The 144,179-nt window shown below is 44.0% G+C and overlaps 1 protein-coding gene across 4 annotated transcripts; it reads right to left on the bottom strand.

Moving 5' to 3' along the window:
- Nucleotides 1–39,296: 39,296 nt before the first annotated feature.
- Nucleotides 39,297–137,957, bottom strand: pcdh7b (protocadherin 7b). Of its 4 annotated transcripts, none has more exons than XM_029526381.1 (4): nt 137,341–137,957; nt 133,685–137,065; nt 89,609–89,828; nt 39,297–40,289 (listed from the first exon to the last, which is right to left on the bottom strand). In XM_029526381.1, exons 2-4 carry the CDS (start codon nt 136,757–136,759, stop codon nt 39,823–39,825), a joined length of 3,762 nt encoding a protein of 1,253 aa, XP_029382241.1. In that variant the 5' UTR covers nt 136,760–137,065; nt 137,341–137,957; the 3' UTR covers nt 39,297–39,822. The 4 variants fall into 4 exon arrangements, with proteins under 4 accessions (XP_029382241.1, XP_029382242.1, XP_029382243.1 ...); XM_029526382.1 differs by having other exon boundaries at nt 89,633–89,828; XM_029526383.1 differs by lacking the exon at nt 89,609–89,828 and adding an exon at nt 41,568–41,586.
- Between the last annotated feature and the right edge of the window lie 6,222 nt (nt 137,958–144,179).

The raw sequence follows: 144,179 nt of genomic DNA, 5'->3' as shown, positions 1-144,179 counted from the left end.
GTGAGATTGGATTTTGGTTTATTATTGTTGTTTTGCAAAAGAAAAGAAAAGGGCAGGGCGGTGTCGCTCTGTGCCTGAATGCAGGCAGAGCTTCAGGTGCAGTGTTTTTGCAAGGGGGAAAAAGGAAACGGGTTCTTGCCTAACACTGTATCCTGTGGGATTCCAAGAATAATTTGCGATTCCTGCCCTTTGCTTGCCTGATGCTCAAGTCCAGAACGAAAGCAATCTAATCCTAGAGCCTATTTTGCAGGGAGGGGGGGACCTCGGTGCAGTCACGCTACCTTATTGTTCTCCGGGGACAGAAATATGCAAGTGGTGGCTGTTGGCATATCAAGTCACAGCACTCCAACACATTGTGACTGGCCTTGCTAAAACAAAGAGCCAACACGGGAAATAATCGGCGATCCCGTCCACCAACTGAATGATATCATGCCAATAAGAGTCCAGGTCGATGTCAAGCATGTGTTGAACTATTACATACCTGCATACATTTCAAAATGTCTTTTTTGAGGGCTTCGCAGACCTTAATTCCGTCATGTCAACTTCAATACGCTGACTCTTCTGTGAAACTTGCTGTTTTCATTTGTAGGAAAAAAAATGGCCTGTTTTTTATTTATTTTTATTTTTTTTATCCTGAATAGCAATTTTTTTTCATGATTATTTAATAACTAACATTTCTGCCCATCTCCACAGTGCATCTTTCTCTCTCAATCACTTTTTAAATCAATCTCCCCATTATGCCTTGTGTCTGTTTCTCCCTCCACACTGGGTCCCTGACTTCCCCTGTTTCCTCTTGTCCCCCTCTCTCTGGAGAAGCCCTTGGCTTGAAGCACTCTTGAGAAAATGAAGGGGGCAAATATACATGTGTGATGCTCAGAACTGGATAATGGTGCACTTGTTCAATGTAATTGGCCTGGAAAAGCACTGTAATTTGTGACTGGAGAACCCTGACTTGACTTGAGAAAAATGTAAATGTGCAGCAGAGGAGCCCCTTGGTTACTCAGTCCTCACAAAGAGAATACTTAAAGTTCATTAGTGTTTAATTTGCATATTCGCCCTTATAAAGGAAGTTAATCCCAAATGAAATAGCATGTTTTTATAATGAAAATGGTCTTATTCCATATTTCCCCCCTATTGCCCCATCTGAAATGTTTGTGACTGATCATGGCAAAAATTTTCTTTAACCTTCTGTTTTATGTCATGGTAATATGATTTAATCTAACATATAATATATCATTAATACGAATAGGCTTACTTGGCGATATATCGTTCAATATATCTTTTTTGTTTGTTGTACTTTCTACCTTTTTGCACAGCTATCAAACAATGCAAGATAACTATTTGAGGAGAGCAGATTTAGTTCTTGGCAATAATGCTTGAGAAAAAAAGGAAAAAACCCTGCTAAATAGAGTGAGCAAAAGGAGCACGTCTCTGAGGAGAAACGCTGAACAAAAAAGGCTAATTTGCCTGATGATGATGACCATCAACTTGCTAGATTAGGCCTTCAAGGGAATAGGCAGAAAAGCTTTTGACAAAAGGGTTAGGCATAATGGAAAAAAAAAAACAATGAAAAGAAAGGTTATGTATTATAACCTTAGTTCTGAAAACACAGGCAAAGACCCAAACAGTGTGTGTGCACTTAAATTAGCACGTCCAGGCGAGCGAATCAAACACAGATCCTTCTACTTCTATATGTACTGGCTTTATCAATAACTTGCAAAACGTGAGCGACTATTTGCGTATACATTTCTTCATAAATGGCACATTTGTCATAACCCGACAAGTTTTGTTTGTTTGGGTGTTTTTTTGGGTGTTTGCAAATTAAAAGCACGCAGTGTCAAAACCACATTTAAACATGGACTGGTAAACCTGTTTCCTTTGCTCATGGTCCCAAACATAGCTCTGCACACATCAATGTCTGCCGTTCTACTTCCACATCTTTCTTTTTCTCTTTTTTCTTTTCTTCTTTTTATCTACGAGATGTTAATGGAACATTTTTCCTCCATTAATTTTGGATTGTAAATATCTGAAGCTGCATGGTCGATGGATAGAAGCTCTGAGTCATCTTAAAGTTGCAGTTAGACCCAAATCTTAGCTGTATTTACAGTTTTTTTTTTGTTTTTTTGTTTTTTTTTTAAACAAGTAACTATTTGAAAGGAATGGTACAACCACAAACTTCAAACAATAATCTTAATCAGAAAGCCGCTTTGTAACTCCAGGGACAGCACTGCCTGCTCACAGTTTTTCTTTCTTGATTTAGGGCCAGTGTGAGGTTGGTGTGTTTGACTTGGCAGTTCTGGCCGTCTCCCAAAACATCTCTTTGGGCTGGTCAGCCGTGGATTCCTGGATGTTACCCACACTGCAGGAGGAAGTGATGTGATAGCGGAGGAAAAGGGGTTGAGAGAGCTGAAAACAAAGCCATCAATGTGATTGGTTGTCTGGACCGAGGCCAAAACGAGGACAGAAGGAGAGAAGGGAGGGGGGAGAGGGAGAGAGGGAGGGGGAGGTTGTCTTCAGGCCTTTTAAGTGCCCTCTGGAGGGGTCAAAAGGATGCCAAGTCTGTAGGGCGTCTCGGTACTGGCTCTCGGCATGTGTGTGAGTATCCTTCTGTATACCTGTCTGTGCTCATCTGTCCATTTATCCTGTGTTCATACTGCTGCTGCATGTGTGTCTGGAGGAGGCCGTAATTGCCCCCAAGGGGTATGAATTCACATATCCCTCTGTATGTCAGCTGAGGAATGTGTACATGGACAGCACTTGTGTGTGTGTGTGTGCGTGTGGGAGGTCTTTGCGTACCATTCAATCTCCACCGGTGTGAGCAGTGATCTCTGCAAAGAGAGATCATTTGGATAACACTTTGTTTGTTGGAGATTCAATTATGTCATTTGGACTATAACAAGTGCCATTATTAGTCTCACACTCCACTTTACTTAGTGTCCTTTTGGCCAAATGGATTTGGAGAGCGCTGGACTACCTGTCAGTAGATGGCCCTTGGTGCCCTTTTTTTTTTTTTTTTTTTTTTTTTTTTTTTTTTTTAGTTGATCTAGAAAATGGAACAGCATGTGAGGACCTGCTCAAATGTTGTGATTTGATATCTAAAAGACAACCAATACGCATGGAAAGGGGATGGACGCATAGCTCCAATTTCACTTCAATCTCACTTCAATCACCAAACAAAAACACAATGAAAGCCATCCATTTTGTTTTCATTGGGGACACTGTTCATTATGCACTTTAGGTTTAAGATAAGGCAGATTGACCTCCCCGGAGGACTTTTTTATTATTATTATTAGTAAAACTCAAATTTAATTGTTCAATTCAGTGTCAAGAGATGCTAAGCAAGCTTCACCTTATAGCACGCATTCTCACACCGAGATCACATTTCGTCTAATGGAATTATCTCTGTGGAAGATTCACTGAGTTGGAACTAAATGCCACGTACATTGAGTTCATATCCAACAATGGTAGTGTTTCAATATATTTTTGATATAGCTATGCTTTCCCCTGAGAAGTAAAACCACATTTTGTTTAATTTGTTTTAATCATGCATGGAAAATAGATGAATGATAACCATAAATAGCCTCTGCAAGAAAATGAAAAATACCCTGGTTTTAGCAGCTCCTGAGGAGATTTAAGTAATACAAGGTCATCTGTGTCTGACAGCAAGAAGTGAGCTCAGTATTCAGGGTTTTGAGGCTAAGTTAAGTCTATTACACGGAGACTAAGGACTCTATCTTTTCCTCTTTGCACCTGGGACAAAGCACAACGCTAATTTTAAGCCTGACGCCGTTGTCATTTTCCAGTCCAGCGCCCACATGGCGCTCATCTGTGGACTGATGGGAATGTTGCTCTTATAATGAGCCGTGGTCAGGTGCATTGTCGGCGTATTGTTATCTTCAGACAGCGGACGGCAATTGTGCTACAAATCAACAAAAAAAAAAAAAAAAGGCATGGTATTTAACAGTTTAAATCAAGGGCACGCAGGAGAGGAACGTGGTTACATAGGAGGGCCCATAGAACGCATATACGCACAGGCAGAATGTATTTCCCATTCATCACCGAGACTGCATTTGTCCCACCATAGTTTCATAATGAAGCAAAAATGAATTTACAACATAAAAGACGTCTAAGGTTGTGATTTGTGCCATTACTTCTTGGCAGGGCTGAGCACAGTGCATTGATTTGCTCGGCCCTTTCTCGCCCCTCTGTGCGTGCGGAACCACTGCTCAGTCACAAAAAAGTGACTGACAAAAAGTTTCACGTCAGTCATTTTTACCATCACGGTTTTGCGTGTTCGTTCTTCTCCGTCATCTAAACCAAAGTAGTGGCCATATCAAACTGTCTAATCTGTTATTAACACCAATTTTAATGTAGTTGTTGCCGGCACTACTAGTCTGCAATCTTCAGCAAGACAAGATTTTTGGAATGATTAAATTAGCATAAATCATGTAGCATGTGTATTGCCAAATCACTGGGTCAACTTTTGGTCAAAAACATTTTAATTTAACTCTACAAGGTAAATCAAAAGACAATTCCATTCATTAATGCATTTATTCATTCAAGGTCATAAAAATGCTCCATAAAAACTAAGTTTAACAAAAGTTCCAAAAGTAATTAACTCAAAAAGATAATAGTTGAAAGGACTACCACACACATACATACATATGTATCTGCAGTGTCTTTCTTTATCACAACTTTGCATTAGGTAGCTTCCTAACATCATGACTTGGCTCTGACATTTCCTGTCATAAGGTTTGTCACCTTAACCCCCATCACGCTCCTGCTCCTGTCTGATGCCGTGCCAAACAAAAGTTGCCATTCGTGGCCAAATTGGGTTTGTCCTCTCACTATGCATGACCTTTCTGCCATTTTCACCTTCTCCCCAAATTTCTGTTCTCTCCTCTTCATTCTGAGTCTCTACTTTCTAGTTTGTATTCCCACATTAATCAAGATTTCCTTTCCTGGCTGTTTTCTCAGCTTTTTAAAGACTAAATTTCCCCGCATCCGAGACACTCCTAGGATAATGCGATTGACCATGGTGAATATTTGAAACACTGCTATGGCTGATGAAGTCAATGCAATCCATTCTACTCTAATCAGAATTCATTACATTACATTAGACAGAGGCACCGTTCAGCCATCCATTTGTCATTTTCTGAGAAATGGCTACAATAGACAAAAAAAAAAGAGGAAAAATCAGTATTCACACCAAATTAGTTTAGCTGCAGTGAATAACGGCTTTTTCCACAGAGTATTGTAATGAAGAAATGGTTATGAGGCGGCAGTGATTTAGAAGTGTGTTTCGAAAAGGAAGATTGGAAGCAGAGGAAGGAGCGAAGAGACAAAAGGAACTAATATACATTTGTGCGCACAGAAACAAGTGAAACAGATGTGGGCTGCTACGCGTGGTCCCCAACTGTTCATAATGAAGGGCATCCACCGTTCTGTTACTGTCCCACTGTCAACACAATCCTTTCGCGCTGGGTCTTCTCTCTCTCGTGCCGCCCCTTCTATCTGTCCCTCTTTTCCAAATTTCTTATTCAATCCTCTGCGAAGGAGGACTGAGCATGTGGAGAAGAGAGAGGAATAGAGATTTATTTTTTTTTTTTTAAATAAAAAATGTATTGAGGGAGCGGCAAAGGGAGCAGATCTGCAGGACAGCTTGGAGATCAGCATGCGGCCGTGCTTGTCACTTCTCCCTCCACCCGTCTAGTCTACTAAGCGTACAAGCGGGCTTGCAGTACCTGAGCATCTGCGGAGCTCCACCGGGTGGGTGGTGGTGGTGGTGGGGAGGGGGGTTGCACTGCAGGCCTCAGCACCTCTTTAGCAGCCAGGCAATCTGCTCCGTGAGGCCCAGCCTGCCTGTTGGACTGTGGAGGACACACACACACAATACGTCCACCCACCCGCTGAGGGACACGGTCAGAGCTGAGGCAAGATGGTAGATGAGACACAACAAACACATGCACACATGGAGCCCATACTCCCTGATATACTTATACACCAGTGAGTCGCCACCAGGGGTCGGCTACTCGTGCCAACAGGGTTATTTCAGCAGTTGCCAGGGAGAATGTGGAAAAAAAATGTGATGCAAAAACAGAAAATATCACATAAAAATGTCCACATATGTATACATTTTTCTTTTTTGCACGTGGACAATAAACATCCGGTCTGATGCTAATCTGTACACAAAGATTTGTCAGTGTTGCACAGAACACAACATGAGACACTTGTAGCACATTTTGGCAAAGAGACTGTTTCAGAGTCAGTCGGAACTTTTCAAAATCCTTAACTAAAAGCATTGAATAGACAGTTTAAATAGCAATCGAAATGGCTTGTAACATCAGAATATAAAAGGCAAAACTAAGAGACTGACTGCTTAGGAGGCTTTTTACCTTTTTAAGGATAGCAAAAAATAATTGACAGTTGAATTTGACTGCCAGAAGTTAAAAATTAAGCAGATTTAAAACTGATAGCTAAAAATGACAAATTAAATGTAACCTTACAATAAACACTTCAGATTTGGCTACGCTAATGGATGAAAGGTTTGATCATGATGAAGGTTAAAACTAAATAAGCACTGGACAATCTGTTAAAGGGAATAAATGAACAGATTAAACAGATGGCAATAAATATAATAGATCATTGGCTAAAATGTCATCTATCCTAAAAGAAACCTTTCAATTCAAGTTAAACTTGATGATGAATAGTCGATGAATTGGTTCTAAGCACACGTTTCCATAAATAAATATTTTGTCTATTAGCTATTTAGCGCTGGACTAACAAGGATGTTTGCATAAGCTCTTTAGATGATAGCAATTTGTATCCCAGAGACTCAAAAGCAAAAAAAAGTGCCCCGAAATGTGTAGCTAACTAGCAGTTGACATCCTTATATCCCTTGAGGTCACTTCTTCCCGCGCCTCCAGACTGCATTCTCCACATAGGCACGAGCCCCCCGTCCTCCACCCCCACCCACTTCCCATCCCTCAGTGGAAGCGCTCGGGGCGTCTGGAGTAAGGAGCGAACAGCTGTTTGAATTAAATCTGCAAGAGTGAGTCTAGCCGAGGCCAGGTTTATTGGAGCGATGTCGACTGTCAGATTGATGGAAGACAAGGCGGAGATGGCTCGCCTTGTTACAGTCAAAGCCAAACTGGATTCACTCCCTTTAAGCTGCCATAAATTTTGTCTATTTGACGGGGAGATTAGTTGTAATTCTGTGGACATAAGTGCGGCGTGAGCTTGAAAGTGACATGGCAGAAAGCATGAACATCGTGACACTGTAGACTTCTACTGTAGTTATTTGGCTTACTTGAACTCACGGGGTGGTTTATTTATTCGTTTTAAGTAAAATTTATATTTGAAAGTGCTAACTGATTATGGAAAAAAATCCCCAGATGTTTCTTTCCAGAGGATTTTCTTGTAGAAGTTTAATTACTTCAGGTGAATTGCATCTAACTGACAAATATCCTGTTCGTGAATCAATGTGAAAACATAAACTAAAACACAAAAAGGACCTTTGCTCAGTCAGCCTTGGAAAGGTTCAAGTCAAAGAACCGTGTTATTTTTGTTTAAACACAGTCAGCCTGATGAATATGGAGACATTTCGATCAAAAGTTGACGCCTTTTTATTTCACCTTCGAGGACAAAAAATATGATGACGTGAGACATTTCCATCGCACATTTCGATGCTGTTGATGATGAGATGATCTGTCGAGATTAATAGGAGGCCGCACACTGGAGCATACTGTATAGCTTCCGCTGCAACTGTGTGGTAGCATCTGCTCTGTGTGTGTGTGTGTGTGTACACCGATCGTATCTCACCAATTCTTTTCAAAGTGACTCTGACAGTTTGGATAACAGAGCTAACACTACTTCCTCACTGCCCACACACATAAAGACACACACAGTCACATTTGCCTTCAGATGCCGGGGTTCCTCCAACGCCAAGTGTTAGGGGCCAGCTTATAATTAACTTGCCTGCCAAGTGGTATAATATATCATCAAGGGCTTGACATTGGCCTAGAGGAAGTTCAGGGGAAAAAAAAAAAGCCACCGCTATTGTTCACCACCTTATAAGGTCATAGCAGTGGCATGGTAAATTATAGTTATTTCTATCACTGACACCACAAATGTGGTCAGATGTCAACTCTTGATTCTCGTATGGAAGTTTCTTGGGCTGAAGAAGGAAGCAACCAGGGCCTGTTTACTAAGCAGTTGGCTACAGCACAGCGTTTGTGTGTGTGTGTGTGTGTGTGTGTGTGTGTGTGTCACAGCAAGGAAAAAAAAATTAAAAAATACCGTTCGGTTATGATTTTCTCCAGAGAAAGACATATGCAGTGATAAGGGAAGAAGCAGCAAGAAGCACTAGTGACTTTCACGGCAAATGATGGCAATTAATGCTGTTGTTTATCAGCTCGAGGCAGGTTTTTCTTCTTCTTCGATTAACTCAGTGTGAGCACACTCGTGGTCTGATGAGGGCCTTATCCATCGAAGTGGACACACTTACAAATGCACTGCAGTGGGTCTGACTCTGACTATCCATCCTTGGAGGGTATGGTACACTCAGAAGCATCCTTAGCTTTGACATCTGGGGCGACAATTTCTTTGTACCTCACCTGCCATGATGCAAATGCAACATTACTTTGTAATATGTTTTTTTTTGTTTTAGTTTTTATGGGAGCATGCATTCATTCTAAAAGTCATATTCCCAGCCACTTTCTTAAAATTTGGATATGGAAGGCAATGTTGTCGGGACGCTATATTACTGTCCCTATGGCAAATCTAACATTGTTACAGTTGAATTATCACTGCAGCAAGTCTCTTCAATTAATTTACACAACTAATAAAACTAGTGAGGGTGATATAAAGACATATATATGGTTTATAATCATATTATATTGTAAAAGCTGTTATTTTCTGTATTAGTGCTCTAATGGACAAAATAAATGCAATATTAAAGCAAATAAAGAAATGTGTTGCATCTTTCAACAAAAGCTCATTCTGCATTTACTATCTTTGACTTTATGCCTAATATATGTCTGGTTTTAGCTTTACTTGTTTTTAATTTCAATTCATACTGTTTAAACCATCATCATTATTACTACTATTATTGCTGTTATCATTAAATGACTTTAAGCCGTCCCCGTGTTGTGCTCCTCATTGCCGATTCACTGCCTATACTTTACCACGGAGGATTTATAGGCTCAGATGGCTTTTATTCCAGCGAAGTAAAAGATAATAAGTAATATTTGTGTGATTGGCACATTGTTGATGGATTATACGGGACCTCATTTTGACACCAGGTGTGTCATTTCCTCATAAACTTGAGGCTCGGTGTTGCGACAAACGACAATAAATTTTAGAGGCACTAAGCTGTGTAAAGTTGGTCAGAAGGAGGCTGCAGTTGTCTTTGCTGCCTTCCTTCTGTCTCTCTCTTCAGTCTTTTGGATGGTATAATAGGGCTGAGGTGATTGATTGATTCCCAGGGACAGATGGCACGTACCCAAGATGGGCATTTGTGCCTCTATCCAATAACATTGTGAGTTTTCTTTCCCTATTGCATTCTATAAAATATTTGGAGCATCTTTCATATTTGAGTGCCTATTAAATCCAAAGCTATTCTATTTTAGTAGAGAAAAATAATGTCAAATATGATTGCGTGTGTGCGTGCGTGTGCATTTTTGGCTGTGTGCATGCATGCACAACAGCCCTTTCTAACCAGGTGGTACCTGTATTCCATCTGGAGTCCTTAACTCTTTCTAATCTTGGAAATTAGGACATTAGGGGTAATAGCAATCTAAATTACATTCATCTAATATTACCTTTGCCAGTCACAACCACACACTGCGGATTAGACAAATAATTTCAGTCGCAGTAGCTATTTAAGTTGAATGTCACCTCAGCAGGTGTCACTCCCATAAAGTCTAGGAGTAATTGAAATGGTATATTATCTCCAGTAGGCGTACGGCCCCACTGTGCCTATATGCACTTAGAAAAACACACCGCTCCGTGATGGATCACTATTTTACGCTCAAGACATACTTAAGTTGTGATGATCTTTAAATGGTTCAGAAGTAGACTCTTAGCCAAGTGGAACAAAATGAGCCGAGTGAGTACAGCAGACTTCTAACTTTGCTCCCTCTACATTAGGGCCGTGCACACACAATTTCCTCACCTCTGTTGCTGTTCTGTCCTCTTCCAGCTCCCACCAACCCTCCCTTTGCGTTACTTGGCTTGAGCATTACAATAAACTAATTCCTGCCTGTTTTTCGCACAGACTGTGAATAATGGGAATGACAAAGAGGGTCGCTCAGCAGCAGTAGTTGTACAGGCTCTAAGCACTGTTTTGTTGGGCTTGACTAGGTTTTGTAATTATGTTTTCCCCGTAGCCTCCCCCTGACCATGTATACCCCAAAACTGCAGAATTCAAATTACTGAAGTATAAAATGCATTCCACTTTGCAATATAATCATAAACTAAGTCTCTGTAAATGCTAGGAGACTTTGTTTCATTCCATGCATAGACCATTGAAGTAAGTGAAAATGGGTCATATTTATTTAACCATTGTGACTACAATGATTGTGTTGCACCACAAAGCCTTTTCAACTTGAATGTGAGGGCCAGATGATGTCGCGTGAAAGAAATTAGCAAAAGACAATCATGCTGCAAATGCACTTTTGTCAAACACGCAGTGTTCGTTTCCAGACACGGTCTAATTCTCATCTTTGACTTCAAGCGTATTACTTCCTCTTAGATATAAATTCTCGCATTGCCAACTACATAGGCTTTCCCTTTCAAGATGTTGAAAGTGGAGACACTGCGAGGCTTAGAAGTGTCTGGACTAGCTCTTTAACATCTTCTCTCGAATTGGCATTTGTGTTTGGCATGGTGGTGTAACTACCATTATTGGTTATTTCAAATGCTGGTATCTTCACAACAGCAATACGGGGGGGGGGGGGGGGGTGACACTAAATCCTGATAAAAGTTATCTCACACGCCCTAATTACCTCGGCTGTAATGAGTTACAATCAACTGATCTTGCCGACGATCTCCCAGTTGCATCCTGGAGCCCGTCTGGTTCAGGGGATGGATGGTGGGGGAGTGGGCGGGGAGGGGGGTGCTGTTCCTTAATGAAACCCAGCATGGATTCCCCCAAAAAGCAGAACACAGTGATTAGAAGCTTACACAAACACAGAAAAGGCTGCAAACAGTGATTAGTATGTAATTGGAATCGTAAGATCGGTGCAGGAAGGGGTTAATTAAGGGCAGAACAAGCAAAGAGGGCCACGTTGCGGTCTTGAAAATGCAATATTTCGTTTGTTATGAGTACTGGTTTTTGTTTTTGGAGACTGCACTTTGAAATTGACTGAGGCAAACAAATGGAATTACTCGCTCTTTCCTGTAGCTCGTCCCAAGAGGTGGCAATGGACCGTTTGCGGCCTGCTTTCCCGCTCGCCTGAATATCAATAGAGAAGAAGAAAAGGCGGTGAAAAAGAATAGCCTTGAACAAATAGTGCCATTCTGACATTGTCTGAAAGGCTCCTTCCCTGTGTTCTTCAGCCAAGGCCATTCTACGGTCAAGATACTCTCTCTGCATGTGGTCAATTAGGTTTGGTCACTGCTGACAGGGTCAACGCTGGGTTTCTCGACCTCAACCCCCCTCCCTCTCTGCAGCTCTATTGGCTGCCCTGCTTTATCCCTTCTGTCTATCACACAGGAAGGCAGAGTCGACTAGCCCCCCCCTCTCTGGGGGGCCTTCTAATGATGACAGGGGCTTCCTCAGGGCTCATTAAGAATATCATCTGGAGGAGAATCCCTTAAAAGCACATAAAAGACAAAGTGTGGATGTACAAGCGGCTCAAGCATGTTCTCAGTGGGGATTGTGGGCCAATTTACGGAGTGCGAAGTAGAGCAGCTCGAGCATGGGGCCCCGGACCCGGTCAACAGAGAATTGTTTTGAGAGGAGTTTCTAGATCCACCGATATAAGCACAAAATGGTGATGTTTCATGCAAATTTAACACTTGAATGAAGTGGCGGAGAGTCGTGACTTTGGCGGTCCTGTCAGCTGTAACAAGACGGTCGGCCCCCCAGCACGGCCGCTAGCTTCCTCTCACTCCCCCTCTCCTTCTGCTCTTGTCGGCTGAGAGTCAAAGTTCTCCCTTAATCAGCACAATGCTCTTGGTGGCAGGTGTTAGGGAGCGTTTCTTTTTTTTTGTGTGTGTGTGGTGTTGTTGTTGTTGGTGGCGTTTTTAATCTTCTTTTCCTTCCTCTTCTTTTTTCTTCTGGCTTCTTGATCACCCCTCGGGGAGCTCGCCGGCCTACGATGCTGGGCACACAGCGGGAGGTGTCATCGGGAGGAGAGCCACCCACGGCGGCAACAGAATCAGGCAAATTGCTCTCTCCGCAGCAAGAGGGAAAGGTCAGGGCCACGGGATTAATCCAAGCTGCGAGTCATTGCACTGAGTTACAGTAGGAAGTTAGAGAGATGGCAGAGCCGTACCAACGGTGGTTTGCATAAATATGACTGAGCGATGTCGGTGTGACTCCAAACTAATGTGAGAAGGGCCTTTGATCGGGACATCTCCCAGTCTCTTTTAGACCGATCAAACATGAAGCTATTTCTAGTCCTGCAACTGATCTTACCTTGGTGTGTGTTTCTTTTGTTTAATTTACCTTCACTGATATTAATGGGATGCACAAAGTAGCATAAATACCACAACTCAAGGCCAGTCTCAAGGCAACTACAAATTTTGCACCTCGCTGATGAGCAGTTGATTTTTAAATAAAGGTATAATGGGAGTTCTCTGGATTTGCTAATTAACCTACTGTATATTAGGACACATAAAAAAAACCCTCTTGATATGAAATTCTAAATTGAGCGCTCACCGCTTGAGCCATTATCGTTTCACATCTTCACCAAGCTGCTGGAGAGTTTCCTGTTTCCCATTTCAACCAATGTTTTTTTTAAATCGCATCGCAATGCCAAAATCTTTTTATTTCCCAGCACCTTGCACTCCTTTGAAGTTGTCATTTACTTTGTGCACCTCTAAACTTCGCTTCACATCCTGCCCAAACCCCAGATTTAGAGGCGCGCCGCTAATTGGGCCGTCGGCTTCATGCATATTGTATGCAGAAGAAGAAAAGCTTTAAGTCTGTTTTCACCTGAGTAATTTCTCTAATGACTATTTCCATAAATTAAAGCTGGGAAATTGCATCACTCAAGTGATTTTAATTTGTCCAACATAAACTTAACTTTAAAGAGTTACTTTTCTCCGAGCCTGACCACAAGTTATGGCCAGCTGCCAATGGTGATGCCAATAAGGGAAGCTGCTGTGACAGATACTCTCAGTCAGGTTAATGTGTCCCAACACTGCAGTGGTTATTTTTTACGCTAAGTTCAAGTTAATACAAACCCCCCGTGGAAAGAGCTTTGATTTGTCACACACGGACTAGCAGTCTGTTGGTCTCAAACTAATGGGATATTACATTTTTGGAGCCAGACTCCCAAAAGTAAGGACCACAATCTTAAATTTACTTTTGCACCAGTGTTCAGCAGTCACACAGGGAGATTTTTTTTTTTTTTTAAACTGACATGGGAGATTGATATTCGTGTTGGTGTCCCCCTAGACTGCATGGCAGCTCTGTGCTACGCAAAACTGGCTCAGCTGCTCATTTGCCACCCTGGACGGGAAGCAGAGTCGCAGGCAAAATGGCTCAATTTTTGCCTTTGTGGGGGTTTCGGTCAGTGACCTAAACTGTAAGCGGCAGAATGGTGCTGTCTCTGGGATTTTGTGACATGGTGCAGAAGACACATTCGCAGTGCAGCAGTTCTGCTTACCAGGTAAATTGTTGAACTTTTAATAGCAGTTCGGAGAGAGATAGAGAGAGAGAAGCTGATCTGGTGAGCTGCTCAACGATGCACACTCCCTTTCCTGCAGCTTCTACTGGAGAAGTCTCTGTCACATCCAACTATCAAAGTGTATGTGTCAGCAGTCTCTGCTTGTCGTGAGGGCTTTGGGGAGAGATTGGTTTCGAACATCCTCTCCTGAAATATTTCCAAGAAGGCATGAGGCAGAAATGTGTGGTGATGCGCTCCTCTGCTCCTCAGCAGGGAACACCCCCCCTCTGCCTCTGATTCTGTCCAAGGCCATTCAGGCCCAATGGGCAGATCTTCCTCAGGTTGGTGTCAATTAAAGCAAAACTGCTTGCTTGTTTTAATTGACGTCAACCTGAGCACACTGGGTGTGTGCGCCTTTGGTCCACTTGTGCTGCATGTTCATCAGAAAGGGATGCCACGCTCGTAACAAAAACCTTTATTCCTGACAACATTTCAGCCTGAGGCGCTCAATCCTCATCCCAGCGGGGGAGACGGGTAGAAGATTCATCATTTCTTCTGTGTGTTGACAGAGGTTGACATGTTAGTGTGAAACTCACAGCCACATTGTATACCATGGATTGATGTCTGTTATATTGAGAAGGGTAACCCCTCCCCCACACACACACACACACACACACACACACCACTCCTGTGTGATGACAGTTCGATGTGTTGGCAGGGGAGGAGCCCTGTCGTTGCTGCTCACAGAAGCAAGTACAGGATGTTTAAAGTATGATAGAGATTTGTGTGTGAGGGCATCTCGATGAAAGCCCTGTTCATTCAACAGGGTCTCCTCTACAGAAGAGGGTGCGATGTGTTGGCTCTTTCAGAAAACAGTTGTGTGTTTCTTGACTCTTTGGGTTCATGGTTAATTAGAGAACCTCGAATACACACACCTCTTGGCAAATTGATTATTTTGATATTATACTGTATACTTGATACAATCATATTATAATATAATATTATAGATCTTCGGAGGTTGTCCTGAGAGTTCTTGCCCCGACACTGCCACCATGGGAATCATGGGGTCACATGGGTCAGGGTGAGAATGGGGGTCAAACTGCATGGGAAGGGATGCCCTTTCCTTCCTTTCCAAAACTGGGGAGGAAGGAAAGCGCATCAAAGCTAATACAAAGATATTTAGTGAGGACGTGAATAACTGGACCAAAAATTGGCTATTTGATAACACAAATTTGAAAAATGTTACACCAATAAAAAAATCTAAACACTGCTGTCAGTAGCAGTACAACTATTACGACAGATTAAAAATTGAGATGCGCACATATGACAGGCAGATAGAAAGAGAAAGACTTTCTTTTGGTCTGAGGCCGTGGGCAGTTTAGCAACAACGCCAAAAATAGCAATATTTGTTGAGATTATTGCTGATAGTCGATGACTGAACCACTTAATAAATATCAAAAACATGAAAGCACATGACAGGGGAAACCCCGTGCTCTCCGCTCGCTTTTCTCTTATCTCTTTCCTCGAAGCTGATACGAGGCCTCAGAGATATATTTGAGTAGATTTAAAGAAAATGTGGGTCGTGTATCACTGGCCAAAAAGAAATCTGGAGCTCCGTCTTGGGTCTCCGTCTCTCTGCCCTCGCTCTTTCCCCTCATCTGCTCTCTCTTTCTAATTAGCTTCTACAGCAAGTGCAGACTGGACAGGGGCCTATAATGGAGCCAGATGTTCGAGGAGATTTCACCCCGCAGGGGAATGTTTTGTTTACTACAAGATGAAAACAACTCTCTTGCCCTGGCTTTCCTTTTGGGGTTGTTTATGTGCAGAGCTGCATTTCCTTCCTGCTCTGGTTGAGTTTTTCAATGCCAAAACACATTTCAAATACACATTTTTGTTTTGTATATCACTAGCATGTTATTTGCTTCCTTGAAATATCCACCTGACTGAGGTGCTTTTTTTTTTTCCTTTGTTCCCCCCGTATTCTTTTAGATAAATAACCGTGCATAAACCAGACTACCATAATCCGTAGTGGTTGCATCAGCAGAAAAATCTGCCCTTCTCTGTTTTCACCTCATCCAACATAGTGCAGCAACCATTATCCAGCTTAACACTTATCACCACAAAATTGACATACAACCCATTTCTGGGATGATTAATTTAGCTTTGGTGTGGCCTGCCGGAGGATCAGTCATAATCAACAGAGGGAGAGAGCGCCCAGGTCTATACATCACCTGCTGGAGAAAAAAAAACAAATGGAGCCACTTGGAATCAACTCCATCTGCATCTCACACTGACTCTTGGAGCAGGATTAGGGGGGGCCAGGTCGATGAGTTCGATGCCGAGTGTCAGTGGCGGGTATGTGATTGGACAGTAATACCCACACAGCCGTCAGCAACTTGAGATTCACAGAGGTTGTAATTGGGTAGTGCTCAAGACTCGAACGACTGATAAGGTTGATTAGTCTGTCAGCGATGGTGGGCAGTGGAGGGCGCCGCATGAATTGGGCAGAGATGAGTTGAACTCAGCAAGGGGTTTCAAAATTGATCAGATCATTACAATGACACACTATCAGCGTTTGGACTGTGAATGTTTTTTTTGCAGAGTAGTTGGGCTGAATGAAGTAAGTCAAGCAAGGACGGGAAGGTAATCAAATAACATTTATCACGAAGAAGGGGTCGGTGAAAGACTTTTTTTTTTTTTTTTTTTTTCCCTCTCCACACAGAAACAGGTTGGCGAGCTTTCATCAAATGGTTTTTAAATCACAACCCTAATGAGAGAAGCCAGGCATGCAGGTCTAGCCGGTGCCTTGAGATGTCAGTGAGGCACATCTGTCCTTAAACTTTCCCCGGTACATATCGCATGTTTTGCTTTTTGTCAATTCTCAGCCCACCTCATTCTAGTCTCAGAGCGACGAGAGAGAGAGAGAGAGAGAAAAAGCACAATCACATTAGCATGAAGTCAAATCTGCCTTTTGTGAAATGCCAATCCAATTAGCTCATTCTCGTTTAGCTCCCCTCTTCCTCAATGGAGGCGTTTGCATCTTTTACAAGGATGATGTGCAGTGAAAGGCACATTTAGTAAACAGCGCGGCCCTCGGGCTTTCCTCTGGGACTGTTCGAGCTAGGTGGCTAATGAAACGAGTCCGTTTAAAAAAAAAAAAAAAAAACAAAAAACAGCAAGGAGCCACAGGAAGACCATGTGGAACAGTAGCAGACAGTGGCGTACCTGGTGGTCCCCTGGGAGGGAGAACTGAAGGGATGATCCTTGTCAGCGGGGAGAGGCAGCGCTTCAGAGACCAGACAGCATTGATTGTTGATAATTACCCTCATGATTGGTACTGAACAGTACGATTCCTGACTGAACAATATTAACAGGAATAAAAAAAAAAAAAACTAACAAAACAAACGGAAACTACATTTTAAACTGAGGGTTTGTTTAAAAAAAAAGTTTAGTGCATGTGGCTTTTTTTTTTTTTTTTAAATCGCGCATTGTCACCCGTGATCCAAAAGGTCAGCCGTTCAATTACTGATTACATCATAGAGGGCTTAAGAAATCTGACGCTTTTGGGCTCAAGCTCCAAATACACAGATCAACCTGGTGGAAAACTCCATCTAGTAATAAATGGGGACACTTCAAAGGTGAGCTAAAATCACTTTTACCTCCTTGTGATGAGAAAATGGACTTTCATTTACAAACATCATATACCGATTGATCAAGTCTTCTGATCGATGGGAGCATGGGGCTTGTGATGTTTAAAAATCAAACACACTTTTGATGGAACAAAAGTGTTTGTGGTTTGTTGCACAATTGCTGCCTAATGAGAAGCTTTACCGTGTCAAACTAAAAGCTCGTGGTCATTCATGTTGAACTCTGAGGGCTTTTTTTTATTTTTATTTTTTTTTTTAACCATCAAGTTTCTGGAGTATATATGGCTGGGAGGAAACCCAGCAGACCTCAAATTATCCTCCTCCTTTTCCAGGGTCTTTTCATCATTTCAGCTCTCTTGCACACCATTCCTTTACTCTTGGACATTTCACCCACAGTTATATCTGTTCTCGCTCGCACATTATTTTCTTGCTTTCTTCTTCTTCTCCTCGCTCCGGTCCCTGCTTCTGCCAATTTCATGCCAGGCCAGTCCTTGGAGAATCACCAAGGGCATTGGAAACAATCAGACGGCTCTTCCCTCGCCCAAAAAACAGACCTGAGTTCTCCATAATTAACCATTTACTTTTTTTCTTCTGTCGCAATTAAAAAAACGAGCTAGATACAAATTATTTTTAGACATGGCACTCGTTTCCTATTTCGCATTTCACAGTTCAAGATTATTTATATAAACACGGCACTGTGCGTGTGTGCATTCTGTGGCCCGGGGCTATTTTCCACATGGGCAACCGTGAAGTCATATTGACACTAAACATATGGTCGGCCCTGTTTTGAGATACACTTGCAGACTCCCAACGTTTCACTTGTCTTAATGAATAATACCATGGTGGATTCAGGCGTCTGGAATCAGTGGGATTTTTCAGCAGCACCAACAATGCTTTCATGCATGAATTAACGCTCTGCATTTCCATCTTTACATGGTGCTGGGGAACACAACGGTTTGTAATTTCATTTGCAATATTATGGGGGAGGGCCCTAAAAAAAAAGAGACCCATCCCGCTTGTAATAAGTGGCTCATTTTATGTTGATTTCCATTCCAGTTCAGCTGAGCACATCCCAGCACAGTAAAAAAAGATTGAAGCATTTGAGAGAAATCAATGATATTTTATGGTACTAAACCGCCAATCCTTAGTGATATATCCCTTTGTTATTGAAATGCATCACTTTCAGAGAACCCTGGCTTTGTATCAAGACTGGAGCTATTCATGTGTGCACTAAACGGAAGAAAGCTAATACTAAGTGACAGGATAGGAAATGGAAATAATGAGATCTCTTAAATATAGTTTGGAAGACAAACTGTCCACTCCTGCTCAGATAAAAGCAGATATTCCTGTCCTCGGGCCTAATTTCAGTGACCTCTGAGTAGCACAGATATCTAAAAAGGATAAAGGCTTGCTGGCCTTCCGGCCCATGTCCATGAAGTTTGTCGTATTAAGGGCCAGAATGACTTAGTAACCTTCATCTCAAGTTGAGGCTTTGACAAACGCCAAAGAGAAACGTTCACTGAAAAGATGAGATGAGTTCACAGTCTATTGTTCTTTAATGAGGGATCATCTGACTGAGCAGAAAAACAAGCCTAATGGTGGTCGGTCAGAAGCGCCTGTTGCTTTGGAAGCAGCACCCAGCTGCCCCTCCCACTCCTGACCCCTCTCCTTTTAACTTCCCCAAACCACCAATGCAACATTAAATTTCTTTTTCCCTCAAGTGCAGCAGGCGGCCATAAGAAACATTTTTTATATGATTGTAGATGTTGTCTGAGCTGGTTCCCTTAAAAGCCATAGAACCACTGCAATATTTGAATGTTTTACCAGGATGAAGTTCATCTGGTTTACCATTTTAGTTCAGCCAATTGTCTTAATTTTAAGGTGGGGGTGTGCTAATTAGAGTTAGGTGACATGTTTCTGAAAAATCATAGTCTTTGGCTTTTAAATTACAACTCCCTGTGTGTGCATAATGACTGATATGAAGAAAATATTAGGGAATCATCACGATTTTCAGGAGTCCACGTCTGAGTACCAGAAATATTTAAATGAACTTTTACAAGTGGCAGAAGATGACTTTATTTCTACCACACACCGCATGGGAATTGCAGGAGATTTATTTAAAAGCCTAAAATTTTAATTGCATGGTGGCACATTGGGGTTAGGGAGATCACCCTCTGGGCACCATGAATGTGAATAAAATGTCATGGAAGTTGGTGAAACAACTTTTTTGTGTTGCTTAGCGGCGCCACCTATTCGAGGGTACCTGCTACAGGGTGGTCGTACTAAATAATTTACAGCCACCTTTTGCTTCCATGTTTAAAACATCTGCCCTTCTTAATGACTTTGTGTTTAATGACTCTTCCCAAAGTTTCTCGGAGCCAGCCCAGCCAATGAAATTTGATGATGTCAGTGGATTGTATTTTCCCTGATCTTGACAACTCATAACTCCGAAACCTTATTAAGGTTGATTAGCGGTTTGTTGAGCTCGTGCTTTTGTGTGCATTCCTGTCACACATAAATCTTGACAAATGGCCTCTTGGCTCACCGCAATATGCATGATGTAGTGCAAATACACAAGTTTTCGCAGCTCTGTGGTCAGAGAGCCCACTGTGTGTCTGACTTTGGTAAACCCAGATGATGACTGACTTAAAATGGTAGAAAAGTGAGGGCACAAGCCAATGAAAAAGGAAAGGGTGCTGTTGAAATGGCTCATTAGCTATTAAAAGCAAGCTAAGTGACATTGCCAGCAGCAGCCGTCTGGCAAAATCTGCACATACTCACATGCACCAATCTGCCACTATAATTGCAGAATCCATTTCCACAGCTAAACAATTGGTTATAAATACCTCACTGTGCCCACTCCCAGAGCACCGTAAGAGCAAACAGTGCAAAAGTCAAGGCATGCAGCTGACATTTCAGTTGAATTTCCTACCCCACAACTGGGGTTTCCAATGGGGAAATTTGTTTTCCAGTCAGGCTTCAAAATTAGTTTCACTAGACCAAAGGAATACAACACCGTATGTAAATCAACATAGTTGATCGCATAAAATAACGCATCTTTTGATGTCATAAGATATCTGTTTGACTTTGGAGTCGTCATCAAAATGCAGAAGTCATCAGCTTTAGCTTTGTCCTCTATAAGTCAACAACCCAGAGACTTTAGAATGGCACCGGCCTTGCTCACCATATGCTTCTCAAAAGTTTTCCAAGCAGTCGTCGCGAGCTTGATAAGTTCCCTGCCAAACGCAACTCCATCTCAAAATCAACTTCTGCTAATTAAGAAAAGGACTACGGAGCCGGTACAGTAACGTTACGAAGGACAAGGGGCAAACATAAAGGTGCAGGTTAAGTGACAGGCCAGATGGCCTGAGTTTCGAACCAAAGTCACTTTACCTGGCTGCACTCGTTTCAACTTCCTCTGCTTCCACTGTACTGCAGTCGCTGCATAGGCAAATACACCAGATGATGATAATAGTCCACTGTTAAAGCATTAGTGTCAGATTTGTTTGGATGAAAAAAGACATTGTTGGACCTGGAAATAATCCATTCTTAATGCTAAAGCCAGATTTTCCGTGTCAGTGTCTTTATCAGGGTCAGATCATTTTCAGCGGTGGAAGAGAGATTGTTAACTTCAGTAAAAGTCGCAGCACAGCAATGCGACATCACTCTGATACAACTGAAAGCCCTTCATTTTTAATTCAACACAAATACAATGAACAAAATATACTTAAAAGTATCAAAGTAGAAGTAGCAGACCTGCAGAAATATAATCCTCCTGTGGCTGATGGCTTTTTATATGTGATATTCTTTGCCAGTGCTTACATCATTCTTACTACTATGTATTTGGAAGTTTTGGAGGTAGGCAGGTAGTTTAAAGTTCTCATCTTTATTTTTTTTTTTTTTTTGTGAAATGAATATTTTTTTCTTTTCAGGCTTTAAACTGTTATATAAGTGATAAGTGAGACCTTTAAAGAAACTGCAAGGGGAAATCTTTCTTTGGCCAATAAGTCACCAGAAACTGAATTGCACTTCAACAAAGGGCTCCAACTACTCACTGCTACCTTGACCTAAATCTAGCCTTAAAAATACAATAATTTGGTATAGATACATGAATTGGAGTTGGTTTTACAGTACAGGCCAAAAGTTCTGACGCATCTTCTCATTCAAATGAAGAGGAAAGTGTGTCCAAACTTTGGCCTGTACTGTATTTCCCCCTGCACTGCTTTGAAATTGAAAGTCCTTTTCATATTACAAATTAATGAACAATAAATTATTATTGTGGTGACAACACTATAAATGAATGTTTGCCAATTTTACAAGATTCTAAGCTATTTTCCGGCTTGTCTGTTCAATTCGCTAACATTTATTTAATTTTTCCAAATTTTAAAACCAGACATTAAGTTAATAACTGAAGCACTAACCTCCTGCAGCTTTAGCCAGCAGTGAAGCCACTGATTATGAATCATGATTGCTTCCAGCATCACTGTCCTGTCTTCTAGGAATATTTCTGCGCCGATTTATTCGAGTTGTGTCCCCTCTTTGTGTGTGCTTTGATGAATTACCAGAATTAAACTGAAGTTTCTGTAACCATCACGTTTTCCCTCTGACTGTTCATACACCCATAAGCGACAGCGCAGATGAGGACAGTCTGGAAAAGGTGCACAAATCCCCATCATCATGTTGGCAAGGTGCCTAAGACGCTGTAAATGGGAGGGCAGTCCCTTTAAAGCGAACGGTCACGGCAAAACCTCACTGTGCATATCGGCGCTGAACACTCTCGCCATTTCGAACAAGCTGAGTGCGTTTTATTGGCAAAGTTTGTTTTAAAGATGCAATCACCCCCCCCCCCCCCCCACACACACACACACATCGTGTTTCTGTACACTGCAATCTCTGCCAGGTTAGAGTGATGCATTCAACTAATTTACACACACACATAAACACTCTCATGCATATAGGCTACAGCACAGTTGGATATTGATGACAGTGCAATACCAATTGGTGTAATTAATGCCCAGGTTATATTGGAAGGACATGGACAGCGATGTGGGCCATTTATCACCGGTGAGCTCTCTTACTCTCGCCCCATTGAGCCATTGGAGTAAGTTGGCTGAGCAGAATTTTAATTGCAGGCTCAACCCGAAACCCCAAGTCGTGCTCCCCCTCAAACCAGGGCTGAAGACGGGTGGGGTGGAGGGGCTCCTTTCAGTTGTCATCTCTTCTGCACAGTGTGCAACCGGGGATAGGCGGGGAAATATGTGTGTGACAGTGAGAAAAGCACACATGTGCACACATAAGTGGATAAGTGCTGCTGGATAAGTGAGTGTGAGACCAAGGGGGTGATGGGGGGGTGGTTTGTGGTCCATCAAACGCATACAAACACAGCAGGGCTAAGAGCAGAGTAAACATATCTTAGACCGCAAACCGACTGAAGAGAATTGACCACTGCCGAGCACCAAAATCAACATTTTCACTTCTCTTACAATAGATTGTAGATATTATGTAAAGACATGGAAATGCAGAGAAGATCAAAACTGAACTGGCAAGAAAAAAAAGGGAAAGGAATAAAAGGGATATTTCGCCGAAATGGGAAATCGACAGGAAGCTTACGGTTTGTATTTACCCCGACTGGTGCAGATGTCAGAGTCATTTTGTACAAGATGTGCTATTTTAAACGTGTTTCAGCAGCAGAGATCCACACTGCTTTAAATGTACAGGATCGGTTGCCAACATCACCTTGGCTGTTTCTCACAACATTTTGGAAGAATTCCCAGGGGGTTTTCTGTTAGCACACTTTTTTTTTTTTGCTTCTCTTTTCTTCTTTTTTTTTTTTTTTGGGTGGGGGTGGAGTTAAAGGTGGGGGCCACGAGGATTGTCGGAGGATTGCCTAATTGAAAACATAAATGTCAGAGAGGAAGTGAGGCACTGGACGGTAGCATGGTGGAGGAGCAGACACCCTGGGAATACCAACGAGTGCTCATTATCATCACTGTGTTTCAATGTGTTGGGCCAAGGCGAAGGGGGGAAGAGGGCCTGCAGGGAGACGGATGGAAGGTGAGGAAGCGTGTAGAAAGGAGAGAGTTAATACACAGGAGGGGGGGGGGGTGAATGATGGGAATGAAAATATTGTAAATCTAGAGAGGCAGCATCTGGGAAATGGCACAAAGCAATCGGCGGTTGACAGGTGGGCGCTAAGGGACATGTAGAGACACATATTTGCACAAAATGGTTGCGGTGTGATTCCAGAAAGTCCTCCCACTGTCCATTAATGTGTGCAGTCAAAATGCATTTCAAGCCAGAAAGACAAACAGAGCACACTCATGCACTTCTCAACACTCCCCTCTTCATTGTTTTCACTCGCCATCACATCTTGCCGTGTCGTTTTATCATTAGTCCTTACCTCTAGTGACAAACTGTCAGCCCAGCAGGCGCTGAGTGAAAAATGCAAATATTTCAACTGCACTCCATTATGAGATTCACTGCACAAACTGCCCCCCCAACCCCCCCACCCACCCGCAAACCACTTGTGTCAATACACAGTAAGGGAGAGATATAAGATAATATGATAGACTGCTGACCTTTCAGCGTGATCAGAGGTGTCAATGGAATGACAAATAATCAGTTAAATCAGTCCAGGTTGCTGACGGCGAGCAATACAGAAAGGCCCAGACTTTCCGCCCTCGCCTCAGTCAGGTCTCAAGTAAGAACTTCCAACAGTCCAAAAAGAAAGAATGCAAGAAGGAATATTTTCACCTCAGAAAAACCAGGAGACATTTTGTCACAAATAAAAAAGGGAAATATATTTTTATTGTTTGTCATTACCAGGACGTCATTCCACTCAAAAATTATGCCAAGTTGTCCCATTTCACTTTTATTCCTGCCACATTGGCAAAGAGTCGGGGGTCAGTAGATGTGTTATGTTCATCCATCCCATTCTGGTCAACATTAAAGAAATCCAAACATGTTGACTACAAGGTTGTCAGTAGCTGAATATTCGAAGGAGCGAGAGCGTGGAAACTGACACCTGAGACGAGCCTAACAAAAGAAACTGTGTGGTTCGAGGGGGGGATTCAGCAATGGAGGGAGAGAGAGACGGCGGGGTTGACTGAGCTCAAGTGCCCTCTGGATAGATTAGCCAGGTGCACCCGGTTGTACTAATGCCAACTCCGCCTACCTGCACCTGAAAGAGAACAAAGTAAGCGATGAGACCAGAGCAAGACAATCCGGGAGTCAGAGGGGCCGTCACACTCATTCACGTCTTGAGGGAACTTCTTCAGATTTGGCACAAAAACACAATTAGAACTCAAGGATGCAGCTGATTAGATTTGGACAGCCCGAGGTCAAGGTTACAGTGACCTCGCCAGGTCTTCACATTTGGCATAAATGACTGCACCCTCTTAAATGTGAAATCGCGAGGATCTTGAGCTTCGGCACAAACACTAGCTTTTTGAACTTGGTGGTGGCCCCGCCACTGTGGCCATGGTCTACAAATTCAGGCAAAATTCATCAAAAATGTCAAACTTGATTGAGCTTGAATGCTTACATTTTAATTTAACTGCTTAAATTTCAAAGTGACATAATAATACACTTCTGGCAATCAACTCAGGAGGGGGACCATATTATTTCCAGCTTGTCTGGTGGGAAATAATAGCAGTAATTCTAGTTCAGGATAAATTCAACCTGGTTTAGTTCATTTTCAAGTTCATTTCCTGCCCATAATAATAAAAGCACTGCTGAGAGTTATTTCCTCCAACTAGCACAAAAACACACATTGTTTACATGAGATTGTTATGAAATATGAATGTTGTAAGCATCTACAACAGCATGTGCAAGCTGTTCTTATGTCCTAATGGCCGATATAGCAGCACTCTGTGTCGCTCATCTAAATGCTTCCCTGCATACAACCTGAGTGACGGCGTGTGAAAGAGGAATCAAAGTTCTGCCTCTCCTCCACCACAGCAGATGGGTAGAGGAGACGTCTGCAGCTTGTGTGCTGTGTGTACAATACATCTCTAACCCCCCCCCAACCACCCCATCTTTTCCCCTTGTGTCTGTCCTCTCAACCCTGCGGCTAAACACGCTCCATTGTATCCCTCATGTTGACTCACAAGAAAAACTGTCACTAGTGCTCCAGTCCTGTGCCATCATCTGGCTCCTCAGAGGGGAGAGGAGTGCCGGCTCAATGTGCAACTGTGCGTACGCCTGCATGGTGTTTGCATGTGTGTTTGTGGGTGGGCGACCCCCACCTTCCTTCCCCTGTCTCTGCTGCACTGATTGGCATGGCAGCAGTGAGAGCAGAGACAGATCTCATGTGCCTGCTTAGAGGCATCGCGCTGGCTATCGCTTGCACGGAAGTAATGCTGCCGCGGTCAGTGAGTAAACTTAATAAATGCCACAGATGCTGAGGGACTGCCGCTTTTATGCAAAAGCCTGATGAGCCAGAAGGTCACAAGTTGTTGTTGCTGCGATCTCAGTTTGAAGGGAGGAAGGTAGAAATGTGCCCACAGTGGATTCTCACCTGAATCAGCAGGTTTTCTCGGCCCTCACGGGTCTTCAATCTCAGTTTCAGCTGATTTGTTTTGGCTCCCTCTCGCTGCCTTTGTCGTATTGTTTTTAACTGTAGCAAACAGATGCGGTAAGCAGTTACCTGGTTATCACAGTGGAGCTTTTACCCGATGTTTCCCTCTGGTGCCCAAAGGGTAAATGCAAGACCTAAGATTGCATAACTGCGGCTGAGAGCATCAAACGAAACCATTATACAGCAATTTTTTTATTTATTTATTTTTTTGCAAGGTGTGGTGGCTGAGTGGTTTGGGTATGGCTGCCGCTTGGGCCCAAATGCTCCGAGCAGACAAGCTTCCCGGCTGTGTGTCATTCTCCTTCCCTCTGTCCCAAACAAGACACCGTGGAGACAATAAATTAAACATACTGATGAAAGTTTTTCGCTGATAACTACGTTCTCTCGTTGCCGACATACATTATGCTCACAATTGTCTTTTTGGGCCCAAATGTTGCAGTGCATTCAATAATAAAAAAACAAACTTGGCTTTAAACCTTCAGAAGTCCCGCTGCAACTATCACTGTTCTGTTTGGTGGTTGGGTGAAAGCAACACACTGCTGCCTTTAGGAAACACCATATGCACTTATATTGCATGATAATGTGGCAGTCACAGTTCACATAAAAGGAGGAGCCTGGTGATACTTTTTTTTTTTTTTTAGCGCTGCAAAAAATCAACACATGAATGAAATATTTTCCTCAGCTATTTCCTGTGCTAACAATCATTTTTTAGTCAATCCAGTCTCCCTCACCCCACGCTTCCTCCGAGTCATTTAGAAAGCTCTATAAGACACTTGTTATTCATTCAAGAAAAGTGTCGCTCAGATATGTATTTTTTTCTTTCAGCGCTGACAAGCTTCAAATTCAGTCGGCACAACGCGCTCACTGAAACACAAACAGTCTCTTACTCCTGGAAATCATGCAGCAGAGGAGGTTAAAGGTCTTGCTCAAGGGCACTCTGGCAGCTGTCTTCACCGTCAGTGCGAGTTCCCCTTGCTTTATGAAGAGGCATGCGAAACGGATGATTAAACCTGACGGCGTAAATCCTGCAGATTCCAGCGGCGACACAGGTGGTTTCATCCCACATTCTATCATACATGCCCCGACGGCAGAAGGGTGGAAACGTTAAATTTAAAAACAAGAAGGAAAAAAAATGAAAAACGAAATGGGAGAGCTGAAGTGTGCCGAGCAGAAGCGTGTGATTAATAAAGAGGGTGGGAGCGCGGCTGCTGACATTCGGGTGACACTGTGCACATAAACATCTGTTTTGTTTTGTCAAGACAGTGCTGCTCTCTGGGGTTCCTGCTGCTTAGCATCATCAAATCCAGGCAGGATTGTGTGTGTTTGTATATATGTTACATTATCTTGTATGCATCTTGTGGGCACCTGTGCTTATGTGCAATGGGCTAATTAACTGTAGTCCCTGAACAACACACACTCACATAGACACATAGGCGTATTTCCACCTTGAGGGCTGAAAGCAGCCAGCAGAGGTTTTGGTGAAGGGTCCAGACACATTGCCTCTTGTGGGGCAAGCACTGGGCCCCCCCCGTCTCTTCCTTGTTCTCTCTGTCTCACTGGGTGCAGTGAAAGGAAGAGAGGGAGAGGTAGGAAGTAAATAAGGTGAGAGAGCGAGAGGGGAAGGGAAAAGGAAGGATGCACAGTCAGATCTGATGGGAATAAGACGCTTTTTGTTTGCAGTCAGACTTCCCGCAGCCCCGCCGTGAATGAGAACACAACTATCCTGCCATAGGAGTGAGTTTGAGTTCACTCAAGGAAAATTAGCATGTACAGTGACAGTTTTCAAAAAAGCACGGAAGTCCTGTAACCCCAATGCATCAATCAAGGATAACCAGCCGAACCGTGATTGCCACATGCTAACATTCTTTGATGTAACGCATGCAAATACCGATATGCCTTTCTTCTCGCGCCGCAGCTTCTAACCTAAATACTTCAACAAACAAGCCACCCTTTTCATAAACCCATCATCGTTATGCAAATGACCAAATGAAACATGCACACGTACATGCTTGACTGATTTTATTTTTTTCTTCCCCTCCCCAAGTTTGCAATGTCTTGCCATAATCAGATATGTGGGATAATTATGCAAACCCATGCATGCAAAATGTGCATACAAGGAAAACTAGCTACCATAAAACATCAAAGACAAAATGCCGTCCTTGTCAGAGTAGCGCATGCATAACTAGATATTTTATATACATCACATAAGTATTTTGTTTGCTGGCAACTATATAGCTGAGATGCTCGGAGCAAAATAAGCTGCAAGCAAGAGGCCACTCTCCCCAGAGAATAGGCCGACAGATCTCAGCTTCTTCTTCCGACCCTCATCTGACGAATTATATTAGCCTGCAAGGATAGCTAAATCCATTGATCTCGACAGAGGCTGGAATTAGCGAATTAATTATCACAGGGGAGGGGCTGGATGAGCAGATGACAGAAAGCTTGGCGTGAACCTTGTTTAAAAAAAAAAAAAAAACTAAACAAACAAACAAACAAGCCAAAAGTCCCATCATGATGTTGCTCCAGTGCATGCAGAGACTTCAGGTTGCGCCTTGGCTCCCTGTACCTTATGTAAATACGCCTCATAATGAATTAATCATGAGCAAGTGTCTTGGGCAGTGTTACTTTGGTATGTAAATAAGATATGTAAATAGTTGGCAGCATGTTGGACCAGCGGTTAGTTTAAGAGATCAGTGAGGGATCAATAGTTGAATGGTTTGGAGTGAATGAATTTGTTTATGCATGTACACATGTTCATGTCAAATAATATGCGTGTTGGCATGAATATAGAGGGGAAATAAGCAAGACAGCATCGCTGATGGGAAAGCACACATTAAGTGACACTTTGACCAAAAATTTGTTATTAAGATTGTGCACATTATCAATTAATCAAATAACTTGTACTTCTTATGTTCCTTTTTTGTTGTGCAAAGTTGTTTAGTTGGCCTTTCGGCCCCAACGCCACGTAGCCAAACTAGATTGATTTTATTGACATCTTGCTGTCTGTAGAAGTGGAGGAGGATTCGTGTCTTGACGTGCAGGGTTGGGGTTTCATCCACGCTACGACACATGCAGCGCGGCCGTATTACATTCAGCCCCAGAGGAGGGTGATGTCACCTATTTAAACAGTGACCGCAAGACTTTAAACAGGAGCACAAGAGTGATGCTACAGCTTGCAGTGATGATGAAGTAAATCCATCAAAAAATCCTCGTCGACGCTGAACAAGGTGAACTTTGTCCTCCAGATCTGACGATACTGGCGTGACATTGGATACACCCACTCCAAGGCTTTAATAAAGATAAATGTAAAATGGAACAATCGCTCGGGGGAACTCAGCTGTAATATCACCATGCCTTTAGATGACATGACAGCAGAGAGGCGTATAGTTGGCCCGTGTTCGGTCAACGGTCGGCTATGGCCCGTGTTAATACCTTCCAGGGCAACAAACTTGTATATGTTACCGAAAGACATCCCAATGTGTGACACCCAGCTAACTCGTGATTAAAAATGCCACATACTGCATGGCGTTCTTTATACTTCTCATTTTCACAATCCGTGCTCCTCTGTGATTTCCTTTGGTCTAACAGTAATGAGGAGTGCAGCAGAGTGGCAGCGGTAGTCGGGCGCGGTGGGATGGAAATGGCTCTGTGTCTATCAAAGTGTCAAAATGGAATATAGCTGTGCTCTCGCTCTTGGCCTGAAGCCACAGGGGTGAGTCAGGGATTCGACACACACACAAACACCTAACTGTAAGGTCAATACAACTGCTGTTGAGTCACACACCCCACCACAGCAACACCAGCAGAAGAAAAAGGCAACTTGAAGGAGTTAATTCTGGAGGAGAACAAATTAATCTGCGTGTGTGTGTTCTGGTCCTCACACACAGTTTCTCTGCACATTATACATTTATCCACATGGGAAATAATGAGATCACTGAGATCATTCTCTTAGCAAAGGGAGGAAAAAAAAAAGATATTGCATTTTCAAGGCTGGTGCCCTTTGCATGTTAACAGCATGAGGCGAAGTGCAAAACCAACTCTCCCTCCATGCACACTTCCTCTCTGGCTTTCTTTTTCTTTTCTCATCTCTCCTGCTCTCCGTCTCTCTAGCTTCGCATTATGCAAAAATTTGGAGCGCGTGCATCACATTTGCGAGACCCCCACCGATATAGAGCATGGCCAATGGAAGGAAACGGAGGGCAAAATAACAGAGTGAAAGAAGGAAGAAAGGGAGAGAGGGACCAGATGTGAGTATCATCTCACCAGCCTGGCAGCGGGGTCAGCGTTCAGTCATGTCGTCTGGGGCACTTGCATCACTGTCAGACTTCAGGCCAGGCTAAATGTGGTCGGATTCGGCCGCGGCCCTGCATTTCCCGCCAAGCAACAGGAGCTGCTCTATGCCGTTGTGAGTGTGTGAATCCGAAAACATAAAAGACTTCCGCCAAAGCGTAAGCAGCGAAAACATCCGCTCCCAGACTGGCTTTGCACGATATCAAGACATGACTCATGTGTCGATGTGATCCTTCTCATGATGGCTGGATTTCTATGCAGCAGCCTTTCTCCTGAAACAGCGGGCATCATTAGTTGTTAGTTGATGCTGCAGATCAAGACAAAAACCACCAAAATTATCCGTCATATTTGCGGATATACATCTATTGCCTTTTACAACACTGAGTTACTCATCGTTTCCATCTGAATATTAGGATGTAATCCAACATTAATTCGCAGACTTATTATTTGTGCTGTTATGCACTCCAGCTCAGTAATGAATTAAAAACTTAAAAACTGCTTTTGGGCCAATTCTCATTTTGAAACAGAGCTGACTTGGACTCATGTATGAGCTTGGTATGTCCTCTAGTAGATTTATAACTGTGATGATGGTCTACATCTAAAGTCGAGTTAGATGTTATGAGGTCTAATACGACTAGTAGTATTGAATATCTGATATAGCAAATATTATATATTGACTTAGTAAACAACTTGTAAACAGTTTCAATCAAAAGTGAACATATTAGAATCAGAAAATCACTCACAGGTTCAGCTCACAATTCACACGTGGAACAAAGCAAGCATCAGGTTGAACATAAACAGGTACCCATTGAAATTTTATCACTATAACTATGTGCTGGGAAAAGTCAAGGAATAATAATAATAAACACGGATGTTAATGGGGGGTTTACAAATATGTCTTAAAATTATATTTGCGGATCTGGCCGACGGTCAGACACCGCAGAGACCCTTAAAATCTGTCATTTAATGTGTTGAAAATAATTCTGTGGAGCAACCAAACTTAAATTGTATTTGCACACATAAGGGGTGAAGAAAAAAACAAAAGGGAAAGTTTGTTGCTATCAGTCTGTTCAGGCCTCACCCCTCAGATGCTATCCTTGAATTGGGAAAAAAAATAAAAATAAAATAAGTGAAGAGTTTTTCAGAGCAACCAGCAGCCTGAAAAGAGTTTTGTCACTTACCTCCTTCAATTGAATTGAATTTTTGTCCCCTATTTTTGTATACTTGGCAGTCATCTGGAGTATATTTCTGAGTTATTATTATTTTTTTTTTTTTATTAATTTTCAGTTTAAGGCTTGTCAATGTATAATGTTGTGCAATATTTCAAAAGTGCAGCGTGTTTGTGTGTGTGTGAGGTTTTGCGTCTCTGAGTGTCAGGGTTTAGACTTGGGAACTTTTCAAATGAGGCCTTCTCTTTTCTCTGAAGTAAGCTAATTCTTAAGGAGTTTCTCAGCCGTAAGTAAATGCATTTGGACAGCGTCAAGGGATTGCTGGGTGTGGGACAGTCAATCAAGGAGTCACCTTTTTCTCAATCCCTTTCCCCCCCCAACATTCAACCGCCATCTATTTGTCATTTCTCTGCCTCCTCCAGCTCTGTCTCCTCTTTTCTTCTCACCCACACACTTTCTCTTATGTAAGTAGTTCTCATTAATCACCGCCTGGCTCCAGCTACTAAGACTTGTATGGATTTTTGTCAAATTGCTTCTGCCACATAAATCTTGCACATATAAATTTGTGTGCATTCAACTCACAACTGATGTGTGATTAATGGGTGTGAGTACATTTGCCCGTTCCACTGCAGTTTTTCTTTTCTTTTTTTTTTTTTTTGGGGGGGGGGGGGCGGGGTTGTGTCACAGAAAGTAATATTCACCTCACACCTCGTCTTCAGGTTGGAGATCACGTGAGTTGCACAGTATTGGCCGCGGGTCATGGTTGGAAATCTATCATGTGACAGGGAGGGTCACGGCGAGACTTGTGGGTAATAACAAGTGACCTGTACACACTGAAAAGATATCACTCATGACTCCTTTCTGCCAGTCCAGTTGCTGCCCTTCTCTGTGTCCTCGTTTGCAGGTGAAAACGGTTCGTCTTGTGCAATACTGGAGGGATGGGGAAAAAAAAAACAATGCGTGATGGGGGGTTTAAAAGAGATATTTGCTCATGGCGCAATTCTACAGTGCATTTATGCTGCATGCGAGCCTCCCGTGGCTCATATATTGAAAAAAAATTGTATTAGCATAGTTTAAATGAGCTAAAACAATAAAAAAAAACAAAAAAAGAAGCACAATTTATTAAAGATTACAAGGATGCATAGCAACTGCGACAAATTCATTCATATGAATGGACTGCTATCAGGAAACATTGACTTCAGCAGTGTAAATGTGATCACGGGCTGAGACGGCGACTGCACTCTCAATGCGTTTGTCCATCTCAGCTTTGAGAGCAATAAAATTAACTGTAATGACATCATACTCAGAGAAGGGTGTGATCAACCCGGCGAAGTATAGACGCTGATGGAATTTATGTGAACGCAATTAAATCAAAGTTATTGCTGGAGCTTCCTTATGAACTTGTTTATTCGTTCCATCCACAACACATAAAAAAAAAAAAAAAGTTAGCCCTCAATCCCTCAGCACATTCGTAAAATAAATATGAAGGAGAAATCAATTTAACTGAGCCCTAACTGCTATTCCTCAGACACCTTTTCCTGCGGTTGCGCTAGAAAAACAAAATTTAAAGACAATGAAAAAGTCCTAAACTGTGGATATCAAATAGCTTCCTTTGAGGTTTATGGTCGAATTCCCTTTGCTGATGCGATTTTGAGCAGTTATTTCACACCACTGAGCATAACTGGGAATGGAATTTATATAAAAACGGTATATTTCATGTTTGATATTGGAGAAGTGATCAATGATTTCATTAATTAGCTTTACATATTTGAACTTTAGGAACAATGCATTTGATTTTTCTCCCCCTCTCTCTCTCTCTCCCTCCCTCTAGTGCACTAAAGCTGCACCCCCCTTATCCTGCCGTACCTGTGGTTTTATCTATTGCACGTTCATCTCTCGCACTATCTTCCCTTATAGGCTGGTTGAACATGACACCACTGCAAGGTGGACCTTCATGTGACTGCCTGATTGTTATCAAAGCTTCACCTGCATCTCTGTTTGGGCTCCCGTTCTGGGTGGGGGGTCGGCACATTTCCTGACCTTTGAGCCTGTTTGTAACACTGCGTGGAGATCAATGCCATCATGGCAGGGTAGCATTAGGTATGATTGCTGCTCACGGCTGCCAGAGGTTATTTGCTGTTGCTGTTATTGGGGGGGGGGGGGAAGTAGCAGGTGTTTGTGAGCCTCTTGATGCTAAATATGAACATTTGCATGAAAAATATGATATGTACCGTCTAAGAATTCATAATTCATGCGGAACTGTAATTTCGCCTGTTGCTGATAACTTCTGCAGTCCACTGGTATCAAAGTAGCTCGTAAATTTGCAAAACTTATTTTTGGTATTCAAAGTATTCAGTCACTGTTTTATTCATAAAAAGAAAAAAAATCCTCAAAATAATTCATTGGTATGCATTGCCTAAACATTAATTACATTCAAATTCATTCTAATTTGTCTTAATTTCCCCCTCTCTCAACAGAAAAATTAATACTACCCGCTGATTATTCCATGCCAGGCAATTTCAAAATGCTTCAGAGAGGACAAGAAAATGAATGAGACCATTTGCATATCAACATGATTCAAACCTAGTATTTCTTAGAAGTGGCATCTTTTGAAGACAAACATGCAGGGAGCATTGGGAGGGTGGGGTGGGTACTTAATTGTCTTACTTTTGAATTTCCAATTGAAATTGTACACAAACAAAACTTCCCTGCCTTGTGGAAAAACAATATTTCTAGTTTATAATTTTGGGGAAGAATGTGACACTACTGGAATATGATCTTCTTTCTGTACTGAAAAGCTTTACTTGATATTTTATGATCCTATTGTCACTGAAAGCTCAGCTAATTAATGTTTTATTTGAATTTTCAATGCTGTATTGAGCATTTAAAATTTCTTTCTGTTGCATGCACCCCCCCCCCCCCCCCCCCCCACACACACACACACAAAATATTCCTATGATAGTGCAGACGAAAGTTTCTGCAAATTATTGAACTCTGGAGATGTAATTTGTAGTTTTCTATGAAGTCGCCATTAGCGGTTTGAGGTTGTAGGAGAGGCTGGGAAGCGCTGTTAATCAGAGCACAGGGAATTGAGTAGAATGGATCTCTAATCACCGATACTATAATCGCCTCATACATCAAACCAGACATAGAGCCGAGATGAGATACGTACTCAAACACGTGAATATATGCACACATGTGTATACATGTGTACAAATACATGCGGAGCTGGTGTGGTCATTAGAAAAGGGCAGATGTTACTTTCTGAATGAGAAGTTGTTGCACCACATCAATGCCATTTACTGGCTCGACGTAATAAATGATGTAACAGTATCGTGTCCCTCACTCTTTTTTATGTTCTTTGAACCACCGGAAAGCTTTATCCTCTCCTGAAACACTTTTGATAATGTGTAATCCATGATTTTGGCCAGAATTGATGGACCAAATTCTGCTCTGTAGGGCTGTTTGTTGTTAAGAAATGCAACACCAGTCTAGCTTGTCCAACAAAAAAAAAAAACAGAAGGGGAACTTGAAATGTGTGGAAACCAAAACAGTACTAAAACCTCAGCTTTAAAAAGAAAAACACTCACAGATGAACGTCCTTTCACCTAGTGTGCTGACTTCATATTACATTTTTCATTCATCATCATCATTGCATTGTCTGGATAAAACCACACGCTGCTATAAATTGGCTGTAATATAATAATATTAATATAATTTTATATTTACCAGTATTAAATATATACCCCATTTTAGATTACAATTACCACTTATTCAATATCAGAATTCAGGAGGACGAGTGTAAATTACAGTGACTCTAAAACAACAACCAATTTCAGTTGTTGTACATTACTGTTTATTAGCACACTTAATATCAATAATGTTAATAAAGGCATTATTCTCTGGCGTTGTTATTCATATGACAAAACATACATATACAAAACCTAATCAATCAAACTTCAAGGAAGAGATTTGTTTTAACATGTTATATTTTAATTTCTGCAGAGACAAAAATGACAAGCAATTTATTTACACAAACCTGTACAAAAGCAAATTAAATTATGTAAAATATCTCATAAATAGAAGTGGACTTGCGTTCAATACACTTTGCCATGTTCAGCTAAGCTGCGTGCATAGTGACTCATATTAAACGATGATAAATTTGTTCCTCAATTTCTATATCAACATCCAAGTCGCAGGACAAATAGTAATGGTTAATATTACAAATCTCAATACACACTGTGAATGCTATATGAATAGAGGTGAGCACAGACTGATCACACACCTCGGGCAGCAACAAGATACAGACATTTGGATGGCAGGTGTTTTTGTGTTTCATGTTCTGTCAAATGTTGAGAGAAAAGGAAAAAAAAAAAGAAAAGAAATGACAACATAATACCATCTGCAGTCATCCACAGTTCTGTCGCATTTATCTCAGTGAATATCAGAGCAAAATAAAACAACAAACCCCCCCCCCCCAAAAAAAAAGTCTATCAGTGCTCAGATATGAAATAGTGTGCATTGTGTTTGGTGTAAGTGGAAATACATGGCATATTTTCTTTCACCGGCTCCCTTTGTCTGAGGTTTACGCTACAGGGTCGTTGTACTCGCTTCAACTGATCTCAAAAAATTCAAAGCATCAGCTCGCAGAATCATATCAAACATTGTACCCCACTTATTTGTAGGCCAGAGTTTCATCATCCACTGATATGCATACACTGTTAAAAAAAAAAATTAATAAAATAAATGCATGTGTGAGTGTTGTCGTGTTGCTTGGCACATCCTGAGGTGTGTGTTCTGTCAGCAACCCTCCCTTGCAGCTTTTTTTCTCCCCCACCCCTCACTTCCACTCTTCCTCGTAAACCGTCACATTAGCATTTTTATCTCTAGGCTCCCTCAACTCTGAGCAGTTTTTCTTCCCCTACATTTTCCCTCCTCTCTTTCTTTCTACACTTCGATATTCAGTACTAGAGCTTGTTTTCATGCACAAAGAAGGTTACTTGACCTCCGATGTCATAAATGTACATGAATGGAACACGACAAAAAAATTCCATTATATCATTATTATTACTACCGACAAGCAACTTTTGAATGTACCTGTACTCATCTGAGAATGCACTATGCCCGGAATGGATATTTCAACAAGTTATTTGAACCCAGCGAACAACAGCCACGTTGATTATTAGACCTATAGGCTCACTGACATTTGACTGGTCGTCCTCCGAGAAGCTTTTGACATCATGGGATTTCATCTAAGATACGCAAATGTATTTCAGTCCATTCTTAAATGCCACCCCATCTACTTCTGTCAGCATGTCATTGTATATGAACCATTCCAAACCAACATTAAATCATACCAATTGGTATAAAAAGGCACAATTGCATATTTGCATTCACTCTAGTGTTTTTTTTTTTTATATCTTTTTTTTTTTTTTTTTTGGCTTTTTTTTTAGTTTTTTTTTTTTTTTCTTCTTTTTTCAGAAGCACTCTAAATATACAAAGTGGCACCAGATAAAGAAAGAAATGTAAAACACGGAGTACATTGTCATGATCATTTCCACGGTTCCGACTGTTATTGTGTAACAAATCAATACATGGCATTGAAAAAGAAAAAAATAAAAGCGCAGAATGTGGAGAAAAAATTTCATGGTATAAAGTCGAAGCAAATTAAACGAGAGATTCGAGTTTGTGTGGTGATATGAAGGACTGATGAAATCAAGCACATATGAGAAAAATGGTATGTAGAGTCTTAACTGATGTACTAAGTTGGCTAATACATGGCTAATGTTTCTTTAGGTAAAACGAAAGCAAGCAACGAGGTGGATTTCCATGTTTACAGGGATAAACGTTTGTTTTGTTTTGTTTTTTTTTGTACATTTTGTTTTACAATTTTTTTTTCTTCTTCCTTCTCAATAAGTGAAGTAAGTTCTCATTAAACGTGCAGTAAAAAGTAAATATTTATGTATACAGTTGATAAGTATAGGAGCACTTTCTTTCGAACAACGAGTAGTACTTACAGACTATAGATTGCCGGATCACTGAAAAAGCTGCTCCGGTGAAACCAAAGGGGTTTTGCTAACATACAAAAAGTTTCCATTGCATCTGATATTCTTTTGCTTTATTACAGTCATGAGAGTTTACGCCTCAGTAGCTGCGAAACAGAAAGAGGAAAGAAAAAAAAAAAAAAAACAAATCACTGTAGACAAGGAGGCACAACATCTCAATATAGTTATGTATGTGTGTAAGTTGTCATTAAGATCCAGCTCTGAGGATGGAACGGGTGTTAAGTTCAGACATCACATTCTTATAGTTCAAGCTCAATCCTTCATTAAAAGAAAAAAAAATCTTTTTGTGTAATGTTTATTTAAAGCAAAGTTCACCCAGAAAGCTATTTTTATGTGTAAATGGGAGAATGCTTCATCCTGCCTGCAAAAGTTTGGTTTCATTTTGACACCAGTTGCTTGTTTTTTTTTCCCTCAGCCTGTAATTCCAGAAAATAATGAAAAAATTACAAAAACAAACAAAAAAAAATCGTCCTGGTATCTGCCCGTTCCAACGTTGCTTTTTGATTGTTCTCCATTGAGCTGATTCTTACATTCGTGCTCAAAGATGCCGTCACTGTTATACTATGGAAAAGCAACATCAACTAGTGCTAAAAGGACTCTAGGCCAGCTGTGTTTGTGTGTGTGTGTGTGTGTGTGTGTGTGGGTTAATGTCGCTTTGAGGGCTTCAGAAGAAGTGAAAAAGAAGTTGATGCTGGTTGGTCACATGTACATTATGATATTTATTGCTCAGTCTATCACACAAAAAAAAGGAATTACAGTAAAAAGCTGTCCTTGCAGCTGTTTTAGGACCAGCTCGGCCATGTTTACACCCTCCTAAGCCTATTATTGGTGTACATCTACAGTATACACTAAATATGGCCTACACACATACTATATACTGCATATCGGGCCAATACACACATACAACTTGGATTGCACCTCAGTCATTTCCATCTTGGAATGCCATACACTGTGCTTACCCAAGATTTTCAGTCAATACAGTAGTGCCACTGGCCTTAAATTAATCAGCATTTGTGTGTGTTTGTGTGTTTAAGGACAGAACGGGCTAAGTATCGATAGAAACAGTAGCATCCCACCGAAGTGGTCCAAAATACACACAACCAATGTACTAACACATGCGTCCCCAGCCATTGCGGTGATGGCTCTAAGATGTTGTGTCTCTTAATTAAAGAGGGTTTTGGTCTCAATGTCGCCAATCAAAGACAAAGAACAAGAGACTGAGGGAAGGTAGCGAGACAAAAAAGGGGAAATGAGAGCGGTTCACATTGTCGCCATGGTCCAATGTTTATGTACAATGAGTGACTTTTCACCTGTGAAGGGCGTACACACCGTTAAGTTAGAATCTGTCATGTGTTCATCATTGTGTACCAGTTGGATGTAGTCCAAACCATTTGTTGCAGCAAATTTCACTGGCTCCCGTTTCCGTCCATTTCAAGAGGGGACTCCAGTAAATGTTGTTGTTTTCTGGGCTAAGTGTTTAAAGCTTAGTCTTTTTTCGTCCTTTAGGAATTGAGTGTGGTCAAGTTTTGCCCTGCTGTCGAGCAACTTCTATCAGAAAGAGTCAAGATGGCAGAGCCTGTGGACAGCCCAGCGCGATCGAGATCATTATGCTCAGTATATTGTTGCAGCCACAGAAAGTCACATCCAGGGTGTGTTGTTCCCCTGGTCTAAAATAAAAAAAAAAAAAAAAAAAAAACAGACACGCTTCAGTCAAAATAGTCCTCACGTACAGATTTGTTTCTAGAAAAAACATAAACAGAAAAAAAAGAAATGGTCTCTTTTTATATATTGTCATCTTCAGGGAATGGGGGCCTTCATCGGGGGGGGTAAGGGGGTAATGCATGCATGCACTGTATATGTAAAATGAGCTGATTATTGTACAGATTGACTGTCAGGCAGCAGATTGTGTCCCAAGAGCCCGACTTGCCAGTAGAGCGGCCTCATCTCAAGTCCATTCAGTGCCCACAACAGTTCTTCCTCCTCCTCCTTTCTGCCAGGTCATTGCCAGAATTAGCACTTTTTAAAAAATTGAGTCACATTTTCTCTATCCACTTGGATTCTTCATTAACTAGCTGTTGTGAAAGTCTTTGGAGAAAGTTTTAGTCCTGCCTTGCACGGAGCAAGGGTGGCTAAAAGCTTCTGAAGCTGTAACGGTGGTGCGTAAGCAGCTATTCTTATTGTTATGTTTTTAATATCGTATGTTGTGGCACAGCAGGTGTATCTAAGCCTCCCAGCTCACAGGTAGACCTCCCGTCGCGTCAGGGTGCCACAGGATGTGGGCTTGTACTCCCCAGTAGGTGCCAGAGGGATCTCCTCGGTGGGGTGGCCCAACGCCTCCTCCCCGCCTCCCGGCGAGCCATAGGAAGGTGAGCCGAAGGCCTCATAGGAGGAGGAGGAGGAGGCCATTTTCTTGTTGAGCAGGTTGCGATTGCGGTCGCCCATCATGTGAGCGGCGGTGGGGTCTCCATTGGCCATGGCGGCCATGGCGAGGGTCTCTTGGCTGCCAGACTGCTCGGTGCTGCTGCTGCCGCTGCCGCTCATGAAAGTGGAAAGCTTTGGTTGTTGGGGGTTGGTGGTGGACTTGGATGGACGTCGCTCGGGCGACGTGCGCACAGGCATCCAGCAGGAGTCCGAGTGGCCGTACTCATCGCATTCCCGAGTGCACTTGCCAGTCATGGCTACGTCAGGCAAGGGCCGGGAGTCTGAAGGAAGTGGGAAAAGAGAAAAACAAAAGTCAGTGATACTGCTTCTGTCACAAAAATGGGATATTTAATGATAAACTAACATTTTGGACTGAATTCCTAGCTCTAAGTGTTTGGTGTGGCATGTGTTACATTACGGCTATCATGAATTCTTTCATTAGATGCGTGAATCTGTATTTTCTCCCTAATGAGTTCATCACCGCATCTGAATGTTAATGGAGAAGGTAAAAAAAAAGCAAAAGGAAAACAATAAATACTGGTCACAATGGTTACCAGGCACCTATTGTCATAGCTAATGTGGGAATCAGAATTTTATCACCAGCGAGTAGTTGACTAAGCTCGGGACGGATAAAATTTGTTTTCATGCAGAAACCCATACCACATGACAGCAACGGTAACAGAAAACAACGTTGAAAAGAAGAGTCCACTGGCTACGGCAACAGCCTCCAAACTCAAAAGACAGTGGCGTGAATCAGAGTTCAAATAATGTCATGCTTCAAAAAACGTGTTTGTGCCTGGGGGGGGGCTGCAGCAATGGAGAAAGGGACGAGATCAGTCTCTGATCTAAAAACAAATTTAAGTTGCAAAGTTAAGCTCTTTTGTGTGCATCTTTGATGTGTGGGGGGTATGTTTGTGAGATGGCAGCACCAACAACAGCCTATTTTCTTATCTGGTGATTGACAGACGGCAATCACGTTCTAATCTAAGTAGCTTAATAGCTTTGCGTGGCTCTAGCGCCCTGATATCCTCTTAAATCCACTAATAGGGGTCTTAACCAATTACCTCGCTGGGCGCTGGCCTTAGATTAACTTTGTCTGCTGTTTTATGGTGGAAAGCAAATTATCTGCTTATGATGCTACACCAGGACAACAGGTTTGACAGTTACCCCACTGCCAGTGACTAATGTTGGACAATATGTGCGATATGTGAAGGGAGTTATCCCAAATACAGCGAAACCAAAGCTGAGGAATTGGCTCAAAAACTGTGAAAAAGGGGAAAGAAAAAAATAAATAAATAAGAGGAGTCTCCTCCACAGCCTTGACCAAATGCGTGGACGTTACAAAGTGCCAGAGTTAATAAGAGTGCTGGTGTTATAAATATGCTATGTTAGATTCATGGCCCAATGTGAAAGTATGGAAAACCAAAATCAAGCAGAAGCGAGGGTGAGTGCAAACCAAGCCAAGCATGCCTTTGCCCATAGTAAAAAAAAAACAAAAAAAAACACCCACCCCCCAACAAAAAAAAAAAAAAAAAACAAGAGTTGGGACCATGGCTTACTTTTAATGCTCTTTTTCTCCTGTAAAAGAAAAAAATAGAACAGAAATCACTCTTTATATTTTTGCACTTATGCAATAAAATGTCTGTATAGAAATACTGAAACTGTATGACACCTTGAGCAGCAGGCTGTAACTAAAGGTCACGTTGACAACAGCACCAAAAAAAGTGTTTTATGCAGAGCAGACATATGACGGAGGAGACAATGCAGCTGAGAGAAGGACAGCAAAGACGGGGAGGAAAACGAAATGAAAGTCCTCCTGATTTCTGTTTTTAATCAGCAAGTGAATCACTCGTTTCACTACGAATTGCCTTTGAGCAAAACATTCGATATTACTTCAAGAGTGCCATTCCTCTGCTCCTACATCTTATTTCTGCTAAATACCTTGTGGGATCCATTTTTGTGTCACAAATTACCTTTGTAAAGCATCAACTAATGATTGCCACTCAATGTATGGCCAATGCCTCGGGGAGCAGCTGCCACTCGATTGAAAAATCAAATAACTTTGTCATTTGTGAGCCCAAACGACTGAATGGTCCTGTTTGATGAATTGTAAATAGCTAAATAAATGAAGGGGGGCAGGGCAAGAAAATAAAATAGAATATAGAGATGGAATGGCTTTCACAAACAGTTAGCATGCCAACTGAGATGTGATGGAGTTACTGGTGGATCATGGGCACGGATAGAGAAGAAAACACTCTGTCCCCCTTTCACCTCCTTTGCCTCTTCGCAAACACAGACGTCAAAGAGACAATGCCGGGATATCAGGTACTGATTGCCGTGCTCATTTACACGAAGGATTTAGCCATCGGGATCCACAATCCACAGCAGCTCCTTTTTTTTTTCCTCTCCTCTCCCTAGAGGCCCTTTATGTCCCTTGGTCATGAATGCTTATCCAATTGCCCCTGCCTCAACCCACCCTCCCCCATTACTACTGCCCGGTCACATTCACACAAACTGGTAAAAAAAAGAGAAAGAAATGTTAAAAATCAGCAGGAATCCCCTGACGGAGGGGGGGGATTGGAGGGGCAACCTACCCCTTAGCATCAGATCTCCATTGCCCTGCACGGCAAGGTGCTGAGGTAGTTAGCCGATGCCCTGTGTGTGCTGGAAGGAGGCTGATTATTTCCATGCCATGGTTCACTGACTCTGCAGGCTTGCTCGAAATGAAGATGTTTCCCTCTGAGCTAATAAATTGGGTTGCAAAACCAAAGCAGGAAAAAAACCTAGTTTTTTTTCCCCTCTCTATTCCTCTTTTCAATAGTGTCACCTCCCCTTGTGGTTGGGCCATCAATATGAGTACTTTAAAACCACTTACACCCATCTGTTCATGCTTGAGCCTGGACTAGTATTTTAACCTACCAGCTCGGGAGTAGCTGTGGTTGATGCAAAATTAATTACACTGTCCACTTAACATCGACATTAGTTTAGTACCTAATAAACATTCCTTGGTTTTGATTCAAATTTGACTTCTTTTAAATCTTAGAAGTTGAGACGTAGCTGAGGTCAGACAGTTTAGGATTGCAATGGACAGGACACGCTATGATGCATGCATAGGCCCTTTTTAACTTAAAGTACCAGTTCAGAAATCTGGACAGAGAAAATATCTTCAAGCCCTCTGAGCACGAGCGAGTGCAGCAGTGGGCTTTTGTTGCGTCTCCACAAACACCCCGCGAGGCCCTAGCTATCATCCGTAACGCAACACAATACAAGTGGGTCACCCTGCTGTGTTAAAAAGCCTCCCTGGAACACTGAGAGCCTGCCGAAGATGCCTCTCCACCCCAGGTTGCGCCCCCGCCCCCGCAACATGGGAGGTGTGCTCTGGCTCTTCGTTATTTGTGGCTCCGGAGCCAGGAAAGGGTGAGTGCCACGGGTACTTGCCCCAGCTATCTCTGTTGCTGAGGGGGCTTTCAGCCGAGTCAGGATAGTCTGCTCATAATAGCCATTAGTCCTGTTTTACATTTTTTCCAAAGAGGCTTCCAGAAGAGGAGCGGCAGAGGATGGGGCAGGGGGTTGGTTGCGGGTGGATCAGAAAGTGATTGGCAGATAACTAAGAGGGGCAGAACTGAAGAGCGGCAGCTTTTACCAAGATCTGGACAGAAAGTGTTGCTACTGATGCTACTGTTGCAACTGCTCCTGCGGTGATTACCCACACAGATGCCTCCAGTGCAGCAGTACTCCCAGTTATTTGTGCATTTTGCTGACTTGAAGGAGACAGTGTAGCGAGGGCTTTCTTGATTTGTGCAAGAAAGCAGGCCCGAAAGTGGGACAGTGGTTGCACTACTTGAGCTGTGGCTTTTCTTAGCTGGCTTTAGTCAGTCACCCTATCAGCTGACTAGCTTACACTGTGTGATATTTCAAAGAACCATTGCTGCCAGTGTACAGTAGAAATTCGATGCGGTGTCCTTAGCCCTCACTAAGAAGTTGTAGCGGATGGGGAGAAAATTAAAAAGGAGGGCTAGGCCGTTATATGCATGCTAATGCCTGCTGTGGGGGCTTTTCTGAGCAATTACAGTTCAGAATGTTTGTTTGTGTCATTGTGCTGCAACCGGCATTTTCACTGTAGCATGTCAGACAATGCACTTGCCAGTCCGCATTCGTCTACGTCGCCATCTTTTCCACTTTCGAGCTATCTCGAGCTTTCTCTCTGTATTTTTTCGTGAATAGCTGCTGCACAGGCTGAGGCGTCGTGACCTTTGGCCCTCTCTTTTGTGGTGCACAGATTCAATGCAACGACTGAGGCAGTAGGAAGAAGGTGTGGAGGGAGTGGAAAAGAGAGTTGGGTCGAAAAAAAAGGAGGAAACAAAACAGAGGTGAAGGCCTTGCATGGATTTATTGTGCATGTGTGTTGACATTGTCTTTGACAGACGTTGCAGCTGGCTGGACAGCAGATAGAGGTCGGAGAAGACAAGGGAGGGCATGAAGTAGAGGATGAAGACCGGGATGATGAAGAGAGGTGGAGGCAGAGATATAAAGAAAGTATCAGACAGAGAGAGAGAGTGTGTGTGTGTTGAGTATAGCAGGGTCAGGGCCTCGGAGAAGAGAAACAGACGATTGAGTTGAGAAGACAGCATGGCTGCCTCTGGGCCGTCACAGGCCAAACACACTGCCAAAGAGAGCAGTGGAGAGGAGAGCGGGCGGGACAGGAGGAGAAAGAATTGAGGACATTTGCAAAGACAGAAGGAGGAGAGAGGAAGAGTACAGGAGGAGAAAGAGTGATGACACGAGGAACCTTGATAGCAGAAGACGTACTGTACTGTAAATAACTCCTGGAAACACGTGCTCCCGGGTCAGTCCGTGTTCTCACCACACACACATTAACCTATCAATCCAAAGACCCAGGTTTAGACCGTTTTAAGGTTTCAAATTATGTCTCTGACAATAAAGTCCTGTGTCCAGGCACCGCTCGTCTTTCTGCTAGCACAATTAAATCTGCAGACGTTAACAAACGCTTTAACCTCCAAATGTCATTTAGAACCATTCACATGCTTTCCATTTGATGCCAGAGTAAGACGCCTTGATCAAGACAAAGAAAGAGATAGCTTTGAAGGCGTGGGACAAAAAAAAAAAAAGGCACGAGAGGGCGCCTGTGTGAGAAGATCAAGTCTAGCTTTGAAATGGGCTCATGATTGCCCCCCCCCCCTCCATCAAAAACCTCCCTGTACAGACAGATCTATGTTGCAACGGTGCAATCAGCGTGAAGATGACAGTGTAGACTGTTGGCTGTCACACAGATTACTACATAAAGTTCAGGGAGAGAAAATATTTATTCAGAAGAAGAAGGAAAAAAAAAACAGCTGTTGGAACTACTCAGGCCTTCATGAGAAAGTCAGAGAGGGAGGAGAAAGAAAGGAGACAAATGAATAGTGGTACAAGGAGTCAGCAGCAAAAAAAAAAAAAGAGGGAGAGAGAATGAGATCAAGATGAAACACAACGGCAAACACCACCAAACAGAGCTTGTGTTCTGGCTGTAGCCGCTCTGCACTCATCTTTCCTGTTTCTCCCTTTCTACTCGTTCGCACCTCTAATTAGGTCCCATTTAATTAGGTGAAACTTGCAGAGAAATTATGGCGCAAGAGCGCGTTTCCCTGTGTTCGGGCTGTTTTTGCTTTTCGGGGGGCCCCTATGCCGCTGCCTTCCAGCTGAGAGGTCTTCTGCATCAAAGACACGACAAGAAGACAGACACTCAACGCTGCGAATGCACACTGACACACAACGAAAGCTGGCTGTGGGGGATTGAAATGAGAGCGAGTGTGAGAGAAAAGGAAGGAATAGAAGGAGAGTGGCCTGAGAGAGGAAAATAAGGTGAGGAAGGAAGTGTTCCTGAGAGAAAGGAGCGGGCGAGAAAAAGAATAGGTGCTTAATTATTAAGGCCGTGACGGCAAGTTCAGACAGAACAATATCCACGGGAAAAAGCGATATTTGTCTTTCTCTTGCTGAGATGTTTGCCAGACAATTAAGGGGGAATGGGAGAGAGAGAAAGAAAGATGGTGGTGCAGGAGAAAATGAGAACACAAGGGGGAAGTCTTGGAGAGCGGTGACCTTTTGCAAAACGTGCAAGTCATAGCGTGCACCGCTAGGAACCGCATTAATTGATTGTATTAAGACCAGCAGTGGAATTTTTTCCCCCTTTTTTTTTTTATTTCAGTGGCACAGTTAAATCCAAACCTCAAACATCTCACCCACATTAGTCCAGTTAAGATCTTGCGGGGGGCCAATTTAATTGAAGGAGTAGAAAATAAAGAATGTTCTGTCCCTCTTAATTACTTTTTTCTATATGTAAGATATTACTACTTATCCGTATGCTACAACGCAAATCACTCCCTGTTCCTTGAGCTGCCTGAACCACATTTGCCCCTTTTTCTTTTTCATATCTGACATATTTCCTTGTAGCCGTAACCTTTTTCTTTACCTTTTTTTTTTGGTTTTAGCTGTAAGAGGAATTGGAGGAATGCCTCCGAAAGTGGCATCAGGTGATGTATTCTTTGCCTCTCTGAGCTTCCTGAAGTATTTATCGCCTTAACAAGGGCAACTAAGGGAAATATCTGGAACCCCCGCCATGCCTCGGAGAGATGCAGGACAGGCGCTGAGAAAAACTGGAGAGAAGAGGCGAGAGTGAGTGAGAAGGGGAAAAAGATACAGAGCTCTCGGTGGAGTTTTGTAATGAGCTGTCACCTCCTTTTGCCTCGCTTTTCCAGATGCCCAACCTCTGTGCAGAACAAAGGCGCAGCATGAAAAATACACAAGGCCATCCAGTGTTTGCAGGATGCATTTTCTTGGTAGATGGCATCACTTCCTTTTTCTTTATTTTTAGTGCTTCTGCTCAGAAAGTAGGTACTGTGGGTATGATATGGCTGGATTTTTTTCTCTCTCAGCAGGGTCAATACTCTTTCTGGAATAATGAATGTACTGCGGCGTGCTCCTGAAGTAATTAATTGAAGAGAGATTAACTTGCATAATTTCATTCTGGTGAAGATCTCTCAGCCAATTATCAAATGGGGCTTGCACTCTCCCTCCCCTCACCACACGTGCTTTCTCTCCGGGTCTCTGCCTCTCCCTGTGCATTTGGACAGCACTCACAAGCGGAAGACCCCCATAAATAAAGTGCCGCCTCACCCTCCTTCATTCGTCTTGCGTGCCAACGTGCATGGCTGCATACGCCACTAGGCAATGCTCGCGTGGCACGTGGTTGACGTCTTTTCCTGGAAGCAATGTTTTTCTCCGTTTCTCTGTCTCAACTGTATAAATGCAGACGCCACAGGCCGCGTCCTCCAAGCACTACAGGTCTATAACCTCACCTCAGCAGGAAAGTGACTCATCCACACCTCCTAATAACAATAATCCCTGTGGATTCAACAACACGCTCAAAAGAAAAAAAACAAACTGAAAAACTGGTATTTTCTCCTATCAAACAAAACACTAAAAATCACCTTAACATGGTGCAACGCACATCGTTGTATATCTAATTCAGTTAGGAACGAAACAATACCCAATTACAGTATGAAATAAAGTACTTGCCGTCCCCCGCCCCCAACTTACACACGCGTTTGTGTGTGTTTTCCTGCGCATGACAGACTGAGCTTACAGAGAATGCTCTGGAAGCCCCTTAAGGATTAGCTTTAGCTGCTCTGCTATGCTGCACACATGCAACACTGCAAGCAACCGATAAAACAATATGGCAGTTTCAGCTCATTTTCACATTTCCACACAGACGCTGCCACTTATACACTGTAGCATAAACCCTACATTAACCTTGCAGTGTGTGTGTGTGTTAGTGTGTGAAGCTTGAGGCATGTCGACACTCCGTATTCCCAGCCACGGACAACAAGACAAGCACAGAGTATTATTTGATAAGACACATAACACACAATACAGATGAAGGGGTGATGCAAGTATAGAAAATGGTAGGGCTTACTGAGCTACTGTCAGTGTGTGAGCAAGAGGTTAAGTCAGAAGTGTGTTGTTTTTTTTTGTTGTTTTTTTTAATTGTTTATTACTCCTCTAAATTCTTCCTCACACACCATCACACACACACACCATCCCTCAGCCTCTCTCTCATTTCTCTCTCTCTCCAGTCTTTAGAAAAAGAAGTGTCATTGCTTCTCCTCCACTGTTACTCTTATCGCACACTTCCAGGCGCACTCACACAATGGCCTGTTTTACACGATTAAATGGTTATTTGTCAAAATACAATTTCAATTAAATCCCCCCTAAAATAAAAAAAAGAAGTCTGTGATTTGGGCTTTTTTTTTTTTTTTTTATTCCCCCCATTCGTACTAATAGGAGAGAACATCTAAATCACCGGTTTGTATGGGCAGACTGGAGGTCCATCTGGCTAAAAGAGGTCAGGTTTGTTTGAGGTGGGACACTTTCAAATGCGAGGAACTGTGGATTTAAAAAAAAAAAAAACAAAACAAAACATTAAAATGATCTGATACAGTTAAAATAAATGGTGGCTGCACAAGGTGTAAGTCATCTTTGCTGCTTGTTCAGCCCTGAGCCACACATGAACTATGAAGCTAAGACCTAAAAAAAAAAAAAAAAAAAAGCGTATTGCATTACTTGGCGAAGAGATTTATGTAACACTGGCTGCAAATTTGCATCAGGATTTCATTGTGTCCTGCTTCCTAGATCTGATTTATTGTGACCCACATACCACAAATTGTGTGTCGATGCAAATTGTACTCATATGATTTCAAAATAGAAGAAGTCTAGTACTCACCTGCCGGTATAAAACACACTCTTTCTCTCTGAAACACACTTCCCGCTTGCGGTAAGTCGACAGAAGGGGCAGGCTAGCTAGTTAGCTCGTGAGTCAGCCAAATAACACGTACCATCTACTATGCTTGTCATCCTGAGTGTGGCAATTAGCTCTCAGCTACTAGCACAATCCTAGGCCGGCGTGAGCTGGGCATGGTGAGTCACGACCTTAATGGAAAGCCGGTGGTGGAAATGTGGTGGAGGGTAATTATGCTGACCTCAAAGGACAGGCTTTCAGTTTTTACAGCATGTACGATCACAAACAGGAACAGCGAGCTCTACTCCAGTGCAGAAAAAAAAAAAAAAAAGGCAAATTATCAAGGGCCCATGTTTTCCCCAGGGGATTGGCTTTTCTGGTGTTCCAGCAGGTTCGAAGGGTCTGATGGACTTTTGTGTTTGAGTGCGAAAAACTCTGAGAGAAACCGAATTGACCTGTGTGTGCAAAGGGATTTGTTGTTCTTGCCAAATCATTTCCACAAGGGGACCTAAAACAATCATCTACGGTGGTCGGGCTGTTGATTCAAGATGGGACACCTGTTGCAGTTGCCTTCGCATCTATTGCCAAAAAAAGAAAGGGGGAAAAAAAACAGTCTTCCCTTCACCCGGGTCCTCCTTTCTTTGTTCTTTTTGTAATGAGGATTTTCAACTCACAAGATATTATTAATTATTGAGATACCGGGACGTGCCAACACTCTCAGATACCGTTTTAGAGTGGAACGACATGGGAGACCAAACAAATGTTCAGACAGGTTTTAGAGATATTTTCCCTTCGGGACAGATAGAACACCTACAGGGAAGGTTAAAAACAAACTGCATCAAATGGCTGAGCACAGTGCGGCCCCTGATGAAAGCACTAAAAGGATGTCCCAGTCAGCAAATAGGTTCTCCACCATCTCTTTAATGTATCCTTCAGTCTAACCAGGGTGTCTCTGCTCTGTAAAACCTCCCACATGTTCAAGTGTATAAGACTCGAAGCAAAGGCATTGCTAACAGCATGAGGGGTCTCACTTAGACCTGGAGTCTTGGTCAGTTCAAAAAGCATACTTCTCATGGGTACAAAACACGTCCAGGTATACTGCAAAACGTCAGCTTGTTTCCACGAGAAGAGGGTTGGGAGCTCGGCGAGAATCGTGATCTTTGATTTCTCAAGTGCTTTCAACGCCATCCAGCCACTCGTGCTTAGGCAGAAGCTCAGAGTGATACGGCCCGATAACACCAAGGGGTCCTGGATTATAGACTATCTAGCAGATAGGCTGCAGTTTGTTCGCTTCTGGAGTAGTATGTTGGATTTGCCACAGCGGAGAAGCACCGCTTTGTCGGTTTCCTTTTCACTCTGTCTCTGATTGAGACTCAACGGTGGGTCACGCCACCTCCAGATTTTTTTCTGATGATTTTCTCCATTATGGGATGTATTCATGAGAGAGAGGAGGAGGTAAACACAAGTCTGGAAGTGCAAGAAGGACCATCTGCAACTGAACATTTGTAGGATGAGGAGAATAACTTAAGAGGATTTCTGATGAATGTGAGCTAGGGACACCTTAATCGCACTTTTGATTTGAAACGTGCCATACGTTAATCAATTTTTATTTTGCCGTGTTTGCATTTACATGTGTCAACACAAAGGCACTAAAGCTGCGAGTGTGCTACCCACATCCGGCTCCCAATCCTGAGGAGGTTTTGCATGTTGGGTCAAATTATGCAAACTGAACATTCCCGCTAGTATCTCCTCCTTGTTTCAAAGGGGTGGGTGGGGGAGTGTGCCACATGTTAAACATTCATCAGTGCACGATTCTGTTTCCAGCAACAAACACCACAGGGAGACAACAAGGCCTCTTTTCAGTCGTCACTCAAAAGTCACTTCCTATCCTTGAAGCATCAAATCTAGATTTGAATGCAAGTGGACACTTGAAAGCAAGTTTCCCATTAACATTTGATTGTATCACACGGTTGAACAAGAAAGGGTGATGATTTGAAGTGAAATCTGCTATGGATCTGATTCACTAACAGCCACCAACCCCGCCTTTAATCCACAACTCATATCCAGTTTAGCACTACAGAACTACAGCGTCATGGCTACAGCCATACACAGTATATTATTTAAAGCACCAGGGGCCCAATTTGTCACTCTGGCGGGCTCATCACAGGCGAGCAACCTTTATGAAATGCACTTTTCACGCTGCCAGTCGCAGGGATCAAAGCGGCAGCCTTGCCCATTCCTCCCTCTTCAGTAACCCCCCCCCACCCACCCACCTCCCAGTCTGATTCCTGCTGACAAAATGAATCAATTTAAACCAAATGGATCCCCTATCAAAACAGTGAGTGAGGGAGGTACATAATCGTGGGTGGGTGAAGTTCGGGCAGGTGGGCAGTAACTGGGAAATACAGGCACTCACCCTCTCTTATGTTGACTGAAAATTGTACTATGTAGAAAACACCAAATTACTGTAAAGAAGCCAAAGTTGCTTTTCAACTAAATGGAGATGGTCAGAGTTTAAAATTATAGTGCGGTTTATTACTATATGTATGAGGATCTGCACTATTTTGTGGCCTTTTTACTTTTATTTGGAGGTCAATTTCAGTGTAAAAGGATAATACTACTCTTGTTGATATGAGATTTTGTGCAAATAAAACAGATTGCACCTTAAACACACATGGATGGAAAATATTTGAACCCACCGGGTCTTTCATTGTTCACCTCAGCATTCTGCATCTTATCTCTCATATGCTACTGAAATAAATTAATTAAAATGACACCAAGTGCACCTCTCCTTTGCCTTTGAAGCATAAACAACATGCTTCATTATTCAGCCAGCTCCACAGGCCAACCCCCCCTCTCCAGCTCCACCCCACCTCCTTTTTAGCAAATCTCTCGACCAATTGATTTTTCCTCTTTCCCCTGCCTGCCCCCGTCTCCACCACCACCCCAACCACCGCCGCCGCCCTTGATTCTAATGCTTCTGGGTTGTGGGAAATATTTATTCACATTGATTGACGACAGAGCTGATGGGTCTTTCATGAGCGTCAGAGCTCAAACTGTTTTCGTCCCACCGATGTCTCCAAATATCAATCACCAGTGGGAGAAGCGCGGGCTGGACTGCAGATTAGGGCAATAAAGCCCCAAAGGCCAGACACATTTTCCTAAAAGAGAATAGAGAACAGAAAAATATACACCAGACACCAATAGTCTGACCCGTGATGGAGTGCTTGCTTATTCCGCAATGCTTCCCATTAAGATCACGGAGACGGCGTTTTAAGAGACAAATGGAACTTTTCTGCGAATGATGGAAGCACCTGAAACAGATCCAGACAAGTTCGGGATAAGATGTGCAAAGTCATTTGAGTGTTGTGCGTGACGTGATCGCCGGAGGGCTGGAGGGAACGAGCCGATGATAATTCCTGCATCGGCGCGGCCCCTATTAAAAATGCAGCGCCGACAGGATATTTTCTGCATCAAATTTTCATAGCATCAAGCAGACTCGACAGCTCCGCCTTACACACACACACACACACTCACACGCTCAGATGTAACAATGATGAAGTTCTTAAAGCCTATGTATCTCTCCTTTCTCTCTGAATGAATGCACTGTGGCTTATGTATGAGCGACACACAGAGTTGTGCCACGGTTCATGGAGAGTTGTATTCCTCAGGGGCCTTTGGCTGCATATGCATGCTATCCCCCAAGATGCACACCTTCAGTACTGACTCACATCACTGCTTACTAGCTCTCCACACACAAAACTGGGCAGAATCCTGAACTGTGCTCAAATATTCATATTATTCTTTTCCACTATTGGCAGGAAAAGATCTCTCAGCCGTCATATGTTAGCTTGTCATTGGAACCAAGAGAACAATATGTAAAATGAGTGACACACAGGTATATTCAAACGGTTGCATACTGTACAGCCCACTGACGTAATACGCAGTACAGTTGGCAACCAAACTAGTAAACACATTATGCCTAATCCTCATGAATATCACCACCCGCGCTGACTCAACTGCTCTTTTCATATTTTCATATTCATATTCCGCTGTCACATCTGAGCTAAAAGCACATAATTCCAGCAAAATAAAACTCTGTGCGCCCCACCATTCCACTATTCCACCAATTGCTGCATGCAAGGTCATATGTAAATAGGCTTCCCCTTCCAGCGAAGCAGGCAGAGGCATCACCATGCGTGTCAGCGCCATAAAAAAAAATATATAATAAAAAATGGCAAAAGCCACGTTTGATAAACTCGCCTACTGCACAGTTGTACGCTTTCTCCTAGCCTGAGCAAACGGTGTATGAGGAAATGAAGAGCTGTGGAAGTTTTAGCTCTGTTAAAGGGGGTGGAGACACAATCACCCTCATAGTACCTATGCCTGTTTTCTCTTGTCATGTTGACCAGAACTCATTTCTCATTTTGGGCCCCCTGTTCAAGCCCTCACCATGGAGAAGGCTTTCAAGAAAGGAGGTTGTAGGTGTATTAGAAAGATATTAAACTAATAGTAAAAGGTTTATCACTTTTTACGCACGACACTTGAGGGGAAAAAAAAATCCTTTTGATGACTCCCAACTTAATCCACGTAAAGCTGACGGAGAATTTGCTTTCGATCCAGATCGCTAGTTGAAAGATTAGCATTGTCTCTGTCCTTTGATGAAAAGAAATCACCAAGAATAGCACGGAGCACATGAGGCCACGCCATGGAATATGCAGCGAGCTTGTGAGTGAGTCATATGATGAGTTGCGCTATTGAAGGACATGCTGCGTTAGCACCTGATAGGAGTCATACCAGGCAAAAAAAAGAGTAATAATATGTATTTACTTCCTTTGTTTCCTCTTGAGAGAGGACTGGGAGGGGGCTCATTGAGCTACAGCGGAGTGTGCACCCAAATTAAGAGAGAGAGAAACATAATCAGTGAGTGGTAGAGGGTGAGCGAGAGATGCAAGTGTGTATATGAGAGAGAGAGAGAAAAACTCGTAATATGCTTGGGAATTTAATAAGGCTCAGCGCTCCTCAATAATATCACCCGCTTCACAGAGTCCTCTGGGAAACATGAAATGTGCCGATAAAGGATGATGCCTCCCTCTGACAAACGGGGTGTGCTAAGAGCGCTGTAGGAGAAAGGAAGAGGGGAAAAAAAGAAACACACACACACACACACACTAAAAAAAACAGCCACACGCCGCCACTATAGCTAGCGCACATGCTAATGTGCCCCAGGCTACACTTTAAAGAATTATTCACTTTCTTCTCCTTATGCTGCGATTCTCCAAACCGCTCCTCTTTAAGGTCACACACACTGCATACTTATTACAGACTTCAGCTGAATACTGTCGGCTTTGCTCACGCAACTGTCCGAACATAGAAGATGGATTTAACAGCATTATTGTTTGTGCTTTTCTTCCCTTCCAAGCACAAAGCACTACACCTGTTGTTGTTGTTGTTTTTTTTTTTTTGGTTTGTTTGCTGATTTGTTTTTGACAGATTTTTCCACAAGGAAACATCACGCGGACAAGTATGTGGTTGAACATCTTATTCAAAACCATGGCCATTAGCCTGCACTCTTTCTGTGGAAAGCTTTTATAGCTGCAGGGGGTTTTCGATCCACAAGAGCATTATAGTGAGGTCGGCCACAAATTCTGGGTGTCACTGTCAATGCTCCAATTCATCACAAAAGGTGTTTGATGCTTTTAAAGTCAGAACTCTGTGCAGGTCAGCCGGAAGTCTTCCACCCCACAATCAGAAAACCTGTTTCTTTACTGACCTTGCTTTGTCATTCTTTAAAAAAAAAAAAAAAAAAAGGACCTTTCAAAGGAAGACATATGATTGTGTATCATAGCATTTATATATCATAGCAAGAGGAATATTGTTAGGTTGAGTATTAGTTTCAAATTCTTCGGCTCACATTATAACCTAAAGGCCTTCTTCTGGGCTGACTCATCACTGGGTGATGTTTTTGAATGAACTCGTCCAAGTGCTGTAAGAGCTCCTGCATGGCAGCTTTTAGCCGCGTTGAACTTCTCTGTAGGAGGCGAGCCGCAAATAATCAAATCAAAAAGGGATATTTTCAGCACGCACAAGCTTTTGTGTCCACTGATGCTAATCCTGCTTCTTTGATATACACATGCAGAAACCTTATGTTGGGGAATAAACCGAGCACAGACGGAAGAGCTATTTCTCCGCCATTATCTTTCCACTGTTTCAAAACTTCCATATACTTTTCATATATACTTGGCATTATGTCTGTTGAGTTGTATTTAAGGGGTAACTCCACTTGTGCGTGTAAAACCCAATGGGTTCGTGTTGACACCAACACGAAGGAGAGATGCACCCCATGACCTGCCATGTCCTGTCAAATGAACACACACAGACAGCCTCTCGCTCTGTTGACTCCTATGACATTTACATACCGCCCTACCTGGTGGTGTAGGAGCCGCCCTTAGGCTGTACCAGGTTTCGAATTTAGGGAACTTTTTCCTTCATTTCTTCTTCTCTGTCTTCCTTTCAGTTGCCACCTGTCTTGTCACTACCTCACCGGGACCTGCTCAGGCTTGACAAAAAAGAGCCGCAAACATGTATCCCGCTCCACTGCCACCAAAACGGGCTGCTGACTTCCAGACAGAGGACACAAAGTGTAAAAAGGGGTGGGGGGATATGGTCCATTTCTCTCTCTCCCCACTTTCTCCATCCATCCCGTCTTTCCTGTTCAAACAAACATGCATGTTCACATTCTGTCTATCCCAGCTCACCTGCTCTTTTGTTTTCATGAATCCGCTCTCGCATGCTTACACAATTTTACTTTTCTTTCTCCTTTCCTTCAATACAATTTGAGTGTTTTGTTCCTGTGTCCCTGTAGTCACTCCTTTTAACCTCACACCCCCCCCCCCATTTCTCTCATCACCTGCTTCTTTCTCTGCTGATCGGCCAACGACTCCCTATTGGCAAATTCATAAGATTGATCTTTCTTTTTTTTTTTATATATATGCACAGGTGGGTAGATTTACTAAAAGGGTCCCTCTCTCCTCTCTCATCTCCAGTACACGTCTCCTACACTGCATCCTATGTGGCACCCACACCCCCTGCCTGTAAGAATCTGAAGCCCTATCACTTAACATGCACTGGGCTCGACTCCCGGGAGGAGGGAGAGAGAGAGGGAGGCTATGGGAGAGAAGGAGAAGAAAGCGGAGTAACGTCTGACTGGAATACTAATAAAGTGCAGCACTCGGGAGAAAAAAGGGAAGCGCGTACACACACAAAAAAAAAACAGGAGTGAGGAAAAGACAATCGCAACATTCTTGTGTTAGAAAATTACCACTTAATTTGATTCAGCACTGCAGCATTGCCTGTTTCCTATTCCTCATGAGGTCGTGTGAAGTCCGTTTGTGCGAATACGCGTATGACTGTGTGTGAAGGGTTCCCACAGGCATGCAGAGTTATAGAAGTCTCAACTTAAGATATTCATATGCCTAAGGAGATTCTGGCCCTCCGTCCTTTCCCTCTTGTTTTTTTTCTTTAATGTCTGTACGTGTGTGTGTGTGAGAGAGAGAGAGACACTGGTTGGCTACTGTTAGCACAAATAGAAAGAGTGAGGATGCGTTACCATGATTAAAAAGACAGTAACAAATGACTGCTGTCTGAGGGAAGTCATGTGACTATCACAACAGGATATAGGCCAAGTATATCAAGACACACACTTCGCTCCCTAATGATTTGACGTTCCTTTTTAAGGAGAGATGGCGTCGTGGGAAATGAGCGAAGGAAGGAAGAGGGGCTGAGCAACACGCTGGCAAACACTCGCAAACTATGCAACATCTGACACAGTACATGCCAACTTTGAGGGGTTTTTTTTTCTCTCTCGCTCTCTCTGTCATATGTTTATGTTGCGTATAGTATTTTAAGAGGCTGTCTGTGACTGTTTTTGAATGTGTGTCTCTGTGTGTTCAGATGCATCAAGTATTAATGGGCACATGGTCACTGGTGGAGCCTCATTATCACAATTTCTTCCGGGGGAAGAATACCGAATAGAGTTTCTTTCATTGCCACAACTGCTGAGTTGCAGGCGAAGGCGGGATCTAAAAATAGCCTCAAGGTTTCATGTGCCGTAAACCCATTTGTAACTCCTCGTACTGGGTGAAAGAAGCAAGGTATATTTTCAAACTAGTTTTTTGCCCGTTGCTTTTGAACCACTACATGGACTATTTCTCGTCATAACAGCTTTTAATCATTTAGCCCAAAATTGCTTGCCTGGAGCTGGGATGTTCATTGGCTCGGCTTTCAATAATAACCATCCTGAATGGATAAAGTCATTAATTCCTGCCTCTCACTTGACTAATGCTTCCACATGGCTCGGCAATAAACCTTCGCTAGCCAAGTGTACTCTTTTCCAACTCCGCTCAGAAATAAGGAAGAAGCTATAACCTTGTTCATGTTAGCATAGTGGAAGGAACATGTTTCTATCTTTGCCCATGGCAGCTTTGAGCTGCCTTTCATTAATATTAGAGGCAGAGGAAGAGCGAGTGAGTGAGGGAAAAAGATTCTGTAGTACATTAGCGGCCAGATTTATTGACGTCTTTGCGTCGCGAATGTGGCAGGTGCTCTTAGGCCACTTGCGAGCAGCGGAACTCCTCTCAGCTCCTGCCGCTGGAGATAATTTTGGAGATAAAACACAAGCACGCACACAAATCCACCGCATTCTGTCAAGGTTGCTGAGACATTTGCAGGAACTTTATGAATGTTCTCTGTCTTGTCAGGGCACAGTGTGCAGCCTCTCATTGACAGCAGGAACGAAATGATGGAAGGTCTGTCTGAGGCACTGCCAAAGGCTGAAAATCACCTGCTGGACCTGTGGCCAAACCTTGCAAACAGACCTAGACCACTTTTGCACTCCCTAAGTTATAATTTAAATCTTGGAGGCAACTGTGGATGGTCATCTATGAATACATGCTTTGATATGGAGGTGAAAACAAGGTTGTGTCATTCAAACACGGGGCACAGAAGAGTACACTGCCAGCTGAGAAGCCTGAAGTAACACCTTAGCAATGACATTCAAAAGACCCCATTTCAAAGCTCACTGGTGTTAATCCTTGCATAGCGCCTTGCATTTGGACATTTACTTGATATTATTTTGATAGGACAGTTGATAGTGTGGCAAATCAAAATGAAATCAGTAATATTTCTGACAATACTTTTTATTATTATTATTATCAAGCCTCTCTTTGGTATCCGTTCTCTGAACACCACTATTCCTCTGTGTTCTCACACCGACAGTCCAAGTCTATAGGCCCATAAATGTGCTATGCTCTTTGCCTTTTAAACCCTACAAACCTGCAAAACACTGCTGGATTTCTCTTGTTAAGCGACTACATGCTTTATAACACAGTTGGAGGTTTATATGGTTTTACTATTTGAGACAGCAGCATCAGTCCCATTGAAATTACAAGAGGGAGACATAACAATATAAGATTGTTACCAGCAGATGAATGTAATATATACTGGTGCACTGCGAGATTCATTGTTTAACCCCCCCTCACCCTAAGCCACAATCACACCTTTTCACCCCAGCTCATATGTCTCTCCCAGGCCTGCGGCGAGCAGTTGGCTCCATCGCTCACTGGATGCGAACTGATGTATGGAACGACGCATCGGTTCAATACCATTTAATTGTATTAGGCCTAAAGTATGAGATTAGTCTTCAAATCTGTCCAGAAGAAACGGGGATGCTATGTGAGTGCCAGCGGTAGCGTATTAAATTGATGTGAATCCGACACAGTCTAAGGGGAGGAAAAAAGCCGACTCTGGTCTCCGGAGATAATGACTGCCTGGTTTGTCGCCGCGGGGTCAGCCTGACCATTTCAATACTGGTGAGGTGTAGCCGTTGATGTGTCTAAACTATTTACCCCCCACCCCCCACCCGCCACCTCGCCTCCGCCATCACTAAATATTCAATGCAAGTTGATTTTCATCCCCGTACCTCGCTTTAAGCTGACCAAGCTCTGAAACAACTTGTCTGGTATGACGCTTGTGAAATAAATTAGAAAAGGGACGGGGAGAATAAATCACATTTTCATTGGATTTGGTAGTGAGGCAGCCTTAGCGAGAATCAAAGGAATGAGCTTAGGCTATGAAACGTCATCTATTCTTGGATTGTGTTTGTCCTATATTTTTGGGAGTTACTGTTGCATAAATAAATTTGCTATAGTGCGTTTTTTTTTTTTTTTTTCTTTCTTTTTTATGATTTTGCATCTTATGAAAGGCTTAGTCCACAGTAAAGGGAAAAAAAAATGACAAGCATTCTTCCTCCCCAGTAAGCTGTGCAGAGCCAAACTACACTATTGAAGGATTCATGCTACAGTACAGTACGGGCTAAATTATCTGTTTCTTTATTTTGCCTCATATTGCACATATTGTGTCTCCCTTTAAATTGAAAGAAAGCTTTTATCTGTTTGTGTTTTTGCACGAGTAGGAGTGCAATGACATACGAAGGTGCCAACCGATCTTCAACACCATGCGCCACATCGTGTAACTCAAACACAGAAGCATTCTGGGCACCTAAGTCTCCACCAATAGATCGGTGCTATGGATATCAAAGCAAAGAGCAGGGGAAACCCACAAAATATTTCATCCACAACAAACATATCAGCCGCTAACAGCTGAGTGTGGATTAGGCCATCTTCCTGAAAGTGAGCACATATTTACTGACATAAACAAGCTGAGGAGCATATTACCGAGGTACACACTGCTCAGTGCCAGGATATGAATGTTAAATGACACTATATGGAGGTGCTGAGAATGGCTGTGGCAGCCCAGCTTGTTGCAAAAAGAGAGGTCATTGTCTCGGTCAATGCTGATGACAACGTTAATATAATTAGATTTAAATAAGAGACAGTTGAGCCTGCCAAGGTGCAGGGGTCAATAGCCTTGAGGTTTGTTCTTTAATGCTGTTCATACATTTTCTTCACATGTAGAACGCATTGTAATGCTGGTGATTTTCAAACCCACGGGAATGAAACTGAACTCTCCCCAACACCTGGGTCATACTTGCTTTTATATCCCCGTCCCCCTTAAACGTTTCCTTTCAAGTGCGTGTGAGCATTTTTATTGAATCGCAACCGGCAAACACAGGGAAACAAAACAAAACAAAAAATTTGTCATTGAGCTCATGGATGTAGATGGCTATTGTTTTATATTGATTTCCATTGGCTGAGGAGCTGGTGACAGGGAGTCTCTACTCATCAGGGCAAGTTATCGATTAGTTGAGAAGGAGCAGCAGGGGTGCGCGAGAGGTCGAGCGTGCGAGTGAAAAGAGTTGGAATGTGGCCTGTTGGAAAGACGAAGCGTGGCCTTGATCCCTGACACAGGTAATTAATGAGCAAAATGCGGTCAATTTCTCTTCTGATGGAAAAGGGCTATTGCAAAGTCAACATTTTGCTTGTATCAGGGAACGGTCTCACATCCATGAGCACTTAAGAGAATTAATGCATCCTGCACAAGTCAATCTTCCACATTAGGCTGCAACATCAGGGAGAACGCCGCACTTTCCTCTGCCTATGCCATTCGTAATTTATGAATAAAATACAGCAATTGATGCGTTACCTTGCTTGCTCATGAGCCGTGCTAAGAATAGCTTTAACTTCAAATACCACCATAAATAAATCCGGATACCTGCATCCCTTCAGATAACCGCCCCTGTGTTGTAGAGGTCTGTGCTTTGAGGACATTGGAGGTGGGTGAGACAGATGACATTTTGAACCCCCACAAGGACTGAATCATTACAAGCATCTCCCTGCTAGAAGTGTGGCGGGATCAGCAATATTTCACACTGACAGAAGGACCTGACAGCAGGCGTCCACAAACAAGCCTGACTCCTCTTCTCCCTTTTATTTATTTATTTATCTCTCTTGTCTAGGCCGCCCCCTCCCACCCCACCCCACCCTCCCTCCCCCGACATATTTGGGAGCTGCCAGATTGGATCAAAAGCACAGCGAATTTAAAACGTACTCCTTTACTCTATCACAAACTTCTCTACTTGAAGAGGTACGCATGCAAAAAGAAAAAAGAAGAGGAGAAAAAAGACAGAAAAGGCTGCTAGTATGTGATTAGAAATCTCAAACTCCACAGATTGTCCCGACATTCCTCTTCATGTTTCTAATCAGTAGCTGAATGTAAATGTGTCTTTGGCTCCAGTTGGAGTGATAGGACCAGAATCAGTATGTGTCTGCTTAACACCAAAGTGTTTAAAATGCCCGCTGAGTGTTCCTCTATGTCTCTCCCTCTCTACTCCCCAGCGCCCCCCACCCCCAGACTTCTTTTTTTTTTTTTTTTTAAGTCCTCTGACTTTGGTATACTGATGCAAATGTGGACGACACAACATTAGGACTCTGGTTCAGCTGATTGAACCCATTTGCTGTAGACTCTCGCCCTTATCCCCCGAAACCCATTAGATAATACCTTATCACACAGCAGTTCGGTTGTACCTCTCTTACGGCTCACAAAGCGGATGAGCATATTGGATGTGAATACTCTCGCTCTTCATGCATTTAATTCTGGGTGCTATTTATTTTTATTTGGGCCAAAGCCTTCACTTTTTCCTCCAGGACCCATGAATGGAGCAGCACTCTTTACTGTGTGTACTTTCACGAGAAACACAAGGACCCTTGGAAGTCTGAGGTTTGAGACAAATCGCTTCCCTTGTTCCCACCCTCTTGCACCCCCAGACTCTCACTCCCTCCCTTTTTTTTTTTTTTTTAAACACAACAGAAATGAAATGAGCTGGAAATAACAGCTCTGTCTTTGGCAGTGCATCTGAACATTGTAATTCTCAAAACGATCAAGATGTGTTAGCTTTGGAAGTTACTGACGTGGAAGGATGTTTGCTGACAGCGACAACACCAAATCTCTTTAGATGAGCCCTTTTGTTGTCTCCAAGAAGAGGACACCTCTGTTTGGGTGGGCTACATTGCACCCTTGGGATTGAGACTTTCAACCCCCATTTGTCTTTTCCAGTGTTTCGTGTCGTGTGCTGATTAAATATCTCAGCTTCTCTGTGTGAAGAAGCCAAACTTTTTTTTTTTTTTTTTTTTTTTCTTCCCCGAGCATTTTACATATTCATTTGAGGATCTGTTTCCCTGAGAGATGATGGTGGCACAAAAATCGACAAGAACTGCCAAGGTTCCTTAGGAAAGAGTTGCCAAATACATAAGTAAATAAACAATTTCTTGAATTTTTTGACGGTATTAAAACACAACTTAAAATTTTGCCAAAATTCTCCAGCATTCATAGTCAAAGGTTAAAGCTAGTGGAAATGAAGACTTAACTCATCATACACTCAAAAAAAAAATAAAATAAAAAAAAAATAACTATAAGCAGTGGCTAATACCATTTCCTGGGATCAATTAGGCTGATTGGCTTAGGCTCTGTCTTGGCCAGCCCAGGGGGTTGGCAGTTGCAGACAAGTTGTCCAATTAAATGAGCACGAGCACTTGCCAATAATGGCTGAATAATGGGCCTTAAGGGGAGCGTGATTCATCTCCAATGTTAGGCACCAGGGAGGCAGCCCTTGAGTGTGTAAAAACCATAGATTTCTCTTTTCGGATTACAATCAATATCACCCCTGTGGCTTTGACAATGGCCTCGATGAAGGATTAGACTGGAAAGATGTTGCTGTCCTGGGTTGATACCAATAGTTATTTTCAGTCCCACTCCTCGATGGCACACAGTCCATATCTCTTCAAAAAAGGGAGATAATGTAAGCGTAACAAAATTGGAAGCAACACATGCTTGACGTTTCATACATTGTGTCATTTAGATGTTGACTCTTAAAGTGCTACCCACAGGTATGTGTAATTTAAACTGCCTCGGCATTATCAGGTTATGTGCACTCCAGATTTGCTCAAAGGGTAAATAACTTCCTTATCAAGAAGTTGGAGGCAGTTTTAACATTTTTTTTTCCTGCTCCCTTTTTTCTGAATCTAGAAAAATAGTCAAAGAGTAGCTGAAAGGCTTTAATTTCTTCTGACATCACATCCAGCTCGAGTCTCCCACCCCTCTCTTTCTCTCCCTGTATGTCTTTTGTCGATGCATCCAATGCTGGCAAGTTTCTTAATGTCACATGTACGCAGCTGTAATTTAATGCTGCGGGTGTGGCGTCAGACAGTCGCGTGTTTAATCTCTCCCTGTCGAACACTTGTTAGTGCCACCGCCCGATCGTCATTCAGAAGCCTCGTTTTGAAGTGAGGGAGATGAGGCGGAGAGTGGCTGCCATCTTTGATGCATTCTCTTATCTCAATCGTTCCTGCAGATTTTGTTTTGGCACTCTGCTGAAGTGGTATCACACCTTTGCAAAGTTACTCATTAAATGAATTTCCAACAGTCCCCCCTTACGCAAAACGCCTTCCTCTCTGCCTGGAGATCATGTGACTTGCCACTTGGTGCCACTTGGTTACCTTTCTGCCGCCGCCGCCTCTGTTACAATTGCTCCCTGCTTTGAGTCCCTCTGTGTGCGGTGGCTAAAAGGTGGAACGTAACAAACCCCTGTGTGCTTTTCTTTCTTGCTTCCTCTCCCCTCCCCGGTGGCCGTCTTTGACCAACCGTGCTGCACAACAGTGTGCGGTCAGCAACAGAACAGACAACATTAACATGGGATTCTGTGCTTTGACATTGCATGTGTGAGTACACCTCTTGGACTATGCACACATTCCACATTGATACCAAAGCCATCAATCGTGATGGCCTTGTAAATGTGTGCTTCAGTTCAGCAACAAGCTGGAAATAATACAAATCTTCTGTGCTGATTGTAAACACCCTTGCTCTTCATTATCTCCTTCTTCTCTCCTTCCATAATTCTCCCTCCATTCTGCCTTTGCCTCAACCTGACACTGTCCTCTCTCCTTGTTCGTCCTCCTTTTGGAGTATAATCCCTCTTTCACAAGAGGTTACTTGTTTCTTTATGTACCTAATATATTGGTTGCTGGCAGATAATTGTGTAGAAGACACATTGTCCGTACTAGATAAGATTTAAAACTCAGACACAAGAAAGAGGCAAGCCGCTGGCATGTGCAGGCTGAATCTCATTAGATATATTTAAACATCATGGCTACATGAGATTGAGCTGACCATAATGCAATGCAGTTACCAGCGGGGCATTATGGGAGAAAAAGCAATTTGCTGCAGCAAGGCTCAATGGCCCCATGAATCAAGCCGATATGGTACGAGGTGAGAGCAGTTAAAAGACCAGTACACGCTGCTGGGAGATTTCACTTCGTGATACGGTTTGACCAAAAAAAAAAAAAAAAAAAAAAAGTTGTCCCATTGTCATGTGCAAACAATTTCTACTCAACAGGTTTTCTGAAGTTTCCCGTTAAAACTTTATTGAAGTTGCTGTGCAGGTCACAGAGTTTTGAAACAGAAAGATAGAGGACGTACTGGCTTGTTTACAACCTGTTGACTTTGAGCTGTCAACGAGGGCTATGTTAAAACACCTGTCATACTCCAGTGCCAATCCCTTCCTGGTAGGTAGCGGCGCTGCTCAAGCTGCTAATGATAATGATGGCAATCAAAACATTGGCAATAATGCTGTTAATAGTGATGACAGCACTAATGAGTACACTACCTGGGAGGCTGTTTGCTTAAGCTGTTTTCCTGACTTACCCTCCGGGGCCAGAGAGAAAGGACCTAATATCCTGTTGCAGTGGTTCCCCAGTGGTCTCCTGGATGTCCTGAAAGGCCCACATACACACTGGCGAACTGCTAATACACACCACTAATTACAAACAAGGGAAATGAGGTAACATCAAGAGAGCCTCGTGGGGCGAGGCTGCGCACCCCTGACTGCATTTCCCTCCTTGGTGCAACCCCCGTTCACCTCCATCCCAGGTGGCTTATAGCAATTTTCTAAACAGCAATTTTTCAGGCCTCTAGGTTGTTGAGAGGTTCTGCTGAAAAACACACAGGGGTAAGCAAGTAGGAAGGAGATAACGGCGTCGTTATTCTCTGCAGCTCTCAGCCTCTCTGTGCGGCAATTAAAACCTGAAATATTACTTTGCAAAATGGCTGCATTAATGATCAGTGTGCCAGCAGAGAGGGGAAAACAAAAAACAAACCAAAAAAAGACCAAAAAAACAAACAAACAAAAGAGTCTTTAGCTTGTCTATGTTGATAAAAGCTATTTATACACTGTATTTTCTGTCCCCTAACAATAGTATGAGGGAGGAAAGGGGGTGGGGGATTACAATGCAGTGGGACCACCTTTGTAAAACTAAATCCCATTCCTAATCTGCCCGTATTGATTGACCATCACAAGCATCCGTTTACAAAACAGAGGATTGTGTGAGAATCAGTGCTTTTTCAGTTTTTCGGGGTGGTGGTGGTGGGGGGGGGGCGCAAGGCAACACGAGGCACTCCCAAATGCCCAACACTGGATCAAACCAAAGCCAGTTTCACCGAGCTTGTGCAGAAAGCGAATAGAAAACCGAGGGTAATGTTGCTCTTCCTCTCATCTACTGTGTGCACTTACCACAAGCATAAAGGAGAGCAAAATCGCCAGAGCAAGGCTGTGCTAAAAGAGAAGACCAAAAAAAAGGAGGGAAAAGGGTAGAAATGAGCCCTCCTGCCACCATTTTGGCTTGGATATCTGGCAGTTGCCCTTTAAGAGTGAGAGTCTGCTGGGTCCAATTGGAGATGGGAGCTCAATCCCCTGTTCGGTCATTAAAAGCAGTTTCTAGAATGGCATCCATCTGCTGCTCCCTCATTACTGCTGTGAGTGATGGTGGTAATGTTCCTAAATACGGTACTGGCGAATTGTCATTGTGACCCTTGACTCGGGAAGTGGACACAAGCCGGCTAATGATGCCAGGGTGGAGACAGAAGTGAGCGCTGGGCTTGCAACTCAGATTCGTCGCAGGTGGCGGTGGGGGCTAGCGATTGCATCATTAAGGTTAAAACGATTCGTCCTTTCAGTGACGCTGCTCGTCTCGCCACTGTTTGTGGTCTGGGTCGATAATGTGGCCACCTGTATCAACATAAAGGGGGGTTGCTAAACGTTCAGCTGAGGATCGCTTAGCAAAGATGAACATCAATCAATGCCCCCCCCCCCCCCCCCCCCCCCCCCACAAACTACCCAGACCTGAGTCTTTCCTTTCCTGCCTTTGACAAATGAAAAACTCAAATGTGTGAAATGAGTAATAAAGCATCACTAAAGAGCTAAGCAGTGACTCAGCAAACAGCACATTCACAGCACAAAAGCCTTTTGCCACGGCAGCCATTTTGAATTCACAACTACAACGTCAAGTTGAGGCCAGCGTATTTGCTCCTCAACAGAGTGAATATCTTTCAGCTGCTCTGAATTTTTAAAAATTTTTTTTATCCAGCTTTTCCTTAAACTCACCCCACCTGCTTGTGCTTTCTATCCAAAGCTGCAATGTCCCCCCTTCCCATTAATTACCCATTTACAGAGGCTCTGCATTAGGCTTGCCAAGATGCCAACAGCCACGCAGTGTGAGAGAGAGTGGGAGTCACCCGTGTTCATTGGGTTTGTGAAGAATAGCTCACCACTCCAGAAACACACACGCGCACATACCGCCAAACTACTCCTTGGTTTGTTCACACACAAATGGTGTTGCTTACAAACAACTTCATATGCATGCAGTCATGGATATGAATATGCAAATGCATACAGTAAAACAACACAAACAGACCCTTTATGTGCACACAAACACAAACAGGCACATAGATATTACTCCTCGTCGCAAGGTGTGAGATGCTCCAGTGTTTACCTGGAAAAGAGAAGAAATGTGCGGTACCCTGAGGACTAATGAGCTCATTCTCAGCAGCCCAATCCCCCGAGCACATCACTCACACTTTCGTTCATACGTCCACAAAAGCTCCCTGCTAGCATCCTCGCCCCTCCGTCTCCCTTCCCTCGGGTGTCTGTTGCCTCCCGTCCATCAACGCCCCCGTATTTTGTGATATATATATATATATATTTTTTTTTTATTTTTTTTTGCAGTTTCTCCCCATGTATCTCAGTTCTCATCCTCCTGTCCTTATCTCCCTGTTTTTCCTCCCACCCCACCCCTCTCTCTCAACCTCCCTAAGGCATATCCCAGAGAGGCTGACTGATCCAGCAGCTATGTGTTTGGAGTGCTGTTGATAGGACACACGGGTACCTTGGGGGCAGTAGGGATGGTTGACAGACAGAGGAGTATGAGTCGAAGGGATGGAGGGAAAGAAAGGTTGCGTCGCCTGGAGTATGTGGAGAGAGGAAGGCTGTATGAGGACTCGGCGGAGGGTGTGACTTTTTGATTGAAGCTTGGGTGACACCAGCAAGGCTAGAATCATTGATCCTTCATAGCTGTTGCCATTTTCTACCCTGGACTGAAAGAAAAAAGTTTCCCCACAATCAAGGTGACCTCTTTTTAGACTTTAGACTATATACCGTCTCCTTAAATGTTATGGCAGAGAAGGATCTCTTCTGTAAGTTTTAAACTTGATACATAGTTCATTATTGCATTTGCAATACAGTACTCCTTCAGTGTAGCCTTGGTGCTACAGTGACTTGGTATTCAGAAAGTGACAATGTGGTTAGCATGCTAACTGGTGTTATGAGGAAAAAGTCACAACATTTCCTCTAAACTGGTAAGTAAATAGCTGTAAATGCTGGTGTTGGTTTTCTAGGAATAATAAAATGTACAAATAGCTCCATTAAGACAGCTAGATTTAATATAGCCTTGAAAATGATCCCCTGTGGCAAGCATCAACAAACAGGCCCCATTTAAAAGATATTATTTGTCCTCAAGGCAGCAGATAAACACCAAAAAAAAAAAAAAAAAAATGACTGACGGAGAAGAAAACTCTGTTGGACAATAGGATTTGTCATGTTGCATAGGAAACCCAAACACATCATAAAGACAAAATGCACACTTGTTCCACATGACGGCGATACAATGAAAAGGGACACTCAGATTCCATAAAAGGCGTCTTTGTGGTCCATGGAGCTGCTGCACTGTGGTCTACTTCACTTTGCTGGTAACTATCACTGTCTGCCTGGGAGACAGAGACAGTTAATGCTTCATTACAAAGGACAGAAAAGAAGGAGGGCACCGAGAAGGAGAACAGATCAGGAGGAAAGTAGGAGACGCAGGGGTACCATTACGAGCCCATTTGTCTCGTAATACGGTAAAAGGAGGGAAGGAGTTTTGAGGAAGAAGATGATGTGTAGCTGTATGAGTGAGAGACCCCACAGAAACTCATCCGGTTCAGTCCCATGAGACTGCTGTCTGTCAGTTCGGACCAATTGGCGCCCGTAAAATGAACCAAACGCAGTTCAGAGAAAAATGTAGTAGACTCTCCAATTCAATTTTATTATTCCACCTTTAATTACTTGCTCAATTTGGGGCTATAGCATGCCTTGATTAAAATGGACACTATTTAATAACCCTGGCCCCCTCAAAAAGGAACGCACCTTGAAGATGGAATAATTAAAGCAGCAGTGAGATAAGATTCATATCGCTCCCCTCTAACTCACTCCCTGAAAATTGGATGAGCTCTAAGGAGAGAGAGGGGAGAAAGCAACAATGGTGGGAGGGCAAAGAAAAAAAAAGAGAGCCTGAGTGAGTGAGCGAGTGGCGGAAGCATTTGGTGGACAGGGAGAAGGGCTGGGAGACGAGTGAGAAGACATTGACACAGGGTAGGAAGATTTGTGGGCAAATTTCAGGTACACAACTTGCACTTTTCAACCACCATCATTACTTGGAAAAAGTGCCCCCTGTGTTGTTGTGAAGGGTAAATGGGCTGCAGAATGCGGCTGGGTTATCATGGTTGACTTTGCATGTGTCCAGCGGTGGCCCTAGGGAAAGGCTATTTAAAGAAAGGGACGGATAGCAGTCCTCCTCTCTACTCTCACCAAGAAAGGCGGAGAGATGGAGAGAGAGCGAGAGAGAAGTGGGGCAGGACATTTTCAGTGTCCTCCACAGCAAGAAAAACACACACACAAACTCGTGGCTGAGCACAGGCAGCATCTGTAGGTCTCATATGCGTGTGTGGGAACTAACCGGACGCATTCTTACCTCTGCCTAATGATGCCCAATAGGCCTGAGATTATGAAAACAAATGTGGGAGTTTGCAACTTCCTGCCGTTGTGTTTTAGGACTCTGCGTCTGGGCTTTATCGGGTGAGCGTAGGTTTTGAACTGAATGACTATCTCATACATTTTTCCTGATTTTAAAAGCAGCGTCTGCGTGGGACCAAAGAGTTCCTGTGCGCTGCAGCAGTTCCATCACGTGACGTGTGCGCGTGCGCGCATGTGTTTGTGTGCTGCCACTCTTGCAGCCACTAACCTGCACGCCCTCATGGCCTCACCTAGTGGGAGTGCCATGGCTCGTTAAGCTGGCGAGGATGATAGGGCCTGACATGTATTTACTGAAGCCATGCAAACACGCACAAATGGCACACTTTGGCCAACAGCATCCCCTCTGGCCATTTTGCGACTCTCACTCTTTGACTCTTTGCCTTCCATTACACCGGAACCCCGCCAGCCCCCGCCACGTCTCTTTTTCATTCCTTGGTGCCTCCATCCTGGTCTGAAACGATTAGTGTCATACCTGGCTATGAGTTCAAACATGGGGGATATGTTCCTTTCTGTGCGCTGCAATAGCTTTTATATACATATTTATATTTTCTTATATATACAGTGTAGTTGCTACTTCTAAGGTTTGCTTTGTGCGGGAAAATCTTACACCATTTTCAGGATATAGAATGTGCACAGGGTGCATATGAATCAAATCAAATTCAATGCTAATATACTAACATTTCCAACGCATCTGGACAACCTTCGCATCGCTCACTGATAAGTGGGGCTCATCTGTCTGTGTGTCAAGGGCTTGTGTTATTAAACACTTTATTCAGTGCAAACACATGCTTAGAAAGTGTCCCTAACCTCGCAGAGATGCTAAAAAGGGAATCATAAGCAGGCTTTGCTTTCAATAGAATACTCAACTGTAGCGAGGCAGCATTTTCAAAATGAGAGCTGGTTTTAATTGAAATTAACTGTGTTATTTAAGACATCAAATAATCCACCTTCAGATGCATCTTCTGAATGATGTAATTCAAACAAATGTGCTTCTGTTTATTTGCAAGCAGTCTAAGAAATATATATATATGCGCCCTCTAAATATATATTTAAATTTCAATATTCTGTGTTGAGTCTGCTAAGGGATTTTTAAAAAAAGAGCTTTCGGGAGTTCTCGCAGAAAGCGACCTAAATGAATGAAGCGGAGAGAGAGGCTAATGTAGAGAGATGGCTGGAGAGAGCAAAGGAAATCACAGCATGCTACCCTGGGCTCAAGCAGATCAGCGCTGTCTAGATCAGCACATTTGAAGTTAAAGTCAGTCTTAAACGGGTCTTCAGACGCCCTCAAATAAAGCCGACAGACAGCGCTGACCTTTACAAACTACTGTCTGCAATGAAGAGAGAGGGAGAGAGAGCGTGAGGTGGTGGGGGGAGTAGGAGCGCTTAGTTCCAATGGCTCGAATTTTCTCTAATTTCCCAACTTTTCAACTCTTCTCCGAGTTGAGTGAAACTCCAGGGAGGAAGCAAATGAAAAGAGGAGTAGGTTCTGTTTTGACAAACCTCCCCACCACTATCGCACTTCCAATTTTTGCAATGTGTTTATGTTCAAATCTAGGTTGCTGCAAGTGTGAGAGTGGGAGAGAGGTGTTATTTGGAGCTCATGTTTCTTTTTCCTTTTTTATTTTCTTTCCCTTTTCCTGCTCTGTGCAATTAAATTTAATGACACAAGTGCTTGTCTAAATTGTTTGAAGCGACTGAAGCTGTTGCACTGGCGAAACAGAATGGGAGAGGGCCAAGGTCGAAGGCCCGAGATGTCACATTTCTCCTTGCACTGGATAATTTAATGACCGCGGTTTGCTCTGTAATTCACTCATTCCAAGGAGTCTCTAAATCATCTGTGCTGTGGAGTTGGGGGGGAGGAGGAAGAGATTGAAAATTATGTTTCTGAATATTTTTCATCTGTATTCCATGACATGTATCCATGATTTGTGCAAAACCAGATGCTTTTAATTGGATTGGGAGCGTTATTGGAAATGGTCATGGTGGTGTTGCCGTAGCCTCAGTTTATCTTCCAGAATGAAATAAGATGTTCTGGGGGACTGTTTTCTACGAGAGGCCTGCCTCGTCCCCATAAATCTCACCCGCGCAGTTGGTGCATGAGTTATTTGTTTATGCGTGACATGTCTTGGCTGGGAAATGCGTGTCAAGCGAGCAGGTGGGGCGGTCATCAATGAAGACAATTAAACACCTCGGAGGCAATCGGCCAAATCTTCCCTCTGTCCCCTTCTTTCTCTGTACCCTTCCTCAACCCCCCCCCCATCTTCCCCCACCCCACTTCTCTCGGTCTCTGACAGATGATAATTCAGTGGGAGTAAGAGGGTCATGGCCTGACAGAGAAGGGCATCATCAGCTGTGATAACCATCGGCAGACACAGACAGTCAACAACAAGTTGGCAGCTGAAAACAACAACAGACGTAAAGAGAACTTTTCAAAGGCACGACGCCTTCGCCCGGCTTTTAGTTGTAACCTCACACACGCCGCGGCGCTCTTTGAATGCGTGCGCGTGTATGCGCATTAATGCTGAATCCACGGTGGCACAGGTATGCTTTGTGCTCCAGCCGAGGGGACACTGCTTACTCATCCTAACTTGACTCCCCCTCATGTAATACCGAGACCCGGAGACACACAAATACGCACCAAGACACAAAATGAATTACTGCTCAGCTACTGTCGAGGTCAAAAGGGCTCTCAGTTTCCTCTGCATCGTCTCAAATGCTCACTAATTACAGGGAGTTGATGGGTATTATTCTGGCCTCTCTAATTGCTGGAATATTCTAGAAGGACAAAAAAAATTCTTCTGTCACTTGCACATCCTCAAAGGAGGGATTATAGTCCCAAACTAGAGTGGTGGTGGTGTGTGTGGGGGGGGGGCAGTAATCAGTGTCACAAATAGGGATCAACTGTCAGCCCAGCTAATTATCCTCACTGAAAAGAGCAAGCTTCATTTCCCGGACTAACGTTGAGGGGAATCATTTGTGGCGACCTCATCCCTGACTTTATGAAAAGAAACATTGCATTTGTGATATTAGCCCCCCCAACACCACCACCACACACACATTATTTCCAACTGTTTTCAACACAGCTCTCATTTTGACGTCTAATTCCGGTGCTTCTTTTTTTTCTTGCACTTTCGGAGACATGAGCTTATAGCTAATGCATTATGGTGTCTCACAGCGGCAGCAGTCCGCACGCATCACGTCTGATGTGGGATGAAAACGTGTAAGTGCTCACCACCCCGGGGCTTCATCCACAGTCAAATGGGAGCTAGCGATGGCTTCCGACGTGTTTGTACTTCCTTTTTCTCGTGACACCTTTAACTCCTTTGCGAGAGGTGTGGCCCGGCTCCCAGCGGACCTCGATTTAAGTTGCACTGAGGTCAGAGCTGGGTCTCTCACATGATCAATGCTAACGTGGTTAGCGTCATACTAAGCGTTGAACCAGAGGCTCCTGAATGGTGCTAGTTATAGGCTCCCTTTCCCATCAAAGAGGCACTCGTGAACGCAGGAGCAGGCATGTGTGCAAGTTATCACTGCCCATGGACCATTATCCATTTAGGACTGTAAACATATGGGAAGGGGAGGGGTGGGGGGGCATTTACTGTCATATAGCACTTGCCACAGCCAGTATATCAACTCCCTGTCGGCTAATGCTCACACCGCCTGCCTCATTGAAATCACTACGGCCACAGTCGGAGCATTAGTCATACTTCCTTCAGGCGTCTACCTTCTAATCAACCACAATTACAAGCCTCGCACTCAAGCATATCATTTCCATACCCCGTATTTCAAGAAAATACATGAATAAAAATTTCCTTCCACTCACGCATTTTGTGAATGTGCTGATCACTTCAGAAATGCATCTTGTCTGGATTTTGCGTCCCAACACACCAATGAAAGAACCCTGATTATGGCAGTTTACTGTAAACAGTTGTCTCCCACCACGCCAGAAGTGGTGAAAACGCCTGCGGTCAAGGGATGGATGAGGACAAATGGGTGTAAGAGCTGCTGATTGTGAGTCAGCTCTGAGTAACGGAACGGCAGAAAGGGAACAACAGCTACGCATCGAGGTGGGGGGGGGTAAATCTGAGGTGTTGCTTTTGTAACAACGTGACTTATATAACTGAGAGGACAAAAAGAAGCCATGCGTTTGGTATTTCTGTGTCATCAGCACTGACAGTTCTGTGTTAATCCACCGACCTTATGTGAGGTGAATAAGGGCACAGGTTGCGGCAGCCCAGGCTCAAGACTTATTTAAGAAAGGTTGACATAACAAATTTCCTAAGCCTATGGACTCACACAAGTCAGTCAGTGGCTTTGTGCCCTGCTACTCATATAGTTGACAGATAAACAAATGCAATGTACATTGTGTGGGTGGGAAGGGTTTATATGTGACAGGGAGCGAAATAGAGTGGGACAAAGAGTGTGTTTTCCACTTCCCTCTGTTTCCATTGTGCGCACACACAACTATGACACACTCTCCCTTTCCCATTATGCAAACACCTCCTCACACACTGCATTGCTCCCAGACCTTAACTTCTATTATTAGAGAAGGGCTCTCCAGCTACGGGTACTCCTTTTGATTTTCATTTGTGGCAGCTTCGGTGGGCAGGTGCGACAGCTTTGCCTGCAAAAAGAAATACACAGCCATCCCTCTCCTCTCACAGGAAAACACAATTAACTCGCTCACAAACACAAGAGGCCGGCGCAAGTAACGTCTGTTTTCTCTGGCAGGGGGGAAAATACATCATTAACGACTTTTTCTGCAGCGCTTTGTCGACTCGGCCTGACGGAGACGATTCCAGGTCAAGCCATGTACATAGCACAAATATCTGCCCTCCGACAGCCAAGGTTGTCTACAACGTCTAGATCGATATCGCTCCTCGCCGCTCAGCAACATAACCACCGAAAACACACAAACTCTCCCTGCATATCCACAAGGAGAAGAGGAGGAAGTGGATTGTCTAGCATGCAGAGGGAGACTGGGTTTATGCAAAACGGTAATCTTCAACTTGGCGAAAAGAATCCAAGCTTGTTGCAGCTGCACACCTCGGAAAATATCAGCCTCGAAAAAGAGCAAAAACTCTCCTACATTGCTGAACATGTCACGGCAAAATAACACTGCTACCAGACATAGTCAGAGTTATTAGTCTATTATTAGCTGCAGAAGCGGCTACCCTCCCTCCCTGTCGACACAGCGCTGTCATCATAGATGACTGGCTTCTAATTGGATACAGAGGAGGCCGCATCCATGTTTCACACGCTGTGAACGGCCATCGAGTGGCGAGAATCAAATTTTCAATTAAATAAGCCCCAAAATGCCAGCAATAACATTTCTCGGGGAGGTGGCAAGCTGATTACTCTGTAAATCATACTGAGGCTTTTGCATAAACAGATGATTGCGCTGAGATGTCTGGAGTGGGGGGGGGGGTGCAAGACGGCGGTTGGGGGGGTTGCGGAACAAAGAAGGGCCCTCTCTTCATCGGCTCTCAGCGCGTCAGACAGTTGGCACCTAGTTTTTGTTTCTCATTTCTGCTCACACTGGGCAAAAACAGAGGAAAAAAAAGACAACGTGTTCAAGTACACATACACACTCAAACGTACTCAGAAGCACTCACACGCGTAGCTACACACAACACAGTGGGAAACTGGAGAAAAGAGAAAGTGAGGCAGCTGTGAAAACATTGCTTCTCAGTATCAGACAAGACCTGAGAGGAAATATGGTGCAATTTTTTACAGCTCTCTGCCTGTCAGGGTGAGCAAAGAGAGCCCTGTCCAGTGGACTTTTACAGTCTGCACACACATAAGAGCACACACACACACACAGACACGCATCACACTCCAATATCAAAACCCTGGTGTCACTGAGTGGGTTGTGAACATTTGCCTTTCATCAGCTCGTTGCAGTTTATTCTTGTGTTCCTGCCGATTTCTTTATTTTTCTTTCTTTTTTCTTTTGTCAGGGAACCAACACATTAGTCTATGGCCTCATTTTCACTATAACATAAACAAGTGATTTCAGGCTGGGAATAGTGGGAAATGTTCTTAATATTCTTTTTTATTTTTGTCCTATTTTGGCACCAGACACATGAAAATTTGCTCCCTGTTTTCTGCAAACCTGTTGGATCCAACTTAAACATGCATAATATTTTCTGGTTCTGCTTTTTTAAATTGGATTCATAGACATAAAAAAAAACAAAACCAAACACACAATTTAGCAATAAAATCCAGCCGATATCTGTTGTATTTTAACAGCAGCAGCTCCACAAGACCGAGCATTCATTTAAACTGTGTGTATGAAAATGTGTCATTGCATTTCATTAGGAGAAGAGCTCTCTGAATCTTAGCTGTGCATTCTTTCTTTCTTTTTTTTTTTCCCCCTCATTATTTTTTGCCCTGTTCACATCATCAGCACTTCAGATTAAACTGACACAATCTCCTGCCTGAGTGCGAGGATATACACACACACACACACACACACACACACACACGCACGCATACATACGCACATGCACAATTAATCACAGGGAAAAGGGAAGGGTCCGCTTGGGTTGCATAAAACCTTGAACGGAATACAATCGCGTCTCTGCACTCCCACATCCACGCTGTCTCTCACTCCATACTGTCTTCCACCGTCACCTTTGCCAGAGGATAAAGTCTTTGGCTTGCAGATGTTCTTTCAAAGCCCAGAACCGCTCTCTTCTCAGCACAAAAAGTACATTCAATAAATCTGTTCATACACCGATACGGTGTAAACATTTTCACCTTTCTGCAGCTGACTCTTTCAACAAACCAACCAATCAACCAACACCCCCCCCCCCCCCGACCTCTCCCATCCTCAGACATTTTAGATAGAAACTGCTTTGCCCTTGTGCCGAGTGTTAACAGCTATGGCGTTTTCCAGAGGAGAGGAGGATTACTGCATGTATGTGCCGAGGTGGATTAAGATTTTGATGCAAATGAAAGGTCCGGGCGGGAGCATTTTTGGGAATTGGTCAGCAAGTCTTAAGCCCAGATAATGTGTATAAGACCAAAATGAAATCAGCAAAAGCAGGGGTGGTAATAATAACAACAGCAAGGAGGGAGGGAGAAAAGCTCAAAAACAATCAAGAAATGTCTGGAAAATGCAATTTTCACCCAGAAACCATCTGTTCTTGTAGCTCATAATCTGAGGTTGTTTTTGATTAAGATTAAATTTAGCTCAAGCCCCCCTGAGCTATTAAAAGAGTGCAGCTTCTTTAGTTTCCCCTCCAAATAAAGATGAGTGATTTGAATGGTGATTTAGGGAGTTTGGCAACAAGGTGAGGGCCGTGTGTATCTGCATATATGTGCATGAGCGTGACCTTGCTGCACTTGCTGTTGCTCAGGGATTTAGATGATTTATGCTGCCCTGGCGTGACTTCACATTCACAACGAATCAGGTGATGGAACCATCATTCATCTTGTTCTCTCACTTTCTTCCTGGTAGTTTCTTCCCGCCAGTTTGATTCATCATTGAAATTCTTATTTGCTATATTTTGTATTTCGCCGACTGAGCTAAAGATATTGTCTTCTTTTTTTTTCTGTTCATGTTCTTTTCCCTTATGAAAACCTGGCACCTCTATTACCCACAAGGCACCTTAACCTCCAGCACTTCAGTTGGAGCCTTGAGCTGCTGACCTCAGAGACGAGGAGTGTGCGACAGAGCTCTCGCTCAGTTAATACAATCGTCTTTGATATATAATCTTACTCCTCAAGACCCATGAACAGACTTTAAAATAAGGCACATTTCGTTATAGAAAAAGGACATAGGACAAGAAAAATGGGCGCGTGTCAGACGACAACGAGCAAAAGAGTATGACGGCAAGTTTATGACACAACTGCTAGAACTGTATAATGAGTGTAAGTTGTTTCTCTGCACAGTTTGAGAACGCAATCTGTCACTTCCAGAAGATTTTCAAAGCGCGTGGGAGGATGTAGGGTAAACGGTGCTACTCTGTATCCTGCGTACAGTACAAAGATTCAGAGTCATTGATATAGTAGCCTGGTGGGAACCTTGAAGCCCTCGCAGAGACCTGTGATCATTTGAACCGAACAGAGCCCGGTCTTTGTAAATTTCCCGATGCAGAATGCAAACCTGCAGCACAAAGGATTCCTTTCTGCTTATGTATACAGACTCTTTGCCAGAGGTAAGCCTCTTCCCAGTAGCACCCCCCACCCCCCCCCCACCCCAAACAAACAAACACACACACAAACACATCCACTCACAGTGAGTTATAGGCAATACACTGTTTGCTGAGGCTGCCAAAGGCTGATCTCAGGGCATTCATTTGAAGAGATGGAGAGATTTATTTTATTTTTTTTCCCCAAGATGTGTTTTAATCTCATCCTGCACATATGTTTGTGCGTGTACATGTGTGTGTTATGTTTGTGGGGCATTGTGAGTGGATTTGCCGGCACATCATCTGGATTAGGATGCTCTGTTTTGTCAGCCCATCGGTAGTGGGGGCGCGATGCATGGGGGCGTCTTTTGTCATTATTTCAGTCTCTTCCTGCTTCCTACTCGCTCGCTCTCTCTCTCCTCATGCCTGATAAAAGTTGAAGGGTTGCTTGATGATGAGACAAAAAAAAAACAAAACAGCTAACATAAGGAATCAGAGGGTAGAAATGGGAATAAGAAGGAAGATGTGTGATTTTCTGAGGCAGCTCCTTTTAAACAATTCTTTCAACTCTCTGTTGACCGTTGCTCATTAGTTAGTTTCACTGCTCTTAAATCCAATCCTGTCTGCCCCGTGGAAGCACTTCTGTGACTAGTTCCGCAACCTCTGCTAAAGTGATTGCCCGAGGGTTAGTTTGAGCTACAGACAAGATAAATGCTATTGTTTTAGCCTTCAAGGTAGCCATTAGTCTGCAGGTGGGACTGCAAACAAAAAAGCAGGAAGCACACAAATAGCCACACACTTGGTCGCAAATGCACAGACACAGGTGTGCCCCTATTGTGTTTGTTCAAAAGGGTTAATCTTTTCTGTAAAGCCCCAGGGAAAGAAAAACAACTCACCTGCCTTTTTCCCCTCATCAAATCCCCACCGCATTTACCTCCATTGTTTGGTTTCAGTGTCAAGTTACTTCACTCTGATTGTGTCCGCTGATGTGTTTTGGCTCTTGGGTGCTTTTTTGTTGTGGTTTAAATGGAGGCTTTTGACTGCCACTTTGGCTTTACCAATCCCTCACAGGAAGTCACGCTTATAAGGCCGGAGCCATCCGAGCTCATGCATGGCTGAGCTGCAGCTCTGTGAGGTGATGGCTGCACTTTATAGGCCTGAAAAGACAGCTGCCAACAGCGAATGGCCCACAAAGGAGAGAGTTTTTTCAACCTCAATGTGAAGAATACAAGAAAAAAAAAAAAACACCAAGAATGAACACCTGAAGGCACAACCAGGTGCACCAAAATTACAAATAGAGAGGAGGGAGCGTCACGTGATGATGGAGAGAAACTCTGGGTTCAAGATGAGGCTGCGCTTCAATTACTGTCTGCCAATGCATATTCATCCCAGCGTGAGAGGGGAAATGGCGCGTATGGTGCCCCCCAAAAAAACAAAGATTCCCTGTCAGACATTTGTTTTATTCATAACAAAACCCAGCAACGCATTCTCTGCTGTTGCCAACTTCAAACGAATGCAATCCAAGATGGCAAAGAGAAAAAATGAGGGAGATGATGATACTGCATTTTCTTTACGTGGCTGAAGCACCTGTGACAATAAACTGCAAGCACTGTGAGCTAAGAGACAGCACAGTGGCAGAAAAATGCTACAGCACTTAAATGGGTCAACAATGCATAAGCAAGCAGCTTCAGACTCACAAGAGAGAAACAGAGACAGTGCAAATATGAGCAGCACACACATTCGTACGTACATACATACATACATACACAATTTCCTTCTCCTAAAGCGCAGAGACGCATACCACACCAATTTCATGGGTGTGTGAGCAGCTCGACAAGTGTTTGTCTTAAGTAGGGTGAGCTTTCGGCTTTCATAAAACATGCATGGCGCTAATGCTGACCATTATGACAATTTCGAGCCTCGCAGTCATCAGGGAAACTGGTTAGATGGGCTAAATGGACAAGCCTTTGTAAAAAGAATAAAAAATGAAATAAATTGAAAAATGCATGAAGTCACTTGTAACACTGCGGCGGCACAGACAGGACCTTGCCCCCCTTTGTTTTGCTTTAGACCTGTGAGGGAACCACAGAGAGATTGTTAAGGTTGAGGTTAAGGAAAATAATGAGAGGATTTCTTTTTCTTTTTCTTTAATGCATATATGACCCTGAATAATTGTGTCCATGAGCTCTGAAAAACTCCAGCCAAGAGGAAATAAGAAGAGAGAAAGTAATAAAATTCCTCAGCTACAGGAACTTAGAAAGATATTGTCCCTCCAGGTGAATGGAGTGTGCACATGCGTGCAAGCATCCATTGAGCTTTTGTGTGCGTCAAAGCCTTCCATATGTGTCTTTGGATTTGTAGTGGTGTGTGTTTCTGTGTGTGTGCGTGGTGTGTCACAAAAACCTCCAGCAGACCTGGTGTCAAAGGTCGCATCGCATGCAACTTGGAGATCTCTAACGTGCCACAGCCACAGGCTGGCCAAAGAGTCCCCCTTTTCTATAAAGCATGTTAGCTTTTCATTTTAATCCCACCACCACCACCTGCACTTCCTCCCTCTCCCCACCCTTCCTCCATATGAGACACATTAACTGGGTCCTCAAGGAGAGAGGGCAGGAGAGGGAGTGAGGAGGGAGACTGAGAGCGGGGAGGATTATCCCCCTTCTTCCATTGTTACATGCTTTCATCTATTTTTATAAGGCGAACAAGCGAGGGAGTGGAGTGGGGGGAGAGGAAGTGGGAGAGAGAGGGAGACGGGGGAGAAGGAGGAGGGAGGTAAAAATAAGTTCTGGCCACAGTAGCACCACTCAGAGCGGTGATGCATCTACACTTGGATATGTGCATATGCAGTCATGTGTGTACTCACACACACACACATTTCTTCACTTGGATTTTCCAGGTGCAGAAAGTATTGATCCACCTCGCCTCCCAGATAGGACTCTTTCCAGAGAGCGCCTAAACTCACCTATTAAGCTTTTTACAAGCTTTTCCTTGATACATAATTAGCAGTTTATGATAAACAATAATCTAGCTGTAGCAGATGGGAAATGTGTCAGCAACTATATCTCCTCCAGTGGTGTGTAAACAGATACAGAGGGGCCGCTTCCACACGATGACACAATGATGTGTAATGATAAAGATTCATAGTTGTTCAAATCATTTGCATCCAGGTTTTTATCTGTGGACACAGTTTGAAAGGTAAAAAAAAACTGATGGGTGATGGCTGTGACTTCTTAAATGTAAGAATTTGCCACAGCCCAAGTGATAAATGGATTCATTGATTTATACATAAATAAACACGTAAAATGTTCTCGGCTTAGATCCATACTGTAGTCGGCAACACTGCATTTTAAATCAGTTAAAATGTGTTCATATAAATGCTGAATGAGAGGCTGAACAACAAAAGTAAATAAATAAAATTGTTCTACTGACACTATTACTAGTGCTATTACTGACAGTAAAGCTAAGATGTTGAATATGAGGTCAGAGATTTACACCCTGCTGGGTTAGCCAGCTCCAACTCTAAGAACTTAAGCTACTGTATCCCCTCCCACCGCACGCACATACGCACACACACACATAGCCCACGCAACAAATTGATTATCATTAGCTTTCCACATAACGCCCGCAGCAAGCAAGCAATTGTCTGCCCATGTTTTGACAGTTTCGCAGCATTTAGTTGCGTCTCTGAGTCACCCTGATTAAAGACGAAACATGATGTCAAATTCCTAAATAATACAACCTAATTGGGATCAATTAGTGGTAGCAACCGCTGCTGCCAGCGAAATCCTTTCCCAGAAGAAATGCCGGAGTAGAGCAATGCCTGCTGGAGACAGGGTGTAGCAAGATGTTCTGTAAGTAGGCACATGTGGGTGAATATAGTCGGTGAGATTTGTGTGTGTTGTGGGGGATGTTGTGTGCTTTTCATGCGTTCATCTACTGTATGTGTTTGGGCGAAAAAAAAAGTTGTGGGCAGTTGCCACATGTACATATTGTCTCAGATAAACAGAGGAAGGGCTTAAGGCCGTCATACGACAGCTCTTGCACAAACACAACCTGGAAAATGTACACAATTTGCAATTCTTACCTTAGAGGTCAAAGAAAAAGTGTCACTGCTTACATTAAACCTGACGCGCACACATATTTAGGTATCCCTGGATATCTCTTCCCAACATTGGCAAACCTTCACTGAACTGAAGTTACGTTTATGGACATTGGCTGTCAGGGGGTTACATCTGGTTCCAGTTGATGCAGTTGGTTTTGGCAAAACATGTTCGCCGGTTTTCTCGGAAAAGCTCTGTAATCTTGCAAATGTGACGTGTTTTATAATCGGCGCAGCATTCCTTGTGTGCAAAATTGTGTTGCCAACGAGATTTTTTTATTTTACTTTTTTTCGGGAAGAAGGGGGTGGTGGGAGTGAAAAGAATTGAGCTCTCCAATGTGAAGTTATTAAGCATGGATTTGTGTATGTGCCTTAACTGCACGATAGGAGGAGAGACAGTGTTTGCACATCAAGTATGGTATGTTTGGCAAACGCATGAATGAATGCATGAGCGGCCCCGGCTTGGAGTCAGCCTACAGAATGTGTGAACACCTAATGTCTGGATTTTTTTTTTTTTTTTTTTTGCCTGATTTCCGTTTGTTTGCTCTTTTGTTAAAAAAAAAGAAAAACCCTTGATGTGAGGAAGGAAAAAAAAACAGAATGCCTTCATTCGTCGGCTTTCTTTCCTCTCAGATATGCTCCCACTGTGAAGCTGGCAACATATGCACATACATACACACACTTGTGCTCCGCAGTGCTCTTCTTTTGGATGCTCAGCCCACATTTAAGGCATCAGGTTGTGTACAAATAAAGACCTGCAACCAGCAAGTACAATCATTGGCATCCCTTGCAGCTTGCCACTCCCCATGCTACAGGCCTCACACTGGGAAAGACATGGCACCCACCATGTCCCATTGCTCGCACACCCGATGTTCCAGCATGCACCAGCAAGTGTAATTCTTCTCTGTATGCACCACCTTCTAAACTCATCCTCTTCACAATCACGCATGGAAACAAAAGCGTGCGGCGGAAGAGAGGAAAGTTACAAAGAGAAGCAAGGAGAGCGGCAGGAGCGGTGGGAGGGGACGGATCCGGGGAGGAGGTGTGAAGCAGAGGGAGGAGGGAAAACAAGCAGAGGACAGAAAGCCTGGGAGGAAAGGAGGGACAGAGCGGAGGGAGGGAGGGAGGGTGAGGAGAGCAGGAAGCTTTGGCTGAGTGCCTTGGAGGTGTTTAATTGTCTTCATTGAAGACCGCCCCTGCCCGAAATACTACACCTGACACACTTTTCCCAGCCAAAGAATGATTATATCGTGAGAGAGCTGTGGGAAGAAATGAAACGGATATGCAGGGAATAAAAATAAATTTAAAAAAAAAAAGCAAAAGAACTAGGTGCATTCCAAATTAACAGCTGTCGCAGAAAGTGATTTTATTCCGAACATAACAAATGCCTGTGCCATTTGGAGACAAGCCAAATTGCTAGTCGCTGCTTCATTGCACCTAAAAAGGCACAAAATGCACATGGCAGCGCGTATGACTATAGGCGCTCATTGAAAATACAGTCATGTCTCTGCAGTGCCATGAAAAGCCATTCTGCCCCCCACCCCACCTCTCCTACAAGTGCTGGCTGCTGTTTTATCAACTGTGCATCCAAATTGAAGAAAACAGTGTAGAAATACAACAACAGACCTCCATCTTTGAAGTGAAAATGGACACATGCAGTATTTCCTTTGAAACAATATGGCCATCTTTGTTTAAGTGGGGCTTTTATTGCAAGGACTTTGCAGTAACACCTTATTTGTTGTGCCCCCTCCCGGATCATATTCTGTACATGTGGGCAACAAAGTAAAGCGAGCACGCTCCTTCTCTCTCAAAAACGCCTCCAGCTACACAAAACACCCGGGTAACAATTCTATTATCTACACCATGACTTTCCACAATGTGTGTGCGTGTCTGCATATGGAGCACAAGCATCATTTCCTGTTTGTCTCCTGCAGTTTTGTTCTTCAACATGGACTGCTGTGAGTGTAATTTTAGATCAGTTTTGCGTGATTGGCTTCTCCCACATTGCTGCTGAAGTTCATTTAAAGGGTTATTTTACCCAAACCCCAAAGCTTTGTCCCTAAAACTTTGTCCTCTGGAATGTGAATTTGATCAAGCAAAAAATTATTTGCTTCTCCTGAGATCAATTTTAAGGCCTTAAGAGGTAAAAAGAAAAGGATTTTAAAATCTCTATCTTCTGACCTGTTGAGGAGGGCTCAAATCCCCAGCTTGGAAAGCAGTTCCAAGGAATCCAAGAACAAGCTGTACTTATTTGTTTTGTTTAGTTTTTTCTTTGATAGAAAATAGTTCCAAAGAAAGTGGATATTGTCTCTGGAAAGGGAATTTGGAGCTACACTTATTGATATGTATCTTGCGACTGGAATGGCTGACCTCGGATGATTAAATAACAATGTGGGTGAATGTGAAAAGGCGTCTTTGGCGAGTCGGACTAACCGAGCCTTGGAACAGGACACATAAATCCACAATCCCCGCAGATTCTCTCGGCCTGTCTGTTTCCCGTTGAGCGTAGGTATTATCCGGTTTTAATTTTGTCAACGTGATGTGTGTAGCAGGTGTAGGGACGGCACTGGGTGGGCTTTACAGTTCATGCGTGCCCATGCAGGGAGATGGAGAGGAATGCGGGACCGTGGATGTGACACTGGGGTGTGATTTGAATACTTGCCCACACTGGCTGAGCAGTGATCAATCATCTCTCTGTCAAGCGCCACTCCCCCCCCCCCACCACCACCACCCACACACACTTTTCCCTTCTCTTTCTCATTCTCTGTCTCTAACCTGTTTGCTTTTTTATGATTAATTTTCTCCCTCTCTCTATCCAACCTCCCATCCTTCGATCTTCTTCTGGGCTCCCATGCGGCGGTGTGTTACTCATTTACTCTGCCTCGCCATGCTTCCCTCCTCTTTACCTTCCCCTCGGTGCTTTCCCTCACCACATCTCATCGGGCCCTCTTGTTCTTTCTGTCTCCCTCGCTGTCGCCTTGCCTGAGGATATCGTGAAAGGGGGTAAGGGGGACAGATGGAAATGTGTGAGGGAGACACGGCAGAAGTCCGCAGGCAAACACAGAATATGAACCCTGCTCAAAAATGTACAAGCATCCACAGCCTTCCTGTAAAATTATGAGATGGAGCTCATTATTACTGCTTTCGTTTCTGTGCTGATTTTAATTTTCTAATAAATGTTATAATGTTTTTAACTAGTGCTCACATGGGTTGTGACCTTGGGGAAGGCATGTGTGGGGGGGGGGGGGGGGGGCATGTGTAACATGCTGATTGATTGCACAAGTGCTTTCCCCTGGGTGATTTTTCTATAAACCACCCTCTCCATGCGAAAGGCACACAAACACACACATGCTCCCATCTCTCCACCAAGTTGGGGGAAATCAGACCTAAGACCAGCGCTGCTGCCGCTCCGCTCTTGAAATATGAATGGTTTTAATTAAACAAACTCGCTTTGCCATCTGGCCGTACAATTGGGCTTGCCTAATGAACAGAGTTGCACACAAACATGTTGCACGCACACACACTTGCACATTATTAACCAGGCTAAGCAGCATTCCAACAGGGCAAAGCTTCGGAAATGGAGAAAAACAACAACAATGAAGTGATCTAGTGGGATGCTTCACAAAGCTGGAAAATGATGCGGTGTCTCGTTGTGTCAAGCGTGAGAGTGAAACATGTGCGAGAGTGACTTCTCTATGTGACATGACATGGGGCCCTGTGTGGAAAAATTGCCACAGCTCACTCAGTCTGCCCACGATTTCTTTGTACTTCCAGCCGGTGTGTGCCCGAGCAAAAAGCTCTGACAGTGCCTGTAGTCACCGACTGGCTGACTGATAACTGCTGCGATGTGCCACTTGTCTGTCCTACTCTATTGAGCCGGCTAGCCAACGCTAAATGATGATGTTTGTAATCCAACTGTGGTACCCCGAGATTTCTCAGCAGGAGAGACAGGAGAGAGATAGAGTCTGGTGTGCATGTGCGTGCATGTGCACGCGTATGTGTGTGTGTGTTTGTCTGCATCTGTATGTGTTTGTTTGTGTGCTGTGGAGGGGGGGGGGTGCTTGCTGTCTGGCAGCCAAAACACAGAAACGTGGGAGGCATGCTAACGTTAGCAGCCAGTAGGACGTGCTATTACTCTTGGAGGCTACAATAAATTTGCACTGTTCATCCATCTTTGCAGCCAGCGTGAGTGAAATCAGGCGTCGGCCTCTGTGAGATTCAGCGGTAAATAAAAAGTTGAGTGAACTAATGTAGCCTGTCCTGTTGGTGATGATGGTTGGTGTGAATATTCTCATTTCCTGTCAAGTTTCTGTCTTTGAAATAAAGCCCAACTATATTTTGATTAATTGAATTTTGCCCACGCTCATGTCATGTGAGCTTTTGCTCAGCCATATATATCATAGCCGCTGTAGCCTGACATACATCCGATCAGCTCAGGGTTGATGCTAAAGTAAAGGCTTATGGGTATGTATTAGCATTTAAAAAAAAAAAAAAAAAAAAACTACAAATAATGATTCATGCTATGGCTCCAAAAGGATGAATCCATCGCCCGGTGACCTATAACAGCAAGAACAGCACGCTGCATAGCTGATCTGATGTACTGAACAATAATATTACATCTTCAATGCCGGGAGCTGTTCTGATTCGCGCGGAGGTTTCACATGAAAACACCTCAGACACCTCACTCCTGATGAAAAGGGCAACGTAGAAACATGTTATTTTGAGGTGCATTTGAACTAACATGGTAAAAATTTGAAGGAAAAAAAGCCCCTTGGCGGTGCGGAGATCAATAATGCAGCACGAGTCTTTGACCCACTGATAACACCGTACATCTGGAAGAGCTCTTTGCCATCCATAACGGCCTAATCGGGTGTTTGACTCCAAACACTCAGCGTTTATGAATATCTGATGAGTGGTGGGGGTAAGCTAATGAATAAGTGAGGGGGCCCAGCTGTGCATTGAAAAAAAGCAAGACCACAGGAGAAGCGTCAAAACAAAAATGGAGCAGAGTCTTGTTGGAAGATCATGGTGAAAAGTTAATTTCCTACTTACTCTTCAAAATTTAAAAAAAATTGTCAGTTTTTGTAAAGCTACAGCAAGAATGATTGCTGTTGCCTGCCACAAAGTGATTGACCGGCTTTCAATTGACTGGAAAAAAAAAAAAAAGGGGGGGGGTCAGCAAAGATGAAACTACACAGGAGTCTTGTGGTGGATTGTGCAGAGTGTAATGGGTCAAGAATGTGTTGATATTCCCGTGGCGACCCCAAACACTCCCTGTTCTGAGTTGGTTTTGGAAAAATCTGTCTTGGATAGAGAGACTGTTTTTTGTTTTATTTTACTTTCTTTCCCTTTTTACTTTTTTGACATTCCCCACAGAAAGAACTGAACCAATAGAAACTGGTAAAGTTAGAAACTTGACCTTGATGAAGAAGATGAAGAAAACATGGTCCCCTGGCACATCTGTGCAGGGTGGAAGGAAACAGTGGGGGGTGGGGGGAGCACAAGTTTGTGTTTGTGTGTCTGTGTGTGTTGTCTTCTCGTGTGTCTGGCTTGGTCGATGTTAGTACAGATGCCTGCGTATGTGTGTGCGTGTGTCGGGGGACAGAGGGAGGACTGGCGTGCGTGCATTCATGTGAGTGAGACAAGACGAGCGGCTGCAGTGGAAGATGATTGTTCCTGCACATTGTGCAAACGACAAGCAAGGCAGAGCTGGGGGTGGGGGGGGGGGATTAGCAATCGCGAGGACGGAACAGAAATCAAATCTTCTGATTCAAAACGACACTCATACCACTAAACAGTTAGGTCAAGATTTCTTTAGTCTTGAATTGACCTCCTTCCCTGCCCAACAACAATATCCACATATATATCGATCTGAATTCAACCATGCATTTACTCCACTTGCTTTCCTTTTTTTCACAAGACAAAAAAGGCTTGAAACTAAAAAGGAACCTCACCAGGAATCACTATTGTATCACGCACGCAAATGTCTGCAATTACCTGGCGCCGAATGATGCCCACGCCAGCACCGTGCACCACAGCGAGCCATCTGTTAATTTTATTTTGGTCTCCCCCTCTCCCCGTAACTTCCTCATTTTTCTCAAAGGGTCCAGACTTCGTATTGGTACGAAGCACGAATGCAGAGCTGATGGTTTCTCTATTCGCTCTGGGCACAAGAGGGAATGCTAATGACCGTAGTTAGCTCCCCTCAAGAAGCCGGAGCAGTTTGCCAATATTTGCCCTAACCTTAGATGATTGCATTTACTTTACACATAGGTATTTAGCTGATGCCCTCATCCGGCGTGACCTTGCATAAGCAAGCGAGGAGAGGCTCAGCTTCTTTAATATACAGATTCTGAGCTTTTTGTTTGTTTGTTTGTTTTGTTTTTTTTTTGTTGAATCACAGGAGAAATTGCAGTCTCTCCGGAAACGAGGCCACCCTGTTGCCCACCAAAACTCCAGATCATATCACCACCTCGCCTCAGAGAAAGAGCGCAGAGCTGTATAAATGTGTTTCAAAGATCTTGAGATTGCAGATTAAAAACAATATGATGAACAAAACAGGCCCCCTTTCAAAAGCACTTACTCACGTCCAATCTGACTTGCTCAGCTACCTTTCCATCCACACACACACAGACTACTTCGGCTGATCTCACTAAAGATAGTGAGCAGCCACAGAGCATGTTGTTTCTCTTGGATGGAGACTGATTTGTGAATTGACCTTGACGCTGTTCCTCCAACAAAGCTCATCTAAAGCGCCCAGTATACTTTGCAATACCCCATTAAAAAAAAAAAAAGAAAGAAAGAAAAGGTGGAAAACATGCACGCATCCAAAATAAACTGCGATTGTATAGGCATGTAGGGTTAGAGCTGTAATTGTAAAAAAAAAAAAAAAAGAACAATTGAAAATTTATGACAATATTTTATGATTCATGAGCTTCAGTTTGGGCTTGATTTCCTTTTCTATTTATGCTGTTTCTCGGCTCCATGGTGGATTCACTTGACAGGCTGATCACACTTTTGATCTGACAGTGTTGTGTGCCGCTGCTTTCAACCCATACCAAAATGAAATGAGCTTTTTAACTGGCTCTAATTTGGCCTGTAAATGGGTACCTTTTCAATTGGCGGATTTTGAAAGTCCACAAGGTAGCCCCAAAGTGTTTTAAACCCCTTTTTACTGTGCACTGATGCCAGAATTTGAGAGAGGTCATTGTTGGACACCTTAGTAACTGCCCGTTTGATGTGGACATCTGTCTTCGCCTGGCATCGGGTTGCTACATCAACCAAAACCATTTCGACACCCAGCCTCCACCCTTTTAGAGGATTATATCAACTACATCTGATGTAAATTAAGACATCATCTACCAAATGACTCCATCTTAAAAGGAGTGGATGTGAATCTTTAAACCATTTGAATATCTTTATCCTAAGCTGCAATGTGGAAGCCTCTGCACTTAGGCTTAGCTCTCTCAAGACAGCTACTCCTTGTTAAGCATCGCCTCAGACTCCGAGACTATGAATGGGACCATTACCCCCATCTCTCACTGCACATCCAGACACACACACACACACACACACACACACATTTAGCATTGGTAGGAAACTAGCTCAGGCTAGCTCTGAGAAGTTTCTATATTGGGGGGACACATTACTGTACCAAGGGACTGCTTTTACAATAGGCTCCTTTTTCCATTGCTCCCACTCATTCCCTTAGAGCCGCACTCTTTTCACATTACAACCTACAGAACACCGGTTCTATCTCCCAACTGGAACAACTCGAGCTCCTTCATAAAGGCCCCGAGCCAAGCACACATCGCAAAGCAACACAGCGGCTCTCTGTATAGATTCCACCCTATTCAAGTTGAGATTTAACCCCCTGTTGTTACATGTTTTTTACTTTATCTCAAAAGAATAGAGGACAAGATATGGAGATCTTACAGGAAATCTATCCGTCAAGCTGAAGCTTTGGTGGTGAATGAAATTCAATTGGAATTTCATAGACACCCAAAATGGCTGCAGACTAACAAGAGAGAAATGGTCTGAATGGTTTTGATCCAAGACACGTAGAACTCTTGATCAAATAAGCCTGCGGCTTCTTTTAAAAAGGAGTCATAGGCTTCATAATAAATCCCACACCTCATCATCGCAGGGTGTACTATGGTTGGAGGGCTTTAGTGCTGCAACAGCGATGGGGATCGTCACACCACATCGTACCTGACACGCTACAGATATAAATGGCCACTGCCAAAAATCGCCAAGCCAAAAAAAAAAGTCTACTTGGTAACAGAAGTGCTACTGAGAGGAGAGAACTTCCTGTTTCTGCATGTTAGTGAGGCTGTCTATCATCGGACGTGCTACGTGAATGCTCTGGGCGGTATGTGCGTGTGTGTTTCCTGTATCTTAGCGCTTTTCTTTAATCTCCTTTCAGTGTTTGCCCCTACCATTTTCCATGTGCTCTGCCTCACCGACACTGCCATCCGGCGTTGTCCTCTCGTAGCTGTCCTCGGGCAGGGGGAGGGCGCCCAGCCGGGGACCTGACGAACTCTTGCTGCTGGGCGTCTCCGACTCGTCCAGGCCGCTGTCGTAGCAGCTCTGCAGCGATCCCTGCTGGTGAGGGTCCTGGGGCTGGCTCACCACCGAGAAGGTCACTCGGCGAAACGGCTACAAGAGAAACCAAATGGCTGGGGGTCACTATAAAAGGGACTGGTTTTTTGTTTGTTTTTTTTTACTTTTTTTGTTTCGTGTACTGTTGGACGTCAGCTAGGGAGTTGATCCTCTGGATTTCAGGGAGGGAATCTGGGTAGATGGTAGAAAAATAAGCTAAAAAAGGGGGGGTCAAGATAAAGAGGCGTAGAAATCTAGATTTTCAGGACAGAAGTCTTAATTTACACTTATATCGCCTAGCAAGCTGCGATGTCACTTTCTTGACCCCAAAATAAATACGCACAACTTCAACTGCTCTATCACAACAGCCAGCAAAGAACTTGTTTAGTTGTCCACTGAAGGGAGGATCAGGTGAACAAGCACCGGGCTCTGCCAGAGGTCAGATGTGATGGCAGAGAGCAAAAGCCCAAAGGCACGGGCGAGCTCAATCAGACAGTGAGCAAGCGCATGCACGCACAAACACACACTGCTGGATGTGCTGTGCTTTCACACTGATAATATGTGTAGCCTGCTCAAACACGTTTTTGAACATTGCCCCGTGTTAAAGCTTTAACAGGGCATGTCATTAAAAGCCGAGGCCTCTGTCTTCCTCAGTCTGTTTCGTTTCCTCTCTTTGCACCTCTCAATCCCTGTCTGAGCTTCGTGCAAAGGTAATAGCAGTGAGGGAGGGGAGGGGGTGAGAAAGGGAGAATGAGCATGAAGCGAGGAATGAAAGGCCTGGCTTGGTCATTACCAGAATAAATGGCATAACAAATGGCTAATGCCATTCATTAATTAGATACGAACACAGTCAGAGCTTGCCTCTGTTGCTGGAGCATCTTCTCCTCCTGGCCCTGTGCTGGACCTCGTCACTTTCTCCTGTTCTCCTCCTTTTCTGCTGCCCCCCCCACCGCCTCCACCACTAACCCAGCCGCCCTGCTCCTGACTGCATCTCCTTCGCAAATGCTTCTGTTTGTTCCCAGCTGTCTCAGCTGACGAAGTGCGGGGCGTTGGCATTGCGATTGGTGACTCGCATCTTTTAATTTCTCCTTCTACCCGCCGGCCCGTCACAACTCGCGTTGTCACTCGTTTTTGAGATGCAGACGTCAAAACATCATGTCAAAGCTCTTGTGGCGTCGACAGATATTTGGCATGTGTGAAAGTACATCCTCAGAAAAAAGAGTGACAAATGAAGCATAAACACACACACACACACGCACACACAGATCTCAGCAAGTGTTGACAGGTCACCTTAGGAATGGTGACGCTTTTTGTTATTTTGTCAACCCAAAAAAATAAAAAGACAACTTGCGAGCACCTCTGGATCTCTGCCAGGCACATACTGGGGGAAGATTCTCTTTCTGATAATGAAATTTCACACAATCCAACGGGGGGAAAAAAATAATAATAAAAAATCGGGCTTCTTTTTGCTCTGCGCTTGTGTGTATGTGTCTGGGAGGAAATTTGCATTTATTTATATATTTCTTCTTTGGTTCGCTTTCTCTGGCTGGCTGGCTAACACAGCAATCTTGGCAATAAATCATGTTTCCATGTAATTACAATCAACACTGAACAAATGAATTGGTATAAATATTCATGCAAATTTCACTTGGATAGTCAAACATTTGTTGCATAATTAAAATCAGGACCCAGAAGGAGAACTGCTTTCTATATGTGTAATAACACTTGAGAAGATGTTAAGATATTAAACCATGTTTTTTTATCTCTTTTTTTTTTTTAGGTTTTGTTTGTTTGTTTGTTTCTTCTCACTTGTTTGGTGTGAGGTGCACGTTAACAAGCCCCACAGCCTGTGTGTGTGGTAGAAAACAAAAGTACTTTGTCTGGATTGGGTTTAGTGGAGTGCCATACTCCTTGGGAAACGCACAGTCCTAATGATACAGATTAAACAACTGTTGCCTAATGAATTGCTGGCGAGACCACCGCAAAGAAAAGAAACACCGACGCCCGAGCAAGTGCGCGCAGAGGGAAAATTGAGTTTGGGAGAGAGAGAAAAGAAGTTGACGGGAAGAGGGGGGGAGACAAAAAAGAAAAAAAGTTAAATGAACAAATGGATTTTATTCACCTGAATTTCCCCTTATTTTCACTGGAGGGAGAGCGAGATAGAAGAGAGGGGGGAAAAAAAAGCTAATTTGTTTGCAGACCAGAAATGGAGTTCATGCAGAGATCGCCGGAGGCTTTGGATTAGAATCTGCAGCAAGCACCGTCTGCACAGCGACCTTCACTCCCTTCATTCTGTCTTTTAAATAAATGAATAACATAAAAAGTGATTCTTTTTTTAGTCACGTTTCCTTGATGTTTGTGTGTATGGATGACTATTTGTGTGTGTCTCAGTGGTGGCTGTGGAAGGAGGAGGAGTTGTTCAACATGCCATGTGAAATTACACATGGTTTCGTGGCAGTCACAACCTTTCTTTTTTTTTTTTTTTTTTTTCCTATGTCTTTCTGTCTCTCAAGTATTCACAGGGAATGCAATTTGGGGGCTTGTCACAAGGCCAACCGCAGGGAAAAATTAACAAAATGATCCGCCATGCGCACACACAATCACACCTAGCAACTGGGGGTATTGCTGCCCTGAAGATATTACGATGCATGAGCAGTGCCAAGCGAGATTTTTTTATACAGTGTGGCGGTTTTTTCCATGCCATAGGACATCCCTATTGACCAGATACTGGCCAGTTTGAAACACAGTGACTTTGTTGAACTGGACTGATTACATGTCCTTTGATGCCGGCCCTTCTACCTCCCACTCTGACCTCCTGGCCTCATGGTCCGTTCAGCTGCCAATCAATTCAGCAGCGACCGGGCGGACACGCTTACATACATGAGCTGAAAAACACCAGTCCAATTTAATGTTAGAGAGCCACATTATGGCTAAAACATTACTCAGGGCCAAGTTCCGTGACAGTCCCATAATATGATGGATATATATATTTTTTTTTAAATAATCCCTACATGGCTAAACCCCATAATTTCTGGCCAAGAGAAGTCAACCAATTCTTAATGTATGGTTTTCATTACAAGTTAGCACTATTTAGCTTTATCTTTACCAGATGCTTCTCCACCCCACTCTCTTTTTCTTGGGGTCCCAACAGCAAGAGGGCCTCTTTGGGGGAGCGCCTGTGATCGAAAGCCAGCTGTGACAGCCACGGGTGATTGAGCAAATCCGTCATCCCGAAAAATGAACAACGCAAACAAGCCATGGGTTTATTGGGAGCTCTGGCCGAAGCTCGGCCCTGGCTGTTTCCTGGATGCTAAAGGGAAAACACATGGGCTGCCTGTTCCAAGCAGCACTGGGGCCAATAAAAACAGGACTGTGCCACTCATTGTCAATAATGTGTGACCTCTTGGATTTGGTTTTCATTTCCTCCCCACCTCCAACTAAACCCTGTGCGGCTGTTAGGAGCACCCTGTTTGAGCCTCTTCTTTTTTTTCCCCTTCTTCTTCTTGTCTCCCTGGAAACCATGAACGGGTAACACAATGCTTAGAAGTGACACTCCCTGCCTTTGCTTGAGTTACTATGATTAATGACACCAGTTAAAAACACAATGGCGACATATTACTTAAGACTATACAGTAGTTTCAGCGTCAGCGTTTCATCACATCACCAATCAGCATCCCAACTGGCAAGTCCGTGGCATATCGATCTAGTGCTTACATGGTACGCACAGTGTTAACTGTGCTCTGGTTGAGGGATACTTTAGAACCATTTCTCTGGCTGTCTGGAGTTATAATTAAACCCACATCTACCGGAGCCTCTGGAAGGAGCAGGGGATAATGGGAGCATGAAGGTGGGCCTGGTTGGAAAGCACAGTGTGTGTAATTTCAGCTGTAAATACCTTTGCCGGATGGCAGTGACCCACTACCATGAACCACAGGAAGTAATTGTGGCTGGGACGGACTTGGGGCGAGGGGAGCAAACATGAACTGCGGGGCCAGTGTCTTATTGCAGTCAACCGAGAAAGATGGAGGGATCTAGAGGAGGAAGTATGAGTAATTGAGATGGAAAAGATAAAGAGGCCAGAGGTACAGCAGGCCAGGGGGGGAGGGCAAGGAGATTGGAGTGTGAGAGAAAGCTATGACACATGAGTATGACCATGATTGCCAAAAGTGCCAGTCGGTAATTAAGAAGCCATGTTTCATTTTTAATGGGCAACCAGACAGCGACCTGCTAGACGCCACCTGAGACGTGCAGAGAATGCCAAATAACCACAGAACACCAAAAAAACATACCGGCTGGCATCTTAAATTGGCCTAACCCAATCGCAGCTGCCGGCACACAGGTGAAGCTCAGCATTATTCTACTGCTGTGACCGATCATGAGATAGAGTGATGTTAAAGCGATAAATGAGACAAATGCCCTCAAGGTGGATGTCTGACAGGAAATCAATTGGAAACTGATCCAGGTGGATTCAGATTCTGTTTGGGTGCTGCTCAGTTGCACTCACAGGTTCACCTAAGATCACGATGCTGGTGCTGTCAGGCCAAAGTTGTCAAGAACAAGGGCCAAATGTGGATGGTCTTTCAGGTGTGTTAGCCCAGCCCCCCAACCCCTCCTTTCCTGGGCTTGAGTGACCAGAGGAATTTAAAAAAGGGCAGAGAAAATTGTGGGAGGGTTGGCAGAGCAGTTGGCTGCAGCTTCTGTAAGTGCAACCGCCTGAAAAGGCTCAGGTATCGTGTTCTCTGGCCTGACTGATAGCTTTGTCCCTGTCAAGCTCCAGTGCTCTTCTCCGCTTCTCCACGTTCCCCCCTTCATCTTAAAAACTTTACTCCTCCACACACATTCCTCCGAGGTCACTCTTCTCCAGGACAAAAAAAAATGAGTAACATTTCCAATGAACGCCTGAGACTCCTCCAGGACAAAGAAAAAAAAAAAAAACAAAGCTCCGATAAAAGAGGTTCTTGCAAGTTCAGCATCAGATTTTTCCAACATCATATTCAGAGCCAAGAAAGATGCAAAGGGTGTTTTTCCCCCTTCTGTTCTAGTCTACTGAGTTTGGAAGAAAAAACTTTTTTTTCTTTCAGCAACGTTGTTAATAGCCAGCCTTACAGAAGTATCCAGCTGCTTGTTCTCTATGTTTACCTTTACTGTGTCGCAGAGATATAACAGAAAGAGGTAGATGTATTCATTTGATAGATCTAAATGTGTCTCTCTTGTAGGAAATTATGTCAGAGAGCTGCGAGGTCATACAATTCACATGGGCACAAAGCCTGATAATAACATTTTTAAACACCTTTAAAAATACTTTTATTACAGGAGGTGCAGACATTATGGGCAACACAGCACACAGCCTTGTTAAGAGTTGATGATGCTATTAGCACTCTCTTGTTGGTCTTTGAAATTTTGAGAGTAATTTTATTTTTTTTTTTTATCCTTCCATTTTACCATGCAGTCGCTTTATGATCTGACAGCACTCATATCAATTGAATGTCCTTCGGTGCTTGTTTACCGGTTTTCTCGTGAGTCTTTATTGACCCCCTTTATTGCTCTCTTTGGCGGGAGAAATAGCTGTATAGCTATATGTACTCCAGTAAGAGAAGACCATTAAACAAATCCAAAAAGACAGCAGGGAACCCAAAACATGAACTCCACAAAGCTGCCGACGATTGTGTGGTTGGGGTTGTGCCATTTAAGGAAAGAAGAAAAAGGTAGTTGTTGCTAGGCACAAGAAGTCCAAAGAAGGAACTCTGGTCGAGAAAAAGGAAGTGGGAATTGATGTGGAACAGAAAAAGATGCAAAAGTCGGAGACAGCATGTGAAGGGGAGAGTCAGGAGGAAATAGACGATAAGGAAAAGGGAAGAGGGGGCCTTCCTTCCATCCCAAACTAAGTTTTCTTCCTCCATCCTCAATCCCTTCTTAAGTCTTCTCTTTTCCCAGTGTGTTTGGAATGCCTTTGGAAGAGGGCCACACTTAGCTCTTTCCCCATTAGCATGCACCCCATGTGCAGAGCCAGAGAGACAGACCCGCAGGAAGAATAAGAAAAGGGGGGAGGGACGGGTGGGGTGGGTGGGGATCACACATGCTTACTTTCTTAAAGTCTGGGCTAAACTTTTAATTGCTCTTCAAGTGGCGGATTAGGCCACTGGTGAAACAGAGATACTATTCTGGGGGGATGCGTTTGAACATCTTCAGAAGCTTAATCCAACCCCTGACCTGCTCTGAATGGCAAAGAAGTACCTCCTCGCCCCCCCCTTTGGTTGATGCAATGGGCAAGTGGCCAATATTGGATGGGGGGCTGGTGGGGGCAGTGGTTTTGAGTGGCAGTGGATTAGCTTCAAGCTGACAAATAACACCCTTTGTGGGATTCTGTGCCTCTCTGCTGGGCTGCAGGAACACCCTGATAGCAAAGCCTAAATCGTCATGTAACTGATAGCATGAGGCTGAAAAGGACATGAAGAAAAAGGGGATAAATGATCACTTCATAATTCAAAAAGAGAGGCCTGTCATTGTTGACCAAATAGCTAATGTATTCCTGTTTATCCCCTCGTAATGTTTTTGGGTTTTTTTGTTTTTTTTTTTGCGGATTTCCACAGTGACATCTGCGGCTGCCACATTCGAATTATGTTACATCTTCTCATTATGAATGGATGGGGCCTTCTCCTGTGTCGCCATGTTAGGAGCCACTGCTGCTGACACTAGTGCTGGCAGACACTGGGAACGGGTGTCAACCGAACCCTGACCCTGGTGTTCCTTACATAGAAGTCTGCTTGAAAATCCCGAGATCTTATTTCCTACCTATTTTTTTTTTTTTCCTTCTTGCTTCAGTCCTTGTTTGTACGCTGATAGCTTGAATGGCATGACGGCGTATGAACACGTGCACACGTATCAGACGAACCCCCACACCCACCCATCCACCGTGTATTCACTCAGGCGTGCGAGTGTCTCTTGTCTTATCTGTGATGTGAATGTGCGTGTGTGTCATGTCTTTGGCATTGTCATGTCATGTCACAAGTCACCCTGCCCATCAGCTTAGGTTCCCTGTTCTGGCATGGGACGTGGGGGAAGCGTTGGGGGGGGGGGGGTCTCAGGTGTCACATTGGCGTGTGTATAAGGGTGGGGTGAGGTGGGGGGGGTCCGTCACAGCAATGGCAGCGCCATGTCTGACCAACGGCCTACTACTGTCAGTTTGTGACGGGCCCGGGGCAGGAAGTAACGTTAGCTTGTTGTGACACAGGTCTGGGTGTCAGCAGAAAGCATGACACGGCATCAACAAAGCCCCCCCCCCCCCCCCCCCCACACACACACACACACCCCGGAATCGGCACATGGCAGCCAAATGCCGACGCGGAGCATTTACTATCCCGGATATGAGAATATTCTTCCTGTTCTGCCTCTCCCACACACAAACACACGAGCACAGATGGAAGATTTAGTAGCCTTCAAATGGTATATCTAAAGAAATGAATGTCATCACAGCGACTGGGATTAAAAACAAAAAAACAAAAAGGCAGAGATATGATCTACGGGGATAGACAGAGACAAAGACCGAGATAGCGGAGGGAGAAGGAGACAGTGTAGAGGCTTTAATAAGGCTGATAAATGATTCTTTATTTACCATCCTGAGTCACTGATGACAGATAACCTGCATTTAGGGGATCAGGGCTGCCATCCAAAGAGGCAAAAGAGAGAGATAGATTGGGGGAGGTTAGAGAGCGTATCCAGCTTATCCGTTAATGAGGCGTTCTATTTGAGTATGATCATGCGGGCATGTATCATTCATGTGGGATAAGTAGTGTGTAGCGCCTGTCCATGCCCCTGTGTGTGTGTGTGTGTGTGTGTGTGTGTGTCTGTCCTTGTGTCATCTGCAAAAAAAAAAAAAAAAAAACAACCCACATTTCATTAGAATGGCACCACCAGGTGGCGCATCCTCGCCTTGACGGACTGAAGAGCAAATGTATGACATGATCTCATCACACACACACACACACACACACACACACACACTTCTGTTACAGATCCCATCCACCACCACCTGTTCCTCACAACAGAAGCATAGAACAATTACGACGCAAACAATTATGAAAACAATTATTACAAATGAGTAATTAAATGCTAACGTCTGAATAAATAAACTGACGGTGAGAAGGGAAAAGATGAAGGAGGGGTGCGAAAAGAGGAAAAGGCAAGTGAGGAAGGAAGGGAATGAATAGAGGGATGGGACGCGAGGATTATAAGGCACATAACGGCCTCACACTCACAAACGCACACATTTAACTGGACGTTCGACGTGGAGGGTATTTCTCTTCCTCCCTGTCGCGTCCCCCAACCCTCCATCCTCGTTCATCATCCCAACTCTGCCTTTTATCTCCCAAACTTCCCCCTCTCTCTTTCTCTCTCTCTCCCCGCAAATCTCCGTCTCTGTCACTCTCACCCTCTCCCTCCCTACCTCACTATCTTTGTCGAGATCACGCAAGGTCAAACCTCCCCGACGTTTGATGGATGAAAATGGAATTAAGATGAAAGCACACTTTCAGATAATGAAGATATGCAGCGGGAGATTAGGAAACTGGGGAGGCAGCTGAGGTGCCGACCAAAATTAATATTGAAATTTATGTGTGTTTAGCTCGAGCACAGACAATCCCCATGTGTTATTTTCACCAAGGGGGCCAAAGTGGAAAACATAACAAAAATTTTATTAGCATTTGGAATGGGGTGAGAAAAGAAGTGGGTTTTTTTTGTTTTGTTTCAGGTTTTTTTTCCCCCCTTTCATAATCAGTGTTTATTGTTTCTGACTTAGGGATCGCTCAGCAGCAGACGAGCGTTGCTGTGTGACATCCAGAGACGAAGCACCCTGAATTCATGTGCAATATGTGCAGTAAAGCGTTCATGTGAGGCTCTCGTGTGTCTGTCTGAAAGCACGTCTGCAGATTGTCATGTGCCTATTCGGATATTTGCAATGACTATCAAAGGCGACGTGATGCCTTTTTTGAAAAGAAGTGGCACACTCATGCAAATAGTGTACATCTTACAATCCAACAATCCCCCCCCCCTCGTTCTCCACCAACTCCACCATCTCAGCAGTTCTGAAGGGCCGGATCAGAGTATGTTTGAGGAGTGTGTTACAGGAGATAGGCGAAATGGATAAGGCCCCGTGTTTCAGAAGGCTTCAAAGACAGACAGTCTATCAAGGCCCCGTATCGCTGTCTTGATGGCGGCGATATGTACACTAATCCGCATGTAAAATAGTCCTCTCCTCCAAGGCACTTCGTCTAGTACACTTTGCTAGCACTCTCTCTCCTCCCCAATCCTTTCCTCATTCTTGCCTTCTCTTTAACACAAAATAAAATTAAAAAGTCCATCCTAAATGCACTTTTAGGGTTTCATTTTCAACTCTAGCCCTTTTATATCTCTTTACTCAGTTGTTGACTGGGCAGCCATTTTGGGTGGCTAATTGTGTGTGTGTGTGTGTGTGTGTGTGTGTGGGAGGGAGGGTGATAATGGCATCAGGTTGTTTTGGTCTCCACTGTCACTGTGCTCTTTGCGGTGTGTTAAGGGGGCCATGGGAATATCAGGATAAAAAGAACAAACAAACAAAAAAAAAAAAAAACACAACATACAATTAACAGTGCACCTCGTTTTTTCCCACTGGTATTTCTGCCCAATAAGTGAAAATAATATAAAATTTAAACCCCCCCCCAAAAAAACATTGGACAAAATTCACGTGTGGTTCAATTTGGCCCTGTTTTTGTCCTCTCTAAGCTGCAAGCTGTTCCCCCCTATTTAATAAGAAGGGGGGAAAAAAGCGTCGTCAGGTTACATAGGAGGCTGCCAACAAAGAAGTTCTTTGTTAAGCTGTTAAAAAAAACAGGCAGAATGCAGAATATATCTTTTTTTTTTTTTTTTTTTTTTTTCTAAGCCAAAGTTTACAGGTAGGTCAAACAGGCATAATTACTGGACACCTGTGCCTGCTCGCCACTGAGCTCTGTACCCGTGTACAGATGCCCCCCCATGCCATCAATCCCTGCCTACAAGTGTGTGTGTGTGTGTATCACCTATCACCTTACTGGCAGCTGCTATCCTAGGAATAAAAAGCATAGCCGGTGAGTTGGCCAGCTGAGGCGGCGGATCATGGAGGATGGTGGGTGGCAGAGTGGTCGCCGTAAAGGTAGCGAGCAACAGGGAATGGTGAGGGGAAGCGAGGGTGGGTGGGGGGGGGGGTGCCTAGCAGATGGAACGGGTCCAGTGTCATGTTGAAAATGCGTCCACCTCGCAACCACCGACCCCTCCTCTGCTCCTCTCCACACATTGCAGTTGAAAGCACATCAGTGTATGCCTGACCCCCCCCACTGTACTTCTAATCAAGAGAGGGAAGGGGGGAAGGCCTTTGAGAGGGAACAGAGGAAGAATGGTGGCTATTGAAGTAACCTAAGCCATCGGAGCAAAGATTTCTCGCCATGTGTGGGGACACAAACACAGAGTCTCTGCAGTGACAGCACCCGTTCTGCTCACTGACTGCATGAAGGCGCTGATAGTAAGTGTGTAGTGTTTGGACGGGAGGGAAGGGGAGGATTGTGGGGGGGGGGGTAGTCAATGCCACCGAGATGACTATTGATTTAATGTGACATCAGTGTGGCGGAGAGGAGTGACGAGCTCTTACAGGACACGGGCACCACGTCACACACCGCATCATTGGGGATCCACGATGGCGGATCAATAGAGGAGGCATAAAACGATACGTGTGTTTCTGTCTGCCACGAAAAAGGCTTTTCCTGCGTCCTTGTGAATTTTCTGGGAGAACAGAGGGGGGATACGGTCGTCTGCCTCCCTCCTCTCCTGTTTTGTTTTGTTTTTTTTCCTTGTCTTCCTCCCTCTGTAACAACAGAACTGCTTGGGAGAAAAAAAAAAAAAACAACCCAAAAAACACACAACCTGGTATCAACACTCAAGGCCGGAATTGAGGCTGTCACATGAAAAGACAAAACATCCATTTAATTTGAGCTGGTATTACATTGCCACCTTCTCTCTCTTTGATCTAAGAACAATGGCCAGGATTTGCCTCAGACTGGGCTGTTTCCAAAACCCTTCCTGCTCAGCTTTACCCACTCTGCTGAACAGGTTTTCCCCCTCCTCATCAGGCAAAAGCCAATTGCTATCAGCCCAGTAGGTCACAGGAACCCCACCGCACTAATGACGGCCCTCATCAGGCGGACTAATTTAACCCCCAGTGTAAACTGGGAGGTAGAGGTTAGTTTGGCGGGAATTGGACTGGAGACTGCGATTCATCTAATGCCGAAGCCATTTGAGCTTAAAACAATAATCAGTTCACAAAGTCAAAGTAAAAAAAAAAAAAAAACAGCCGTCTGGCCCACATTTCTATGCTAACCAGAAAATTGGGTGTGTTTTGTTTATCTGCAGAGCAGACCGCATTATTATGAATTTGGGGCATCGGAAGAGTAGTTGTTTAGATGGCTACAGTTTCTGTTATTCCCCATGTATTTACTTTGCCCCCCACCCCCACGCCTCCCCTCTCCTCTCCTCCACTTCCATCACTGTGCCGCTGGTCCTCTTCTTCGGCCGCCTGAAAAGCAGGTCAGGCATAAATGACAGCTCAATAGGCCAAGTTGTAGCAGACCAAAATAATAATAAAAAAAAATAGCCATAGCTGTTGGCATGCAACGCAAGGCCACTATGAAGCAAAATATGCTAATGTGTCTTCAGATATTCTTTCAGGTGCCGGAAATCTTCACGCACCGCTTTTGTAGTAATTCTAAGTACTGACATGCAGTCCCAAGGGAACGGGTTTGAAGAGTTTTGGCTGGGTGGGAGGTGGCTGTCCCTTTTCCCAAGATGCATCTGATAAGTCTTTGAGTGTACATCAGTGGTATTATAATCTCGCTGTAACATCTGACAACAGTTGTCACAGCTGTAAAAACACATATGTACTGCAAATGTCCTTGGCATCTTGCAGGCACTATCATCCTGCATAACAATGCAGAAGTTGTTTGCAGACGTTGTCAGGCTGTTGTCAAATTTTTTTTGTTGTTGTTGTCTGCCTTTTCTTGTTTTGTTTTTTCTCAAATTGACGCATGCCAGGTATCAGCCCATCCAGATGTGATCATCACCATTAGTGAGTTTGTTTTTTCAGCACCAACAACTTTTCATTTCTCATCCATCTGTCAAGAATATTACCCACCAAGTCATCCATCACACTCGATCCACTCCCTAATTCTCATGTCTCCTGTTCTGCTTATCTCAATACTTTGGAGGCGAGGCGTAATACTAACAAGGTAGAGAAAGACGAATGGCTTGTTGGGCTGTAAATCCACAGATAAGGGGGGAAGAGAATGTTTCACATTATGGTTTTTATGCGTTGTTAGACCTTGGAGGAACTCTGTGGCATCTTCGCACTCGCATGCGTGAGCACACACACGTGAATAAAGGTCCCTGTCATCCCTCCCTCTCTCCACTAATGAGTTCCATGTCATTCCCACATTCCTTCGCACGACCTTATCAACCTCAGTCGTGTTGAGTTGCAACGCTGTCGCTTCTTCGCTCCTTCCTCTCTTCCCTTTCTTTATAAACTGCAGCCAATCTCAGTGAAGCCCTGCGATCTAGTTAATATTTCATCGTGTGGGGAATTACACATCTGTAGGTCACATTCTGGGCCCCGGCAATTAGAAACTTAAACAGCAACCTAGCTCACTCTTCCACACTCCCCCCCACCCCTCCTTTTTTTTTTTTTTTTTTTTTTTTCAAACAGAATGAACAAGTTGAAATTAATTTGAGGCCCTCTGTCCTCGTAAGCGAAATTGTGGAGAGTTGTCCGAGGTCAGGCGAAGAAGGGCCCTCGGGAGGACATCTGGGGGGATAGGAAATGGAGGAGGAGGAAGAGGTGGAATGGGGGTCAGCAGTTGATGAGAGAGATAGGGAGTGAGTCAGAGACGGAGAGATAGCGCCGACCACCCGAATCCACATGAATAAAATAGCATTGCGGGTTTTTAAAGTGTTGCTCAGCTAAATGAGAAGCGACCGCAGTCTTTTCCTGGGTACCGATTCTCTTTGGTGTTGGACAAATCCCTCGTTTAGGAAACTAAGGACATGATATCTCCACCGTTACTGGAGACACAATGAACCGGAACCTGTGGATAATTCTTGTGGCATTTACTCCAGCCCCTGTGATTTAGAGAATTAAATATGAGAATTATGTAGGCATAAATGTATATTTGTTTGTTTTTAATAATGAATTTCTGTCTGTGTTGGTGCCGAGCCTTTTTCTAATTGTTGTGTGTAATTACAAGCATTACAAGAAGTGTTGTGCAGGTCCTGAAATTACACTGGATTTTTCTGGGTTTACCCTAGATACATAATCTGCTCTGGATTAACAAAGCCTCACTCATTGCAAGATCTTTGATTAACCCCGACTATGCCTCTTCACTGCATTAGGAGGCTTAACAATGGGATGCCTGGTCCTGCTTGCATCAATGATAACGCTGAAACACGATCGGGTCAGTAGTGAATTAATGTAAAGGGAGATTTGGGGGGGTTCGCTATTCTGCATCATTGTGTTATTCAAATGTAGGATGTGATAAGAGATGTGATCAATGAGCCATTTTCTGTTGTTTCTCCTAGGAAGTCGCCGCAGCAGCTGTGGTATGGATTTAAAAAGATCACTAGGCCTTTATCTGCTTAAGATACTCAGCAGAGTTTAAATAAACAGAGAATGGCTCATCATGCTTTTATAGACCGCAACAACAATCTTACTTAGGGCCTGTTTAATGCTACGGTCAGCCGCTTGCATGGTGTATCACTGATCTGAGACCAGTGATTATTAGCAATGACAGTTCAGAGCTCGGCCTGTGATGACAGCAATACATGACCTCTTGACCTTTTTGTCTGCCAGCCTACTTAGAGCTAATATGTATTGATCGTGTGTTGGGGAAGTGAGTATGCAGAGAGACTGAGAAGAAGATATGGATGCAATTAATGTTAAAATTTTGACCAGGAAGAAAAAAAAAAGAAAAAGAAAAATCACTCTGGCAACTACAGGTCCCTGCTGGGCTAATTTAAGCAGGCAAACAAGAGAGGCAGTCCAGCAATCTGGCAAAATAAAAGCCAATGCTCCCCGCTGCAGCCAGCAAAACCAAGGCCATCACACAGAGAAATGGCGGAAATCCACGGATTCTTTCTCTGAGTTACAGTCTCAACCGAACCTTATAATGCAAGCCAGTGAGCACGGTATTCAAATGAGAGAGCTGAGTGTGTGCTTTCTACTTCTCACTTTTTATTGTAAGGGGCTACCGACACCAGATGAAACTTTGATACGAAGCGCGGACGAGCTGGCACTTGCGCTGAGGCGAGACACGCCCATCCCACATCGCAGCCCAGATCTGTCCATCAGTCGCGTTTAGCCAACCTGCAAAACTGCCCCAATCAACACAGAAACCGAGGCTTGTCAGTCACACATTAGCAGCCAAGTCACCACAAGGCAGAGGAGGAGATGAGGCTGAATGCTTATTAGCGGCTGTGAAATCTTAGCCCCAAAGCTCCTCTTGCATTCACGGGCTTCAGTCAGAAGGCACCATTGCTTTTCTTTAAGAGGATTTTTTTTTTTTGCAGCATTTAAGTTTTGCAAAGAAAAAAAGAAATAACTGTACAGTAGTGAAATGTAAGAGGAAGGATGTGGCAGACAAGCAACGTAATGTCCAAAACCTGGCGTTTGTAAGCACACGGCTATCTCCCACTAACTGCTACTGTAAGCATTAGCACAGACGTAGTATTTTCTCAGAGATTAGCAGGCTTCTCTTTTATCCCACACAAGTTTACTCAGTGCACTGGAGGAAACCAACTGAGAGCAGCAACATTTAAATTCACAGCTGAAGCCAGTGCGCGGAAAGTTCTCGGGAAAAGTCCACCTTCCACAAGGTGGTGATGCAGGGGTCCCACTGTGTCTATTAAATTTGATCCTCGGTTATCCTTAAAAGGGGAAAAAAAAAATACAAAACAAAAAAAGGAGAACGAGCTTGGACAGCCACTCAGCCCGCAAGCCAAGGATCTTTAGAGAGTCCACATGTGCACATATGTGCAAACGTTCATACATTTATAAAAGTCATGCATAAAAAAAAAACAAAAAACACATGCACTCCCACACACACGCAAAAGATAAATAAAAAAACACAGTCAAAATGGACGTGGCGTTTAAATGGATGTGACATTAAAACAGGCAGTCCCCTTCGGATTGTGGCTGCTTCAGAATCTCACATATTTGCTTTCTGTCATCCTCCACATCAGGGTTTTTATGGAGGGGGGGGGGGGGGGGGAACCCACATGCAGTTACTTTACACTTGCTGGAGGACGATGCAATATGCATAAAACCTCTATGTGATTCTGATTCCGCTTTCATCAGCAACACACAGCAGCTGTCAGTCAGAGCTCTTTACCAAAATTCAAAGCGCCACACTCCCACCACACCAGCCCACCAAACCCGTTGGTCCACTCAACACTTGTTCTGAGTCATTGCTGAGGGATTTTACTCAAGTAATTGGGGGGGGGGGGGGGTAAGTGAACAAAACAAACAAAAACAAAAAAAAAACCCACAACATGACAGCATCATACACAAGACCAAACTGCGGCAGGATGCTTGATTCTCGAATGAGCACACACAGAATGGGATCATGCGGCACAGTTGTGACAGAAGTACAAAATGTCTATTTCGATTTGATGTCCGTAGTCCAAGCGTATGTGCTTTGGATCGGATTCCATCAGATTCAGAGAGGCACATCCCCCTGCTAGCATTTTTTTACCACTTCATCCGCGCCCCCTCTGCGTGCGTCAACCCGAGAATTGACCATCAATCGCACACCGTCCCTGTTCAATCTGCTCATTGTTTGATCTCAGCCAGGCAGAGCCAAAAAATAAACAACTCTATCACAGAAGGATTTTGCATACAAGGGAAAGGCAAAGAGATACAAAGCAAACAAATAAATGTGCCAACCCGTATGAAGAATTCTGGGCTGCGTAATTAGGCAACATTCATAATACATGGCCGGAGGGAGAGGAGGAGGGAGGGGAGGAGAGGGAAGAGAGAGTGAGAGAGGGAGAATAAAGGTAGAGGAGAGCAGTGAATGTGGAGGCATGAGTGGTAATGCTTGATCCGCTGTCATTGATCAGGTGTGTGTGTGCGAGCGAGAGAGTGTGTTTACTTCTGTATGTTTCCATTATGTGGCTGCTCATGTGTCTCTACACCTGTGTGTGTGTGTGTGTGTGCGCACAGTGTGATGGAGGCAGAGGGCCTGTGGCAGGTAGAAAATGGCCCGGGCCTTTTCATTTGACACCGCTGCGCCTTCAAACAAACTACCTTGGGCCCCTGCACACACCCATAATCCATTCAAGGTAGCAAGCAATTTTCATTATTGACTGGTGAGAAACACGGACAGAGCAAGAGAGACAGAGAGAGAGATAGGGGAGGAGGGAAGAGGAGGAGGGGGGGCACTGTAACTGAGACGCTATAGAAAACAAGAAGAGAATAGCATGGCTGAGCGGTGAGAGATTGAAAGTAGTAAAAAAAAAAGGAGTGGAAGAGATAGCAGGGTATTGGCGAAGAGGAATAAAAAGGTTGAGGAAAGGAGAGAAAATAGATTTGGAATAAAGAAGGGCTCAAGGGAAAAAAAAAAAAAAAAGGGGCAGGAGGAGAGATCCGAAGCGATAGATGTGATTGAGAGTGATATGACTGGAGAGGATGGAGGGAGCGAAAAGAGGAGATGAGGGAATGCAGTTATAGAAGGTGCTAATGTATGGGGTACGAATGTTTACCAATGCTGCAGGTGCCATGTATGCAAGCGTCAGCTCATCTTGTGATATATGAAGACACACACATACGCACACACTTTTACAGCAGAGGTCGTGGGTGATCATCACTAAAGTGAGAGGGGTGCGGCACATTTTGACGCTATGGTAATCCAGACCTTGTGAAGAGGGCCAGGGTTTGTGCGACAGACATGGTCACGACCGTGAGCTGATGGATGGCACAAGCAAATAATCGGCACACGCTCTTTTCCTCTCCCTCTTTCTTTCTCTTGTTTTCTATCTCTTTTATCTCTACTACAGATTTTAAGTCAGGTGGAACTCAGCCACCACTAACACGAACGCCGCAGTTTTTTGTTTTTGGTTTTTGCTTGTTTTTACAGTATCCTGCTGTAAAGATCTGTCAGGAACATTGATGGGGCATCTTGGGACAGACTCATTGAAATGCGCCTCAGCCAACCACCGAAGACGAAGCGGAGAGACGCAGGCAGCTAGATGGAGGAGGGGAGGGGGAGGTGGGTGCGTGGCGTTTGAAAGAAATCCCTGCACGCCTTATATAAAAATCACAGATTTGTACACTTTAACCTCCCATTCCCCCAACTCCACCAACTCCACCCACCAATGCAAGCTTTTTAAATTCTCCTCCCCCAAAAAGAGGCATATCAAAATGTTATGATATAAGCTGTACATTACTCACTGCCGGTCTAGTGGGCCCAAAAAGCTGCCGACAGGGGAGCACCCTCTGCTTTTGTACATAGAGGGAAGTTTAAGAAAAATGGAGACACAGCAAGATCTGGGTAGAAAATGAGAGAAATGATTGATATTCCATCCCTGTCCTGTTTCAGTCAAGTAACAAAATTCCTCTTGCTGTTTCTGTATCGCTCTCCGTTACTCTAACAACCCGCGCCAGCAGCAAGGAAATGAGCCTGTTTTGTTTTGTTGTTAGATTTCTCTCTGTTTTTTATTTATTATTATTTTATTTTTCTATATTCTCAATAAAAAATTACAGCAGATTTGTCAACCCCTCTGCAGTATTTTGAGTGCTGGTACATGCGCAACTGTGTGTGACTCCGAATCTGCAAGAGCCTTATGACTTGAGAGATCATAGCGGGGTGCGCCCTACGCCTCTCCGAGAAGGTTAACATTGCTCCCTGTGGTGCGCTCGTGGGTGTGCGCTCATGTGCGCGTGGATGGCTTTCCTGTGGCAGCCGTCTGAAGCCTGAACAACTCAGTGCTAACCGCGCAGATCGCTGCCAAACTTCTTCATTGGTGGCTGCATTCCACGCAGCTTCCAAATCCCCAGTTCACTTTTGCTCCTATCTCCTCTCCTTCCCTCCTTTCCTACAGTCATCTCTCCTTCACACACTTAAAGGGAGTGTGTCTAAGATTATGAGTCTTTCTCTTCCCCCCTTCCTTTACGACTAGGGCCAGGGCCTGAAGTTGCTTCTGTCAGCACAATAAGCCTCTATAATGGATGGTAATCATTCAGTGAGCGTGGCCGGCTATGGCTAGCTAAAAAAAAAAAAAAAAAGAAATAAAGTGAGAGATTGAGAGAAGGAGAGAGAGAAGGCTGGTTTCTACGCTGCTAATCTCAACTAATGGCTTCTGCAGAGCGAGGAGAGAGCCATATGCACTAATAATGCAGCGGGCGAAGAAACTGGGGGATTGGATACGTCGGGTGAGTGAGGTGGGGGGTCAACTGAGTGCTATGAAAGTGTGGGTGGAGAGAGAGAAAGAGAGAGAGAGAGGTGGAGAGGAGGGTAAAGGAGGAAAGAAAGGGAAAGCAAAGTCAGCTTAAGCAGAGGGTTTAATAGCATCATTATTATGGGGAGGCACCCACTATGGGATTTAGAGCCAACACACACACACACGTGGTGCCATTTGTCCACTAAGGCTAATAACGTTGAGGTATTTTTCAGACAAACATGAATATTTACTTTAAAAGAAGAGTTATTAAAGCAAAACAGAAACATGTTTCAACTTGCCCACTTCGGAGGATTTCCTGAAAAATACTGAGCTTTTGAGCAAAGCCACATTAGTTTAGCAACAACCTTGTGTTGAAGATGTGATCTGGGCTGTTGCTCTATAAATGGTTTCTACCTGCACAGTCTTTATTTTTTCTTACTTTTTGGAGCAAAAAATAACAACTGATCTTTTTTTATACTCGTAATAACCCTGAGCTTAAATCCTGCGGTAAGAAAAGACGGTGAATCTTGAAATGAAAAACGGATTAATCAGAAAGAAATGAAATATTTAAATGCAAGGCTGTAAACAATCATCATTTGATAATGCAGTACATTGGCTAGTGTTGCAGTGAGCACTGAGCTTTGAGGGATTGGACGGTTGTCTAAAGGGATTAGCTCAGGGGATAAGCAGAATGTTTCCTGTATCTCTTTAGCCTAACTGAGCAGACAGACAGCAAAATAGTACTTGTTTGTGCTTGGCTCATTTTACATTTCCAAATATATATTTATCCTTTTATCCAGTTTTCATCATCTGCAAGGTTATACAAGCACGAGCAGAGACGAGGGCTATGAGGTCGAATGCATGAAAGTCTGATACCAATTTACTGTTGTCTCGAGCTTGCGCACATGCACGAGTACTGAGGCTGGGGATTGGAGGAGAGAGACCAGCGGGCGTTTTTCTTTCATTACACCGCCAACAGGCACAGATGGTCGTGGCCAGAGCCGGGGATCAAATCCGTTGGACAGCACCCAATGGGTGAGCCATGAGCTTTCCCATGGTCACAGATGACAGTAATTGTGAGAGAGAAAGCTTGAGAGAAACCGCAGGAGCAAGAGCGCGGCGGGTTCACTTTCTGCCACGACAAATGGCGAAACAAAAAAAAAAAAAAACTTCAAGTACGCGAAAATTAAATTCAATTTGTTGCGAGAAAGATGGAGCCGACCGCACAGTCCGCGTCATCTCAAATCAGCAGCGAGCACTGATGGGAATATTTATCCACATCAGCTTGGTCAGTCATCTTAAATAACTCTCAAATCACAGCTCAGGATTCACAATGGATGATGCGGTGGGGATTTTGAAGAAGAGACTGCCCTGAGTTTAAAAAAAAAAAAAAAAAAAAAACAGAAATATCTTGCCTTTGAGTTTTTCAGCAAAAATAGGTCAAACTTTTTGCATTCGGAATGGGGACGAAACAGTCTTCTGTAATGTGCGAATGAAGAGCCACACACGGCAGGAAGAAGGGGAGGGGTGGTGGTGGTGGCAGTGGGGTGGCTTAAAACAGTGACATAGAGAAGAAAGGAAAGTAGGTGAGGGGAGAGAAAAGAGATTTCCCAAAGTAGATGATTAGAAAGAAGCAGGAAAGAAGTTGCAAGTTTGTGTGGTTAGTTGGCCCACCAATAGCTGATCGGATACAGAGTAAACAATATCAGCCAACTGATAATGCAATTCGGTGAGGTATTTACCCAGAAGGCATTTCCCTCAATACTCTTGACCTCCCGCCCACGACTTCCTCTCTTCGCAGCCATCTCTTCACCTCCATTGCTTTCTTCATCACCCTTCATCTTTCCTCGCTTCCTCCTCTCCCCTCCCTCCCCAACTCTTTCCTTTCTCTTCCCTTCCCACTCAGTCGTTGTGACTCGAAAGACTGATGCGAGCGTGTTTAAGAGACGGAAAAAGAACATTCATCAACAAAGAGTTGCCTCGTCACTTCACTTGAAGTGAGTGTGACTGCACGCGTAAACAGCTAATACTATCAGAGGCATTTGACATCTGTGTCTGGGTGTGTGTGTGTGTGTCTAAGAATCTGGGTATAAACACACCTCCTTGAACCTGCTTCCACCTGCCGTGACTGACTGGAGGCAGTCTGTTGAATGCTCTCTGTTTCTTTCTTGTTGTTGACATTCAAACAGTGTCGTAGGTTTTGTTGCTAGTGAAGTGCCAGAGGTGGAATCCATCTGGCATTATAAAGAAATGTGTTGACAAAGGAGTGCATTTCTCAAATAGGAGTACAGTTGAGTGCGGTGAACATTCATGTGTACGGGTGTAGGACTAACACCCACAAAGGAGCTATGAATCATGTTTACACCCTTAGGGTCGGACCTTTCATCCATCATCGCCGCATGTTGTTCCGCGCACAGGTTGCTGCACTCCTAATTTGACCAGAGAATGAGAGAATGTTATCTTTTTCCCCGTCCTTGACCTGTTCCCGCACCGGTAGATGGAAACACTAGATTGAGAAAAGATTGAATGAGGAGGGAAGAGAGAAAAACTAGATAAACAGGAGGAAAAACGAACAAGGGACGAGAGAAAGATGCCGCTTCAGGCCTCAAAACTACAAGCAACGGCAGGGGGAGAATATTATAAATAGCTGAAACTGTTTTATTGTCTACCAAGGCTTTCTCTATCCCCAATGGAAAATCTAAATTTCAATAACACGGCATGTCGCAAATATTAGATCTTCTCCAACCCTTGGCCGTAGCAACACTCATCACAAAGTGTCATCAGAAAAGAGTTATCCTCAGTGGACGGATGTCCGCAGTTAGTTTTACTCATGAAGACTTTGACCTTTAGATTGTGAATTGCAGATGGTTATCAGGAGACAAGTAGAAAATAGAATGACAACCGAAGGGGAATTTGATCTCCCTTTGAATCTGTCTGGTAAGTTTGAACTCCCTGAAAAAGTTGGTTGAAATGGGTCTTTTTTTTTTTCTCTCTCTCTCTTCCTCTCGTCAGTTTTTGACATTATCTGGTGTTCCAATAGGATTGCAGCTTCTGTGTGTGTGTGTGTGTGTGTGTGCACGCGCACACTTCACACAGCGTTTGATCTGGCTTTCGCTAAGGTGACATCCCGCTGCCAGTAACGAGGCCCACTCTAGAGGAAGGAGAACCCGAGGTCAAAGAGGCGACTACAATTCCGCAGCCTTTCATTTTAGACCTCAGCTCAACCAACCCCTACCTGTCTTTGAGTTGAGATTAAAGACCTAAAAAAAAAAAAAAAAAACAGAGAAAGAAAATGAGGGGTGAAAGAGAGAGAGGGAGGGAGGGTGAGAGGAAAAAGTTCAATGACAAAAAAAAAAAAAAAAAACTGAACCTGAGCTGTCAAAACTCAATGTCATTGTACCTCAAAAGGGAATTCGTAATTGGCTGGGAGAGTAAGGGGGGAAAAAGGCGACCGGGGAGAAGAAGGGACCGCCGGGGCCAAGGAGTTCTTCAGCCGTGTAAAACTGTTGAGGTATTCTACACACGTCGTCTATAGCCCCCGGGTGGAGAGAGGCCGGGTCGGCTGCAGAGGAGCCGCGCCTCTGCAGCGTAATTCTAAAACAGCATTGATGTCAGAAAGGGGGAAAAGAACTCAGCACTCCCTATTGTTGTCGGGTGTATAAAAGACAAAGTGTTCGCCCTCCCACTGAGATGAGGGTGTTTAAAAAAAAAAAAAAAAAGGCGTTGGCACGATTCATAGAGAATAACCACTAGCTCCTCAATGGTTAAATTGATCCCTTGCTGGGAACGGGGGAAGGGTGTCTTTTGAATGGAGACAGAAATATTCCAACATAATTGTGTGGTCAAAAGCGAAATGTGCCAGGAGGAAGAGGCACAATAGAAAGAAGTTCTCTCTCTTTTTTTTTTTTTTTTTTTTATGTGCGGTCAAATGCATCTATACCTCAGTGGGAGGTTAAAAAAACAGAAAAGCCTGCAAAAGACACTTATTGCTCCAGAGCTCAATACTTTATCGCCCCTTTGGAGTAATGATGATAGGGTGATGGCCTCTATTTATCCCTGTTCATGCAGACTGCTCTTTAATTCCCATGTTATGTGCAGTGCGCGACTTTGCAGGGTGATGAGTTGAGAGTTCAAGGGAGGCCAAGGCGAGCGGATCAAAGGGCATCCTGGGAGTAGGCATCGCTTCAAAGGGGCCTGTTGTATGGAGGCAAGTCAGACAATAGCTTAGCAGAGAGGCCACTTAACTAGACTCGCAAGCCTCTATGTAGCGCTGCTGATAACTGAAGGTTTGACTGGAAGCTAAATTGCGTCCCACTCTCTTTCAAAAGCGACACATTTTACTTGATTAAGCTCCAATTTAGACCACAATTCGAATCAATACTGACGCCACGAAAAATCATCTCACCGCACGTTCCTTCACAACAAACAAAGTCTTGACTCCGCCTGCAGGGAATGAGCATCTCATTTGGCGATAATCAGTGTAGCCCAAACAAAGCAATGCCGGTCTATCCGGCGACAAGCGCCCTCGATTAACTATTAAAACCTGCTTGTAAAAAGAACCACGTCAACACGAAACCTGTTGTTGTCTTTTGTCAAAGGCCCCGCCGCTCGGCGAGCCCAAAACAAAGCGGCTTGTGACATGAAAAGCTTTCATGATTAATATTTTAACATCAAATGCTGGCAGGTTGAAAGCCACATCTCTGCAGTTTTCGCCAGATTGTTCGGGTTAAGTGACTCAGTTTGACCTCCCACTCGATACTTCAGTTGTAGATTTATTTACTTTCTTTCTTCTATATTACTAAATCTTACAAGGTTTATCCAGATGGTCATGTGACTGCCCCCCCCCCCCCCCCCCCCCGAAAAAGCAATAACCGACAAGGAGTGGATTCATCCACATATCTTCGCAGCTCTCTGTCTTTAATATTTCAAGGTTGGGAGCATAATACTTGCATGCTCTGGGACAGAGGAACTCACTTCAAAGGATGGGTGTGTTTAACCTAGAAAATACAGTTATTCAGTAAATGGATAGTTTCAAAGAGTGTTTCTGATGCTGCGTGTGCATCCCATGGTTTTTGGCTTGGAGCACAAATTCAACCATAAGAAGAAGCAAGGTGGGCTTACAAGAGCAGCACAGCTGTCAGGAAACTGCAGGGGGTCGATGTTTGCTCCGTATGTAGGGTACGGCAGCATCTCCGCTTATGGGAAACATGCACATGTGCGTCCATATGAAGACACTGACGCGTAAGCTCGGCTGGCGGTTTTCAGCAAAGATGTAAAAGCGATGCAGTCTGTGTGTGTTCCCTTTCTCTTCGGCGCTGCATCCGCGGCCTCATCTTTTGTGCCTTTGACACGCTTGTACGTTCTGGGTTCTTTTTTACCACGGTGCTATGTCATGATCAATTTACCGCTCGGCACATGACGGCCCCTAGCGCCTCAGAGGATTTGAAGGACTTTATGTGCAATCCCAGCCTGCTTCGCTTTCTCTCCCACATACAAAACGGGAATTTGTATTCTTATCCTGCTTTGGCCGCTGAGTGAGATTGTGTCCTGGTGCTTTTCTTTGGGAGAGAAATCACGCCGAATCAAGCGGCTGCTGTTTTGTTTATTTCCACTCTATATGTGTAAATATGTACGTATCCTTTTTTTTTTTTTTTTTGGCTACCACTTCCAACTGTGTAAGGTCGGGGGGTCAATGTGTGTAATCTCACACAGCTCTAGCTGTATGTGTGTAGCTGTTTGTGTGCATGTGCGTACGTGTGCAGATCGAAATCATCGAAGCATTGTGAAAAACACCAGGCTCAATCAGTGCTCATTTGTTCGGGGACCCTGAGAAACTCAGCTTGTTGCTTCAGATGGTGACGGAGTGGGACACGACCGTTGCTGAAGCGCCGCTCTCTGCAGCTACAGTGTGTTTGTGCACCTGCCTGGTTGAAAACTCCCAATATGGCTCAGCATATGTTAATCCAGCAACATCATTATTTGCATTAAATCAAAAGTAGTCCAATTATGTTGGATTTCAATATTTCATATTTTGAATAAAATGCTAAGTAGTCACACTAATAATCCATTGAAGGGACAGCATGCTTTCGAAGACATTTGCAATTCATCGACTGTCATCAGTGCTAATGCATGCTGCACCACTGGCAAGGCTATGGCTGCCCGTGTTTGTGTCGCTGGCTGGGACAATTTTAAGTTCACGCATCCTCCGTCGTGCATTGTGTCGCTTTTTCGCTGCTCATTCCCTTCTTCCTCTCGTTTTTCCATCCCTCCGTCATTCTTCTACTCTCCTCCCCTTCATCCATTCTTTCCATCACTCTACAATCCTGCAGCGCCTTGGCAGTCGTCCCACGGTGGGGAATTTTACAGCAGGCTTGCCTTTACTCCTCTTTCAAATTGTACAATACGCTGTGGTATATATAAAACAGTCCCTTTCCCTCATTAGAAAGGGGCCTTCTGTAGATTAAAACGCTGACACAAACACATTTTCCGCATGCAAAGGTAACTTTAATGTATTCAGTTACCTCCGGCAATGAAGTGAAAATGAGACTTGACCGGTGCATGAGCGGGGGGGTTTCAGAATCGTAAACAGTGTGTTTGTGCATTTGTCTGTGCTGGCACCTTTTTTAACTGCTGCTGCTCATCACATAACCTTTCATACACCTCCACGCAGAAGCCATGTTAATATTTTAAGCAATATTAATGTGATCGATATCGCTGTGCTATGTCTGTCAGTATCCCAGAAGTTGTCGATACAGAGCACCCCCACATGATCCGCTGCAGCCTCGCGGGCATCAATACGTGTCTTTTTTTTTTTTATTATTATTATTTCTTTATTTCCATTAGTGCCAGAGATCCAGTTAACTGTACATTATGCTCTAGTAGTGGCATGGCAATGATAAATATTTCAAGTCCAACATAATTTAGTGGACTAATTGGTTCAGATTGCATCTTAAAAACATATCCATGCAGAGATGATTGCATGGTTCTCTTTATTTATTTTGTTTATTTACTCACTCGTGTTAATGTGCTCTGGCTGCGGTGCAGGAGCTCGGCCCTTTTAGTCATTCATCCTCAACTTTAGGCCTACATTTAAATTCACATTGCATCATGGTGCAACTACAGTAATTAGGAGCAGGGAGGATAAGAAAAAATGAGACAGCATAGATGTTTAGTCTGGCTGTCCCAGCAATGGCTGACCTGAGATCAGCTAGAGAGCACAGGCCACTCTGTCCTTCCACCCAGACTCAGCTTATGACCAAGACTCTCTATCCTTTTTTTTATTTTTATTTTTTATATCATTTAGACTATCCGAGTGCATCCTCACAAGGTACACAGTCAGCAAGCTTAATATCATCCATTTGCAAAAAGCCACTGGGCAGACAGGAGGGCAAAAAGCCATGAACAGGGTGTCCAGCCTGTCGACTCCAATGATGAAGTTTGTTCACCCAAACTTTCTCCGTCTTCTTCTTCTTCCTGCCTTTCCTTTTTGGAAAGCACACAGAGGCTGCAAACCCCGTGGTACAATTTCAAATTAGCCGACCTCATCCTGGTATGGATATGAGATTTCTTCAGCTAATATTGATATGGAGAATTTTCTCATTATCCCAGGCGAATGAAACTGCTACAAAAGGCACCCGGGTAACCATGTCTCGTGCAAGGCGTGGAGAAGAAGAAAGAAAATGTTTAATTTGAGAAAACACCCTGACTAATAAATTTCCTAAGTTTGCAGTCTTGCTTACAGCTCCTTGTTTGGCTCTGTTTTAATAGAGCATGCTGATTTAGAAAAATGAGGGGCAGTAAGAACTAAGACGGCGGGGGGAGAAGAGAAGTTTGTGCAGAAAGCACCTTATTTGGGCTTTTTTTGAGACGATCCGACCGTTGCTGAGACACACTGAAATGTTGAAGCTGAGTGCAAGAAAAGAAACGGCTTACGTGAGGAAGGCCTTGCCAGAGGCATTTTAATGATCCAGAGAAACGTGAGCAACAGACGGCGCTCATCTGAACCCCAGTCATGAACTGAATTATGACTGTATACAGAAGCTAACGTCTCCTTGTAGCGTCGCATAAATCTGGGAAAAAGAGACAGGTAGCCCAGCGTCATGGTGGCCTCAAAGATCTGAGGATGTAAGCTGAAAGAGAGAGTTCAGCACAAGTTCACGAGATCATTTCCAGTTCTTTTTGGAAGTGCTGTTTACTACATTTCATAAATAGGGTGGTTATTAATTATTTAGGAGTAGAAATCCTGGAGATGTCCGGTCTCTTATTTTTCTTGCCGTAAAGAAGGAAAATTTCTTTATCACGCTTACATAAAAAATAAAGCATCAACATTTTTAGGAGGCTCATACTTCACTGACTATCATTTCTGAAGCAACCTGCATAAAGTCCTCCCACCCCCAAACCCCCTTTCTTGGCTCTTCCTCCATCCCTCAGCCTTCAACTCCATTCACTTCATTCACGTTCGTAGAAATACCGTATCTCTGAAGTGGCATAACCTTGCCAAGTGCTGTGACCTTGACGCGCTCATGAAAACAACATGCTGCAAGAAGAAAAAACAAAATGCAGACGCACCCGAGCTGCAAGCTGCGCATGCATTTCCAACACAGGCAGAGTGAGTGTGAAGGTGCTTGGGTAGCTAACACTAATGGTGTGCATACCTTCAAACCACATGACAGACACATAAACTCACGCCAAATTCCACTTTGACAACACATCATTAACACTCCGCTGACACACAAACAAGAAGCACACAACCTCTCAAAAACAGTAGCAGCAGTGAATCTTTCCTTCACCAGCGCCCAGGGCTCATTGGAGAGGAAAACATTAAACCCAAAACTGTATCTGATGTGTGCGACCTTTAAAATTTCAACACAACAACCTTTTGCAATTATAAACTGCCTTAAGCCTGCGAAGAAGAAGAAGAAAAAGGAAAAAAAAAAAGAAATAACAACTTTTCTCTTATGTTCCAGCTTAGCCAGGTGTGCAGAGGCAGGGGTGGTGGTGGTGAGGAGAGGGGGGGGCATTTGTCCCACACGCAACTGGCACAGAGTGTGGCTTAGTTACACAGTTAAACTTGTCAAACAAGAAAGTCACCATGTTTATTATTCATCACTTTCAACAGCCCGCCGTTCCCTCGCCGCGTGCCAATACCATTTTCGAGCGAGATTGCGAAATCACTGAAAATTCCAAGCGACGCTCTCAACTTTGACACAGTTTAATACTTCAAAGACTTACTTGAATATTACTGAGATATCACCGTTTGTTTAATAAAATAAAAGAGATTCGTTTCCATCCATCCAAACTCGCACACACCACGCACACACCCCCGGAGGACGAGAGGGATATGTTTGTTCCAACGTAGCATAATAAATGCAATTAAACTGGGTATTTAATGTTTTTTTTTTTTTTATGCCCCCCCACCTCCTTGTACTTTTTTAACAAGAGCCTTGTCAGTCTGTAATTAGTGATCACTGAGAGGAATAAAAAAAAAACAAGAAAAGCTTGTTTTTTGTGTTTTTTGTGTTGTTTTTTTTTTTTGGTTTTTTATTTATTTAATTTTTTTTTTGTAGAGCTCCTTGCTTCTCTCACTTACTTTTTTCCCCCGAGGGGGAAGACGCCTCACACGCAATTTGAGTCAGAGCTGAGTGCCAAATCCAAACTCACTTGAGTTCAGACGACGCTAACTGTCGGAGAGGCTTGTGCCCATAGGCTTGCAACGCAATGTGAGATTTGTTAATTAAAGTCACTTCCATAAGAACCGCGAGGCCTTTGTCTCTGTGCTTTGATATATGTCATTCTGTGCAGAGGCGACGCAGACGGAAGGCTGAAATCTTGAAGATGTATGCCAAAAAAAATTGAAAAAAGGAAGCCTTCATTGCACTTTGACTATATTGAATGTTTAATTAAATCAAATCACTGAGACATGTTGAAAAAGCTGGAAAGAAAAGTCTCTGACATTATGACGAGAGAAAGCTCTTGAATCAGTCGAATATATAAAGTGCATATCAGACAGGCACCCTGCTGCCGGTGCTCTCTCCTGTTGTGAGTACTTTGCTGATCTCAACTCTGTGTGTGATGAAAGTTGCGCTAAACTACTGTAACTCAGACAGCTGGCCCACCTGGAGACACTTCTGGCTCGAGTTACTGTTTATCAAATCCAGATCCTGCAGGAAACGCGGCGAAAACAGCTCTGCAGAAGAGCTTATTTGGACTGTCGGTATCGCGAAAGGTCAGGAATGTTTCACTACAAAAGCAGTCAGGTGAAGACGTTCTTAGAGATACAATTCTTGTTTTCTGGCAAAGAGGATGTTTCATCTCGAGCGGCCATGACATCATGCAGGAGAAGCAAATGTGCAAAAATGGGCTTTGTGAATTTGTAGGACGGGTCCCCGTGGGAGAAATGTTCCGAGTCGGGAGCTACGACAAGAACCCGGGGTTATATCAATCTCAGACAGAATAAATGCAAAGGAAACGATTTCGATTTAGAGAGAAAAAGCACGAAGTATATATCTCGATGTTAGAGCCAACAGATTTCTCTGTCCTAAAGTGACCTAAAGCCAAGGCTGACAGAAACATCCACCTAGAGGGGAACGCTGTAGAGCCAGGTGGTCTTTATAAACACTCCCATTAGAGATTGGAGCTGGCTCTTGTGGAGGCCCGGTGTTTATCCACCATTGATCCCTCCCGTGCATCATGCCTCACTGGGAGGACTGGCCATTGTCAGTAACCACCATTACAGGAAATCCATACCTAATACCCTTGTTATTATGAATGTTCATTTTCAAATTTCAATCGCAGGGACAGGTACTTATCCTGATTTTGTCTGCCGGTGGGCGAAGATATGTGAGTTTCTAGAGGTTTTCCTCTGAGGGGAGGAAAAAAAAAATATTCGGAGAATCTCTGTGGAGGCAAACATCGTGTGAGCATTGTAACATACAAGCAAGCATATATGCATAACTTGTAGATCAGTAAATCTCACCCTCATTGATATGCTAGTGCAGAGAAGCCATCACATCTCGCAGTAGCTGCAGGGGGTCCCGGGCTGCGGCTGCAGTGATGCGGAGAGCATAGGAGGAAAACAACCTCGCAGAAGGGAGTGGCTTTTAAATTGAAATGTGCATCGTGGATGTATAGATAGCCAGACATATGGAGTCGCACTGAGACCTCCAGAGCCGTTCAGGGCTTGCGATGAAACAATGACCCAGGAAGCTGCTAAATTTAGAGACAAGCCGGGTCTCCCAGGAAGCATCTCCATTTGGACTGGAATGGCAAGTGTGACCCTCATCTCTCTGCTCCTCACCTCCAACTAATTGAATCAGGCTGCTGCCCAGGATAACTCTGCTGGTGTGTGTGTGTGTGTGTGCGTGTGTTAAACCAGGTTTAAAATTGTCAAATCGTGTCTTTCTAGTGTGACCAGAGCTTCAGATGACCATCAAACATATTTTACATGGGAAAGGATTTGGAATATTGTGTCCACACAGTCCAAAAGGCCTCAGGCCTCTTTTGCCAAAACCCACAGGGTAAATTTATAACAGCACTAAAAAGTCTCGAGAACCTCTTTCAGAAAAATATCTTTTAAACTCCCTCATGGACATTCCCTGGGAAATGATTCATTATAAATTTGTCGACTCCCCACCCTGAAACCTACTTCTGACGCTCGGCTTTTTACTATATTCTGATGCATGGATTTAATTAAGAAACAGTGGAATAAACATTAAAAATGTATGATTGGAAATTGCCGCAAGTTCTAAATTTCTTTCTTCCCCTCTCTCCTTTCATACTCCGCCTTCCGCTGAATACACCAAAACAATGTTGAAGCACTGTTCACAGTCTTTACGGATTCATTAATTAAAGTTTTTGTTCTTTCTTTGTTTAATTTTTTGACCAATACGTTCTTTTTGGAGATTTAGCATCAATAAGGCCAGACATGGAGGACACACGGAAATCTGTTGGCATGGGTTGCCTGTCTAGTTTCTAATGCTTGCTCGGCAGCTATGGCAGCAGCCCTATCATCAGTGTGCAAGATTTAAACAGGGTTTTGAGGAGCTTGTGCCTAATAATTAGTCAGTAGTCTGCTTTAAGAACGTTGAGGTAAACAGGGTTTAATTAGGAAGGCTAGAGCAATCTGGGACAGATGTTGTGCTGGTAGGATCACGCTGCGATTGCCGCAGTTGGAAAAAGAGGAAACACTCCTGAGCTTCCAGAAAGACTAAAATTACGGTTTCAAACTATTTCTTATCCACACACAAACACATTACATCCATGATGTGCCTGGTGCGTAAGCGTGATCTTGTTGTGTTGTTAAGGAGCTTATGTTTAGAATGGCGCACCCGTGAAAACAGACTGGACAGAGCAAAACAAGAAATTATAGCCCTTGTTTTGTAAAGAACACACACACACACACAAAAAAAAAAGAAAAAGTGTGGCAAAATGTGCCACTTATGGCGTTCTCCGAAGTGCAAGTGCTGCTGTGAATTTGTTTCTCAGCAGTTAAAGAGCTTATACCTCCAGCTCTGCAGGGTGGGTCCCTGACAGTTTTGCTTCAGGGGACAGGAAGGTGGGGACAGGTATCCCTGAGAATGTGTTCCTGGCTTCCCCACTAAGTGGCAGCTACACTATTTAAAACCCGCTGATGGGAACGCAGGGCTCCACCTAGGCTTCAGTCGCCTCTAAACCTGATGAAGCCCTCCTCAGACTGGGCAGTGGCTGAACAGGGATCAACAGCAAACAATGTGGCAGTCGGTGCACCATTTTGGGAAAGTAACAAAAGCAAACACACCTAAGGCGGGTTTTATGGATTCTAAGCCTTAAATAACCACGTCCGCTAAGCTGGAAGAACGGGGGAGGGGGTAGGATAGGAGTGTGAGAATGAGAGAGTAGTAAAAAAAGAAAAAACACAGAGGAAGAGATTGAGGAGTGAGAGAATGGAGTGTTAAAACAGAGATGATGAGAAGCGGGGGGATAAAAAAATAAATAAAAGGCAAGCTTTGAGGGGCAGATGATGAGGATGACAGCAAAAAAGGTGGGAGGGAAGGAGTTAGGAATGGGAAGAGAGAGAGAGAGAGAGAGAGAGAGAGAGGAGAAGAAAAAAAAATCACGCATTCTTGACAAAAGCAACATGGCAGGATCACACAGCTATTTTTCATTCACACTCCTCTGCATTCGCACATGATTCCAAAGGTACCCAAGCCCCAAGGAAGCCTTCCAGCAGACACTGTTTGCCAATTTTTCAAACCTGTCACTCCCTCTCGGTGTATCAGCTCATGCTGCACAAAGGGGCCCTCCTGCTAGTACCGTCGCTATTGTTGTTGTCATTGTGCCGACGCAAGGTAAACACGTGAGGCGGTGTAGTCCAATGTCCACCACCCCATTCCACCCCCCCCCCCCCCCCACACACACACACACACACACACACACACCACATCACACTCAACTCACATAAGCTGCGAGATGACAAACGTTACAGTGGGTGGGACGGGAAATTGTTGCACCCGCGCTCTGACAGCATGCACACACATATTGCGCGTAGCATATTTCAGTGGGTGGTGGGAAAAAAATTCATACGGACGCCTTGAAAATATGACTTTATGGAATAAGTGGCGGCGGCTGAAGTAATGCATGAGGAGACGATGTGGAGACCGCAGACATTGCCTTGTCAGTACAGCGGTGGCAAGTTGTGAAGTGAAACTGGTTGTTTGGTAATCCACCCCCCCCCCCCCACCCAGGCCCTCACTGTCTTCTCCTTAGTCTCAACCTTTTTGCACCTCCTGGATGTTAATAAAAACAGCAAAGCAGTCAGTGAGCTGCATGTTAAGCCCTTAAAAACACACACACAAACCTGAGTGGGGCCACTGCAAGCAGACAGGCAGGCAAAATGCTGTCAATAGCAAGTGTTAGTGTAGTTGATGTCTGAGGAATATGTCTACCGCACGCAACGACCCACATGCCACACTCGGTTTTGCTTTTTTGCTTGTAGCACGCACCATTCACTGTCCACAGCCTTCATTATAAGCTTTGACACAAAGTCCGCAGAGACGCTGAGTCTGGTAATCATGCAGAAGATTCTATAAATTCCTGAACGCAGCCTAGACTGGAGAATAATCTGTAGGCTTCACATATGCAACGAAAACGTATCAAATTTGCATCGATTTGAAAGGCTTGTTCAATCGGGTTCAGATGAGACACACCTAAGCAAATGTAAAGGTAAAAAAAAAAAAAAGATTGAGTGTTTATTTTTAAGGTGAGGCGTGCCAACACCTCGAAACGCTGGGGAATTTCTCCAGCAACTTCAGCATAAGTCCGACAGCGTTCGTGTTGTCGCAGAAGCGAAGTCCCACTTCATTAGGCCGCACGCATGCCAAGAGTCATTACAGCGAAGAGAAGCACTCCAGTTAGATTGACACATGTACGCAGACACACAACATACCCTGCCAGTTCATTCCTATCGCTGCAGCTTCTGGTTATAAGCTGAAGCAGTTTACATTTCACTGCTGTCCAATCTCTAGGTCATTCACTCCGTTCTATATGCTCAGGCATTTACTGTATTTATTAAACATTCCTCCCCTTTTGATTCCTGACACCGGCTCTCTTTAATCTGTCTGGATGAATTCATTGCTATTCAGCCGTCATGCTCCTCAGATATCCGATGAAATATAGAGGACTTGCTTCATCTGTCTTTAAGATTCATGGCTATTTGATTCGCCGGAATGTTTGAAAACACTAGATCCCTATGTGGCACATCGCATCAATAACAGACTTGACCTTGCAAGGCATGTCTCCTCTCAAAAGGGGGTTGAATGTGTGATTCAGAAATGCTTTTGTTTAGCTCATTCTTCTCGTCTTGCCTTCTCGTCTATTGTACTGAAAAATCTTGATAGTACTTGTTTCCCAGACAGGAACAGACGGAGGAAATGGTTAACAGTAACCAAACCAGACTTTCGGGTGGTGTCAAAATACTGTCCCTGAGTTAAAGAGCAGGGCATTGTGATGTTCTCTTGCTGTCTAATTTGATCTCATGAATCCAGAGCTCAGAGTAGGGGAGGGCAGTAAATCACGGATCCCTAAGGAGTTGTGACACGGGGAAGAGATGAGCACATTGTAGTAAAGCAACTGCTGCCAATTTTAGTGTTCAGGGACCTTCATCTTTGAAATGCTCCCCACTCACCCAAGTGGCTTTATCAAAAGAGTTTTAGTGGAACATGTCGTTGCCATGCCTCATTCAACTCGGGCCAAAGCTTTTAAAATACTATAACTTTTTTTTTTTTTTTTTGGCGGAGGGGCTAGAGTAGAGGATGTCGACCCTGAGCTTTGCTTTTGGCAGTGATATGCCTGAATTACCGGGTACAAGCAAGATGAGAGAGCAGTAGAAAAACTCCAGGCAAACTGCCATTGGGGAGGGGGTGAGGGTGGGAGTGGGAGGAGGGTTAAATTGCCATAGTGACAATGGATAGCCCACCAAAGATTCCTAGGCAAACATAGGCACGCCGTTTAAAGAGCGACCGAGGGCCCTCGCCACTGTGCCCTCCCTGATCAAACAAAATCGCGCTGGCACCAGATAATGCTGACATTTCAAACATAAATTACAAAGTCTCCAATCGTCTTGTCATGTCCCCAATTCACGAGGAGAAGAGGCTGCCTCGGCGAAGAAAAGCTTTTTCAAAGGCATTCAAAGGAGTAGGCACACACCCGGACGTAAATCTTTCAGATGTACAGAGGAAGGAAAAAGGGAGGCAAGAGCGGGTTTGCATGTTTAAGCACATTTGCGTAGACATCAAATGATTGCCCGCAATTGGCTTCATCATGTTGGTGGTGGCGGTGGTCGTGCGGGGCGGCGGAGGGGGAGTAATTTGCACTACTCAAATATTTGCTGCAGCAGCACCAGAAGAATTCTGATGGTGATTACACAGAGAGTAACTGTCTTCCCTCCAAGTCCGGCTGGGGATCTCCATGACGCACTCGTAAATGTCACCCATGTAGGCACTTAGCTGCTTGTCAGAGTGGCTATGAGCTCCCCTCACGTCACCAGTTCATAAGAGCTCTTCGCTGTGTGATAGGCTTCCTTTATGCACTTATGTTCCCAGCAGTTCGCCTCCTTACACTGAAGTCTGTTTTTAATATATCATTCCGGACAGATTAAATGTGATGAATCTGACGTTAAGTGAAACTTATTAAGCAAAGGCTGAGTTAGAAATAAAGCTGAGGTAAAATAAGGAAGCAAAAAAAAAAAAAGAACCTGCTCGTGTTTGAGCAGCTTTGTTTACCATTATTCTAATCATTTTACCGCCCCCAGACATGTCATTTTGATTGATATCCTTGCCTTTCCCCCAATCCCAGACCTCATCAACCCAGAACCAAACGGCGGCGAGCTCCCCCTCAAGGCACTCCTCACCACTGAACCCGCTCTGTAATTTACAATTGGCTATTGTGTCCCAAGTGTTGCATTGGACCCACTCAGGGTAAATGAACCATGTTGAAGATCAGTCTTTCGGTCTTGATTACATCCCCAAACCCCTCCCTCTGCTTCCTTTCCTTACATAACACCAGGAAACCAAGCCCCAAAAAGAAAAAAAGAAAAAAAAAAAACACAGATCAGAGTCCGCTACTGTCCCAGTACCTGAGTTCAGCCGTTCTTTTAGCCGGCCAAAATGGCGTTCTTGGCTGGTCGGCCCCCTTTGACTGACTATTTGTCGTCGTTCCTCAGAACATTGTTGCTGGGAAAAGAGAGGGAGGAATAAGGAGGAGGACTCCAGAAAAAGAGTAAAAGGTGAAACCGAAGCTCCATAATAAACCAGCTGTAGGAGCGAGGTGCCGCAAATCAATAGCTGAAACCGTATTAAATGTCTGGAGCTCCACAGTAGAATTTGTCTAACTAAAGCCAGCATTACCGTCATCTCCACTTTATATTGCACTTTCCAACATGGCAGTCCTATGGGAATTTAATATATGACGACTCGCATGAGGTTGTATACACTATACCATTCACTCTGGCAGTCAAAATCTCGTTTTAAAGAGCTGGGTGCGCTTATTATAAACTTGTTTCATTACATTTCATTACATTTCTTCCATTCTTTCGGCATGCAATTAAGTGGCAGAGAACGTTCAGTAAAGGTTGCATTATTCCAGCGACTGTAAAGCTTGTGGCCTCACGGTATCCACAATACCGAAGCTGTGACCTTATTCACATTAATTTAATCACTGTATGCCGCATACCGCAAAAGAGCAAGAGGGGAGAAGTACACACCAAGTAGGAGGCAAATTGAAAGATTAGCATTTTCAAAAAACGGCTGGCTGGACTTCATATTTCAGTAGATTTGATAGCAGCTACCTTGCGAGGCCGCTCATAACTCCAGCTGCCCCGTGACCTTCATTCTTCAGCGGGCAAGCAGGCTCCTCCGGTCTCTGACAAGATTTATCGGGCCCGGCTAATAGCCTGCTCTCTGCCAGGTAAGGCCTCATCGATACAGGGGCTCCTCCTGCCCCTGCCAGTGCTTTGCTAATGAATATCTTTGCTTTTTTTTTTTTTTTGCTCCACACCTCAAGAATTTAATACAAGTGGTATGAAGAATGGAGTTAAAGTGCACATCTTAGTCACAGCAGGGTCCAATAAAAAACTCAGGTGGGGGGCAGAGGAGCTCCCACTGCTGGAGGGCACTCGTGATTGCTGGGAGTGAAAAGAAGGCATCGCATCACAGACTACTCGAGCTCGTCGCGGGTTTTTAACAGGCAAAGATACAGTATTGCTCTAGCCGTCGGGTTCCATCTGCCTCTGTATGCATGTGTGTCGGCAGTATATGTAATAACCAGACACACATACAAATATAATGAACTGCATTCCTGGGTAAACACAGCGACACAGACAGACACACATATACACACAAACACACACACAGGATATTGAAACCCTCTCAGGCACGTCGCAGTGCGTGTGCCTGCCGTGCAGGATGATGGAGAGGCTGAACTGTGGAGGCCCCGTTTGCTCTCCTCTCAAGCCCTCACAGGATACACAAACACACACACTCACTTTTCTACTGTACGCCCACACACTTTATCACACCCTTACACATTCACACACGCATCAACACAGCTAGCGTACCCGCTGCGTACACATGCACAAACTTTCACACAGGTCCCCCCAGGCTTTGATGGATGGCCGGTGAGTGCTCTACCTCCTGTTTCATACACACATAATCTCATTTGGGGGCCACATGGTGGGAGCCGCACCAAAACAGGGCTAATAGAAGTAGTCAAGCTGTCCTACTCCTCCCACCTTTCCAAGTCAAGTCATATCCATTATCCTCTGCTGCTTAGTAAATATGTATTACTTCAGCATGTTAATAAGAAAAGATATATCTTTTAAATAAAAACACACACACACACACACATGCAGAGCTTTAAAATGAATTATTTATCCTCGACAATTATTAATGTGTTTTCTTCAGTAAGGAATTCTCAGTGCTTCTTAATATTTCACCACTTTCTTAATACAGAAGCGGGAAGGTCAAAGTCAAAAAGCGGAAGTATGTGCGAAGCAAGCACAGGCCGCCCGTCTGTCAGAGCCTTTAAAAACATAAATCAATGCAAACCTGAACCCAGGGTGAAAGTTGTGCCGTTAAATATGCTCCGAGTTACACTGTCGGACATGTTAACTTCTCCCGTGCTGACACCGCTGTATAGACAAACTCATCTACCCGTCACCTCACAAAGTCCGGCATCCATCAAAGGCATCAATCCAGGTGTCTTTTTTGTCACTTGTCAGCGCCGCTTAATAAACAAGTCCATCTTGCACTGAGAAGCTTTGCAGTGGGCTGCCAGAGCAATAAGGTGGCATTTAGGACCAAATTATGGATCAGTGACTGGCTCTTATTCTCGTCTTCAACTGCGAAGGCTGTGTGTCACAACATGGCTGACGTTGGCTGGGGTCTAAATTGCCAGACGGCCCAAGGGAAGACGAGGGAGGCACAGACCCCTCACGGCAGTTCCCTTGACGTCCTTGGGACCCTTGTGAGCAACGCTGATTCATCTGAATCATGGCCGTCTTCTGAGACGCACAAAACATGCAAACACGCATTGAAGAAAACAGACCCACACTAAACAAAAAAACTTTGCCCATCAGAGAAAGCACAGATGCAAAGACCCCTCTGCCACGTTTTTGAGTCCACATCCAGAGAGCAAATATTCATGTGACCTTTTCTGAAAAACACACGCAAAAAAAAATCCACTTTATTGTACATCTGTCTGACTTTTTTTTTCCCTTTTGCAATTTCAATGAGATACAGTGAGCAAAACTACTGTTATGCCTATTAGTCTCACAAACGGCCCTCATGTCTGATCTGTGTTGTGATCCAGCTTGTCGACAGGGAGCTATTCCCCAGGGTTGTGCAGCAGTGGAGTGATGTTCTCATTTAGCCGCTTCTAGCTTCTAGAGTCTATACAAGAGGACAACTATAGAGGAAACAACAAGGCTAGCGCGGCGCATCACAGACCTTGGGAGCCTTGTAAAAGTCAATTTTCGGTACAAACTCTTCCTAACAATTGCCGCGGAAAAGCAAATCTGCAATATGGCGAGTGCACGCTGATTGATGGTGCACACAGGAAAGGCAAATCTGCAAAATATGAATCTACTTTATCCTGGTGAGCCCTATCTAATGTGATCGCTGCTGGTATGAGATGAAATTCCATTTTGGATGACATCAAATTGAAAGAAGCGGTGAAGAAGGTGGCATCCTCGATACTGCCACTTACAATCAGTGGCGTGGAGAGCAATCAAGATGGCATGCGGCTTAAATTTCTTGTCTGTTTCTTCCCTCACTGTCCCCACACACCCCCAATCACCTCACCCCCTTCCTCCCTCTGTCTTATCATGACAAATGTTGCAGATGTGTCTGAGCTTCCTTCAGCTTATTCAGTCATAAGTATTTATATTACTGTCAGCTCAGTGGCACATTTAAGAAAAAAGCAATATGGAGACAGAGGAATAAAGCCATACATTTCATGGTTTCCCTTATAGATAAAGGAAGTAGGGGGAGAAAAAGCCCCTGTGTTAACTTATTATGCAGAGTAATATAGGAACGTTGCACTACCGTTGCAATATCTCCCCCGACCTCTCTGACTCTCCACCATTTCTCCCTGCGTATCAGGTAGGTCTAATCCTTAGATTAGTAATTGCCTTGGAGCGAATGCATTCAAATCACCAAACCAAATTATACCAGAAAATGCTGCCCGCTGCAATTTCATGAGTATTACTGTGCACTCTTACTCCTTCCATATTCCTCTCAGAACATAAACAACAAAAGCCTGGGCAGCCATAGATTGAATTAAGCCATTATAGATCCAAAACAATTTTGATAAAATTAGCCACAGTCAGCGGTACACAGCACCACATAGAAAGGACAAGCACTAATAATAACGTGGCAATAAACAAACCAGCTCATTGCACATCATCTTGTTTTTTACTAAACATGAAATATCCGTTTTTCTTTTGGTCTCCCACCTTTTGGCATCTTATCCTGAATTCGAGTCAAGTTGCTATTTGTCATATTTTCTCCGTCAGCTGACTGCTGCTACTTACAGTCAGATTCAAATCTAATAAAAAAAATAAATAAGTAACAATAAAAATGAAACAAAGCTGAAGAGCAAAAGCGACTTCCTGTTTGTACTAAGAATAACCAGACCAGTTTGAGCAACAATAGGACGGGTCGGGAAGGGTGGGGTTGTGTGTGTGTGAGTGTGTGTCTAAGGGTGGGTGAACAAACATGTGAAAGCTCCTGTGGAACCTCTTATCAAGTAATTACCTTATTGAGCTCAATGACTGACTGACTGCCTCGACAATTTCACAGATAAAATCGCATGAGAGGAAGTGAGGGACTTTGGTGCCTGGGAATTTGAAGTGGCGCTGAATGCTAAGGGGGGGAGCGTGGACACAAGTCCGCGCAATGGTGACACGGTTGATTAATTCCATACATGCAGGTGTTCATATTAGAGTATATCAGGTCACTGAGGCTTTTCAAGTTTCAATTAAGTCGGCTGTGGCTTTTTGGAAGTGTATAGGAAGCTACACTTAATAGCTTCAAACAAATAAGGCCAGAGGCAAAAGGACTACATTTCCATATTGGTTTCCTGATCTGCTCGGAGGCTGAAGGGCAATCACATCCTATGTTTTGGCTACAAACACCATCCAGGTGACCTGCATTTGCATGGGGATATTGTTTATCCTATGCAAATAAGGTGCTTTCAGGCCCTATATTCAGCTTTTGAAGGAGAGGTTGCGGCTGTGAGGCGGCACAGGAGTGAACAGCTGGCTAGAGTGCGGGAGGTGAGCACTAGAGGCTGGGTTAAGGGCCACATCCAGTTAGGCCCGGCGCATCAGCCCCGAGGCGAGATAAACCCGGTATAAGTTTGCGGGCCGGGGCTTTGCTTGCCCTGAGGGGGTGTGCCGCGAGCGCGTCGAATACAAGCTGCCGTGGCTCAACGTTGATTAAAAGTGATCCACCTGGGCACGAGTGGCGCTTTGAAGTGCAATGATAAAACAAAAGCTGATGGCTTGTGCTAATTCGATGGCTAAGTGATTTCATTCCCCACTACATTATGGTTGGACAGCATTTATTTTCTGGCACAAGAGAGAACAGAGGCTACTGCCAGAAGTAATAAAGCTAAGTGTTCTGTTAAGTGCGTACACCGCTCATCAGCATTAAGATACAAAGATTGGAGATAGGTATGTAAAGAACAGATAGAATGTATATAAACTGAAAGCCACACATGGCAAGCAAGATGCATGAATAGCACAAGACGACAAAAAATAAATAAATAAATAAATAAGAATATAACTTCAGGCAGATAAAATAAATGTCAGGTCTCGCCTCTTGTTAAAGCTCTCAACAGCTGCTGACATGCTGGCTTCTCCCTCACAGTTAGGGAAGACAGGATCAAACCTTATTGATCCCTACATGAACATCTCACTTGTTAGAGCAAAGTATTAAGAATAAGTGGCGTTGTTGCTCCACCTTATGCTTTGGTTGCAGCAGTCTTGCTGAAGGAGCTGCTTGGGGCCTTAATGCTTCCCAGTGTCATGCAGTGGGTGAAAGGGGTGATATCAGATGGACAGCAGCTTGACTAACATTAGCTCCTCCTCTCACCCATCACCTCGGTGGAATTTAGACAGTTCGAGGCAGAGCTTGGCCTTTTAACCTTTTATTGAGCCCATCTCCTGTCTTTGTCCTTCATATTGCTGTGTAAATAGCATTTCTGATGCCAGGAAGGGTCATATTCTTAACAGGGCCCAGCAAATGGAGACATCTGTGTCCTCATCTGCACTAACCACACTGTGAAATCTATTTTGTTAGTTTGTTTGTTTTTTCTTTACCCCCCAACCGCGTCATCTCAATATCCAAACCTTGAACACTCATGGGTGTAGTTTGGAGCATCTTCCATCCCTTTTCTTTGGCTGGCGTTTATGTTAGCTCAGCTTAATGACTGTTTAAATGTCTGACGGCCAAAGAAGAAAGGCTCACCTCACCGATAAACTCCCTCAGTTGCCTGGTTACCTGCCCGAGCGGGCTACTTTTGCAGTTATTGTGAGATCAGGTAGGCGAGGAGAGAGAAAGACGGAACCTGATACCTCTGAGATTACAGTCAATGGTCAGCACTATTCTCTCTCTCTCTCTCCCTCCCTCCCCCTCTTTCTCTCTCCACCCGACCCCGAAGTCCCCTGTGAAACAGTAGGGACCATTCTCCATACCACTAACAGTGCCTCCTTTCTTGTGTGTGTCTCTCTCTCTCTTCCCACAGATGGACAAAAAGAGAGGGAGTGGTAAAAGTAAAAGGGCTTGTGGGTGAGGGCGTGTACGTCCATGTAGTGTGTGCATGTGTGAGAAAAACACACACAATGAAAAATAATCCTCTGTCATTAGTTGTCATAAATCTTACGAGAGTTCAACCTCATTTGTGGCTTAATGTGCTAAAATCTTCTCAGGGAACTCACAACTAACATATCACTTCTTACTTTCCAAGAAAAATATTTAATATGTAAAATTGTGAAAATATATTGCTGAGGAGTCATAATTTTACATTTCTGCTGACAGAAGCACACAATTGTCCTTCAGTGTTTTCTTTTGTCTATGGCTGTAGCGGCATTTACATAACAACCGAATATTTTTAGATGCAGCATCCCTAAAATGAAGGGCATGACCGCTTCCCCACTCAATCTAATACAGAGGTTGCTGTTTAATGCTGTAATTGGAGCACATGAACACACACCTTCCCAGCAAGCCATTAAATTATGTCCTGTTCACCCTGGCAGAATGTATCAACGCTGAGTGTTTACTGAGCTCATGGGATATAAAAGGTAATTTGAATGCCTACTAACTATTATATGTATAAAACTTAACAAGCTACATAACACAGCAAACATGGATAATATTGCCCACTAGGCCACTAAACACTTTCTTAACTATTTTATTAGCATTTAAGTATACCCACTGTGTGTCTCAAATCAGGAGAAAATACTCTTTACAGTCAGTGCAGATTGAGTTTTGTCGAAGACACTGTACTCTAACAAAAGCACAGTCCATAAAAGTTACTGCAGCATTAATGTGGAGAGTAAATAAATAATTATATAAGTGGAGCATAGTGACACACAATACATGCTGCTGCCGCAGCAGCAAATAGAGTGCCCTTTTAATTATGCAGGAGACATCCGAAAGCAACAGCACTCCTCACACCCTGGGAAGCAGTGAATACACCATATTAGAAGCTGTTAGAGACAGAGCTGAGGAAGCGGAGGCAGGGAAGAAAAAAGGGGAAGCGAAATGATTTGAGAGGAGAAATAGCAAGTGGGTGGGGAGAAAGGATATAGAGAGATGAGAGTGGAGATTAAAAAAGAAACCACTGCAAGGAAAAAAGAGACCAACAACAAAAAAAGGGGGGGGGGCAAGGCGGAGAGTAGCATTGTAAGGGGTCTGATGTGGCGGTGGCAAAAAACACTGAGAGAAAAAGGCATACAGTGGGCAGAACAGACAGCATGGTGGGGGGGGGGGGATGGTGCTACGCATGCAAGGGTGTGTTACACAGAGCCAGAGGAGAGTTTGAGAGGGAAAGGCGAAGGTGGATACAGAATATAAAAAAAATTAAAGTGAAGCTATCGAGAGGAAAAAGACAATCGGGAAGTGGAGAGGAATAAAAAGAAAAAGAAACAATCCAGCTGTATTGCAAAAGAGAACAGCAGACTAGAATTCAAAAGGAGTAACCGCTGACACCAAGTAAAAGATCAATAATTCATTAGACTGCCGTAAAAACACATAAAACAAGTGTTCTTTGGCTGAAAACGCAAATCAGCTGATTTCATTATCTATTAACTTTGTTTCTTGCTGTTGTTGCAAGTAACTGTGCCAAAACAGCAACCCCCAAAAAATAAAAGCAATCTAAAGACTGAACTGATAAAAGCGCACATTTCCTGGAATTTGAATATCACATCATGCCACCTACACCTTTTTTCCAGCACTAGAGATGGAAGAAAAGAGTGGAAAAAGAGAACGTGAGCCAAAAACAGAAGGGGCGGTAAGACGAGCTTTGGGTGGGTGAGAGTGGAGGAGAAAGCAGGTAGAAGATGGCAGGCATTTGCATATGAGGAGAAAGATAAAGGAATGAGAGAAACTGAGGCATACGCTTGGAGGAGGAGGAGGTGGGGTATATAAAAAATTTCCAATTTCACCGTTAGGTCAATGATTTGAGACAGACCCAGAGGTTTGCAGAAGAATGTTAATATCACCTCCTGACCAGATGTTCCTACTGAAGCCAAGACCGTAAAACTCACTCACAAACCTCACAAAGCCATATTTGTGCTGAGCTCAGCTAACATCTACTTTTCTCTCCTTTCTGCTTTTGTCCCCCCCCCTCCCTCCCACCACGAATAAAAGGTACCCTTGTCACAGACAGAGGGCAGGGCAGGGCTTGACATGGCTATGCGGGAAGTGTAGCCGGCCCCCTCGGCACACTCCCACTCCCCTCTGGGATGAAGTAACTGCTAACCAAACACTTATGTGAGCTGCCTGGTGCACTCAGACACAAATCTGCCAAGGTTAGTAGTTGTGACAACTGACAGGAAGGCACCCTCGGTGCCGTAGTTAAAGTAAAAATAAAAAAGGGTGAATGTGTTTGGTCAAATAGTAACAATACCCCCTTCCTTCGCTAATCCAAACCTTTCTTCTTCTCTTTTCAATATTACATGTGAATGGCACTCCAAACCAAAACAGATCAATACCGCTAACTTGACACACATCAGCACCATAAAGGCAACAAGACTACTGAGACTAGCCCTGTCAGAAAACATTATGGTGGAGAGAACACTAACAGGATGAAACAGAAGACATTTAAGAGTAGTGGAGTGAAAAAACAAATAAACCAAAGAAACAAAACAAAACATGGAGACAAAGTCTTCTTACCTGTTTGTTGTACTTGTTGATAGTTTGACTGCTGTATTCAGAGCAGTGGTCAGATCCAAGGGAAATGTTATCTCCGGTGCCAACAAAGGTATTGGCTGGGGGCAGGTCCTGAACTGCCTGGTGCTTTTTTCCAGCCGTTGGTGACTGTGGGTGAAGCTGGACGGTGGGGAGCGGCGAACTGGACTTGTAGTGCCGGGCCAGATCTGGGCTCCCCGGCCCGCCGTTGACCGAGCGGTAGCGGCCCATGCCTGGACTGTCCGACAGCTTCTCGTTGACGCCGTCATAGCGCTGCCCGTTGGGTTTGGAGGCCTCGACGGTGACGATGCTGCTGTATAGCGGCTGTTTGGACTTCTGCTTCTTCTTATCCTTCTTGGGCTTCTTGGATTTGTCGTGCTGCTGTGGCGTGAAGAAGTCTTCGTGATCCTTCTTGCCCGCCTCGTAGCCATTTTTATTCTTAGGACGGCAGTAACGGGCCATGACCACAACGAGGATAATGAGGATGACCGTCATGATGCCCGAAACTACTCCGATTACGATGCTTAGCCGCTGTTTGCTTAGGTCATAGTTGGGGTCGCCGGCGATGTTGGTGTTGAGAGACGTGCTCAGGCTCTTGGCCACCTGGGCCTCCACGACGGTGGAGTTGGAGACAGTTTCATTGACATACACGTGAACCAGAGTGGTGGTGCTCTGCGAAGGCTGCCCCCTGTCGTTCACCTGGACCACCAGCCTGTGGAGGCCGTAGTGCTTCTGCTCCAGCTTTCTCACCAGCGAAATGACCCCAGAGCCGCCATCAATCTCAAACAGCTTAAAAGGGTTTCCCCCGATGATGCTGTAGTTCAGGTCGGCACTCATGCCCGTGTCAGTGTCGGTGGCTATGACAGTTCTGACTACTGTCCTGACATTACTGGAGGGAGGCAGGAGGGTGTAGGAGCTGTTTATTGGGAAAGTGACTGTGGGTGCGTTGTCGTTTTCATCCATGACAAAGAGCGAAACCGTTGCGGTGGCTGATCTGGGGGGGTCACCTCCGTCGACAGCTTTTACGCGGAAGGTGTACGTTGTTTTTTGCTCTCGGTCAAAGGACAGGGTGGAGTAAATGGTCCCAGTGTCATTCTCAATAGAAAAGATCTCTTCCTCCTCTTCGATGAAAAGACTCATCTCTGCATTTTGGCCTTTATCTGCATCAATGACTGTAACCATGCCAACTGGGCTGTTTGGTTCAAGGTTCTCTTTGACATAGAAGGTGAACACATCCTGCATGAACTTTGGCTCGTTGTCATTCTTATCAGCCACAAGGACAACCACCGTTGCAGAACCCTGAAGGGTGTTTATGCCTTTATCTCTGGCTATCACTTTGAATTCGTAGCGCTCTGTTTGCTCCCTATCCAGAATGCTGTTTACTCGGATGTCTCCACTGTCTGCATCGATAGAGAAAATCCCATTTACTGACGAGTCGAGGGAATAGGCTATTTCAGCGTTCTTCCCACTATCTGCGTCGATGGCTGCCACTGTTGTCACCCTCTCTCCAGGGGCATTGTTCTCTGGAAACGACACCTGGACTACGCTTTGGCTGAAGATGGGAGGGTTGTCATTAGTGTCGCCCACTTTGACGATGAGAGAGTTATTACTCGCCAGGCTAGGGCTTCCAGAGTCCACGGCCACTATGACCACATTGTATTCCTGTGTGGCTTCATAGTCCAGCGGCGCAGACGTGTGGAGGAAGTATTTCTTTTTGTTTTGCTCGCCCTCCATTTCACTGGCTGGCTTGAGCTGAAAGGGCACGTCCCCTACCACCGTGCAGGTCACGATGCCGTTCTCCCCCTGGTCACGGTCTGACACCTGAACTAAGGCGATGGGTGTGTCCACCACCACGTCCTCAGCCACATTGGCGACGCCGTCTTTTAAGAAAATGCGTCCAATCTTTCGAATCTCTATGGCAGGGACGTTGTCGTTCTCATCCTTGATGTTCAACACCACAGTGGCCTTGTCCGTTTTGGGTGGCTGGCCTCGGTCACGGGCCATTACTGTGAACCTCAGTTGGCTCACTTCTTCCCGGTCAATGCGGTGCAACACACTCAGCCACCCCGTGCTCTCATCCAACCTCAGCAGCCTCCTCACTGACTCTGTGGCTGCCCCGAACACATATTCTATTTGCCCATTAACCCCCACGTCTGCGTCAGCCGCTTTGAGCTGGAGGATTGGGGCACCGGGGGAGCTGTTTTCTGGTAGGTCCGCTTCATACACGCTTTTCTCAAACCGAGGGCTGTTGTCATTCACATCAGTGATCATCACCCTCAGAATGGCCTGGGAAGAGCGAGGGGGATCTCCTCCATCCCTAACACGCAGCGTGAGCTCATAGGAGTCTCTCTGCTCCCTATCAAGGGCCCCTTTAATGATGAGCTGGGGCTGTTTCTCTCCATCAGTGGTGTCAGCAACTTGGAGTTCAAAGACGCTACTCCTGCTGGCTCCTTCCTCAAACCTCCTCTTCCCCGAGTATGAATCCCCAGAGGAGCCCAAGCGCCTGGAGTTCTCCCCATTGTCCTGGATAAGCTCGTATCTCTCTATTCCATTTCTGCCAAAATCTCTGTCTGTGGCCGTGGGCAGCAGATAAAGAGTTCCAATGGGTCTGTTCTCCTCCACAGACAGTGTCAGGACAGGGGAAGGGAAGGAAGGGGTGTTATCATTGATGTCTAATATGATGACTTTCCCCTCAAACAGGTCGACCCAGCTCTGGGCTGGTCCTATGACTGACACCTCAAAATCTATGAAGCACTCGTTCTCATCAAATATCATCTGGCACTGCTGTAGTTTCTCGCGGTCTATCCGCCTCTCATTGGTGGTGAGCTCACCTGTTATGTTGTCAATTTTGAAAAAATCGGAGCCCGATTCGAGCGTGAATGTCACCTCGCCGGACCCGGCGACGATGCCCAGGTCGGCGGCCACGTTTCCCACTCTGACATCGGCGGGTCCCTCCTCAGCCAGACGGTACCGGAGCACTTGCTTGGCAGCGGGCTGATGCACAAGCTGCAGGATGAGCATGCAATAGTACAAATAGTCCACTGCACCAGTAGTCCTCATTGTTCTCCACTGAAAAAAATGTCCACTTAGGTTTGAAAAAAAAAAAGAGAAATGTCCAGAAATGATAATGATAATAGTAATAATAATAATAAAAAAAAGATTTAATCACTGATGAAAAGTCCGAATGTAGTAAAGAAATGTCCTTTTCATTAGGAGCAAAGCCCTCGGCTTTGGGATGTGTGAGACTTCATCCTCCGGACGACTTCCTACATCGCTCCTGCTGCAGTGGAAAAGCAGCAAGTGCAACGGGCTTCCCTCTCTCCGCTGCCTTTCCTTCCACCTGCACTGGATGTTAGTTGCTCTTTCCTTGATTTGTAAGAGGAAGGAAAAAAAAAAGAAGAGAAAGATAAACCGCAATGGAATTAAGGGGGAAAAAAAGCAAAAACAAAAGAAACACACACACACACACACACACACAAACGCACCAGAGAGGCTCCGTGCGCTCTGGACGGTGCCAATAAACGGGCCTATGTGAATTTCATGCGCGTAAAAGCCAACGCGAACATCATTTGAGCATAAAGTGCAAAAAAAACTGTCCACTACGCGCCGTCTTTTTTTTTTTTTTTTTTTTTTTTACTCACAGTTTGTGGATAGAATCTCCTTCTCCGGGTTGAGGCTGCAATATTCCCCTCTCTGTCTGACCGTAAAGTCCACGTATGTCGGGAGGATCATTTAAATGCCCGCGCAGTTTCCAAACTCATCATAAAGGCGAGTGTCGGCTGCGCGGCGCGGTGCCTGTCAACTCAAGAAAAAAAAAATAAGAGGGGGAGGAAAAACGACCCGTCCTGCTTCCTTTTTCCTTTTCCTTTCCTTTTCTTTCCTTTCCTGCTGCTCTCTGATGTCAACCAGCAGCCAGCAGAGACACTTCTTTCAACCCCCCCACCTCTTATTTGTTTTTTGTTTTTTTGTTTTTTTACGAGGCAACTCCACAATGCACAACCTCTTCAAGATTCAGGGCTGTCTTTAAAAAAAAACTTCTGAATCAAAAAATATATATATCCAGCGCAGTTTCTTTCTTTCTTCTTTTTTTTGCCTTTTCTTGCTTGTTGGTTTGTTTAGTCAGGAGACGGTGGTTGAATTCCTCGGAGTGTCCTGCATTCAGTCAGTGTTGCCTGTTTCCTTCACCTGCAGACGCGCTGCATGTGTTGGCAGCCCCTATCTGCAGCACTGTGAGAGGGATTCACAAATGATATTGCAGTCTCCCTCTCTCTCCCTCCTCTCTTTCTCCCTCTCTCTCCCTCCTCTCTCTCTCTCTCTCTCTCTCTCCCTCCTCTCTCTCTCTCTCTCTCTCTCTCTCCACTCCCCCCGGTTCCTTCTCACCCAGCAGCGCACGTAAACAGAGTCGGACTTTAGTCCTGATTGCCTGGTCCAGGTGGCCAGCCAACAATATTAGAACCCCCCATCCAACAAAAAAAAGAAAAAAAAACCTAGATGGCTTAATTTGGTTTTGTTTTCCCGCGTCGTGTCTCCACACCTCACGAGCGCATCATACGTCTGTTAATCCCGTGGACGATGTGAGCAGAAGTCTGTTTTGGGAGTAAAATAATAAGGAAAATGACAATTTAGTTTATTTTATTTATTTATCTTTTCCCCACTCAAGAGCAGCCGTCGCTCCGGTCGCGCGTTGACGCGTTTGGTTGGTCGCCTGTGCGGTCTTTGACGCGGCGCTCAGTTTCCGCAACAGATTCCGTGTGTGTGACAAAACAAATTCAGAGTGTAACTTTTACGCACCCGGAGGTTGACACAAGTTGTCTGTCTGTCTTTTTTCTCCACCCCTCCCTCCACGATGAGAAGCAGTTCCAAATGTCTGTCCGGCAGCGCACAACGCGTCCGCTGCAGGACGGACGACACGGGACTGGGGGGGGGGGCTATTGGAGACCATTGGATTGGAAAAGCTATTGAATTGGGGTTAGTGTGTGTGTGTGTGTGTGTGTGTGCAGTGCTATGGTTTCCCTGTGGTTACAAATGTACGTGCGTGTGGTCGCCGGTGGCTCCGTCCACTAAGCGACCCGCGGAAATCCGAGACTGTTGGCGACTGTAGGAGCACATTTGCATAAAAGAGGAATAAAGATACACACACACACACACACACACACACACACACACACACACACCACCACCACCACCTCTTTTCCAGACATATCCGAGCCGGAGAGGTTTCATATGCGGCCACTGCGCAAACACCAGCTCCCCTTTAAAGAGCGGTGTGTGTCCTGCCTTTGCGCTTTGTGATCTGGGGGGGGGGGGGGGTGGACTCATATGATGCCGGTGGGTGATCTGTCCGGCATCATCCTGACATTTTTTTTTTCTCCACAGGGCAGGTAAATGTGCACATTTTCTGTGCTTGCGTGAATTCAACTTACTCCATCGCGTCTGCGCATTCGCGCCGCAGCATTAAGTATCTATATGCATATATATATATTTAAGATCGCGCCGCTTTAAAGTCTCCACTTACTTATGTTTTCAGATGGAGGGGGTGCTCTTCTGTTTTAATATAAGGACAGTGCGGCGCTGCTTGTGTCTATGAAATTGTACAGTGAACGGCTGTAATGAGTGAGTGAAGCAGTGAGAGACTGAGTCGGATGGAGGGACGGACGGAGGGAGGGGGAGAGAAGGAAAAGAGGCAGACAGTCTCAGCAGCTGCATCTCTCTCTCAGACGGCTGTCTGAATTCCAGCACTGGCTTGATCTTCGTTTTACTAGCGCCCTCTATCGTCAAAGTCCAAAACAAGCCCTCTCAGAAGGGTTGTGGTGACTGCAGGGATGATGTGATGTACTCGAGGTAGAGTTGTTATCATCATTTGTTCGATTTGTTTCTCCTGAACAGGCCAGTATTATAAATAATAGTTTATAATAGGATGGGTGAGGATGCACTGCAGAACCGGCATGAATGAAACCTGAAGAAAATTTTAAAAGGCTCGAGTGAGTTTGGGTCGGTATAATTTGATTATAAAGGTTAAAGGTTACTTCTGGCTTAGTAACAAGTATAAGTGTCACCTTGAATTTGTCCTCAATGTATTGTCAGTATTGCATAGTCGACTTTTATTTATGTGTGTTGTCACAAAAAAGAAAAGTCTCCTCCTGCTGGAAACCTGTTAATTCATTAATCACCTTTTTTTTTTTTGCTGATTTTGAGTAACCAGCATGAGCTAACTGGGTTAAACAAGAATTCGCAAAAAAAAAAAAAAAAAAAAAAAAAAACTTCATTGGTCCAACAGTGTTTCGAACAACAGGATACAAAGTGGGATCAAGCTCGGTTCTGAGACTGATCAGAACCGAACCGATTAAAGCTTCAAATCATCTCATGATCATCACTGAAAATCATTATCGCCACTGTGTGCAGCATCGATCTCGCTCTCAAGTGGATGAGTGGTCCAAAAATGATGCTGGGGGGAAGGCACTCGACGCCTTTACAAAGACCTCGTCAGTGGAAACGAGATGTTCAAAAAGAGTGATTAATACGCCCACACAGACTGATAGCACAAAATTAAAACAATTTCTGTTGAGAGATGATGCATCGTCCCGTTTCTTTGGCCAAAAAAAAAAAAACGAGACTTTTCCATATGAAACATTTGATGCAGATATTGTCGTAGGTAATGCCTGGGCAGCAAAATGGCTGTAACTTCAGAATATGCAGGGACAGTCCTGAAGTGTTAATGAAATGTGGGAAGAGAAAATGAAAAACCAGGACGATTGCACAGTCCGCCAAATTAACAGTTTCTATTTTATGAACATAACAAGAGCAGAAATGCCTGTCTGTCCTGTTTATTTGTTAGTTAATGCTTATTGTTGCACTGTGACATTGTGCTGTGTGCAATGCAATTGCAATTATGCCTGCTGAAATGACGCTTCTGTGGGGGATAGAAGTATTGAAACGATTGGTTGCCTGGTTGGAGTACTTTGCTGTCATTACAGATTCTCGTCACAGGTTTGACTCATTCTCGCGCTCGGACTCGACCGTCAGAATCCATCCAGCGGCTGCAGCCGATGTAGAAGTTGTTTACATGAATCCAACATGATTAATACAGACAAAAAAATGAGACGATGAGAGAGGGCTTTGCTATACTTACCTGCTGGAGAACATATTTTACACCTAAGTGAGAGGCTTTGGCAACTCTGGCACTTGTACTTATTTATACACAAAAACATGTTTCCTGATTGAGAAGCAGCCCAAGAATTCTTGACACTGTTGGACACTTGTACTCACGTGACTAACAACATATTAGTCATTAGAACTTCATCAGGCAATCTTCACGTGGTTATCATAATTCAAGGTGCTATGTAGTGTATTCTTGTGCAGCGTTCTCTTGCCAAAGCGCACTGCATGTAACCTTGGGCTCGAAACGAATGTGTTGAGTGTATTTTGTTCCTCATGAAATTGAAGCAAAGTTATTCAACGCCGCATTGTGTTTACACCCGTGTTTGCTAGCTTGTGTTTGCGTCTACGGTGTTGCTGCAATTTTTTTCACAATATCCACCGCCAACAGTCAGTCAGACCAGAGTCTAAAACTGGTACCGGTCACGTTGTTTGTATTGTGCGTGTCTGCTTTGGGACCCACTCACACAAAAAAAAAACATTGCTTATTGGCCACAAACTCCAAAGCACACAATATAGCCTGCCATCCTACTTTCCTGTCAATAAGACTTTGCCGAAACATTTAAAAGACCTCTCATTAAGGCTGCCAGCAGATTAAATAGTATTTATCTGTAAATGGTGACAAATAGAAAGATATCTTAAGGAGATAATACACTGATGAACACAGTAAAGCCGTCTACAATGTCAACCATCCCTCCCTCTGTGTGAGGCAGTGTTTGGTGTTTCGATGCTGGTAACAGCATGAGATTCAGCTAATTAGATTGCTGAATAGGACGTTGATTAGTTGATTTGCTTTGCTTACATTTACAGTAAAGTAAGACGACTTTTAGCTTTAAGCTGATTGATTGGATTTGTTTGAGCTTCGACGGGCTTGCCTTTTAAATTTCGGGGAAAATACATGAATGGATAGGAGATGAGCTGCAGCTCAAGATTTTCTTTCACAACTGAACTTACACCTATTTTGGTTCTCTTCCTCGCTCTGTATCACGTTGGCCATTTCAGTTCATCTTTGGAAGTGTGGTTTTTGAAAAATACATTTGCAGCCTTCTTCGTCCAATTCTGCTCTTGAAATTTGAATGGCCGCTGTTGAGCTCTTTCTCAATTCACAAATAACCTGCTAACTGGCATTTGCAGGCGATGTAGCCACCACAATGTTTTCCGGCAAGGCATCAGCTGTTCTTTATTGGTTTTCTGAGGAAATTTGGAATGACAAAAATTGCCAGTGTTCTTTCAAATTTAACTTTAATGTAGCTCCACATAATTAAAAAAAAAAAAAAAAAAAAAACAGAAACAGCATTTTGTTTCTTAAACAGAAACTTGCAAGAAAGTACAGACCCAGGTCCATTAAAGTAGATAGATATTTATAAATTAAAATAAAAGAGCTGTGGAACATTGGTTTAATCACAAGATAATTTTGATTCCCAGAGAGACTACCTTGAATTAAGTGAAGCTGGGCCGTGTATCACAACACGAGCCTTTTCTGTTTACTGCTCTGAAAGTGTGAAAGTTAGTTTTGAGGAATGTGAGAAGAAGTAACTCTAAAGTCAGGTCCACAGTCAACAGTGTGACTGTTAATAATGTAATGAGTACACTGCGTTTCTTTGAAGTAGGTGTCTGACTGATCACACCGGTGGGTCTTTTTTCACCGGTGCTGAGCCACCAGGTGTTTGGGACTTGGGGCAAATGTACTCAATTAATTATGACGTTGCACTCCGGTGTGCATCTGTAAGCATGAAGCAACCCGATATACGCGCCGCAGTTTAAAAATTCTCCTCCTGAATGAATTCATTTGTAAAGAAATGGCGAATGGAGATTTCTCCGTTATCTGTATCACTTAGCTGCCGGGGTCGCGGGCCGGCTGGAGCGAATCTCAGCTGACATTGGGTGAATGAGGGGTCAGGCTAATCTCCACACATAAACGGATTCCAACACAGAACCCCCTTGCTGTGAGGTGAAAGTGCTAACTTCTGCGGCACTGTGCACCCCTTCCGTATTGGTCTTGGCATAGATGCTTATTCAGACTTCCCCTGGATGCTGCTGTCTGGTTGTGTCTTTCTCCGTCGCTATGATTGAGACCGCCGCTGTGCGCTCTCTGACTGCATGCCATCAGAAGACAAATAAGACCATCCTTCAAGAATGTGAAAAAAAAAAAAAAAAAAAAAAGCCTATGGCAGACGGGCAGCCAGCCAGGCCACGCTTAGGCAACTCTTTGTAGTGCTGCCCATGAGGTAATATGTCAGGGCATCCTCCACTTTGAACAGCAGAAACAAACATCAACAAGCAGTGACTCAACAGCACAGAGAAGAAGAAGAAGAAGTGTCCATCTAGCGCTGTGGTGATGTAGCTCTGCATGCCTTTTTTCCTTCCAACTCCCTCTGGCGAGTTGCTATTTTGAGACCCCTGACGCCTCGTTCTGCCTTCTCCCTCCGGGATCTGCAGGAACTGTTGGGAAGATCACAATGCACTAAAGAATTGCTTCAAAAAACTTTCAATACGCCCAGATGATTCAGTGGGTCAACAGGGGCCACGATTGATGGTGCCACACTTTAAATACTGAACACGAACCGGCGTGCTCCGCTGTCATTCACATAAAAAAAAAAAAAAAAAAAAGCTTTTGCTGCGTGTCATGCTTCACATTTGCCATTGATTTGACACCAGGAATGATGCAGCCTGTTGGTTTTGCATTATTAATGATCCCATCCATGACTGTACTCTGAATCTGGAGACCGTCTGGCTAAAAATGACCAAAACTAGCATCATACTGGAGAATTCACACACGAGTCATGCAAATAATGTCAAGACGTAACACTTTTCATTTAAACAGAAATTCTGAGTAATTTAATTCACAACAGTTGGTCTGATGTCACAGGGCCTTGTTAGTCACTTTCAGACAGACCAGCTTTGATGTCGAAATGCTACAGCATCAGTTTTACCCGTTAGATATAACGGCGCATCATGAATTTGATTTGGGTAGTATGTCATCCATTCCTTGTTATGTATTATGTGTAATGTAATGAACTCCCACTGCTTTAAACCAGAAAACTAGTTTTTGTTTCACAGTTTCAAGAATTGTCAACAATAAAATAGATTAATTGTGTAGTGCATATCGTTGATGCAAGACAATATAAGCAGCTAGTGAACCCCAGCAATGTATGGTTAACAGTAAATTTCACTAAGCAGCTAAGATGGCGCTCTCAGTTATCTCCTAAATGTACTCCTTGCCAGTAATTAATACCAGCAAGCTGGCTGATATGACATAACGTGACAAAAACGATTGTGTTGCCACGAGTTTCCTCCCTTTTAATAGAAACTCACTGTCTTCAGT

The sequence above is a fragment of the Echeneis naucrates genome, chromosome 18, assembly GCF_900963305.1.
Source record: "Echeneis naucrates chromosome 18, fEcheNa1.1, whole genome shotgun sequence".
In the NCBI taxonomy this organism is placed as follows: Eukaryota; Metazoa; Chordata; class Actinopteri; order Carangiformes; family Echeneidae; genus Echeneis; species Echeneis naucrates.
The sequence above is the reverse complement of the archived record's forward strand: the minus strand, read 5'-3'. Positions and strand labels throughout refer to the sequence as shown.

What these genes read in the sequence shown, in the direction of transcription:
- pcdh7b (XM_029526381.1), bottom strand. Translation starts at nt 136,759, where the DNA reads ATGAGGACTACTGGTGCAGTGGACTATTTGTACTATTGCATGCTCATC. An exon ending in TCAACAAGTACAACAAACAG is followed by an intron (nt 89,829 to 133,684) that starts GTAAGAAGACTT and finishes TTTCTCTTGTAG; the next exon opens with CCGTTTCGCCGAGTGACCTT. An exon ending in GGCAGAGCACATGGAAAATG is followed by an intron (nt 40,290 to 89,608) that starts GTAGGGGCAAAC and finishes CACTTCCTTCAG; the next exon opens with ACTCCCGGCCCTTGCCTGAC.